Source organism: Quercus robur, chromosome 9 (genome assembly GCF_932294415.1).
Source record: "Quercus robur chromosome 9, dhQueRobu3.1, whole genome shotgun sequence".
Classification (NCBI taxonomy): Eukaryota; Viridiplantae; Streptophyta; class Magnoliopsida; order Fagales; family Fagaceae; genus Quercus; species Quercus robur.
In genome coordinates this window covers 22,226,852-22,369,387 of record NC_065542.1, presented here as the reverse complement: position 1 = coordinate 22,369,387, position 142,536 = coordinate 22,226,852, and the positions used below count along the sequence as shown (strand labels likewise).

At 33.6% G+C, this 142,536-nt stretch overlaps 5 protein-coding genes and 2 long non-coding RNA genes across 30 annotated transcripts; 1 reads left to right on the top strand and 6 right to left on the bottom strand.

Moving 5' to 3' along the window:
* Positions 1-4,424: 4,424 nt before the first annotated feature.
* On the bottom strand, positions 4,425-4,928 carry LOC126700850 (F-box protein At4g22390-like). Its single transcript, XM_050399029.1, has one exon. It carries the CDS (start codon positions 4,926-4,928, stop codon positions 4,425-4,427), a length of 504 nt encoding a protein of 167 aa, XP_050254986.1.
* Positions 4,929-21,674: 16,746 nt separating this feature from the next.
* Positions 21,675-26,966, bottom strand: LOC126699597 (12-oxophytodienoate reductase 2-like). The gene is made up of 5 exons (XM_050397522.1): positions 26,774-26,966; positions 24,349-24,489; positions 24,107-24,237; positions 22,603-22,779; positions 21,675-22,422 (listed from the first exon to the last, which is right to left on the bottom strand). The coding sequence occupies exons 1-5, from the start codon at positions 26,842-26,844 to the stop codon at positions 21,830-21,832; spliced, it is 1,113 nt and encodes a 370-aa protein (XP_050253479.1). The 5' UTR covers positions 26,845-26,966; the 3' UTR covers positions 21,675-21,829.
* A 2,284-nt stretch (positions 26,967-29,250) lies between these two features.
* On the top strand, positions 29,251-31,436 carry LOC126699602 (uncharacterized). Its single transcript, XR_007646833.1, has 3 exons — positions 29,251-29,533; positions 30,421-30,486; positions 31,266-31,436. It is a non-coding gene; the product is annotated as an uncharacterized LOC126699602 (long non-coding RNA).
* Positions 31,437-44,643: 13,207 nt separating this feature from the next.
* On the bottom strand, positions 44,644-128,705 carry LOC126699596 (F-box/kelch-repeat protein At3g23880-like). Of its 8 annotated transcripts, none has more exons than XM_050397521.1 (3): positions 128,530-128,705; positions 127,988-128,421; positions 44,644-46,871 (listed from the first exon to the last, which is right to left on the bottom strand). In XM_050397521.1, exons 1-3 carry the CDS (start codon positions 128,655-128,657, stop codon positions 46,417-46,419), a joined length of 1,017 nt encoding a protein of 338 aa, XP_050253478.1. In that variant the 5' UTR covers positions 128,658-128,705; the 3' UTR covers positions 44,644-46,416. The 8 variants fall into 8 exon arrangements, 7 of the variants coding, with proteins under 7 accessions (XP_050253478.1, XP_050253476.1, XP_050253475.1 ...); XR_007646832.1 differs by lacking the exons at positions 44,644-46,871; positions 127,988-128,421; positions 128,530-128,705 and adding exons at positions 93,788-94,365; positions 95,967-96,642; positions 105,529-105,543; XM_050397520.1 differs by lacking the exon at positions 44,644-46,871 and adding an exon at positions 93,788-94,365 and having other exon boundaries at positions 127,462-128,421.
* LOC126699598 (12-oxophytodienoate reductase 2-like) lies at positions 52,497-57,826 on the bottom strand. The gene is made up of 5 exons (XM_050397523.1): positions 57,611-57,826; positions 55,173-55,313; positions 54,931-55,061; positions 53,425-53,601; positions 52,497-53,244 (listed from the first exon to the last, which is right to left on the bottom strand). Exons 1-5 carry the CDS (start codon positions 57,679-57,681, stop codon positions 52,652-52,654), a joined length of 1,113 nt encoding a protein of 370 aa, XP_050253480.1. The 5' UTR covers positions 57,682-57,826; the 3' UTR covers positions 52,497-52,651.
* On the bottom strand, positions 72,790-137,140 carry LOC126699594 (F-box/kelch-repeat protein At3g23880-like). Of its 17 annotated transcripts, none has more exons than XM_050397503.1 (5): positions 136,599-137,137; positions 110,302-111,111; positions 104,856-104,955; positions 103,077-103,435; positions 101,322-101,720 (listed from the first exon to the last, which is right to left on the bottom strand). In XM_050397503.1, the coding sequence occupies exons 1-2, from the start codon at positions 137,063-137,065 to the stop codon at positions 110,343-110,345; spliced, it is 1,236 nt and encodes a 411-aa protein (XP_050253460.1). In that variant the 5' UTR covers positions 137,066-137,137; the 3' UTR covers positions 101,322-101,720; positions 103,077-103,435; positions 104,856-104,955; positions 110,302-110,342. The 17 variants fall into 17 exon arrangements, with proteins under 17 accessions (XP_050253455.1, XP_050253454.1, XP_050253453.1 ...); XM_050397502.1 differs by having other exon boundaries at positions 101,322-101,712; XM_050397506.1 differs by lacking the exon at positions 101,322-101,720 and adding an exon at positions 101,727-101,920.
* On the bottom strand, positions 101,322-109,143 carry LOC126699603 (uncharacterized). Its single transcript, XR_007646834.1, has 2 exons — positions 109,102-109,143; positions 101,322-101,612 (listed from the first exon to the last, which is right to left on the bottom strand). It is a non-coding gene; the product is annotated as an uncharacterized LOC126699603 (long non-coding RNA).
* Positions 137,141-142,536: the final 5,396 nt, after the last annotated feature.

The window sequence follows — 142,536 nt, the reverse complement described above, 5'->3', positions numbered from 1 at the left end:
TTCAAAATCATTCTAGGGGCATGACTTTCAAAACCCATTCAAATAAGTTATGATGAACAAAAATATTATATACCAACTAGTTATCCATTGAAATCTCTGTTACAAATCTTAAAAAAAATATATCTTGAAATAATTTATGGTAAAAATACTACTATCTTAGGTATCAAACTCATAATCCATTTCATATCCATGATAAAGACCTAAAAGTACTAAATATTCCTAACAATTGATCACAATATTTAGTACTAAATATTCCCAATAATTAATCACAATATTAATTTTTTTTTAAACTTAGCATATTATCACAATATTTACACTAACAAACAAAACAAATATTCCCATATGTTGTAATAACATAATAATCACAATATTTGGTACTAAATATTCCCAATAATCACAATATTTGTAGTTATTTTCTAAAAAATCCCCAATGACTCCATTCTTTTTGCCTTCTTCTAATCCCCTAAAAGCCTAAAGGGCTATGGAAATGGACAGCTTTTGCTCTCTTTTTATTTTTAAAGTCTGCTCCTTTTTTCCTAACTTGGAATGTTACAAACGGTAACAACACCAAATATTTGTAACTTTTTCACAAACTATACGTGCTCATGCTGCACCATCCTTACACATTCATTCATTCATGGTCATGGTCATGGTCATGACCATTGTGTCTATCACACAGACAGATTCATGTTACAATTTTACTGTTGCAACTTCCTTAAAAAAAAAATAAAAAATAAAAAATAAAAAATATTGGATTTATAGGATTTTGAGCTCGGAACCTTTAGCCAAAAAAGTCTTATACATTCTCTTAAATAAAAAAAAAAAAAAAAAAAAAAACTAATAAAAGGAAAAAATTGCATATCTAGAGTACTCAAATTTTCACATAATAATCACAATATTTGGTACTAAATATTCCCAATAATCACAATATTAATTTTCTTAAAAAAAATTAGCAAATAATTTAATCACAATATTTACACTAACAAAAAAACTAACAAAAAAAAAATTCCCAATATGTTGTAATTTAATCACAATTATTTACTAAATATTCCCAATAATTAATCATAATATTACTAGTCATTATAGATATTTTTTTCTTAAGTAGATTCATGATCTTATATAAATGTGTCCTAATATTAATTTTTTCTTTAAAAAAAAACTAGCAAATAATCACAATATACTAACAAATAAATTAATCACAATATTTACACTAACAAATAAGAAAAACAAAACTTTTCCTAATATGTTCTAAATTTTTCTTTAAAAAAAAACCTAGCAAATAATCACAATATACTAACAAATAAATTAATCACAATATTTACACTAACAAATAAGAAAAACAAAACTTTTCCTAATATGTTCTAAATTTTTCTTTAAAAAAAACCTAGCAAATAATTACAATATACTAACAAATAAATTAATCACAATATTTACACTAACAAATAAGAAAAACAAAACTTTTCCTAATATGTTCTACATTTTTCTTTAAAAAAAAAAACTAGCAAATAATCACAATATTGTAAAAACATTACCTAAGAGTGTTGTGTGAGATGAGTGTTTTGTGAGTGCAAGTGAGTTTAGGAAAGTTGTTTCATAGAGCTGAGTATAGAGAAGCTGTGAGACCCCACGTAAAGGAGGGACAGGTCCAGCTAGGACCCACAAACACGTGGAGGGTTGGGGACTGATGCTGCAGGGTCCAGCTGGGACCCACGGACACGTGGAGGGTTGGGGACTGATGCTGCTGTGGGGGGACTGATACGCCCACGTGATGTTGCTGCTGTGGGGAACTGATGCTGCTGTGGGATGGGAGTGATGGGACTAGGAACTGATGGAACTGATGCTCGGACTCGTTTTTTATACAAAGAAACCGAGTTCAGAGGACTTGATTTATATGTATAAAAATCGAGTCCAATGGACTCGGTTTCTAGGCTTAGAAGCCGAGTCCAATGAACTCGGTTTCTAGGCTTTGAAACCTAGTCCAATGAACTCGTTTTCCAGGCTTAGAAACTGAGTCCAATGAACTCGATTTCTCGCCTACGTGGACAATCTGGCCACCTCAGCTGCAAATAAAATAATAAATAACAAACCCAGAAATCGAGTCCTCTGAACTCAAATTGCTAGATACCAAATTAGTTTGAAATGTTTCCTAACTAATGATATTGTTTGGGTTTTGTAGTTATTTTCTAAAAAATCCCTCAAATAGCCCCCAATATTTGGTATCAAATTGTTGAATCTATTAGTGGATAGATCCAGATATTCAAGATTTGTTAATGAACCAAGCTCTGGAGGTATATGATCACCTGAAAGTTGATTCTATTCAACATCAGCTTCAACAGAGATGTCGACTTTCCAAATTTCTTTGGAATCTGGTTAGAAGAAAGATCAAGCAATTTGAGTTGAATTGAGTCTCCAATTTCAAGTGGTATGCCACCTGTAATATTGTTTCCAGCAATTCGTAAGGTGGTTAGCTATGGGCACCTACTCCAGTTTTGTGAGATTTCACCATAAAATCTATTGTAACTTAGGTCCATATACTGCAAATTGTTGTAGACACCAAAATCTTTAGATATATTTCCAAAGAAATGGTTTCTTTCAAGGCGAACTCTGAATAAGCTTGTGCAATTTCTCAAGGTTTTGGGTATTGGACCTATAAACTGGTTGTTGAAAGCAGTCAAGTTTTGAAGAGATCTACTTTGACATAAGTTTTGAGGCAAAGAGCCAGTGAAGTGGTTTGTATCCACTTGTAGCACTACTAACTTTAGCAAATTTCCTATCTCTTGGGGAACTGGACCAGAAAATTGGTTATTGCAGAGAAATAACACTTCTAAGTTGCTCAAATTACCCAATGATATTGGAACAGTGCCATTTAATTGATTAGTGTCCTTATTTAGTGCAATTCAAAACGGTGCCAGAAAGGCCCCCTTAAGGATCACCTGGGGATCAAGCCAAAAGCGAATATGAGAAACACAACCCACCTCAAACTTGGCAAGTTTAGAAAACCTCTAACATTCATTCTAATTATGTTTCCACAAAGACAGACCACAAGGTTTAGCTTTGACTCTCTCTCTCTCTCTCTCTCTCTCTCTCTCTCTCTCTCTCTCTATATATATATATATATATATATATCTATAAAGTAAATACTTTTTTTTTTGTGAATAATAAGTTTTATTGATATCAAAAAAGGGACACCCTAGTACACATGGAGTGTACAGGGAGTCAACAAAAATTACAAGAATCAAGAAAATCAAGAAAGAAAGAGAATGATTGGTTTCGCAAAGTAGTCAACCAATCTAAAAAAGTACTAAAGAAAAAAAGCTTGAGGTAAAGTTCTAATAAAGTTCTAAAGTAAATACTTGATTAAGAGTAGCATAAATGTAACTACCCAAGTACACGGGATGACAGGAAGTGTACATAGGGCATAGGTACAAACTAAAAAACGAAGATTTTAGAAAAATAGGAAATAAAAACTACTACAAATGATTAATGTAGACCTAGAGAATTTAACAATAAATATTTCAACTTCGCCACTCTTAACTCCTACCCATCAAAACAACAACCACTCCTTTCTCTCGATAAACACCACATGAGACACCAGGGGATCGCGTTCCAAGCCCCTTGCTACTTCTCCCACCAAACCTCCCCCTCCAAAAAGACTACATTTCATGTACCATTTTTTTTTCCTTTTTATTGATTCACAATGTGTGCAACAATCAATCACAAACAATATCAAATACTTCTGGTCACACCCAAAAAAAAAAAAAAAATCAACAACAACAACAATATAAAATACTAACATATAACAGTCACAACCACAAAAGGATCACATAAATCTGGAGCAAAAATTACGGTTTTAACAATACTAACATGCCTACTGCAACCAGTAAAAGCATGACAAGGGTTTCAATTCATCCATACCTGTGATGACATCACTTATTATACACAGCACCATCCTCTCAGTAAGATACCACATTTGCTCCATCAAGTAAAGCAAGGCTCTCCATGAAAGCAGCCAAATCTAAACGAAAATCAACTTGATTACTAATCTCCTTCTCATGTAGAGTTTCAGGGTCAATCAAAACAGACTTATAATTCCTCCCTAATTCACTGTTGGTAGAGACCAGCCGAGACCATTTTTGAACTAGAAGTAAACCATAGTTGGTGAATGTACCAATGAAATCGAAAGGATTTTCTATTGGAAGAACACAGAGTTTATTCCAGTAATCAAGCACATCATACTCTGTCATCACCCAAATGGAGCATAGCGTGCTATATGGTTGTACACCACTTCCATATTTAATCAAAGCCAGTTTCCCCTTGAATGATGCAAGACCTTTCTTAGTACATTTTCCATCACCAGGCAGTGGTGATTCTTTGAATTTCTCACTATTGACATCAAGTGACAAAATCATATCAGTAAAACGCCTCTATTGCCCACCTCCTCCTTCTATCTTTGTTATCATCCAATGCAAATGTCCACTCACAAATGGGAATGTCAAAGTAAAATTAAATTTGGGCCGACATGAGATTCCAAGTTCAACTCTTTTCCATGAATCCAAACTTAATGAGTACACCTCAACCTCAGGGGGAGGCATAGGTTTGGCACGAGTCCATGAAATCCTGACAACCTTGTAATCATTATTTTGGGAATCATACCCAAATCCTAGTCTCACAGTACGTAACTGGGTCAAGCAAGTATCAGGCAACCTCTTAAATTTTCTAATACTAGGGTTCCACGAGTACACATCCATAATCGCAAATTTCCTATGATCAGTGACACGCAATATGCCATTACATGAATCCACTAATTTGGGATATCCAGATTGAAAATTGAAAGGAATTCGAAACTCTGATATAGTTTCAAACGTATGGTTGGAAGCGACCGTACAGATTTGACTGTGAAAACGACGTAAAGAAGTAGAACGAGGCATGTGTATGACATAACCATCATCATGATTGTAGCACAGCAAGTGGGTGGAGATGAAATTAATGAACAATACTACCCAAGTGTTTAACAAAAAAAAATCACACCAAAAAAAAAAAAAAATCTTATAATACAAAATCAATGATTTAATAGTATATAAATTTGTTTCTAATATTTTATCAAAAAAAAATTGTTTCTAATAAAGACAAAAGAAAACGTTAAAAACTTAAAATTGGTACCTTATTTCCAACCTAAAGAGAGAAAAAAGGCCGAGAGTCACATTGGGTAAAATAAAATAAGGTGATGATATGTTTGTTTAAATGGTAGGGTTTTATGGAGAATTTAGCCCTTATCAACACTGGGCGGATAAGGCGAAGTAGGTCTAAAAATTCTAAACTCATCTTTGTCCTACTCCATGGTACCGAGCTAAAATTTCGCCCCATCCTACCCTTACCAACTTTGCAGGGCGGGCAAAACCTGTGTAAGGCAAAGTGAGGAGGGGCGGGTCAAACGAGGTGGGGCAAAATTGTTATCCCTACACCGAAGCTTGAAGAATAGTGCTCCCTCTTTAAATTCTTGGTGGGGTTCAAATGTGGGAGAGCAGCTAGGCCTCCATGGATTCTTCGAGGGAATCAACCTCCAATAGCATTTCAAGAATAGCTATTCAATTGTATTATTCATCAATGGAAATCATATTACAATCTGAAGTGAACTTTCCATCCTACTGACTAACTAACAAGGTACAACACATCGCCTTAACTAACTAACTAACTAACTAAGTACAACTCTTAATGCATCAACAATTAACCAACTACTTGTAACTAACTCTATAAAAGCATCCCCTGCCTCTTTGTATGTACAAGCCTTCTACTACCTTGCCCTACTGCCCTGCCCACACAGCAACACACTTCCCTGCACCACACAAGCACCCTTCACCACACCACCTAGCCATAGCTGCACCATATAGCAATGCACCCCAATCAGAGTCCTAACACAATTAATTAATATCATAATGATAATTTCTAAATTTATAATTAGTGATTGTTGTTGGATGGGTTGGAATCATTATTTTTTAACTTACTACCTTAATACTTTAGTCTATTATATCTATTTTATTGGGCGGTCCACTATTATTTTTTTTAGTCAAGTTTGTGATTTTTTTTTTTTTTTTTCTTTTTGTGTTTTGAGCACTTTGGCATTGTTAGGCTTACTCAATATAATTCTCACATGTTTATTTATTTTTATTATTATTTTAGTTTTGGCATTTTTTCCATCGGATTTCCTGTACTGGATCGAGTAATTGTGGTTTTTGTAGACCACATTTGCCTTTTCAATTTGAAAATTTTTACGGACACACTTAAATCAATATTTATTTCGCAAGCTTGAGAGTGTCATCTTATGGTACATAAATATTTTTTTTTCCATAACTAGTTGACCCATATGTAAGTGATGAAATCAATTGACAAATTGAGAACCAAACATGTTATTTTTACCCTTGTTAATGGCAACTGATTTTTTATTTATTAAGTTCATAAACACTCTTTGAATCTTGCTCAAGAAAGGCAATTCATTAATTAAGCATTATGACTTATGAGAACGACAAAAAAAATATTTAAAAAAACCTTATTATTATGTATGTACAGTAGAATCAATGATGTGGATGGAGGACCGATTTTCCTTGATATAAGCACCAAGAAATATATGATTATGAATTTAGACGTATGGTCGTCGAAATTAATTCAGATTAGACAGGAGATAATATAGAAAAGAGCTTCTTGTTCTTGACCAAGAAAAATCCAATGGGCGAAGAATAAAAATTTTAAAACAAAGACCAGCACAAATTAACAGCGTTTTTCTCATTATTAAAGTTTGCATGGAATTTTGATTTTTGTTCTTATAATATACAAAAAAAAATAATAATAATAAAATCATAAAATTAAGGAAACACAAAAATCTACATAATTCTAGGATTTACAACAATCATATTTTCTATTGATATATATTTTTTCGTGTGTTCAATATGTCCGAAATGTAAGGAAAAAGAAACAAAGAGTGGAAGATAATGATGATAACTTGACAAAGCCTACAAAATTTTCCAAAAAGAAACAATTCTCAGAAATCATGGTTTGAGAAGTCAAGTTGATATCTTTTTCGGCCACCTTGACCTCTAGAATGGTGAGAACTTCCTTGATAGGCTCCCAAAACTTGGCCCTCTCTTCATCACATATCACCAGCTTCAATTGCTCAAGATTTGTAGCTGATGGTGGCAACCCATTACGCAAGTTCAAGCACTCTTTCATGTGGATCTCCTCTAATCTATATATTACTAAAATTTGAAGTGTAGCATTTAATGTTGCTACGTTCCCGTTGAACCACATCAACAGACAAAATGACCTTATGCCCTTTTCATCCAAATTATATAGCCTTATGTCCCCCTTCCCAAACTAATTAAGAAAATGCCCCTCTTTTGTAACTCGATTTTCTCAAAAATCGAGTTAAAAAAAAAAATTCTGGAACCCTATAGTGACGTTTTTAAGGACCTATAGTGACTATAGGTCCTTGAAAACGTCACTATAGGGCTTAACTCGATTTTGAAAAAGTCGAATTTCAAAAATGGGGTATTTCTCTAATTAGTTTGGGAAGAAGGGCAAAAGGCTATATAATTTGGGTGAAAATGGCATAAGGCAATTTTGTCCCCACATCAACCATCATGTCATTTCTAATTTTCTTTCCCTAAATTTTTCCTATAATTTTAAAATACTTTTACTAATTTTTTTCCTAATTTTAAAATTCTATAAAAAAGAAAATGATTTCCAGCCATATCACCACCATAAAGCCCAATCTTTGCAGTTTCAACTATGTTCACCGTAAAGCCCAAAAAAAAAGAATATTACGTTGTTGTCCACCATTAAGCCCAAATCCCAACCCTTCTTCTTTTTCTTTTTCTTCAGACCTTCAACGTGACTAACGCCAACCTCTCTCTCTTCCAAAGACAGATTCAATACTTCAGACCTTCGGCTTTCTAACTCCAACCTCTCTCTTCCCTTCTTCGTCTCTTCCTCTCCTTATTTAAGCGAATAACTCCTTCACACCTCATCACTATCTCCCCTCCTTTTGCTCTTCCTATCTTTCACGGTTTCAAAACCCCTCATTTAATTGAATCAGAAAACAGCATATTTGAAGAAGAGCTCAAAAATTTTGACAAAATATGGATGATTCACTTTAGGTATTTCACCTTTGTTCATGTTTCGTTTGGGAGTGTTTCTTCTAAATGATTTGCTTAAATTGATGGGTTTGGAGCCCTATAGTGGGTTTTGCTAATTTCAATTATTGGACGCATTGCTCTCTCTTTTGTATTTCAGTAATTCAATCAACACTCGGTTTCCTATCCGCATCCTTTTGCAAGAGGCAAATTAGTCCGACCACAGGCCTAGGTTCAAGGCCACCGTCAACTATAATGGCAAAGAGTTGTTAACTGCCTCCTCTATACAAGCCGTCGAGGTATACTTAAATTTTATTTTCTATGTATATTTAAAATTTTTAGGGTTAATTCTTCTATGTTTTCTTGTTTGGGTATTGAGTTTATTATGGTCTGCAATTTTTTGTATTTTTAGTTGTTGTTGTTGGCTGTAGAGAAAAGCTCAGAAATTAGGGTAAGGAAAATTACCCCAATCTGTGATTATTTTTATTAGGCTTATATCAAGTTGAGGTTATACAACTTCAGGGAGATCAAAGGAAGAATGTTTCCACCTTCCTTGTGCAGGCTGGCATTGTGAAGAAGGAACATATCAAGATTCATTGTTTTTGAATAGCTGCAGCCTGCAGGTCAATCTCCATATGTGAACCTTAGATTGTAGCCATAATACATGTGACTTTGTTATATGCACGTCTATCTTCTATGTCAATTTGGTAGTTTTGCTACTTGCTAAGTTGTGTGGGAGTGTCATTATGGATTGTACTGAAGCCTTTATCCATACCTTAATCAATAATACTAATTTCCTGTTTTATATAGATGATTGTGCATTGATCGGATGTATTTAAATTTCTAATTGATTTAATTGTCACATAATTAGGTATTGCCATATTCAACTATGATAAATTGATAATAGAGTTGATAAACTAACAGAAAAGGCCAAGAGTTATTCAAAGAAGAGATGAACACCTTAATAACGTCTTCTTTTGTTGCAAATGCTTGCATTTTTTTTTTTTTTTTTTCATGTTTGTAGCTGTACATCATTAAGTAAGGGTTACATATGATTTTTTATTCCTTTTTTTTTTTTGGTAGTAAGCTTAATTTAATTACTGCATTTGAAGTTTTTTTCCTCCTTCGTTCTTTCTTATTTTATTTTAATTTTTTTTTTTTTGCTTCAAAAGAATGTACTACTATATATGTAGTATGTTAGTTGGAGAAGTTAAATATTATGTTATGCTTGGTTAAATGAGATTTCTACTTCTATTTTTTTTTTTTTTTTTTTTTGGGTTTCAATTTTTATAATTTTTAGCTGTAAGTTCCACAAGGCTCGAGTTTCTTAGGGATTTTGTGCATGATAAATCTCTCTCTCTTCTTGTTAAATTTGCTTATTTTATAGAGTTTAACCAAAAAGTTTTTTTTTTTTTTTTTAAATGAAAGAATTTTGATTTTGTTAATTTTTAAATTTTGAGCAAGTTATTGGGGTTTTAGTTCATAAATTCTGCAGTTAGAATATTGTTTCAAATTTGGTGAATTTTGGGGAATGTAATAGTGTGAAAATTTTATAAACTTTTACTGCCTAGGAAGCCAACTTGAGTTTAACAAGAAAGCCATGAACAACTTAAGTCCAACATGGAGGCCATGAACATCCGGGTAGTCTGTATTGAAATAACACAATTTTCTTATTCTAGATGAAATTGTTAATGGCTTTTTATTTTATGTATAGTTTTCAATGCAACTAATATCAATTCAATACACAAACATGAAGGTGGAAATGAGAGTTCTTGATGCTCTTTTTTAAAGCGCTCTCTGATTTATTAATTTCCGTTGCTTACTATTTCAATGTTAAGGATTCAGTGACAAACTTATTTTGTTATTGTACTATTGTTTTACTTGTGGGGAAAATTTGATGAGTTTTCTATGCTTGTGTTTTGTAGTTCGTATTGATTTGCTGGATGTGAATGGTGATGTGGGGGGACTTAGACGAAGATAATGAGCTACTTGTCTTCTATCTCAAGGTTTTTGTTTTTCCTTTATATTAAGCTGTAGATGCGTAATACTTTATTTGAAATCTTATATAGATTCTATTTATAGTCATAGGTTCAACATAATATATTCAAAGAAACTCCTATTAATTATTTTTTTACTGAGTTATTGAATCAAACATGCATCCAAATCCAAAATCTTTTTTAAATGGAAATAATTCAACTGATGATTATTTATCTTTTTTTTTCTAGGCTAGAGACGAATGTTTACATTGATGTGTACCTAATGGTGCACTCCCACACATAGATAAAGTGGAAGAAAACCATAAATTGGAGTTTTATGGAGTTCTTGAAAACTTGCCTCAAGTTATGATTAGGAGTTCTATGATAATTGCATGTAACTTATTATAGTACATGGTGGAAAAATTGAATCTAAAGGAAAGAGGAACCATTTTGGATTAGCACATGTTGACAAGTTTGGGGTTTGATGGTGCCATAGAAGTTTTAGTGGAAATCTTCTCTCAGTTGCTAAGCTGTCATGTATGTAAATTAGGTTACTTATTGCAGAAAAAAAAAATTGTAAATTAGGCTAGATATTGAAAGTTCTCGCTGAATGCTATAGTTACTAAAAGCTATGTTTAGCTACTAAATTATTTGAGATGTTCCTTAAAATTTTGGGATATAAGTTAATAAGAAATGTCTTTTAAATTATGCTTTCAGATACGATTTTTATTCAACTTTGATGTTGGTTTTTATTCCCTTTTAGATTTTATAGAGAAGTAGGAACACATAATTTGTATTTTAATTTTGTGTGTTTTTGTGTATGCATATCCACATTCCTGCACACAATATATACGCTGTCAACTTATATAGTTGCATGGCTAGATAGTTTAGCAAATACCTGTTAGTCTTTAATGGGGTTTTGCATTTTAATAAAATTTAGGCGAAAAGCACATTTTAGTCCCTACATTTTCAGGCGATTCCCATTTTAGTCCCTACATTTTATTTTTACCGCTTTTAGTCCCTATTCTGAAAAACGCTTCCATTTTAGTCCCTGCCGTTACATCAGAAACGGATATTGCAGACGTGGCTGTAAGCGACTAAATTTCTCGGTTGGAAATGAGTCAAACAAGTAAAATAGTTTCACAAATGCGAATTTGTATTGATGATTGTGTGGTACAATTCTCTGTGATTACAAAAGATTGATCCTCTGATTCAATCTCCTTGAAAGATTTGTTGATTGGGATTGTGATAATGTGATTTTGTTTTGAACACAAGATATCCTTCAATTTGGTTGAGGAATGGATCGAAGATCTTTGAAACAAAATTACAATGAATCTCTGGCTATGAGCTTGTTAGAAATTCTTTGTTCTTCGTGTTCTTCGTGCGTTCGTCGTCTTCGAAGGTTTGTGGTGGAAGTTCTTCGAGGCTTTAAAGGATCGAATCCGTGGAGCTTCACTGATTTGTGGTTGTTTAAGGTTTCAGGAGGCTTTTGAGCTTGATTCCAGTGAACTTTGAGATCTAAGAAGATGATTTGGATGATTCCTCTTTGAATGTTCTTTGTATTTGAAGGTTTGTGGCAGAAGTTCTTCGGGGCTTTGGAGGCTTGAATCCGTAGAGCTTCACTGATTTGTGATTTGTTGATATTTTCGGACCTTTGAGCTTGATTCCCGCAAACTTTTGGATCTAGGCAGATGGTTTGGATGATTCTGCTTCGAATGTTCTCCGATATTGGGATTGAAGTTCTTGAAGTTCCTGGAGGCTTCAGGGATTGATTCCAGCAGAGCTTTTTCACTTCTGAATCTTGGTCCTCTGAATCTTCGTCCTTCTAAATGTCTTAGGAAGGCTTCTATTTATAGGAGTTTGGGGGTGGGTGAGCGACACGTGGCGGAGTCTGATTGGTGACACATGTCACAGCCTGATTGGTCCGCTTATGTCATCGCTTACACGTGCTGGACTGCTTGTGTCATCGCTTACACGTACGTTGATGCATGATTGATTTTTGCATGACACTTGGCAAATTTCCGTTGGCTTCTGAATAGTGATAGCAAAACCTAGCAACAATACATGGTGCTTTGTAATTGGTTGTATTTTGTGGACTTGGTAATGTGACGTGTCAGCTTGTGATAGGTCGGGAATTTTCCCTCTCTACAAATGCCCCCTCGAGACTCGTTCACGCACACAGTCTCGGAGTGTGGTGTGGGAATGAGTTTCGAAAAATGGATTTTTGGTACTTGACTCTTTAGGTGATGTAGTTAAAGGTGGTGGAGCTTTCAGAAGGATGAGATAATTTCCGAAGAGTAGACCCACCCATATGAAAGGCTTTGATGAGACCGAAAAAGGGGTCTGCCAGTGTTTGAATGTACTTGCATGACCAAGCCTTCTCAGCATAGTTTAAGCTGAAGTAATTTCAAAAACATTCTATGGTATTTGAAGTGGGTTGGTGAGGCTGAAAGTTATTTGCAAGAAGTTGGATGTACTTGCAAGATTGAATTGTTTCAGCAAAGGTTAAGTTGAAGTAATTTCAAAAGAGTATTTTGGATCGTTGGCGGTGATCACAAGATGTTGAAGATGGAGAAGATGAGAGAATGGTGGCTGGATACAGCATGCAGAGTCATGAGGCTAGCCTTGTCTTCTTAAGAACTTCTAGTGAAGTTATTTCAGAAGATCATGCTTTGGATTACGGCGAGGACATGTGGGAAAGTGGTTGAATGCGCGTGTGTATTTGTATCACTCAAGTTAAGTTGAGGTAATTTCAGAAGCTTATGGATTCTGGGTATGCTGGTGGTGGTAATGAAGAAGACGGAGATGAAGCAAAGCAAATGGGCAAAGCATACACCACCATGGTGCTGGCCCTGTATGTTGGGGAACTTCTGGTGTAGATGTTTATGGGAAGTACACCTTTGGATATGGGACTGACTGCATGCTGAATGAGGTCCGGCGGCAAGTTATTGAATGTGCCTGTGTGATGGGACCATGCCGACGGACGTTAAGTTGAAGTAATTTCAGAAGAGTACCTTCTGAAATTCTTCAAGCTGATTTTAAGTTGGAGTAATTTCAGAAAGTGAGTTTTGAGGTACCAGCAACGATGACCTTTGGGTCCCATAGTAGTGGGGACATGGAATAAGGCTTTGATGACCATTTACTGGCACCAAAGGCTGAATTCTGATGAGCTGGTGCCTTGAAGGTTGCTTTAAGTGTTGGATGGAAGATAATTTGTAGGATACCCCAACACTTTTTACCATCTTCACTTACTGCCACTTGTTGGAAAAGCACAGAAAAATGAAAGATGGAACTAACTTGTGATTCTGGTCTTAGAAACCAGCCAAGTTGTTGTTTGTTCCGAACCACTGCTGCTGCTGGAAGACCAAGCAATTGGAAAGAGACTACGGGAGCCTTGAGGTTAGGAACAGGTGTGTCCGTTGGACTTGGATTTCCTGGCCAACCAAGTCCGAGGAAACATGGAACCAAAATGCAGACCTTGTTACGAGTAATTTTATGGGTGAACGCGGTCATTAAGGGGGGAAACAAAATTTGCTTGGATCTCAAAACTGCAATGATGTTGTTAATAGGGTTTCGACCGAACCATGGGAGGGTTGATCTCAAACCGATTATGAAGCAAAATCGGTTGCTAGGTGTTGAGAATGATGAGGTCATAGTGAGAAATGGTTGTGAAAAGGAGGATTTGAAAATCTGAAAGAATCAACTCTTCATTTCATGATTCAGTGTATTTTTTTTTTTTTTTTTTTTTTTTCGGATGAGTTTTTGATGAACCCGGCCCTCCTATTTATAGTAGAGAGATGAAGAATGGCAGATAGGTAGTTAAGAATGGTAGTTGAGAATTTTTGGTGAGAACGGTAGGTGGGAATGGTAGGCACCGAATGAGAATGGTAAGTTGGAGACTGGTAGGCACCGAACGGGAATAGCAGATTGAACTAATGACCTAGTGTAATTTCAAGACACACTTGTGAGAGTTCATTTGTACTTTGAAAGGCAAGTCTTGATGAAATTTGGAGAATAACCCTGAAGGGATCCCAATTAAATGGATGAATCTCAAATTTTGATCTTGAGGGCCTAAGTTTTGAACACTTGGAATCGAGTCATTTTTGCAATTTCTGTGTCTCAAATGATGGAACGGACTCCAAAATCAGAATGTACTCGAAAAATTGAGCAAGATAGGTCCATTTTAAAAATTTTGACATTTGGTCAACATTTGCACAAAAGTTAACTTTTTTGGAAATTGGACGCTTGCACAATTTCTGAGCTTCAAATGAAGAAACGGGTCCCAAAATCGGAATGTACTCGAAAAATTGAGTGGGACAAGCCCGTTTTGAAAATTTTGACTTTTTGGTCAAGGTCAAAGGTCCAATTGGTCCAAGCATTTTCTCTCTCTTTTTTTTTTTTTTTTTTTAGCCGGTTCGGACCGAGTCAGATTTACGGGTCGGTCCGGGTCGGATCTGGACAAATCGGGTCAATAGGTAGTGGAGGATGACGTCATCAGTGACATCATAGCACTGGAGGGTGCACGTACCCGTATGGCGCGTGTGGCGCGTTCACGCGCGTGAGGGATACTCCCGGCGCGTGAGTTCTGATGGAGGCGTGAGTACGTTGAGGCGACCATTCTGGCGGCGCGTGGAGGTGTGTGAGTGGCTTTCTGGACCTGAAAATTTCAGGTTTTGTAGTTCTAAGGCCGTAAAAGACCACTGTAGTGTCAGTTTTGTGATATCATAAATAGATATGCACAGTTTTGAGGGACTAAGCCGCTGGTCATCGCAAGTCTGTGGTGGCGTGTGGAGTCCCTATTGTTGATGACCTTTCTGGTTTTTGCACTTCGAGGGCCGCTAGATCAAGTGGTAATGCCATTTCCTTGAAATGAAGTCTGGATTTGTACGAATATGAAGGAGTAGGCCGCGGGTCATTGAGTAGCTCCTTTGAGGATGATCTTTCTGGGTTGTTTAGATCGAAGTCTATATAAGATCTCTGTCGGTTCAGTTTTGTAAAATGATGTCATGATTTTTCACAAATCTGAAAGAGAATGTCGCAGGCATTGTTGGACTTAACCTTCTGGTCTATTTTGGCGGTGGCCGTTCTAACAGTACGGTGCCTGGATTTAGACTTGTGGGTCTTGAGGTAGTTGGTGAGCTACTGTATGTTGTATGTCATCTTGCATTTCAACATTCGGTGCAGTTTTCTTTGATTTGGAGTGCATTCGAGTTGCAAAGTCTGACTTTAAACATTTTGGTGGTGGCATTTTTTTTTTTTTTTTTTGTCTTTTATCTCAGAAATTTTCTATATAAAGCCACCCGGGTAAGCATTAAACTGTACAAGCAATCTCTAGTGGGTAACATAACACTAGAGATAAACCATGCCTTTCCCCCATTTTTTTTTTTTTTCACATACTTAGTTTGTACTAACATTTTTTTTTTCTCAGGCTAGAGATTAAAATTGAAGCTCTCTCTTTGTTTTTTTGTTTTTTTTTTTTTTTTTTGTTTAGACGTGCCATGAGATTTTCTTTTGACAAATTCTTTATTGTTGTTTGTTTTTGTTATGCAGCACGCTTTCCTTGGCAATTAAGCTGTACCAACACTTGTCTTTTCAACACAGCCATCTCAAGAATCTTTGCAACGCAGCCACGTCAAGAGTCTTTGCAACAAAGCCGCATCAAGAGTTTTTTGCAACGAAGTCGTGTCAGCATTTGTCCTTGTACTGAAACCATGCCAACATTCATCTTTGCCATGAAGCAATATTTGCACCGAAGCCATGCCAACGTTCATCTTTGTCATGAAGCAATATTTGCACCGAAGCCATGCCAACGTTCATCTTTGTCATGAAACTATGTCAACACTTCATTTGTGCCAAAGCCACGAAGCCATGTCAACACTCCATTTTTGCTGAAGCCGTGCCAACGTTCATCTTTGCCATGAAGCTATGTCAACACTTCATTTGTGCCGAAGCCATGAAGCCACGTCAACACTTCATTTGTGCAAAAGCCATGAAGCCACGTCAACACTCCATTTTTGCCGAAGCTATGCCAACCTTCATCTTTGCCATGAAGCTATGTCAACACTTCATTTGTGCCGAAGCCATGAAGCCACGTCAACACTTCATTTTCGCCGAAGCCGTGCCAACGTTCATCTTTGCCATGAAGTTATGTCAACACTCCACATTAGCACTTGCACTCGCATTGAAGTTGCACTGATATGGACCTTTATAATAAAGCTACAATGGCACCAGATTTCAGAGGCAATATAGCTCAGACATCAAGGGTACATAGCACTATAGCCAGATATCAAGAATTCAAAGATGCCAACAAGACTTTGAAGATGCAAGGACTTCTCATTAAGATTTCGGAGATGCCAATGAAACCTTGAAGTTTCAAGAAGAATGCCGCCAAGACTTTGACATTGCAAGAAGCTCTCATTAAGACTTTGAAGATGCAAGGAGATGCCAACAAAACCTTGAAGTTTCAAGAAGAATGCCGCCAAGATTTTGACATTGCATGGACATGCCCTTGGAGGAGAGATGATGCAATACTAACTTCAGATGCTGGAGGAAGATGACATTGTCCAACTTTTGGAGACATGATGTGAAACTGCACCACTCAGAAGGGAGATGATGTGGTTCAAATTTCAAAGTTGTGAAGTGGCACAACCTAGAAGAGAGACGATGTAGCTTAGACTTGTAAGGTACAAGAAGATGCAAAGCATATTTCAAAGACGTGGGAGGATGTCCACAGAAGATGAGCAATGCCATGTAGACTTCATTCCTTGCAAAAGAGGTTGAAGATTTTATTTTACTCCACAACCAAGAACTAACTTATGTTTATCATTAGTTCAAGGAAAGCTGAGTAACACCAATTCTTTGTAGCTGTCATTTTCTACCATAATGATCTTTGAGCATCATGTAGTGAGCAATTGACTGATCTTAAGCGACGCCTTGCCAATCAAAGGGTTCTTGAAAGCACATTGATGGCCTATGGAGAAAATCTTCAAGCTAGACAGGTAATCCTTCTTCTTTTCATGTGACTGAACTTAGTGACAAGTACTAAGCTGCCTACATATCTCGGAGAGGGATCAAGTCATCACGTAGTTCAACAGATTTTTTTGATGATTTTTTTTTGGTTATTTTTGTTTAATAATTTTTTTTTTAGTGCGTGACTGAACTCAGCAAAAGATACTAAGTTGCCTATGTACCCTTGAGAAGGATCAAGTCATCACGTAGTTCAAAAGATTTTTTTTTTTTTTTTGATAAATTTTTTTTTGTGTGTTTTTGCAAAAAGGGGGGCGCAGTGTGTAATAGTGAGTATCACCACTAATCGAACCCGAGACCTTGGCCTCAAGGGAGACACAGGCGTCCAACCACTACGCCACACTCGCAATTGGTGACATGAAGTGGGATTAATTTCTCCTTATTGGTACGCTTTCAAGGGTAATGGAAAGACATCATGTACTCTTGCAGCGCTACAGTAGGTAGTTTAAGCTCTTACCGAGGAGCAATCCTTGATGTTCAAGCATAGAAGTGTTTAAGGAACTTCCCATTGATGGGGTCGATCCTTGCATCATCATTGTTGATCAACTTGTGAGCTTGGTTAGTGTTTGCCCCCTGCTTGAGAGTTGGAAATACATCATAAGCAACGGTCACATGGTTTGACCCGACAACTTCATTGAAGTCTAGATCAATCTTGTTTTCTTTGGCAAGCTTCATGATTTGTTCTTTGAAGATGAAGCATTTTTGTATTGGGTGGCCAATGATGCGATGATATTTGCAGTAGTTAGGGTCATCAACTTTCCTCATGTCTTCTGGTCGCCTGCATTCTGGCAATTCAATTAGCTTCAATTGCAATAGTTGTTCTAAGATGTTTGGCACATCTTCATCGGGGAACGGATATACTTTTTGCTCACGTTTCTTAAAGGTCAGGCGACGCACTTCATTCTTTTGCCACCCTTCAAGTTGTTCTTCATTTGCCTTTGCTCCTCTTCTTGGAACCTTAACTATGGCAGTGTTAACAACCATTGGGTCTTTAAGGCTGACTTTTGCATTCCTGTCATTCCTCCTTACTTCATTTATGCTTTCCTCAAGTATGGGAGGGTTTGTACTTCCGCGGCTAGCAATGCTCAACTCCATGTCATGGGCACAAGTTGCTAACTCTTCAAATGTTTGGGGTTTTATCCCTTGAAGGATGTAAAGAAGTCCCCAATGCATGCCTTGGATGCACATCTCTACAACAGATATTTCAAAAAGTCTATCCTTGCAATCTAGACTCAAAGAACGCCACCGATTGATATAATCAACGACGAGCTCATCCTGCCACTGTTTAGTATTGGTAAGTTTCATCATGCCTACCGTACGCCGTGTGCTGTAGAATCAGTTGAGAAACTCTCTTTCTAGTTGTTCCCAACTGTCGATTGACTCAGGTTCTAAGTCTGTATACCAATCAAAGGCATTTCCTTTGAGTGAACGGACAAATTGCTTTACAAGGAGGCTTCCTTGAGTCCCTGCATTCTCACAAGTTTCTACAAAGTGAGCAATGTGTTGCTTAGGATTTCCTTTGCCATCAAACTGCAAGAACTTGGGGGGTTGATACCCATTTGGCATTCTCATGTTGTCGATGCGCTTTGTGTAGGGTTTTGAATATGTGAGAGAACTTGTAGAAGAACCTCCATATTGTGCTCGGATGGTATTTGTTATCATGTCTTGTAATTGTTGGACTGAAAACGAAGTAACCGAAGTAGATTGTTCTCGTCGGGGAGTGTTTTCAATTTCTCTCCCTTCGTCATCCTTCGTAGATGTGAATTTATGACCATGGCTTGATTCACCAAGATCTTGTACTTCGAGTTTGTTCATCAAAGTTGCAATTTATCACGTGGCATATTTTAACTACACTTTGATTAGGAGTAAATCTCTTCTCATAGGGGAGATATTTGTTTAATTCCTACTAGGAGTCTAACTAAGACCACTTTGACTAGAAAACAAATTTATCTAGTCAAAGACCAATGTGGCTAGGAAAAGAAGTCAAAATGAAGGGCAATTCTAGTGTCTGATGGAAGGCATGAAGGATCATCATTGCAAAGGATAGAATTTCAATCCTTATATGATTACTACTTTGACTAGGAAACAAATTTCCTTCTTAAAGTTATCTTCGCAAGACAAGTTAGGAGCAAAGCTCTTCTCATGATGGTAGACTCCCGCACATGTTCAAGCTATTGGAGAAATGCCTGCTTGCAAATTCCTAAATAAATGAAAGGTGCTGAAACTAATTGCATCTAAGCATGAAGTTGTCGAGACTTGATCACTTTCCACATTCAAGATTGTGTACATGACCAAATCTCGAGGGGACATTTGTAAGAGGCAAAATTTTAAGCCAATTATAAAATGCCACATCAAAGTTTAGTGGCAAATTCTAAATTAATATCATTAAATTAGATGATGACATGTGTCATCCAAATTGGCATCACATTGGCATATCAAAATTTGCCACGTGTCATTTGGCCCACAAGATAAAGATAAATTTCCTATTCAAAATTTATAGGTAATTATCTTTATTAAAATAAGTAAATAAATAAAATAAAGATAAATTTTCTATTCAAAATTGGTAGATAATTATCTTTATTAAATAAATTAACTAGAGATAATTATTTATCTTTGTTGATTATTATTTTTATCAAAATAGATAAATAAAGATAATTATCTCTAAGAAGAATTTGGACCAATCAAAAGTCTACTACATTCTTTCAAGCATATCATTTCATAGTGGAGCTTATCCTCTGAAATCACTATAAATAGAGGACATCCCCTCTCATTTTCGACACCAAGTTTTCAAGAAGTCAAAGCTCTGGAGAAACTGTCTCAAGAACACATGAAGAACATTCAAATAAGTTCTTTGAAGTTCTATTGGAATTAAGTTGAAAACGCCTCCATAAACTTCAACAAACCTCAAATCCTTGAAGCTCAACGGATCAAGCCTCTAAAGCCCCAAAGAACTTCAACCTAAAAGTCTTCATATTCAAAGACTTGAAGAACAATAAATCTCTAATAAGCTTGAAGCTAGTGATTTGTTGTGGAGACCGTTCAATCCATCTTTCAACTAAAGTCAAGAAGATTCCTTGTTCGAGTCAAGTTCAATGAAGATAGAATCAAAGGGTATTCTTTTGTAAAAGAATTGAAATAGAGATTGTACTTGTTATTCATTAATACAAATTATTATTTGCAAACCATATTTCTTTTCAATTATTTAATTTTCTACAATTGGAAAAAATTTGTGTTTACAGTTATCTTTGAGATGAGACTTCCCAGAGGCCTCATAAGACTTAAGAATTTTCAATTCTTCCTCTATCTCCTGTCTGATCCTTTCTTACTTACTCTTAATTTCTGCACTACTGTGCAAACTTGTCATCTGCATATCTGTCCTTCCTCCCATACTCATCCTTGAGATGCTACAGCTTTGTCCAAAAATTCTAACCCTAACTCTATGCAGCTCTCAATATTTAGATTGGGTGCAATTGAAAAATATCATAGGTTTTCTTTAGATTTATCATTTATCTAGACCTGCTCCCGGCATCCTGAAGGACCTGAACCCATTAGAATTTAGAGCAATTGCTTTGCTAATTCACATTAGTGAACTTTTGTAGTTTAGTCTACTTTAACTTGATTAGTGCTATTGAGTTTGTCCCTCTGCTTGAAGATGAACAACATAGTTATAGGGCACTAATGGGAAACATATTACTATTGCCCAGGATCCAGGAACTGAACCAGCAAAGTGTGTATGGTCTTCAATTAATGTTGGTACAGAGATATATGTTAGCAGCACAGGGATGACTGCAGAATGGTCTGTCAGTGATTTTGATATATTGGTTCCTGAAGATGTTGCTAGCTCTGGAGTTAGCTTTGATTGATCTTTGAAGGGTATATTCACCCTTTCATTTAGTAAAGAATAAGTAAATAGAGTAAGTAGAACCCATTACAGTTCTACTTAAACCACGCTATCATGTCAACAATAGATTCAACACACATACCCATAAGTGTTATGTACATGTTCTCTTAAATCCAGAGATAATCCTCCTGACTTTCTTCGCTTTTCAAGTATAAACATTGGAGCTAACCTTATGATGCCAATTGTAAATAATAAATAACTTTTCTTAGACTCCTCTTGGTTGCCAAGGAATTGAGGAAATGCTATTTGCTAATCATGTGTGCATGTATAATTCCATTTGTAAACTCCACTTGTGTTTGTGCTTAATGTCACATATTTTGTACACAACCGGTCTCTAGCTTAGAAAGATAAGGTTGACAGCTAGCTTGAAATTTAGTCACTTTATTATGAATGGAAGTGAGAAAACAAGTCTGAATGCCCTAAATATGGATAATATCACAAGTAATTGAGTAGCCACTTATAATGGTTCAATGCAGACCTTATGTATGCCAAAAATTAAAGGAGACTGAGTCCATTGCAGCTAAAGCTGAAAGCAAAATCCTATATGCACATTTGTCAATTTAAGTAAAGAATCATTGCTTGTATTAGCCAAATTATTCTTCAAAATCATGATTAGTCTGGCACAGAAGCAAATCAGCACCAACAATATTATCACTAGAAGAGAATAACCACTTCAAAATTATTTAGATCTATCAAATCTTTTTGTTGCACTTGTATAGTACAATGAAAACACTAAAAGCAAGAAAGGAATTACATAGGGCAATGTTTTTGGACAATTTATTTTCACTCCTCTCCTTAAAAACCTAAGCAATGTCTACAAGGAGTGGATAATCACTGTATCCAAGGACAGGGTCAGAGGTGTAGAATGTGTCTCTGTTGTACTTGTTGAGAGGAGCATTGAGCTTAAATCTCTTAGGCAAATCGGGATTGGCTAAAAACAGACGACCAAAAACAACAAGATCTGCATGGTTTTCAACAATAGCTTTGTTCCCATCTTCCCTATCATAACCCCCAGCAACTAAAAAGCTACCCTTAAAAGCCTTTCTCATTGGCACAAGACTATGGGGACATTCACTCTTTTCTCCAACTGTCTTCATTCTTGGCTCAACCATGTGGCAATAAAGAATCTCATATTTGTTTAAGGATTCAGCCATGTAAAGGCCCAAAGCTTCTGGATTTGAGTCTCCGGATTCCATGTAGTTTGCAAAAGGAGATAGCCTTATTCCAACCCTGTCTGCTCCTATCTCATTAGAAACAGCTTCAACTATTTCTAGAGCAAACCGACAACGATTTTCAAGGGATCCACCATATTGATCCATTCGATCATTCACTTGATCCTTCATAAACTGGTCAATTAGGTAACCATGAGCCCCATGGATCTCTACTCCATCAAAGCCTGTGTATAAGACAAATAATGACATTTTAATGAAGGTACTATGTAATAACAAAGGTAACCATGAGCCCCGTTGTTCTTTCAGTTTTCTTTAATCAAGTACAAAGTACATTTCTTCACTCCCTTGTACGTTTGACCAATCAAATATCATTTATCTTATATAAACACATGAAAAGAACTTACCAGCTTCAATAGCATTCCTTGCAGCAAGTCTAAAATCATTGACAATTTGAGGAATTTCCTCTATCCTCAGCCGCCTTGGAGGAGTGAGGTCTGAAACGTTAAATCCACTAGCTTGATTTTGAGGGGTCAAAGGCCTGTCAGAGGAAGAAAATGGGGCTTGACGATTTGGCTGAAAACCTGTAGACAAAAATATAAAGAAAAATAAATATCCAATTAATTCAAATGAGTTTGATAAGAAATCATCAATCACCACTTAAAGAATTAGAAAAATGAGTGTTATGATCCGTTAAATTACTTTGAAAAAGATGTTTCTTCACAAAGATTTAATTTTTATTTAAAAAAAAAATTATCTAAAGAGGTAATTGATAAGACCTTCATTGATTTGAAAACCACAAAAAAAGAGAGAGACAAAACTAATACTTCTTTTGGACCATGAAGGCATAATAGCTCCATTATGTGTTTCACATGATTGTACAGTAAGGATGGGGCTCCATAAATATTCCACTCCAAAAAAGGAAATTTCAAGATCTTATTACATTTTAAAAAAAGGAAAGCTCATGATCTTAGGGTTGTCTAACACGCCAAAAAGTGGTGGTTGGTTGTCTGTGACAACCATAGATATAGGACTCAATAATGATTTTGACAACTGATTTAGAACAAGTGGTGTTTGCAAATCTAAAACAAAACTACGAAGATTTTGAAAGACCAATCAACTGAAAGAACCATGCTTTTGAAAAAGTGGCATGCAACCACCACTTTGGCCTTTTCTACTAAAATGACTAAATAATATTCTATTCAATGGTGATATAAAACATCCTTTTTAGCTGAAATGGCAACAACATTAGCTTTTTGTCCAACCAACCACAGTGATTTGATTTTGTTAAAGCAGTGGGTGTCACCTTATTCGTATCCTAAAAACAAAATTACATTAACATATCAGACTTATAATAGAAGATGCCCCTTCCATTGAGGCAATGATCATCATAAAAGCTCCCCTGTAATAAAAAAACCATTTATAGTAGAGAAGATAATGCAACAAAATAATTATATTGTTGCATAAATTTCCTTTACTCCCTTAATCCAACAATGATCATCACTTTTGTTAATTTTACTTTCTCAAAAATGAGAGTCAATCCAATTAATGCTCTTCCCCAAAAAGTATGTTTCTATTTCAAATGTGACACTTACTATGCAGGGAATAGCATTCTACAGCACTAATGGATGGTTATTTCAGCAGTCAATAAAAACTTCAATCCAATTTGATTCTCTACCAAATAGGTTCACATGAAATACTTCCTTCAGGATCAACAGCAATCAATAGTTAAATAGCACAATGTGGTATAGAAAACCCAAATCTACTCAATTCATGAATCATTTACCACATAGTCTTTGTAATTTAGCATATTACAAAACATTCAACTCTCTCCATCCATTACAAAAGTTTAATTGTCAACAAGCAATATTAGAAGAGAAGATATAAAGGTGGTCTCAGTCAAAGACAAACCTTGATTTGAAACCCTCCCCGTATGCCAAATTTGACAAAAGAAAACTCCACCTTTGGCATGAACAACATCTACAATGGGTTTCCAGGCTTCAACTTGCTCTTTTGTCCATATTCCAGGTGTGTCTGGATACCTTTACAATAGCAAAGAAACCTAAGAAGTCATAACAATTTTGAAGGCAAGAAAGGGAACCCTCAAAATGGAGATTGTCTTTCAGTGTGAAACATGGTAAGAAATTGATTACCCTTGAGCAGTGTCAGAAACTCCAGTGGCTTCAGTTATTAGTAGACCACCTTTGGAGGTTCTTTGAGAATAATATAAGATAGCATGTGGCTGAGGAACATTGCCATAAGATCTCTGTCTGGTCAATGGTGCCAAAACAACCCTGAAAATACAAATTAAATGATAACTTGAGTAAATCAAGTAAGAAATCTTTCTAATTGAAGAAAATAGTACCCTATAAGAATCAAATATATATTTCCTGTAGCAAAGTCGGGAAGAATAATATGATTAAGCCCCTTTCTATATGTTATACTAGATACTAAAAAATAAAATAAAATAAGGCAAGTAATAAATGAAACCAAATCAAACAATTCATTTTTGAATGGTTATGGTGGAGATAAGGACAGCTTCACAACTTCACCTGTGGATTGCTAAAATATAAACTTTTAAATAAGGTTTGAGAAGCTGAAGAAAAACACAAAATCAGAAAAACTCTGCCTATAATATAATGCTTTTCCTTTTGAGTAGACAAATAAAAACCTAAATGAGAGACTGATAGAGACAGAGACAGAGACAGAATGTTTGACTTGATCTATAATTTCTTTTTTTCCTTTAGAGTTTGTTCATCGTTAAAGTACAACCATATTGTCAAGTATTAAAGGATAGATTTCACAAAATGCTGTACTGGAGTGGGGTAGGAGAACCTCAAAGATCCTATAGGCCCTTCAATTATGACAATTTCTATATCATTCATAGCAAATTTGCCATGCACTTGAAATTTGAAAATACTTAGTTTCAAGTTCAGGGCCTACGTTGTTCTTTTCAACCTATGTTTATATCATAAGCTTACCTTTTTCTAACACCTATAAAGCTGCAGCAAAGAGCACTAAGTTTTTTTTTTTTTTTTTAAAAAGAGTGGCACTTAGTTTAGGACTGTTTTCAAACATAAAACTTAACAATTCTAATGAGAGCATTTTGGAAAGAAGGCAAGTATATATTTGTGTAGTATGGACTTCAAAAGTGACTGCTTATGACATTTCAACTCTTTTAGTATCCAAACCTAGCCTAGACTTAGTGTACAATAAGTTAAATTGGTCAAGTCGCTTCCACTCCTGGTCCAACCCCTGTACAAGCAGACCAGACCGAATGCAGCAGTTGACCTCTGATATTTCTTATTTCAACAGAATCACAGTCGCTGCTTTTCTAAGGTAGAAAATCATATTTTGGCAGATCCAAAAGGAAGTTTGTACTTCCCAGTTGTCTAGTTTAAACACCCTTGAGTACAATCCCATGAGTACTGTAAATTTTCTGGTGAGGGGCCAGTGGCTTGTGCAATACATGCATGGCCACGTGTTACTTTGAGAAAATACTAGAAAAGATAAGTAAGAAACAAAATGAAGCATGTAAAAACTTGGAACAATTAATTTGATGAATTTTTATGCACAGAATAGGGTGAATTAGTTCTGTTCATCACATGTAGGTTCAAGATCATCAAATGATAACATACAGCATTTGAAGAATGACTTGGGTACTATGGCAGGATATAGATGAGGGAGCCAAACTGGATTGCTCTTCATCATACAGAATGTGTAGTCATAGGTATCAACACAAAACTGATAAATAGAAGGATTTCATCCCCCCTCACCAGCCCCAAAAAAGTCAGACCAAAATTGTTGAGAACTGGTTTTATAACTATAGATTGATATCTTATATAATCAAAGCAACTGTAAATAAATGTAAGCACTCTCAATCTCTCATGATGAAGCTACAAATACATTACTTAGAGGTTCTGAAAACACAAAGAATCCTGACAGCCAAGGTGATCAGATAACTTAATCTGCAAATCTAAAACCAATTTACACAACAGAGATGCTGTACAAGATTCAGGTAAACCAAATGACAGCTTGATTGTCCTTTGAGATCAAGTAAACAAAATCACCACTAACAACTCATGAACTGAGTAAAGCTCAGCAAGACAGCTAATACAGTTCCAACAAAATCCATCAATTTTAACATTAGCCAAATTAGATAAGTCTCAGACTTTTAGCAGATTAATATTGAGAATTCTTGAAAAAAAATGTGTAATTTCTTGGTTAAAACACAAAACAAACACAAATGTGAACTGACAAGAAAATGCTCAAAAGGGCAAGAGTGTTACATAACGAAAACGACATATATAAATAATCAACTACGATTTCTTGAAAGTTGAAATCTTTGTAAACAAAACAATTCATTATCCCAACTGGGATATGTCACAAACAACATTTTTTTTTTTACAAAATCAAAGTCAAACAAAAAAAAAAAACCATAACTTGATTCTTAAAAAAAAAAAAAAACCCAAAAAAAAATAAAATAAAATAAAAACCCATCACACATATTAACAATTCAGATCATACTAAACAACAAAGACAAAAAAAGAAAGAATTTTGCAAGGTGTATTGGTATACCTATGGGAAAGGTTGAACTTGCCCAGTTTGTAAGGAGTAAGAAGAGGAATGGTGGGAGCTTCAGCAGCCATTTATAATGACTCTATTCTATTCTTTCCTGTTGAATGCTAGTACTTTACTTCTGTTCCTGATTTCAGACAAAAGTGGGAATGAAATGCTTGTTACACAAATGGGTATTTATAGAAATGAAAAAGGCATTAAAGATTTGTGTCCCAAAAAAAAACAAAGTCTCCTATAAGCTAGCAGGATGGTTCCATTTGGACAATGATGTTTCCTTTTAAAATGGTATTCATAACTTTTTTCACAGCGCCTGATGTCTGTGGTGACGTTTGGAAAAAGTGGCGGGAATGGGTCTACACTATACATTGAACCCTCAAGAAAATTTGGCCACCAACGTGGACCATTGGCCTATTTAACTATAAAATACCTTTATATTGGATGCGTGATATTTTTTTTGAGAAACTGGATGCGTGATATACCATCTCTTATTTAACCGTATATTCTGCTTCTTTGAACAGCACCACTTTAAGTCTACAATCAATTTCATAATTTTTTAAAATAATTTTTTTGAGAATATAGATTGTGTTTAGATTTTAGTATATTATTTTGAGTAAAACTTGGTACAATATTTAGGTGTTATTATTTAGGTTTCCTTTTTAAAATTATGTCATGTGAATTTTTTCTTATAGGATGAAAGTGTATTTTTTAATTAAAAAGCTAAATGATTGAATCTTAAAAAGAGAATCTAGGAAACAGCATCTAAGGTATTATACCTAACGCTCTGTTTGTTTCGTTGGAAAACCTTCTGTAAAGATAGTTTTCCACATTTTCCAGTGTTTGGTAGCACAAAAAAAACCTGGTTAATGGAAAACTATCTTTGGTCAACGGAAAACTCTAATAAAAATAAGGCTTATTTTCTATAAGCTGTTTTCCAAAATTTTTTTTTGGAAAACAATCTCTCTCTCATGCGTTGCATCTCCTATAAATATTATTTTCGTGTATAGCCGTGGGAAACATAATTTTTTGGTGCCTTCTCTCTCTCATGGTAAGTTTTCTCACTTTTTCTCTCTTCCCTTTACTTTTTCTCTCCTCACACCCTCACCGTCACTAAACTCTGGTCTCTCCTCTTCCCATAGATCTCTCTCTTTAACTGTCTCTCTTCTCTCTTTTCTTCATGTTTCTCTTCCCCTCTGTAACACAATCTCTGATTAGATTTTTCTTTACTTCATTGATCGATCAATAGCTCCGACTTGCAAAGGAGAACAAATTTACAGTGGTAATTATTTCATTCATCTTTACCAAAATACCAATTCTTTGCTTTGAATTTCAAGCTCGATTTTCTTTTTTCTCTAAGAAATTTTCGGTTTGATGGATTCCAGGCAGAAGTTACTTTTTTTTTCGTATATAAAGTGCAAAAAAAAAAATAATAATAATAAAATAAAAAATAATAATAAAAGAAGAAGAAGAAAGAATGAAAGTAAAAGATGAAAATTTTAAATATAGTACCTATATTGCTCTAAATTGCTTGTACATGGGACAATCTTTACTGTTGACTAATAATATTGTTATATAATTAATGATAATTGTTTAGGAGAATTGCATTTGTTGGCAAATACATTTTTTTTGGCAGATACTATGTAGTGATGATATATTATGCAATACATTATGTAAATACATAATTTAGAGTAATATTGAAGACTTGTGGTTGACTATAGTAGACAAATGGTTGATATGTGTGTGTGTGTGTGTACGTACGTTACTGCCTATATATATGAGCAAGATGAGTGGTAGAGATCATGAAAATTTGCCAACTAATTAATTTTGATTGTATCTATTGTCAAAATTTTAGATTAATTAGTATGAAAACCAAATTCATTCTTAGTTTTTATTAATAATGATTACATTAGTTAGTTTACATAATATACATGTTTTAAATTATACAATAAATATTTTTTAAAAATTGCATACCAAACACCAGAAAACATTCTCAAGCGCATTTTCAAGGTTGTTACCAAACACTAGAAAATAAGACAGTTTTCTAGAAAATGCTCTTTGAAAAATGAACTATTTTCAAGAAAACGTTAATGCTGAAACAAACAGAGCGTAAGTTATGTCCAATTATTTTTATATAAGATCACCACTATTTTATTTTTTATTCAAAGAAAAAACATTTTTATAATATATTACTCATAATTTATGTCCTCAAAAATTATGAAAATATTGTTAGATTTGTCATGTCATCAATTGTTCTACTTAAAAAAAGAGCAATCTTTGAGACATAAAAGAGTTCAATTTTTTTTTTTTTTTAAATTTATATCTTCTTAAGGCGGTAAATTAATATTTATAGCCAAAAAAATTATAAATATTTTTCTTAATATGAACCACATATATATATATATATATATTTAATTTTGAAAGAAAACTGGAATTTGCCAACTCTTTTGAGGATATATATATTTGAAAGGTAGGGATAGTGTAACACCCCATAATTTGATACCAATTAAATTATTATACGTTAAATTTTAATGGAGGCCTATAATTAAAATGGATTAAATAAATTTGGGCCTAAGGTATTAAAAAGAAGATAAATTCTATGGAATATGAAGCCCAAGTGAGGTGACAAAAGTACATATATGGGCCTTGAAAACCCTAGCCTTTTCCTCTTAGGTCACACGTGTTTTTCTGATGGGATTTCTTTTTGCTTCAGCCGACAATTGAATTTCTGCCTTTCTCCACTGTGGCGTTGGTGGGAGTCTTCAGGTATGATTTTCTCATGCTCAAGATTTAAAAGTTTGTATGGTCAATAGCTTGCAATTGATTGGAACTAGACTATCATTATACTAATAGAAAAGGGTTTCCTATAATTGTATTATATTAGATAAATACTTGGTCAATATGTCAGGCAGAGATACAGACTTGAAATTGAGCCAAATAGAGTAATAGGTGTGGACTTGGTCACCATGTTAAAGTGAAAAGAATGCTTATGTTATTGCATTTACATTAAGCCACAATTGTTGACTGGTTATTTTGCTTTCACACTAGTTCAACGTGTAATAGATTTTGGGTCCTTGGAGTGATTATTTCAATATTATAATAGCAATTGTTTACATAGCTGCACTGACCTAGTAGTTCTAAGTCCAACATTGAGGCTGAAAAACTAAGAATAATAAATAAATTTTGACAGTTTGTCATGCTACACTTGCTACCTCAAGTATTGCCATGCTATTCCCTACTAAGCATGGTCCAAGCTTGATTGTTTACGTAGCTTTCACTTGGTTTATTATATATATATATATATATATATATATGTAATATTAAGGTCAGTATATGCCTAGCGGCATCAAGAGAGCATTCTAGCACTAGATTGATGGATTAAAGCAATCTCGCGTGGCCTTCAATGTTAAGTTGAATATATATAGTTATATATATAATGGTTAGAGTCAATGGACATCCAATGGCATCAAGAGGGAATGCTAAGCAACAAATTAAGATAATACGTGGCTTCCAATGGTAAATTTGATAGTTAAGTGAATGAATGGAGGATTTTGGATATATTAATATTGTTTAGGATAAAACCGTTTAAGTGTGAAAATAAATTTTGAAGTGGGAAATTGTGTATTGATGAACCTATTTTTGGTATTGCTAAGGTTCTAATTCTACTGAATTGTTGTGATTCAAGGGAGGTTGATTTCCTTTATTTTTGCAACTAAGAGGTAAATGGTGTTTACTAATTTTGGGGGTTTTCCCAACACAGCGTTAATTATTAAACTATTTTATATGAAAGAATATGTTGATATTCTATATATAAATGAATATTTTACAAATGTTTAATGTGCACATTGGCTATTCGTTTTATGAAAAACTTGTGGGACAACCTAATTTTATTTAAACTTGTATGTGTGAATATGTCTCTATATTTTGAGAAGTATGAATGGATTATTTTGTGAGCATATTGAATTTGTTTTGAAAACCTATGGCAAGTCGTGATTAGAAGCTCAGTATGATATTTAGTCCTTAGCAAGGGACAATCATGCTGCAGCTAGTCCTTAGCAAGGGACGGTCCCAAAAGGGGACAGTGCACATTTGATAGCTCCTTAGCAAGGGAGCATACTATTTAGGATCCAAAAGGAAGTTCCTTAGCAAGGGAGTGTACTTTTAGGTTCCAAAGGAGCCATCCTTGAGAAATGGGATGAAAGGAGGTTCCAGTCCCAAAAAGGGGACAGCACAACCCTGTCAACGGGGCGTAAACGTTGACCACGAGAAAAGTCTAGGGAATTGTTTATGTGATGGTATCAATATATATATTATGATGGCTCACAATATAAAGATATTATTTTCTTTTACATGAAATAGTTTATGACAAAATATTGGTGAATTATAAGTTGTGAATCTGTTGAAAGAATTATTTATTTGAAAGGTTTGTTCCCACACCCCAATGTTAGTGAATTCCACTTATTGAGTTATCTCACCCCCCCTTTATTTCCCATTACAGATACATTAGGTGGATTATTGGAGTAGAGATTCTTGGGAGATAGAAGTTACAAATTAATTTTTGTGGAACTGAGGATTTTATTATTATTTTATGGCATTAAACTTTGTATTGGAGAATTATTTTGAGGATGTTTTGTATTTGGTGAATTAGAGCTCTGACTTTTGTAATCAGTTTCAATGTTTCTAGTTTCTTTTATTTAATATTTTTATGGATTATTCAGATTAAATAGACTTTTATTGCCTATGATTTTGGGACGTTACAGATAGAGCCACCCAAGGGGGCCATGGCCCCTCTAGATTTTTATTTTTAAAGTTAAGAGTATATATTTATGACTTATGAGCCACCCAAGGGGGCCCATTCGTCTAGATTTTTATTTTTAAAGTTAAGAGTTGTCAAGAAAGGCAACTCATTATGACTTATGAGAACGACCAAAAAAAAAAAAACTCATAATTATGTATATACAGACTACAGTAGACTCCGGTGATGTGGATGGATCATCTGTTTTCATATGATATGAATTTAGACGAATGGCTGTCGAAATTCAGATTAGAAAGGAAGTAGTATAGAAAAGAGCTTCTTCTTCTTCTTCTTCTTCTTCACCAAGAAAAAATCAATGGGCGGTCAAAGAATGAAAAATTTAAAACAAAGACCAGCACAAAGTAACTAAGTTTGTCTCATTATTAAAGTTTGCATGGAATTTGAATTTTTGTTCTTATAAACTATTAGTTTTTGTATGGTCCTTAAATTATTAAAAACAATTTTACTTTCTGTTGATTTTCTATCATGTTTGTCTGATTTCAAACAAACTTTAGATATGAAACTAGGGGTGTCAATTTGGGTTAGCGTGTCAGGTTCATGTCGTGTCGAGATAGGAGTATTCGACTAAATGGCTCAACCCTAATCCGACCCATTTAATAATTGTGTCATGATCCTTCAACCCTAACCCGACCTGTTAATAAGGCGGGTTGACCTGACCCAACCCATTTAACACGCTTAATAAACAAGTCATGTTGGGTTGACACGAAAATAATACAACCCATTTTAACTTGCATAATATTATATATAACATCCATCTAAAAATAATTTTTTTTACATACCAAAAAGTAGTGCATACACTTCAAGTCTTCAACCCACATTCAAAATAATATAGTTCAACAAAAATATAACATTCATCTAGAAATAAGTTCTTTACAATCCAAAAAAAGTGCATACACTTTAACCCAAATTCAAAAGAACAAAGTTTAACAAAAATAAAATAACATAGTTCAACAAAAATATAATATCCTTGGAATTCGCCAAATACCAAGTATCAATATTGAAAGAATTTGAGCAAATAGTAGACTAATCCTAACTATGACCATGATTATCATCCATAGATTCTTTGTTGATGTCCAAATTCATAACATCTTCCATAAGCGCATCCAATTTCATTTGTGCAAGTTCTATGCCCAAAAAAAAGAAAAAAGAAAAAGGTATTAGTAGTTCTAGTGTCTGTAAAGTTTCAATTTCCAATTATATCTCTTGTAAATTTTTGTAATTACTCATTTTTCTTTTTAAATTTAAAATATATGTTGAATATAAAAGTTTTTTGACAAATCTAAAATAAAATAAATATTTATTTGTTATACGAGTTAAACGCAGGTTGTGTTAAGTGGGTCATTTCGAATTGACACAAATAAATTGGCGTGTCAAACGTGTCTATTGCGGGTTATGCAGGTTGACCCGCTTATGACACGTTTCTTATCGTGTCACTTTCGAGTCGACCCGTTTATGATCCAAACCCATAAAGGCCCAACCCTAACCCGAAAAAACACGTGTCGGGTTCGTGTCGTGTTCGCGGGTTGGGTCGAACATTAACACCCCTACTAAAAACAAGTAAGGACTAAAACCCTTCCTTGTTTTTCCTTTATTATTTAGGATGATTGTTAGGAGTTAATAGAACCGATCGAACTGAAAATTTATCCAATTGAAAGATTGGTTCAATCAGTGGTTCAGTAGTTGAACCAAAAGTTTATTAATAATTAATTACTATATCATATAATTACAAAAGTAACTATACTAAAGAACAATTAGGTTATTCAAGTAAATTAAAAATAGAAAAAAATTGTTCCTAAACAAAAATAGAAAAAAATTATATCATATGACTTAAATTTAGAAAATATCAGAAAAAAATAAAAATAAACATATCATCCGATTCTTTAAAAAAATTCAAATTAATTTTTAAATCCAAAATTGAACCAAAGTAGTAAAAATGTCCCCTTTTTTTTCCCTTGTAGAGAATGTTGTGACAATTAAGTATTAACTAAATTCTCAAAAAAAAAAAAAAAAAAAAGTATTAACTACTGTGCAAGGTACAGGCAGTGTCGGTGAATACATTTAAGATGCTACAGCTGTACAACCTAGTAGGTTTTAGTTATGGATTAAACACCCATAAAAAGTCCAAAAGTAACTTAATTTATATCTGTCAAAATCATAGTAACTTTTGCTTACTTTATGAATTTTTATTCCAGTAATGTCTTTTAATCAGGGTGAAGAGGATTTAATTTTTTTTTAATTGATTCATCAAAAACAGAAGAGGATATTTAATTGGCTTTTCACAAAAAATTCATGAGTTAAAATGTATAACTGTTTTTTTAAGAGAATTTCAACTTATGACGTCGCTCTTAATGATAGTTATTTATCATCAAATCAAGACATCAATCAATTTTAAATCAAATTTAGGTCTAGTGTTTAGTAGTACTAAATCTATTGAAATGATGACATATTTTTACTTTTGAACACCTGTACCTATCGACTGAGTCAGTGCACTGGATAAACCGACCTAAACCAAGCCCACCCATTTTTAACTACTGTGCAGGGTAGTGGCAGTGTCGGTGAATACATTTAAAATGCTACAGCTGTACAACCTAGTAGGTTTGAGTTATGGATTAAATACCCATAAGAAAAAGGTCCAAAAGTAACTTAATTTATACCTGTCAAAATCATGGTAACTTGTGCTTACTTTATGATTTTTTATTCAAGTAACGTCTTTTAATCAGGGTGAAGACGATTTTTAATTGGCTTTTCACAAAAATTTCATGAGTTAAAAAGTATAACTGTTTTTTTTTTTTTTTAATAAGAGAATTTTAACATATGACGTCTATTTTTAATAATAATTTTATATTATCAAATTAAGATATCAATCAATTTTTAATATAGATAAAGATTAAATTCCAAATCTCATATTCAAATATTAAAAACTTTACTAGTATAACTGCTTAATTGTATAACCCTTCATAACATTTAAGCAAATATCACTGCTTATTGTATAACCCTTCATAACATTTAGGCAAATATCACGAAACAAAGAAATTACAGTTTAAACAGTGATACGGTCCAGTATGAATAAGAGGATAACTGTATTTATAATAATTTTATGAATTTTCAATTAATTTAAATAAGTTTTTTTTTTGAGAATCATTAATTTAAGTAACTAGTATATATAACTTTCACTATTGAAATTATGACTATATATATATATATTATATATATAATTGGGTTAAAGTTACACCTGATGTAACTTTAAACAATATTATACCATTCAAGTACTTATTATAGAATTCATATTTTGAAAATCTTATCATTAAATTACATTTTCTATATATTCTTAATATTCATGTCAATTTTTATGTCATGAATAGATTTTAAATTGTTTTTACATATTAAAGGATATATGTTAAAAAATTTATACATAAGACTTTAAACTTTTGGAGGGTCATTGCCTGCCGGCCCTACGGGGCTCTGCCAATGTAGATATAGATACTGGATAAAACTTAATTCATGAAATTCAAAAATGCTTAACAAACAAAGTCGGCAATATGCAAACAAAGTCGACAAAACAACTTTTGGTGCAAACAAGGCATGGGTCAAGTTTTACAGCGAATGGTTTTTGATAGTCTTGATAAAAACAAATGCGTGCTCAGTTCCATTTTTGTAAAAAAAAAAAAGAAAAAAAAAATGCTCTTCTCGTGCAGACAACTAGTTAGTGGGATTTCCATGTACCAGTACCGACAATGCTACAATATATATTGTCATCATGAACTTTTTGGAGAAGCTTTGATGAGTACTTTTATAGAATATCGACTATGAGATAATATAATCAATATCTAATCTTCACTAGGTTGTGACATCTGATTAGACCTTTAACTTAGCAAAATAATTTTTCGTTTCAAGATTTACAATTGACATAAGATCGTTTACCAAGATGCACAAAAATTCAAAAGCTGCAATTTAGAAGAACTTGATACAAGGTCACATAATCATGATATATGGGCAATTGTCAAATCCCATAATGAAAAGTGCTTGGGAATAAAATTTCATGCTCTCGGCTCATGCTCACTAGCGTCTTCAATGGGGTTGTGCACAGTTATGACTTATCCGAATCTCTTGCTTCCATAGTCCAAGGCTCAGCAAGTAAGGTGCCACTATGGAAAGCCAAGGACTAGGGGTGGGTATTGGATGGTATGGAAATTTGATTGGTCACACTAAAAAGTTGGATGGTGTGAAAATTTGATTGGTCACACTAAAATGCATCCGCCACATTTGGAACTTTTATAAGAATTTAATGATGGCTCTAGTAACATAGCAAAAACCAAATAATAATAATAATAATAATAATAATAATAATAAAAAATATTGGCAAAGGGCAACATTTTTTTTTGGGATAATTACAGTAAACCCACCTGTGATTAGGTCCGTTTTCACTGTGCCTACCCGTGGTTCAAAACTTATCACTTTGTCCACCTGAGATGCCTTCCGTTAGGGATCTGTTATCCACCTCTTCGTTTGCCTTTAGAAAAACACATTTTTAGAGAAAAACAAACATAACAAAGATCAAAAAGTAGGGTTTTTATTTCTTAAGAACTTCTATAAGAACAAAACACAGGAATAGCACAGATCAAATGCTCAATGAAATCACTTTTAATCAGGAGGATAACGCAGAGGTGGGAGTATAGGACAATTCCTTCAATAAAGACTTCATCAAATAGTTCCTAACAATCCAGTTACATGCTCCACACTTGGAAAACCCATTGAAACGTGGATTAGGAAGCAATTACAGAACCCAAAAAAGAATTCACAAAAGGGTTTATAAATTCTGAAACATTTCAAGTATATGTATGGATTAGGAAGCAATTTCAACGATTGCGATCCGATATCGTGATCTCGCCGGCGCGATCTCGCGACGGCGCGATCTCGTGAACGGATCGCGATATCGCTGGCGCGATCTCATGAAGGCGAGATCGCGATCAATGTCGCGATCTTGCGACGGCGCGATCACGCGTTCGCGAGATCGCGCCGTCGGTTCGCGAGATCGCGCCGTCGATCGGATCTCGATCCGACGCGATCTCGCGAAGCGTCGATCGCGGTCGTCGGACTAGAGCTCGCGAGATCGGCGACCCCATTACTAGCACATACCGGACTCGCAGGAATCCACAATCTCCAACAACTATATTTATATGTATGAATTTTTTTGTGATTGGTTGCAGAGAATGGAGGACAATGATCAACAGCAAAATATATTTCTGGTAATTTGTTTTCTGGGATTTGGAATTTTTTTTTTTTGGGTTTGGTTTGGTTTGAATAAAAGTTGGAGAGATCTATAAAAAAAAACAAAAATAAAAAAACAAATGCTCAATGAAATCACTTTTAATCAGGAATAGCATTTGATCTGTGCTATTCCTGTGTTTTGTTCTCAAAGAAGTTCTTAAGCAATAAAAAGTTCTAACTTTTTGATCTTTGTTATGTTTGTTTTTCTTTAAAAATGTGTTTTTCTAACGGCAAACGGAGAGGTGGGTAACAGATCCCTAACGGAAGGCACCTCAGGTGGGCAAAGTGATAAGTTTTGAATCACGGGTAGACACAGTGAAAACGGGCCTAACCACAGGTGGGTTTACTGTAATTATCCTTTTTTTTTTTTTCTCAATGGGCAATCATTATTGTATGGGCACAATTTTGTTCCTAAGCCCAAAAGGTAAAAGAATTTAGGTCCAAAGAGCCCAATACAATGAATTTGTAAAGAGTGGACTCGAAAACTAGGTTCTAATGAGTTGGACAACAATTATAATGGATCCAGATGACAAGGAAGCAAAGATAAACTAGTTTTACCCAAAGAAAATCATCCTCAGCATAATTCGAGGAGATTAGTTCTTATATATATTTATTTTGGATTTGAGTATAAGTCCAATTTCTATGGTTACAGTGTTTTTCTCCTTTAATTCTCCAACCCCCCTTCTTCAGGGTATTCTTTCTCTTTTATACTATCTTCCTTCTTTCATCTCCACCCTTCACATGTAAACCAGGTTTCTAGCGTTGATCCCTGTCCTATCAACACCTTTCTGAAGTCTCTAGGGGCAGTTGTAAGGCTAAAAATTATTGTTCAAGTATCACTGTTATATTAATGTGGTCAAAGCGTTAGTTACAGAACATTCAATGCGGTAGTAGCAGCTTTCTCTTAAATATTTCATAACTTCCTTTTGTTCTGTGCTTTCATGATGTGTATCCTTATCAATAGAATCTCTCAGAATGTTGCTTTGGATGGTAAACCACACCATCTGACCTTTACTTTGCTCAGCCGATGAGGCATTCCTCCTCAAACCACCCTCCTGGACCCTTATGACCAGACCCCATTTCTTCATTCACTAAAGTGGATTTCCATGACAATGTTTACCCATCCTCGAACTACTAGATGTCCTCAGATCAGGGCCCCGGCCTAATACATACATATATATATATATATATATATACACACACTATTGGGCCTATCATTCCTACAATTATAGAAAGGGAAAAAAAATGTTACGTCTACAACATTTTTACAACAAATCATAAATAGAAAGTTATTATTGGTTCTAATTTTAATCTACAACTTAAATTACTTTTTTGTCCACCCATAACAGCTAATAACAACCTGCCACTTAGAATTTGTTATAAAAATATTATAGATATAACATTCCAAATTAAAAATAAATAAATAAATAAAAAGAGAAAAGAAAAAAAAGGTGGGGTGAATCGCATATCATTTTGAGCTCCATATATAAATGTGGTGTTTGCATTTTGCATTTTTTGTTTTTTGTTTTTTTTTTTTCACGCGTTTTGCTTTAGGGGACAATTATCACTGTTTATGCACTGTAGCAGCATGGTTTATGCACTGTTCATGGGACTCACAACCCCTTTATTCAGAAAAAAAAAATATTAAAAATGGTTCTCATTATTCACATATTTAAAAATTATTTTACTACAATATTTTCAGTTTTCAGCAAAATAAGTTATATTCAAATGGCCTATGAAACCAATATTTTCTTCCCAAAAGATATGAAGGGAACTCTAAACTCGGATATGGTTTCAAAGGTGCGGTTGCAAGCGAGAGTACAGACTTGATCGCTAGAATGTGAAGAACCAGGCAAAAAAGGTATGGGAATATTCCTAGGAATGTGTATGACATAACTGTGATTAAGGAGGTGGGTAGAGATGAAACTGGGGTTGGCAATGGAAGAGTACCAGGGTTTGCAAACGCACCTGAATCTAAGGAGAGATTTCACGGGTAGCTTTGCTAAAATGTCCAACACGATTTCGTCTGGGAGATCATCATCGTGCTTCGTCCTACGTCGCAGGATCGCTCCTCGTTCGTCTTTCCTTTGGGACATCTTCCAGCGGAAGAAGACACACAGTGTGTTTTTTAATCAATGAGCAACACTAATTTTGGGTTTAATATCTACTGTTCAAGCTGCCTTGTGTGTGTGTATTTTTTTTTTTTTTTTTAAATCGAATGAATCAATTAAATACAATGATTACTGTATTTATCTCAAAAATATATATATATATATATATATATATATATGTGGTAAATGATTCCATACAAAATTTTAAAATATAAATGTTTTATACGGTACCCTCTTTGTATTTTTATGCCGAATTTTATAAATATATTTTTATTAAAAGATATCGAATTGTATCCATCCATATGTTTTCCGTATTATATGTGTTTAATATTTTACTAAATGTTTACCGTATCATACATTACACGTTAGTTTTTGATGAACAAAAAGGGGGGGCGGGGGCAACCATTTGTGACTAACCCCCCAGGGCGTGACCTAATAGGGGCACCCCCCCGCTAGGGAATGTTGGATTGAGCCATAGCTACTGTGACCGGGACGCCACAGACCTCACCCTAACACCCCAACCATTACACGTTAGTTTTTATGTATTGAAGGAAGTCATTTTCCGGGTATGCTCAATTCGTCCAGTGTGCGCCATATTTTACTAAATATGGTGCCATTTAAGAATTTAAATAAATGTCATGCATGACACATTAGTTTTTATGAATTGAAGGAAATCATTTTTCAGATATACTCAATTCCTCCTTAATGAGTACAATCAAACACCCATTAAAAAATTGTGTTTCCCTAAATAATGCTTTGAGTACTTAACTAGTGGAAGGGAAAAAAATGCGAAGAAAAAAAAAAGGAAGTTAGAAAGGAAAGGAAAGAAATATATATAATTGGTTGAATTTTTTGGAGCTTTGATCTCATCTTGAATTGTTTTCCTATTATTTGGTTGTTAAGAAAATAGAGGAAAATAAAGGAGATTAGATTTTTAAAATGTTTGATTTTAGGTTTTTGTTGAATAAATCTTCAAGTAATTTTTTAAGTAAAATAAAGGAGATTTTTTTTTTTTTTTGGTTGATCTCCTATTTAAGCCTACGTTTACTTTCATCTAAAGGAGTTGACTACTGAGATGGTCTATGACCTAGCGGTTGAAGGAGAAAGGAGGGATTCGGGTAGTAATAGTAGGCGATTCTAACCAAATTCAAAAAAATAAATTACTTTAAAGTATACCTTTTTACCTCACAATTTTTAAGTATAATTGTTCTTTTATCTAGCTTATTTTTAGATAAAGTAAATCAATAAAAATAATCTATACCAAATAAACCCTTACAATTACTTAGATGTTATAATTACTTAGATGAAGAACCTTTTTATTTAACCATTTTTCTAAGTACAACTGTACTTTTATCTAATTTAGTTTTAAATAAAATAAATTAATAAAAAAATCTATATTAAATAGCCTACAATTACTAGATAAAAATAGAAGAAGAAAAACAAGGAAATTGGCTCTTTTATAATTAGAACAAAATTATTTCATATCATCACTCCACTGATATATCAAAATAAATCCTCATTAATCTATACCTTATAAAATTTTCAGTTTGACACAAATGACTTTTGAATATCCTATGCTAGTCACCCCCACCTTATCCTATGTTCAGCATAAAACTTTTCCCCCTTTAAAATAAGTGAGAAATGGGAGATGCGACTTCAAAATTTTCTCTATAAGAAAATTAGAAGGTGTCTCTAAGTCACAAGTTAACTCCAAATTTTCTTGTTTAAAATTTTTTGCGCTAGGTATTAATATTGTTTTGGCCTCTTATCTATTAGAAACGAATTGGTGATGGCATAAAAAGTTGTGCAATTTTCACCAAGTTCCTATCACGTTTTTTTAATTCATTAAGAGTTTGGGTATTTATAGGTAGTACAATATTTACTATGTTTTTGAGATGAAAAACAAAATTTTGTTGAAGTTTAGGTACCAAAATAACCCTTAAAACAATGGAATGGTGCCCTAACTAATGTTTTCAATTCCATTGGATTTTTATAATTAATAAATAAAAAAATTCCATTGAGTTCTTTCTCCAAAAAAAAAATTATAATAAAAATTTTGTTCACCAAAACGACTAGAAAATTGAATTCCTTGTAAGTTAATATGTAATGAGGTCTTAGGTATAGATATATGGTTCAAGTTATACCTGACAACTTTTAGTAATGTTATACTAATTAATGTTTTAGATTGAATGCAAATTTTGAAAAATCTATAGTTGGATCACATTTTTTTTTCTTATAAGCTCCATAATAGTGAAATTAAGATGATCAAAGATTGATAACTATTCTATCTACTAAATGTTAAAATTAAAAAAAAAATTAAAATAATGCATAAAAAATGAGTTTACTAATCGAATAACAAATAACATCCAATTGGCGAGAAATTTGATATGCGTGATAAAAACAAAGTGAACATATAATCAAATAGGATTTTCCATATATTAATCTAATAAAAACCTATTAGGGATGTAATATTAATTTGAGTTACATCAAGTGTAATTTGATTATGTTCTAATATATAACTTTTAGCACTAACCCCGAAACAGTTCACTTGAATAGACTCATGCTTAAATATTTTGTTTCAATGGATAAACAAAGAATGACCATCAAAATGGAATTGACAACTTTATCCTCAAAATAATGCGTTGGAAATTGTGGAATAAACCAATTACGAAATATTTTGTTTCAATGGATAAGTCGGAATGACAATCAAAATGGAATTGACAACTTTAGTCTCAACTTTTGGCTAGATTATTCAACTCCTTAACCATGAGATACTTTAAAAACCACATGGACCGATAGTATGATTGATTGTATCTAGGAATTCAGGATTTACTTCATATTCCTAACCAATGAGCCCACCACCCAATTACCCTCGTAAACGTCTTAAATATGCTTTTAGTACTTAACATAGGTTTTTTTTTTTTTTTTTGGTTATATAAAAAATAAAAAAAGAAGAATAGAAAAGAGTGAAGAAAAAAGAGAGGGAGGTTGAAAAAGAAAGGAAAGAAAATTTATAATTGATTTATTTTTTTGATATTTGATCTCATCTTGAATTTCTTTCATACTCTTTGGTTATCACGACTCAAGGGAATGGAGATTTTTTTTTTTTTTTTTTTTTTTTTTTTTTTTTTTGTAAATCTTTTTTAGTTGATGTGGTTTTTATTTTCCAAGCACATGAAATTGTTTATCGTAATTAAGCTAACAAATAAATATTTTATTAGCTACATCAACATTTTTTATTAGTAGATAATGGTAATGGTATAATTGAAACATGTTGGTAGGTACCAAATTGACATAATTTAAAAAAAAAAAAATTAAATGAGGTGAAAAAGCATATGTTTTTCTCCATTTAAGGGTGAATGTAAACCTTTCTGCCTCACACTTTTATCTAGCTTACTTTTAAATAGAAAAATAAAAAAAATATTGAAACAAACCCCATTAATCCACACTTGTATTGTTCATCGAATTGTTCCACGACAAATCATGTCCACCATGTCCACTAATCGTACAAAAATTGTTGTGACATCATATACTAATCAAGAAATCATCAATCTAATAACCAAATTAATCTTTGATAATACCATTAGCTCCCAAAGAATCATGCATTTCTTTGGAGCTGCAATCTATTTTCTACTTATGACTTCCAATAGCCAATAGGTAAGGGAACCTGAAATCTAGCTTGGTTGTTTAGAGAGTGAAACTTTTGTGTTATAAGCATAATAGTAAAATTCTTTTCGAGAACGAGTTCAGAGATTGAGTTTTCTAATTGTTGGAAAATCAATTATTGTGAACTACCCAAATGTTCCAAAGAGCCAAAATAAATGATAAGAGTTAAGGAAGAGCATATATGATGCATAATCATGTTAAAATGACATCAGACAAAAATGTGCCTTTATTTCATACCTAATGAACTAGTCACTACTCATCTTTTTTTTCCTATTTACAATGTAAAGAGCAAAATAGTAATTTTTTTTCCTATTTACAATGTAAAGAGCAAAATAGTAATTTTTTTTCCTAATTACAATGTAAAGAGCAAAATAGTAAAGAGGATGACTCGACAATGTCCTCTTCTATCATTAATATATTTCACATATTATTTTTAACTCCTATTTTTTTCCTTCCATAAAACAAGTGAGACAGGGAGATCACACCCAGATTTTTTGTTATGAGAGAATTATATAGCATCATTGAACCACAAGATTCTTGCACCTGATATTCTTGTTAAAAATTGTCTGCCCTAGTGTATATTTGGAAATGTATTTCAACTTACCTAGTCTCTTCATTTTTTTGTTCTTAACTGAAAAGGCTACCCAAAAAAAAAAAAAAAAACAAAAAAACAAACAAACAAACTACCACAAACAACAGTCAAGTAGGCCAACAGTCAAATTCATATGATATAAAGGTTTCCAAATTTAATTGTGCTTCAACAGTTTCTAAGACAATCAAATGTTTGAAGAGCACCTGTCAAACTTATGTATGTTTGGGATGGACGGATAAGCAGGGATCTCCCTCCATCCAAACATAGGATTAACTGTGACGCACCAGTTGAGGAAAAACAAACCTGCATAACTGCAGTGTTAAAGAATGCAGATGAGCAGCTGAATGAAGCATGTAATAAGATTCTTTCCTATTTCCAAACCAGAAGAACAGCCAAGACCCTCTATTTGACCCCAGGTACTTCTATACACTTGGGATTGTTCAAAGCTAAAAAGCTTCTTTCAAATTAACCATTGGTTAATTTTAAAACAAGCCCCCCAACTAAACTTCACCTGCCATGTAACAACAAACTGAGGCATCTGATCCATGTAACAACAAACTGTAAATAGATTGAGGCATTGAGGCATGTAACAACAAACACCTACAAATATGCATTGAGGCATCTGATCCATGTAACAACAAACTGTAAATGCAACATTCACAATGTTGCAAGCTCTTGGAATCACCACAATTTATGAAATGAGCCGTCTGATACACCAATACATAGGCAATCAGCAATTTCAATACATTGAAATGCTGACACAAGACTAAGTCCGAGGATTATCTCATACATGCTGGGAACAAAGGAAGCACTTATGGTAGTTTCGTGCTCAACAACTAACAGAGAGATTCTCTCCAAATTTCTATTAAAAAAATCCTTTCCATATGTGCAAAACAGAAGAACAAATGAAGTTTCCTTGCATTTGAGTCTGACATGCAACTAGGCTATCATGTAAACTCAAGTCAGTCCTGATCTCAATATTTCACTTGAAAGGTAAATGGGTGTTTTCTACCTGTGATAATGTTAACCAGTTGCAGAAGGAGGCAGCTATTTCCCTCTGATTTAAGGTATGCATGGCACATCAGAATTTGGAAACATAAAACAACATGAAATGGTAAAGTTGGCTAGATTTATAAGACTGTTTCCAAATCAGTTGAAATTCAATTCCAGCAAAAGACATTAACTTGTGTGGTTCCCTTTGCAAACAGTTTTCCCAGGCAATAATGATGTTTTAAATCTGCAACAATTGACAGTGATGTGTGATATATCCATCTAACACATCAAGATAGAATTTTGCAGCCCTTTGCAATGACTAGCATATCCATTTAGAATAGAGAACGGGAAGCAGCACAACAAAATACAGATAGAAATCACCACTCTTAAAAAATCTAAGATAAGAAGAGCAATGAACACAAAATGAAAATGAAGGCAAAAAAAAATCTCCATCACATACAAGATACTGTCCCACATGAGAAATTGCATTAGAAAAACAAAAGTGATAGAAGGAAAAACTAAAAAATTAATACAAGCCTCTTCACTTCTTTAGCCTATTCTGCTTTCAGGAAGCATAAACAATAAAGCAAACACATTTAGGTGCAAATTAATACCATATATACCTTCCTGCTAGTAGGAAACAATTTAAGCCAAACAGGTCTATTTCTCTACTTATGGTTGCTAGTGACCATCTTCTTGAGTAGGCTTCCAAACATTCTGAGCAAAGGCTTCTCCTTCTAATGTTTCTGCTACCTTCATGGTGAGTGTTACGAACCAGCTTGTTGAAGTGGATTTGGACAGCAGCACAGTTTAGATTATGCAGCACAGTTCAGATTATGCAGCACAGTTGTTACTATCTCTTAGCTGCTCTGGATGAGTGTCATCTGCTGCACAAGATTGGTTCTAGCTTGTTGAAGTAATCTGATTGTTTAGGATTTGTTTAGGAGTTATTAATGGTTATCTTATTTATGTTTATAGGGTTGCTTTTCAAATAATGACTCTACTTGGGTGTGTCCAACAGAGATAGGAGTTGGAAATAGGATAGGACTTGATGTTATTTTATCTTTATCATTAGGAATGCATTGTATGCTCAGTTGGAGGCTATTTATAGCCTACGTTCATTAATAAGAAGCATCCGAATATTCCAGTAAAACAATCAAGCTTTTGCTTGTTAAGGAGGTCCTAGTTATCCCTCGAAGCATAACCAGAAATTTATCCTTATTCTTTTCTGTTAATTTCCAGAATTTCCTTGATCTAACCATAGCCCCACGTGGGAAAAGAGGTGCTACACGCAGCCGAGGCGGGGATCGTATCAGTGAGCTTCCACCATTGTCAATGTCTTCTGTAGAAAATACCCTATTCATCTAATTAAAGCTCTCACCACCTTCCATCTTTGAGTCCACTTCCTCTTCAAAGCATTCCATCTCTGCTTCTGTCTCTAGCAAAAATTCTTTCTTTTCAATTGTGCTGCTCTCCTACATTTTAAATTTAATTTCTACCCCAGTCCAGATTATAACATACATGTTGGGAACAAAGGAAGCACTTATGCTAGTTTCATGCTCAACAACTAACAGAGAGATTCTCTTCAAATTTCTATTAAAAAAAATCCTTTCCATATGTGCAAAACAGAAGAACAAATGAAGTTTCCTTGCATTTGAGTCTGACGTGCAACTAGGCAATCATCTAAACTCAAGTCAGTCCTGATCTTAATATTGCACTTGCAAGGTAAGTGGGTGTTTCGTGCAATGCGATACAACAATGGGAATGCCTCCTTGTTTCCTAAACTATTTCTTTTTTTCTTTTTCTTTTTATTATTGAATTTTGCTCTATCTCTTTTGTCATTTCTTTTTCTTTTTTCTTTTTTGGCGGGGAAAAAAATGCTGCAGAGCTCTACTGAGTTCTTTTTATCACTACAGCAGAGACACACAAGCAAAAAAAAAAGGTTATGTTCACCAATTACGGTTTTTTTTTTGTTGACTGAGTGCAACAATCATCAACAAACAATATCTTCTAATATATAACAGCCCCAACCACAAAAGGATAATATAGTCCAGGGAAAAAAATATGGTTTCAACAATGTTACCATGCCTTCTGCAATAAGTAAAAGCAAGAGGGGTTTCAATTCATCCATACCTGTATGACATCACTTCTTATACCATGTAGCAGCATCTTCTTAGTAAGATACCACATTTGCGCCATCAAGTTAAGCAAGGCTCTCCATGTAAGTAGCTACATCTAAATTATATTTAACTTGAATACTAATCTCATTCTCATGTAGAGTTTCGGGGTCAATTAAAACAGACTTATATTTCCTCTCTAATTCACTGTTGGTGGAGACCAGCCGGGGCATGTTTTGAAATAGAAATGTGCCATAGTTGGTGAAACCAGCGAAACCAATAAAACCATCTACCGGTACAACATAGAGTTTATTCCAGGAATCAAGCACACCATACTCCTTCATCACCCAAATGGAGCATAGCATGCTATGTGGTTGTAAACCACTTCCAAATTTAATCAAAGCCAGTTTCCCCTTGAATGATGAAACACATTTCGTCACAATAAAACTTCCTTCATCATCAGGCAGTGGTAGCTCTTTGAATTTCTCACTATTGACATCAAATGACAAAATCATAGAAGTAAAACGCGTCTCTTGCCCACCTCCCTTTTCTATCATATCTGTCGTCCAATGCAAATGTCCACTCACAAATGGGAATTTCAAAGTACAATTAAATTTGCGGTACACAACATTGGGTCTCCACAAGATTCCAAGTCGAACTCTTGTCCATGAATCCGAACTTAACGAGTACACCTCAACGTCAGGGAGAGGCATAGGTTTGGGCCGTTTGGCAGTAGACAGTGAAATCCTGACAACCTTATAGTCATTATTCTGGGAATCATACCCAAAACCGAGTGCCACCTTACTTAACTGGGTCAAGCAAGTATTGGGCAACCTCTTAAATTTTCTAATACTGGGGTTCCACAAGTATACATCTTTAGGATTTGATGTGATAAAATCAGTGAAACATAATATGCCAACGAAACCTTGAAGTTTCAAGAAGAATGCCGCCAAAACTTTGACATTGCAAGAAGCTCTCATTAAGACTTTGAAGATGCAAGGAAATGCCAACAAAACCTTGAAGTTTCAAGAAGAATGCCGCCAAGATTTTGACATTGCATGGACATGCCCTTGGAGGAGAGATGATGCAATACTAACTTCAGATGCTGGAGGAAGATGACATTGTCCAACTTTTGGAGACATGATGTGAAACTGCACCACTCAGAAGGGAGATGATGTGGTTCAAATTTCAAAGTTGTGAAGTGGCACAACCTAGAAGAGAGACGATGTAGCTTAGACTTGTAAGGTACAAGAAGATGCCCTTAGGAGATAAGTGATGCAAAGCATATTTCAAAGATGTGGGAGGATGTCCACAGAAGATGAGCAATGCCATGTAGACTTCATTCCTTGCAAAAGAGGTTGAAGATTTTATTTTACTCCACAACCAAGAACTAACTTATGTTTATCATTAGTTCAAGGAAAGCTGAGTAACACCAATTCTTTGCAGCTGTCATTTTCTACCATAATGATCTTTGAGCATCATGTAGTGAGCAATTGACTGATCTTAAGCGACGCCTTGCCAATCAAAGGGTTCTTGAAAGCACGTTGATGGCCTATGGAGAAACTCTTCAAGCTAGACAGGCAATCCTTCTTCTTTTCATGTGACTGAACTTAGTGACAAGTACTAAGCTGCCTACATATCTCGGAGAGGGATCAAGTCATCACGTAATTCAACAGATTTTTTTGATGATTTTTTTTTTGGTTATTTTTGTTTAATAATTTTTTTTTAGTGCGTGACTGAACTCAGCAAAAGATACTAAGTTGCCTACATACCCTTGAGAAGGATCAAGTCATCACGTAGTTCAAAAGATTTTTTTTTTTTTTTTGATAAAATTTTTTTTTTTGTGTGTTTTTGCAAAAAGGGGGGCGCAGTGTGTAATAGTGAGTATCACCACTAATCGAACCCGAGACCTTGGCCTCAAGGGAGACACAGGCGTCCAACCACTACGCCACACTCGCAATTGGTGACATGAAGTGGAATTAATTTCTCCTTATTGGTACGCTTTCAAGGGTAATGGAAAGACATCATGTACTCTTGCAGCGCTACAGTGGGTAGTTTAAGCTCTTACCGAGGAGCAATCCTTGATGTTCAAGCATAGAAGTGTTTAAGGAACTTCCCATTGATGTGGTCGATCCTTGCATCATCATTGTTGATCAACTTGTGAGCTTGGTTAGTGTTTGCCCCCTGCTTGAGAGTTGGAAGTACATCATAAGCAACAGTCACATGGTTTGACCCGACAACTTCATTGAAGTCTAGATCAATCTTGTTTTCTTTGGCAAGCTTCATGATTTGTTCTTTGAAGACGAAGCATTTTTGTATTGAGTGGCCAATGATGCGATGATATTTGCAATAGTTAGGGTCATCAACTTTCCCCATGTCTTCTGGTCGCCTGCATTCTGGCAATTCAATTAGCTTCAATTGCAATAGTTGTTCTAAGATGTTTGGCACATCTTCATCGGGGAACGGATATACTTTTTGCTCACGTTTCTTAAAGGTTAGGCGACGCACTTCATTCTTTTGCCACCCTTCAAGCTGTTCTTCATTTGCCTTTGCTCCTCTTCTTGGAACCTTAACTACGGCAGTGTTAACAACCATTGGGTCTTTAAGGCTGACTTTTGCATTCCTGTCATTCCTCCTTACTTCCTTTATGCTTTCCTCAAGTATGGGAGGGTTTGTACTTCCGCGGCTAGCAATGCTCAACTCCATGTCATGGGCACGAGTTGCTAACTCTTCAAATGTTCAGGGTTTTATCCCTTGAAGGATGTAAAGAAGTCCCCAATGCATGCCTTAGATGCACATCTCTACAGTAGATATTTCAAAAAGTCTATCCTTGCAATCTAGACTCAAAAAACGCCACCGATTGATATAATCAACGACGGGCTCATCCTGCCACTGTTTAGTATTGGTAAGTTCCATCATGCCTACCGTATGCCGTGTGCTGTAGAATCGGTTGAGAAACTCTCTTTCTAGTTGTTCCCAACTGTCGATTGACTCAGGTTCTAAGTCTGTATACCAATCAAAGGCATTTCCTTTGAGTGAACGAACAAATTGCTTTACAAGGAGGCTTCCTTGAGTCCCTGCATTCTCACAAGTTTCTACAAAGTGAGCAATGTGTTGCTTAGGATTTCCTTTGCCATCAAACTGCAAGAACTTGGGGGGTTGATACCCATTTGGCATTCTCATGTTGTCAATGCGCTTTGTGTAGGGTTTTGAATATGTGAGAGAACTTGTAGAAGAACCTCCATATTGTGCTCGGATGGTATTTGTATTTGTTATCATGTCTTGTAATTGTTGGACTGAAAACGAAGTAACCGAAGTAGATTGTTCTCGTCAGGGAGTGTTTTCAATTTCTCTCCCTTCGTCATCCTTCGTAGATGTGAATTTATGACCATGGCTTGATTCACCAAGATCTTGTACTTCGAGTTTGTTCATCAAAGTTGCAATTTATCACGTGGCATATTTTAACTACACTTTGATTAGGAGTAAATCTCTTCTCATAGGGGGGATATTTGTTTAATTCCTACTAGGAGTCTAACTAAGACCACTTTGACTAGAAAACAAATTTATCTAGTCAAAGACCAATGTGGCTAGGAAAAGAAGTCAAAATGAAGGGCAATTCTAGTGTCTGATGGAAGGCATGAAGGATCATCATTGCAAAGGACAGAATTTCAGTCCTTATATGATTACTACTTTGACTAGGAAACAAATTTCCTTCTTAAAGTTATCTTCGCAAGACAAGTTAGGAGCAAAGCTCTTCTCATGATGGTAGACTCCCGCACATGTTCAAGCTATTGGAGAAATGCCTGCTTGCAAATTCCTAAATAAATGAAAGGTGCTGAAACTAATTGCATCTAAGCATGAAGTTGTCGAGACTTGATCACTTTCCACATTCAAGATTGTGTACATGACCAAATCTCGAGGGGGCATTTGTAAGAGGCAAAATTTTAAGCCAATTATAAAATGCCACATCAAAGTTTAGTGGCAAATTCTAAATTAATATCATTAAATTAGATGATGACATGTGTCATCCAAATTGGCATCACATTGGCATATCAAAATTTGCCACATGTCATTTGGCCCACAAGATAAAGATAAATTTCCTATTCAAAATTTATAGGTAATTATCTTTATTAAAATAAGTAAATAAATAAAATAAAGATAAATTTTCTATTCAAAATTGGTAGATAATTATCTTTATTAAATAAATTAAATAGAGATAATTATTTATCTTTGTTGATTATTATTTTTATCAAAATAGATAAATAGAAATAATTATCTCTAAGAAGAATTTGGACCAATCAAAAGTCTGCTACATTCTTTCAAGCATATCATTTCATAGTGGAGCTTATCCTCTGAAATCACTATAAATAGAGGACATCCCCTCTCATTTTCGACACCAAGTTTTCAAGACGTCAAAGCTCTGGAGAAACTGTCTCAAGAACACATGAAGAACATTCAAATAAGTTCTTTGAAGTTCTATTGGAATTAAGTTGAAAACGCCTCCATAAACTTCAACAAACCTCAAATCCTTGAAGCTCAACGGATCAAGCCTCTAAAGCCCCAAAGAACTTCAACCTAAAAGTCTTCATATTCAAAGACTTGAAGAACAATAAATCTCTAATAAGCTTGAAGCTAGTGATTTGTTGTGGAGACCTTTCAATCCATCTTTCAACTAAAGTCAAGAAGATTCCTTGTTCGAGTCAAGTTCAATGAAGATAGAATCAAAGGGTATTCTTTTGTAAAAGAATTGAAATAGAGATTGTACTTGTTATTCATCAATACAAATTATTATTTGCAAACCATATTTCTTTTCAATTGTTTAATTTTCTACAATTGGAAAAAATTTGTGTTTACAGTTATCTTTGAGATGAGACTTCCCAGAGGCCTCATAAGACTTAAGAATTTTCAATTCTTCCTCTATCTCTTGTCTAATCCTTTCTTACTTACTCTTAATTTCTGCACTACTGTGCAAACTTGTCATCTGCATATTTGTCCTTTCTCCCATACTCATCCTTGAGATGCTACAGCTTTGTCCAAAAATTCTAACCCTAACTCTATGCAGCTCTCAATATTTAGATTGGGTGCAATTGAAAAATATCATAGGTTTTCTTTGGATTTATCATTTACCTAGACCTGCTCCCGGCATCCTGAAGGACCTGAACCCATTAGAATTTAGAGCAATTGCTTTGCTAATTCACATTAGTGAACTTTTGTAGTTTAGTCTACTTTAACTTGATTAGTGCTATTGAGTTTGTCCCTCTGCTTGAAGATGAACAACATAGTTATAGGGCACTAATGGGAAACATATTACTATTGCCCAGGATCCAGGAACTGAACCAGCAAAGTGTGTATGGTCTTCAATTAATGTTGGTACAGAGATATATGTTAGCAGCACAGGGATGACTGCAGAATGGTCTGTCAGTGATTTTGATATATTGGTTCCTGAAGATGTTGCTAGCTCTGGAGTTAGCTTTGATTGATCTTTGAAGGGTATATTCACCCTTTCATTTAGTAAAGAATAAGTAAATAGAGTAAGTAGAACCCATTACAGTTCTACTTAAACCACGCTATCATGTCAACAATAGATTCAACACACATACCCATAAGTGTTATGTACATGTTCTCTTAAATCCAGAGATAATCCTCCTGACTTTCTTCGCTTTTCAAGTATAAACATTGGAGCTAACCTTATGATGCCAATTGTAAATAATAAATAACTTTTCTTAGACTCCTCTTGGTTGCCAAGGAATTGAGGAAATGCTATTTGCTAATCATGTGTGCACGTATAATTCCATTTGTAAACTCCACTTGTGTTTGTGCTTAATGTCACATATTTTGTACACAACCGGTCTCTAGCTTAGAAAGATAAGGTTGACAGCTAGCTTGAAATTTAGTCACTTTATTATGAATGGAAGTGAGAAAACAAGTCTGAATGCCCTAAATATGGATAATATCACAAGTAATTGAGTAGCCACTTATAATGGTTCAATGCAGACCTTATGTATGCCAAAAATTAAAGGAGACTGAGTCCATTGCAGCTAAAGCTGAAAGCAAAATCCTATATGCACATTTGTCAATTTAAGTAAAGAATCATTGCATGTATTAGCCAAATTATTCTTCAAAATCATGATTAGTCTGGCACAGAAGCAAATCAGCACCAACAATATTATCACTAGAAGAGAATAACCACTTCAAAATTATTTAGATCTATCAAATCTTTTTGTTGCACTTGTATAGTACAATGAAAACACAAAAAGCAAGAAAGGAATTACATAGGGCAATGTTTTTGGACAATTTATTTTCACTCCTCTCCTTAAAAACCTAAGCAATGTCTACAAGGAGTGGATAATCACTGTATCCAAGGACAGGGTCAGAGGTGTAGAATGTGTCTCTGTTGTACTTGTTGAGAGGAGCATTGAGCTTAAATCTCTTAGGCAAATCGGGATTGGCTAAAAACAGACGACCAAAAACAACAAGATCTGCATGGTTTTCAACAATAGCTTTGTTCCCATCTTCCCTATCATAACCCCCAGCAACTAAAAAGCTACCCTTAAAAGCCTTTCTCATTGGCACAAGACTATGGGGACTTTCACTCTTTTCTCCAACTGTCTTCATTCTTGGCTCAACCATGTGGCAATAAAGAATCTCATATTTGTTTAAGGATTCAGCCATGTAAAGGCCCAAAGCTTCTGGATTTGAGTCTCCGGATTCCATGTAGTTTGCAAAAGGAGATAGCCTTATTCCAACCCTGTCTGCTCCTATCTCATTAGAAACAGCTTCAACTATTTCTAGAGCAAACCGACAACGATTTTCAAGGGATCCACCATATTGATCCCTTCGATCATTCACTTGATCCTTCATAAACTGGTCAATTAGGTAACCATGAGCCCCATGGATCTCTACTCCATCAAACCCTGTGTATAAGACAAATAATGACATTTTAATGAAGGTACTATGTAATAACAAAGGTAACCATGAGCCCCGTTGTTCTTTGAGTTTTCTTTAATCAAGTACAAAGTACATTTCTTCACTCCCTTGTACGTTTGACCAATCAAATATCATTTATCTTATATAAACACATGAAAAGAACTTACCAGCTTCAATAGCATTCCTTGCAGCAAGTCTAAAATCATTGACAATTTGAGGAATTTCCTCTATCCTCAGCCGCCTTGGAGGAGTGAAGTCTGAAACGTTAAATCCACTAGCTCGATTTTGAGGGGTCAAAGGCCTGTCAGAGGAAGAAAATGGGGCTTGACGATTTGGCTGAAAACCTGTAGACAAAAATATAAAGAAAAATAAATATCCAATTAATTCAAATGAGTTTGATAAGAAATCATCAATCACCACTTAAAGAATTAGAAAAATGAGTGTTATGATCCGTTAAATTACTTTGAAAAAGATGTTTCTTCACAAAGATTTAATTTTTATTTAAAAAAAAAAAATTATGTAAAGAGGTAATTGATAAGACCTTCATTGATTTGAAAACCACAAAAAAAGAGAGAGACAAAACTAATACTTCTTTTGGATCATGAAGGCATAATAGCTCCATTATGTGTTTCACATGATTGTACAGTAAGGATGGGGCTCCATAAATATTCCACTCCAAAAAAGGAAATTTCAAGATCTTATTACATTTAAAAAAAAGGAAAGCTCATGATCTTAGGGTTGTCTAACACGCCAAAAAGTGGTGGTTGGTTGTCTGTGACAACCATAGATATAGGACTCAATAATGATTTTGACAACTGATTTAGAACAAGTGGTGTTTGCAAATCTAAAACAAAACTACGAAGATTTTGAAAGACCAATCAACTGAAAGAACCATGCTTTTGAAAAAGTGGCATGCAACCACCACTTTGGCCTTTTCTACTAAAATGACTAAATAATATTCTATTCAATGGTGATATAAAACATCCTTTTTAGCTGAAATGGCAACAACATTAGCTTTTTGTCCAACCAACCACAGTGATTTGATTTTGTTAAAGCAGTGGGTGTCACCTTATTCGTATCCTAAAAACAAAATTACATTAACATATCAGACTTATAATAGAAGATGCCCCTTCCATTGAGGCAATGATCATCATAAAAGGCCCCCTGTAATAAAAAAACCATTTATAGTAGAGAAGATAATGCAACAAAATAATTATATTGTTGCATAAATTTCCTTTACTCCCTTAATCCAACAATGATCATCACTTTTGTTAATTTTACTTTCTCAAAAATGAGAGTCAATCCAATTAATGCTCTTCCCCAAAAAGTATGTTTCTATTTCAAATGTGACACTTACTATGCAGGGAATAGCATTCTACAGCACTAATGGATGGTTATTTCAGCAGTCAATAAAAACTTCAATCCAATTTGATTCTCTACCAAATAGGTTCACATGAAATACTTCCTTCAGGATCAACAGCAATCAATAGTTAAATAGCACAATGTGGTATAGAAAACCCAAATCTACTCAATTCATGAATCATTTACCACATAGTGTTTGTAATTTAGCATATTACAAAACATTCAACTCTCTCCATCCATTACAAAAGTTTAATTGTCAACAAGCAATATTAGAAGAGAAGATATAAAGGTGGTCTCAGTCAAAGACAAACCTTGATTTGAAACCCTCCCCGTATGCCAAATTTGACAAAAGAAAACTCCACCTTTGGCATGAACAGCATCTACAATGGGTTTCCAGGCTTCAACTTGCTCTTTTGTCCATATTCCAGGTGTGTCTGGATACCTTTACAATAGCAAAGAAACCTAAGAAGTCATAAAAATTTTGAAGGCAAGAAAGGGAACCCTCAAAATTGAGATTGTCTTTCAGTGTGAAACATGGTAAGAAATTGATTACCCTTGAGCAGTGTCAGAAACTCCAGTGGCTTCAGCTATCAGTAGACCACCTTTGGAGGTTCTCTGAGAATAATATAAGATAGCATGTGGCTGAGGAACATTGCCATAAGATCTCTGTCTGGTCAATGGTGCCAAAACAACTCTGAAAATACAAATTAAATGATAACTTGAGTAAATCAAGTAAGAAATCTTTCTAATTGAAGAAAATAGTACCCTATAAGAATCAAATATATATTTCCTGTAGCAAAGTCGGGAAGAATAATATGATTAAGCCCCTTTCTATATGTTATACTAGATACTAAAAAATAAAATAAAATAAGGCAAGTAATAAATGAAACCAAATCAAACAATTCATTTTTGAATGGTTATGGTGGAGATAAGGACAGCTTCACAACTTCACCTGTGGATTGCTAAAATATAAACTTTTAAATAAGGTTTGAGAAGCTGAAGAAAAACACAAAATCAGAAAAACTCTGCCTATAATATAATGCTTTTCCTTTTGAGTAGACAAATAAAAACCTAAATGAGAGACTGATAGAGACAGAGACAGAGACAGAATGTTTGACTTGATCTATAATTTCTTTTTTTCCTTTAGAGTTTGTTCATCGTTAAAGTACAACCATATTGTCAAGTATTAAAGATAGATTTCACAAAATGCTGTACTGGAGTGGGGTAGGAGAACCTCAAAGATCCTATAGGCCCTTCAATTATGACAATTTCTATATCATTCATAGCAAATTTGCCATGCACTTGAAATTTGAAAATACTTAGTTTCAAGTTCAGGGCCTACGTTGTTCTTAATTCGTGTACCTTTCTTTTCAACCTATGTTTATATCATAAGCTTACCTTTTTCTAACACCTATAAAGCTGCAGCAAAGAGCACTAAGTTTTTTTTTTTTTTTTAAAAAAGAGTGGCACTTAGTTTAGGACTGTTTTCAAACATAAAACTTAACAATTCTAATGAGAGCATTTTGGAAAGAAGGCAAGTATATATTTGTGTAGTATGGACTTCAAAAGTGACTGCTTATGACATTTCAACTCTTATAGTATCCAAACCTAGCCTAGACTTAGTGTACAATAAGTTAAATTGGTCAAGTCGCTTCCACTCCTGGTCCAACCCCTGTACAAGCAGACCAGACCGAATGCAGCAGTTGACCTCTGATATTTCTTATTTCAACAGAATCACAGTCGCTGCTTTTCTAAGGTAGAAAATCATATTTTGGCAGATCCAAAAGGAAGATTGTACTTCCCAGTTGTCTAGTTTAAACACCCTTGAGTACAATCCCATGAGTACTGTAAATTTGCTGGTGAGGGGCCAGTGGCTTGTGCAATACATGCATGGCCACGTGTTACTTTGAGAAAATACTAGAAAAGATAAGTAAGAAACAAAATGAAGCATGTAAAAACTTGGAACAATTAATTTGATGAATTTTTATGCACATAATAGGGTGAATTAGTTCTGTTCATCACATGTAGGTTCAAGATCATCAAATGATAACATACAGCATTTGAAGAATGACTTGGGTACTATGGCAGGATATAGATGAGGGAGCCAAACTGGATTGCTCTTCATCATACAGAATGTGTAGTCATAGGTATCAACACAAAACTGATAAATAGAAGGATTTCATCCCCCCTCCCCAGCCCCGAAAAAGTCAGACCAAAATTGTTGAGAACTGGTTTTATAACTATAGATTGATATCTTATATAATCAAAGCAACTGTAAATAAATGTAAGCACTCTCAATCTCTCATGATGAAGCTACAAATACATTACTTAGAGGTTCTGAAAACACAAAGAATCCTGACAGCCAAGGTGATCAGATAACTTAATCTGCAAATCTAAAACCAATTTACACAACAGAGATGCTGTACAAGATTCAGGTAAACCAAATGACAGCTTGATTGTCCTTTGAGATCAAGTAAACAAAATCACCACTAACAACTCATGAACTGAGTAAAGCTCAGCAAGACAGCTAATACAGTTCCAACAAAATCCATCAATTTTAACATTAGCCAAATTAGATAAGTCTCAGACTTTTAGCAGATTAATATTGAGAATTCTTGAAAAAAAAAAGTGTAATTTCTTGGTTAAAACACAAAACAAACACAAATGTGAACTGACAAGAAAATGCTCAAAAGGGCAAGAGTGTTACATAACGAAAACGACATATATAAATAATCAACTACGATTTCTTGAAAGTTGAAATCTTTGTAAACAAAACAGTTCATTATCCCAACTGGGATATGTCACAAACAACATTTTTTTTTTTACAAAATCAAAGTCAAACAAAAAAAAAAAAACCATAACGTGATTCTTAAAAATAAAACCCAAAAAAAATAAAATAAAATAAAAACCCATCACACATATTAACAATTCAGATCATACTAAACAACAAAGACAAAAAAAGAAAGAATTTTGCAAGGTGTATTGGTATACCTATGGGAAAGGTTGAACTTGCCCAGTTTGTAAGGAGTAAGAAGAGGAATGGTGGGAGCTTCAGCAGCCATTTATAATGATTCTATTCTATTCTTTCCTGTTGAATGCTAGTACTTTACTTCTGTTCCTGATTTCAGACAAAAGTGGGAATGAAATGCTTGTTACACAAATGGGTATTTATAGAAATGAAAAAGGCATTAAAGATCTGTGTCCCAAAAAGAAAAAGTCTCCTATAAGCTAGCAGGATGGTTCCATTTGGACAATGATGTTTCCTTTTAAAATGGTATTCATAACTTTTTTCACAGCGCCTGATGTCTGTGGTGACGTTTGGAAAAAGTGGCGGGAATGGGTCTACACTATACATTGAACCCTCAAGAAAATTTGGCCACCAACGTGGACCATTGGCCTATTTAACTATAAAATACCTTGTATATTGGATGCGTGATATACCACCTCTTATTTAACCATATGTTCTGCTTCTACGAACAGCACCACTTTAAGTCTACAATCAATTTTATAATTTTTTAAAATAATTTTTTTGAGAATATAGATTGTGTTTAGATTTTAGTATATTATTTTGAGTAAAACTTTGGTACAATATTTAGGTGATGTTGTTTAGGTTCCCTTTTTAAAATTATGTCATGTGAATTTTTTTTTATGGGATGAAAGTGTATTTTTTAATTAAAAAGCTACATTGTTGAATCTTAAAAAGAGAATCTAGAAAACAGCATCTAAGGTATTATACCTAAATTTTGTCCAATTATTTTTATATGAGATCACCACTATTTTATTTTTTATTTAAAGAAAAAACATTTTTATAATATATTACTCATAATTTATGTCCTCAAAAATTATGAAAATATTGTTAGATTTGTCATGTCATCAATTGTTCTACTTAAAAAAAGAGCAATCTTTGAGACATAAAAGAGTTCAATTTTAAAAAAAAAAAAAAAAAATTTATAGCTTCTTAAGGTGGTAGATTAATATTTATAGCCAAAAAAATTATAAATATTTTTCTTAATATGAACCATATATATATATATATATTTATATATATTAATTTTGAAAGAAAACTGGAATTTGCCAACTCTTTTGAGGATATATATATTTGGAAGGTAGGGATAGAACCACCCAAGGGGGCCATGGCCCCTCTAGATTTTTATTTTTAAAGTTAAGAGTATATACGTATGACTCATGAGCCACCCAAGGGGGCCCATTCGTCTAGATTTTTATTTTTAAAGTTAAGAGTTGTCAAGAAAGGCAACTCATTATGACTAATGATAACGACAAAAAAAAAAAAAAAAAAAAAAAACTCATAATTATGTATATACAGACTACAGTGGACTCCGGTGATGTGGATGGATCATCTGTTTTCATATGATATGAATTTAGACGAATGGCTGTCGAAATTCAGATTAGAAAGGAAGTAGTATAGAAAAGAGCTTCTTCTTCTTCTTCTTCACCAAGAAAAAACCAATGGGCGGTCAAAGAATGAAAAATTTAAAACAAAGACCAGCACAAAGTAACAAAGTTTGTCTCATTATTAAAGTTTGCATGGAATTTGAATTTTTGTTCTTATAAACTATTAGTTTTTGTATGGTCCTTAAATTATTAAAAACAATTTTACTTTCTGTTGATTTTCTATCATGTTTGTCTGATTTCAAACAAACTTTAGATATGAAACCAATATTTTCTTCCCAAAAGATATGAAGGGAACTCTAAACTCGGATATGGTTTCAAAGGTGCGGTCGCAAGCGAGAGTACAGACTTGATCGCTAGAATGTGAAGAACCAGGAAAAAAAGGTATGGGAATATTCCTAGGAATGTGTATCAGTATGACATAACTGTGATTAAGGTGGTGGGTAGAGATGAAACTGGGGTTGGCAATGGAAGAGTACCAGGGTTTGCAAACGCACCTGAATCTAAGGAGAGATTTCACGGGTAGCTTTGCTAAAATGTCCAACACGATTTCGTCTGGGAGATCATCATCGTGCTTCGTCCTACGTCGCAGGATCGCTCCTCCTTCTTCTTTCCTTTGGGACATTTTCCAGCGGAAGAAGAGACACACTGTGTGTTTTTTAATCAGTGAGCAACACTAATTTTGGGTTTAATATCTACTGTTCAAGCTGCCTTGTGTGTGTGTATTTTTTTTTTTTTTTTTTAAATCGAATGAATCAATTAAATACAATGATTATTGTATTTATCTCAAAAAATATATATATGTGGTAAATGATTCCATACAAAATTTTAAAATATAAATGTTTTATACGGTACCCTCTTTGTATTTTTATGCTGAATTTTATAAATATATTTTTATTAAAAGATATCGAATTGTATCCATCCATATGTTTTCCGTATTATATGTGTTTAATATTTTACTAAATGTTTAACGTATCATACATTACACGTTAGTTTTTATGTATTGGAGGAAGTCATTTTCCGGGTATGCTCAATTCGTCCAGTGTGCGCCATATCTATATATATATATATATATATATATATAAAACCGAATCTTTTAAATCTCCCACAATTTTCCACGTCAACACAATATTTAAATTAAATTTAAATTAAATTAAATTTTCCACCTCATCACTGTTTTCTTTTTCCAATGCAAATTAGACTTCTAGCTAAATAAGGACACTCTCCCACCGCCTCTACTCTCTCCTATTTAAGAATTGCTTGCGTAGAAAACCTAAGCCCCAAAAACTATTTACAGAGAAGATGATGTTTAAGGACCCTCACCACAAAGTGAATATTGAAACTGACATCTTTTTATAAAGGTTGGTCAATATCTTATATTTATATGTATGGCCGTTGGTCACCACTATTTTTTTATTATTTTTATTTTAAATTCTTTTTATTTTAGATTTTATGATTAGATCTGCTATTATCTTCTTTTGCCGCAACACAATTTTCTCCTTAAAACTTATTTTTCTTCAAGATTTTTTTTAGGGCGGCTCATGCTTCACATATTCCACTTATGTATTGGACTCCTCTCCTTCTTCGGTCAATGCATTAAAGTTAGGATTATTTGATTTGTTCAATAAAAATTATAGATTTGTTGCTTTTTCTTATAAGTTTGTTAATTGTTGTTTTGTTTATTTAATTGCTGGGCTTGAATCTTTTAATTAAATCTTCAAATTTTTTTAACCTTTTAAAAGTTTTAATATTTTGAATTTTAACATTTAAAAGGTAACTCATATTTCTCTAATATTTCTATGTTGTGTAGACATATTTTTTTTGTTTATTATATTTCTCCATTGTGTAATCACATAATTTTTGTTTTGTTTTAATAAATTCTTGGTTGAATTTTTTGTTTAGTTGAATTTTTTGGAGCTTTGATCTCATCTTGAATTGTTTTCCTATTATTTGGTTGTTAAGAAAATAGAGGAAAATAAAGGAGATTAGATTTTTAAAATGTTTGATTTTAGGTTTTTGTTGAATAAATCTTCAAGTAATTTTTTAAGTAAAATAAAGGAGTTTTTTTTTTTTTTTTTTTTTTTTTTGATTGATCTCATATTTAAGCCTACGTTTACTTCCATCTAAAGGAGTTGACTACTGAGATGGTCTATTACCTAGCGGTTGAAGGAGAAAGGGGGGATTCGGGTAGTAATAGTAAGCGATTCTAACCAAATTCAAAAAATTAAATTACTTTAAAGTATACCTTTTTACCTCACAATTTTTAAGTGTAATTGTTCTTTTATCTAGCTTATTTTTAGATAAAGTAAATCAATAAAAATAATCTATACCAAATAAACCCTTACAATTACTTAGATGTTATAATTACTTAGATGAAGAACCTTTTTATTTAACCATTTTTCTAAGTACAACTGTACTTTTATCTAATTTAGTTTTAAATAAAATAAATTAATAAAAAATCTATATTAAATAGCCTACAATTACTAGATAAAAATAGAAGAAGAAAAACAAGGAAATTGGCTCTTTTATAATTAGAACAAAATTATTTCATATCATCACTCCACTGATATATCAAAATAAATCCTCATTAATCTAAACCTTATAAAAATTTTCAGTTTGACACAAATGACTTTTGAATATCCTATGCTAGTCACCCCCACCTTATCCTATGTTCAGCATAAAACTTTTCCCCCTTTAAAATAAGTGAGAAATGGGAGATGCAACTTCAAAATTTTCTCTATAAGAAAATTAGAAGGTGTCTCTAAGTCACAAGTTAACTCCAAATTTTCTTCTTTAAAATTTTTTGCGCTAGGTATTAATATTGTTTTGGCCTCTTATCTATTAGAAACGAATTGGTGATGGCATAAAAAGTTGTGCAATTTTCACCAAGTTCCTATCACGTTTTTTTAATTCATTAAGAGTTTGGGTATTTATAGGCAGTACAATATTTACTATGTTTTTGAGATGAAAAACAAAATTTTGTTGAAGTTTAGGTACCAAAATAACCCTTAAAACAATGGAATGGTGCCCTAACTAATGTTTTCAATTCCATTGGATTTTTATAATTAATAAATAAAAAATTCCATTGAGTTCTTTCTCCAAAAAAAAATTATAATAAAAATTTTGTTCACCAGAACGATTAGAAAATTGAATTCCTTGTAAGTTAATATGTAATGAGGTCTTAGGAATACATATATAGTTCAAGTTATACCTGACAACTTTTAGTAATGTTATACTACTCAATGTTTTAGATTGAATGCAAATTTTGAAAAATCTATAGTTGGATTACATTTTTTTTTCTTATAAGCTCCATAATAGTGAAATTAAGATGATCAAAGATTGATAACTATTCTATCTACTAAATGTTAAAATTAAAAAATAAAAATAAAAATAATGCATAAAAAATGAGTTTACTAATCGAATAACAAATAACATCCAATTGGCGAGAAATTTGATATGCGTGATAAAAACAAAGTGAACATATAATCAAATAGGATTTTCCATATATTAATCTAATAAAAACCTATTAGAGATGTAATATTAATTTGAGTTACATCAGGTGTAATTTGATTATGTTCTAATATATAACTTTTAGCACTAACCCCGAAACAGTTCACTTGAATAGACTCATGCTTAAATATTTTGTTTCAATGGATAAACAAAGAATGACCATCAAAATGGAATTGACGACTTTATCCTCAAAATAATGCGTTGGAAATTGTGGAATAAACCAATTACGAAATATTTTGTTTCAATGGATAAGTCGGAATGACAATCAAAATGGAATTGACAACTTTAGTCTCAACTTTTGGCTAGACTATTCAACTCCTTAACCATGAGATACTTTAAAAACCACATGGACCGATAGTATAATTGATTGTATCTAGGAATTCAGGATTTACTTCATATTCCTAACCAATGAGCCCACCACCCAGTTACCCATGCTTTTAGTACTTAACATAGGTTTTTTTTTTTTTTTTTGGTTATATAAAAATAAATAAAGAAGAATAGAAAAGAGTGAAGAAAAAAGAGAGGGAGGTTGAAAAAGAAAGGAAAGAAAATTTATAATTGATTTATTTTTTTGATATTTGATCTCATCTTGAATTTCTTTCATACTGTTTGGTTATCACGACTCAAGGGAATGGAGAGTTTTTTTTTTTTTTTTTTTTTTGTAAATCTTTTTTAGTTGATGTGGTTTTTATTTTCCAAGCACATGAAATTGTTTATTGTAATTAAGCTAACAAATAAATATTTTATTAGCTACATCAGCATTTTTTATTAGTAGATAATGGTAATGGTATAATTGAAGCATGTTGGTAGGTACCAAATTGACATAATTTAAAAAAAAATAAAAATTAAATGAGGTGAAAAAGCATATGTTTTTCTCCATTTAAGGGAGAATGTAAACCTTTCTGCCTCACACTTTTATCTAGCTTACTTTTAAATAGAAAAATAAAAAAATATTGAAACAAACCCCATTAATCCACACTTGTATTGTTCATGGAATTGTTCCATGACAAATCATGTCCACCATGTCCACTAATCCTACAAAAATTGTTGTGACATCATATACTAATCAAGAAATCAACAATCTAATAACCAAATTAGAGAGTGAAACTTTTGTGTTATAAGCATAATAGTAAAATTCTTTTCGAGAACGAGTTCAGAGATTGAGTTTTCTAATTGTTGGAAAATCAGTTATTGTGAACTACCCAAATGTTCCAAAGAGCCAAAATAAATGATAAGAGTTAAGGAAGAGCATATATGATTCATAATCATGTTAAAATGACATCAGACAAAAATGTGCCTTAATGAACTAGTCACTACTCATCTTTTTTTTCCTATTTACAATGTAAAGAGCAAAATAGTAATTTTTTTTCCTAATTACAATGTAAAGAGCAAAATAGTAAAAGGATGACTCGACAATGTCCTCTTCTATCATTAATATATTTCACATATTATTTTTAACTCCTATTTTTTTCCTTCCATAAAACAAGTGAGACAGGGAGATCACACCCAGAATTTTTGTTATGAGAGAATTAGATAGCATCATTGACCACAAGATTCTTGCACCTGATATTCTTGTTAAAAATTGTCTGCCCTAGTGTATATTTGGAAATGTATTTCAACTTACCTAGTCTATTCTTTTTTTTTTCTTAACTGAAAAGGCTACCCAAAAAAAAAAAAACAAACAAACAAACAAACTACCACAAACAACAGTCAAGTAGGCCTACAGTCATATTCATATGATATAAAGGCTTCCAAATTTAATTGTGCTTCAACAGTTTCTAAGACAATCAAATGTTTGAAGAGCACCTGTCAAACTTATGTATGTTTGGGATGGACGGATAAGCAGGGATCTCCCTCCATCCAAACATAGGATTAACTGTGACGCACCAGTTGAGGAAAAACAAACCTGCATAACTGCGGTGTTAAAGAATGCAGATGAGCAGCTGAATGAAGCATGTAATAAGATTCTTTCCTATTTCCAAACCAGAAGAACAGCCAAGACCCTCTATTTGACCCCAGGTACTTCTATACACTTGGGATTGTTCAAAGCTAAAAAGCTTCTTTCAAATTAACCATTGGTTAATTTTAAAACATGCCCCCCAACTAAACTTCACCTGCCATGTAACAACAAACTGAGGCATCTGATCCATGTAACAACAAACTGTAAATGCATTGAGGCATGTAACAACAAACGCCTACAAATATGCATTGAGGCATCTGATCCATGTAACAACAAACTGTAAATGCAACATTCACAATGTTGCAAGCTCTTGGAATCACCACAATTTATGAAATAAGCCGTCTGATACACCAATACATAGGCAATCAGCAATTTCAATACATTGAAATGCTGACACAAGACTAAGTCCAAGGATTATCTCATACATGCTGGGAACAAAGGAAGCACTTATGGTAGTTTCGTGCTCAGCAACTAACAGAGAGATTCTCTCCAAATTTCTATTAAAAAAATCCTTTCCATATGTGCAAAACAGAAGAACAAATGAAGTTTCCTTGCATTTGAGTCTGACATGCAACTAGGCTATCATCTAAACTCAAGTCAGTCCTGATCTCAATATTTCACTTGCAAGGTAAATGGGTGTTTTCTACCTGTGATAATGTTAACCAGTTGCAGAAGGAGGCAGCTATTTCCCTCTGATTTAAGGTATGCATGGCACATCAGAATTTGGAAACATAAAATAACATGAAATGGTAAAGTTGGCTAGATTTATAAGACTGTTTCCAAATCAGTTGAAATTCAATTCCAGCAAAAGACATCAACTTGTGTGGTTCCCTTTGCAAACATTTTTCCCAGGCAATAATCATGTTTTAAAATCTGCAACAATTGACAGTGATGTGTGATATATCCATCTACCACATCAAGATAGAATTTTGCAGCCCTTTGCAATGACTAGCATATCCATTTAGAATAGAGAACGGGAAGCAGCACAACAAAATACAGATAGAAATCACCACTCTTAAAAAATCTAAGATAAGAAGAGCAATGAACACAAAATGAAAATGAAGGCAAAAAAAAATCTCCATCACATACAAGATACTGTCCCACATGAGAAATTGCATTAAAAAAACAAAAGTGATAGAAGGAAAAACTAAAAAATTAATACAAGCCTCTTCACTTCTTTAGCCTATTCTGCTTTCAGGAAGCATAAACAATAAAGCAAACACATTTAGGTGCAAATTAATACCATATATACCTTCCTGCTAGTAGGAAACAAGTTAAGCCAAACAGGTCTATTTCTCTACTTATGGTTGCTAGTGACCATCTTCTTGAGTAGGCTTCCAAACATTCTGAGCAAAGGTTTCTCCTTCTAATGTTTCTGCTACTTTCATGGTGAGTGTTATGAACCAGCTTGTTGAAGTGGATTTGGACAGCAGCACAGTTTAGATTATGCAGCATAGTTCAGATTATGCAGCACAGTTGTTACTATCTCTTGGCTGCTCTGGATGAGGGTTATCTGCTGCACAAGATTGGTTCTAGCTTGTTGAAGTTATCTGATTGTTTAGGATTTGTTTAGGAGTTATTAATGGTTATCTTATTTATGTTTATAGGGTTGCTCTTCAAATAATGACTTTACTTGGGTGTGTCCAACAGAGATAGGAGTTGGAAATAGGATAGGACTTGATGTTATTTTATCTTTATCATTAGGAATGCATTGTATGCTCAGTTGGAGGCTATTTATAGCCTACGTTTATTAATAAGAAGCATCTGAATATTCCAGTAAAACAATCAAGCTTTTGCTTGTTAAGGAGGTCCCGGTTATCCCTCGAAGCATAACCAGAAATTTATCCTTATTCTTTTCTGTTAATTTCCAGAATTTCCTTGATCTAACCATAGCCCCACGTGGGAAAAAAGGTGCTACATGCGGCCGAGGCGGGGGTTGTATCAGTGAGCTTCCGCCATTGTCAATGTCTTCTGTAGAAAATACCCTATTCATCTAATTAAAGCTCTCACCACCTTCCATCTTTGAGTCCACTTCCTCTTCAAAGCATTCCTGCTCTGCTTCTGTCCCTAGCAAAAATTCTTTCTTTCCAATTGTGCTGCTCTCCTACATTTTAAATTTAATTTCTACCCCCAGTCTGGATTATAACATACATGTTGGGAACAAAGGAAGCACTTATGCTAGTTTCATGCTCAACAACTAACGGAGAGATTCTCTTCAAATTTCTATTAAAAAAAATCCTTTCCATATGTGCAAAACAGAAGAACAAATGAAGTTTCCTTGCATTTGAGTCTGACGTGCAACTAGGCAATCATCTAAACTCAAGTCAGTCCTGATCTTAATATTGCACTTGCAGGGTAAGTGGGTGTTTCATGCAATGCGATACAACAATGGGAATGCCTCCTTGTTTCCTAAACAATTTCATTTTTTTTATTATTATTGAATTTTGCTCTATCTCTTTTGTCATTTCTTTTTCTTTTTTCTTTTTTGGCGGGGAAAAAAATGCTGCAGAGCTCTACTGAGTTCTTTTTATCACTACAGCAGAGACACACAAGCAAAAAAAAAAAGGTTATGTTCACCAATTACCTTTTTTTTGTTGACTGAGTGCAACAATCATCGACAAACAATATCAAATTCTAATATATAACAGCCCCAACCACAAAAGGATAATATAGTCCAGGGAAAAAAATATGGTTTCAACAATGTTACCATGCCTTCTGCAATAAGTAAAAGCAAGAGGGGTTTCAATTCATCCATACCTGTATGACATCACTTCTTATACCATATAGCAGCATCTTCTTAGTAAGATACCACATTTGCGCCATCAAGTAAAGCAAGGCTCTCCATGTAAGTAGCTACATCTAAATTATATTTAACTTGAATACTAATCTCATTCTCATGTAGAGTTTCGGGGTCAATTAAAACAGACTTATATTTCCTCTCTAATTCACTGTTGGTGGAGACCAGCCGGGGCATGTTTTGAAATAGAAATAGAAATGTGCCATAGTTGGTGAAACCAGCGAAACCAATAAAACCATCAACCGGTACAACATAGAGTTTATTCCAGGAATCAAGCACACCATACGCCTCTCTTGCCCACCTCCTTCTTCTATCATTTCTATCGTCCAATGCAAATGTCCAATCACAAATGGGAATTTCAAAGTACAATTAAATTTGCGGAACACAACATTGGGTCTCCACGAGATTCCAAATCCAACTCTTTTCCATGAATCCGAACTTAACGAGTACACCTCAACGTCAGGGAGAGGCATAGGTTTGGGCCGTTTGACAGTAGACAGTGAAATCCTGACAACCTTATAGTCATTATTCTGGGAATCATACCCAAATCCGAGTGCCACATTACTTAACTGGGTCAAGCAAGTATTGGGCAACCTCTTAAATTTTCTAATACTGGGGTTCCACAAGTATACATCTTTAGGATTTGATGTGATAAAATCAGTGAAACATAATATGCCATTACAAGAACCCACCAAACCGGGATACCCAGATGGAAAATTGAAGGGAATTCTAAACTCGGATATGGTTTCAAAGGTGCGGTCGAAAGCGAGCGTACAGACTTGAAGGTTAGAACGAGAAGAAGGATGATAGGGAAAAGGCTTGGGCTTGTGTATGACATAATCATCATGATGATGATTGTGATTAAGGTGGGTGGAGATGAAATTTGAATTGGTGATGTAGGAGTACCAGGATTTGCAAACGCACCTGAGTCTTAGGACTGGTTTCACTGGTAGCCTTGCTAGGATTTCCAACACGATTTCGTCTGGGAGATGATTGTTCGTCCTACGTCGGAGAATCATCGGTTGTCGTGCTTCTTTACTTTGGGACTTTTCTAACGGAAGAGAAAGAGACTGTGTGTGTTCGTTTTTTTTTTTTTTTTTTTTTTTTTTTATTTTTAGCGAACTCTTTCGCTGCTTTGTTTACACTTACTTTCATTTATTAAAATGTGTACAATTTTAAAATATAAATATTTTTTTAACAAAATAATAGAAGTAAATAAGTATAAGAGGATATTTTACTTTTCTTTTTCCATGCTTAGGGCAAAAAAAAAAAAAATGTGAAGGAAAAGAAACAAAAGTTGAAAAATGAAAAGACAGAAAAATTTATAATTGGTTGATATTTTTGATATTTGATCTCATCTTAAATTGCTTTCATACTTTTTGGTTATCAAGACTCATGAAAATGGAGATTTTAGTTTTTGTTGAGTAAATCTTTTTTTAGTTAATGTGGTTTTTTTTTTTAATTTTTCAAGCTGTTTACTTGAAATTGTTTTTTATAATTGAGCTAATAAATAAATGTTTTATTAGCTACACTAACATTTTTTATTAGTAGATGGCAGTAATCAATGGCGGTTCCAGGAATTTTTCTCAAGGTGTTCTTTAAAAAGTACAAATTATACAACCCACTATGCATTATTCACGGCTCAACCCACTACCTAACATAATTTAATTTGTTTGTCTTTTATAATGTATTAGTTAATTAAATTATTAACAATTGTTGTTTAGTTGCATCGTTATTTTTCTTTATTGACTACTAGCAGTCTAGCACACATCCTATTGTGCATTAACATACACCCCATGTGCATTATCCACGGCTCAATCCACTACCTAATGCCTAACATAATTTAATTTTTTGTCTTTTCTATTGCCTCTGCATGCCTTTAGCCTCCTCTACCTGTCCCCAATTCAAATATCCCACCCCACGATCCCAGGGTCCCCATCCACTGCCCACTCAACAGACAAGAGTCATAAGAGCCCATCAACATTCCACAAAATATTAAACATATAAAACATTCACAACACACAAAATTCACAAAATGACAAACTCACAAACCAATAAAGTCAAAATGTCAAATAAAGTTATAAAGTAAAAGCAATTAGACATTTAGACATAGAGAAACAGAGAGATAAAGAGAATCTCATTTTAGTTCAAAGAGAAAGAAAGAAAGAGAGAGTTCTGCTCTCACTCAGTCACTCTCATATCAGAGCACAGTAATTAGCAAAGTCAAAGATGTAAGATTTAGATGAGATAGATTGATAGAGAAAAAGAGAGAGAAGTAAAGAACTAAAATACCTTAAGCCCTGAAGGGTGGTGTTGCGACAACACGTCGAGGTAAGGACTCGAGGGACGAGGGTCGAGGCAACAAGGCAAGCCAAGCAATCTCTGATCCGATCTCCGATCTCGCCGTTGCTATTACTCGAGTTTGAGGCCTGATGTGCTCTGCTACTCGAGTTTGAGGCAGTCTAGTTGGAGGTGCCGTCGCGCCGATGTGCTTAGAGCTTGGTCGTTGATGAGGTTTTTTTCGTTTAGGTTAGAAGTTCAATTCTGATTTCAGTTTTGCTAATTTGCTTTACCATTTGATGATTTTGATCAATCGGCGGACACGTATTGGTAATTTGGGTTTTTTTTTTTTTTGGAGAATTCATTTGGGTTAGGCCGTATTTAGTTAATAAAAATTTAACTAAAATTTTTTTGAGAATCTGTTTGGGTTAGTTTTGTTTAGGATTGATGTTAGGCTTTTTTCTCCGAGGGTGGGCTTGCTATGTTTTTTTTTTTTTTTTTTTAGATTTTAGTTTTAAAAAAAAAAAATTGGGCTTTTTCTTTTTGCTTGAAAGTAGAGCAAATAATGGAGCAAAATTTAATTTTATTGGCATAAAAAATAAATTGAGAGTGTTCCCAAAATTTTTTTAAGGGGTATTCAAATTTTTTTTTTTTTCTTTTTTCAAGTCAAGGTGGGCCTGGGACCAACTTGCCCTTAACGTGGCGCCACCACTAGCAGTAATAATGTCATTGAAACATATTTGAAAACAATAGCTACCGAATTGACAACCAATATATATATATAGGCAAAATAGCATATGTTTTATCGCATTTAAGAGAGAATGTACACCTTTCTATTCATACATTTTATTTAGCTTACTTTTAAATAGTAATAAAAAAGTCAATAAAAACAATCTATACCAAATAAACCGTTACAATTACTAGATGAAGAGTTTATTTTATTGTTGGTTTGATATCCTATGTTAATCAAGAAAATGACAATCTAATAACCTCATTAATCTTTAATAATACCGTTCGCTCCCAAAGAATCATCGTTTTCTTTGGAGCTGCCATATATATTCAACTTATGATTGCAAATAGCTAATAGGGGGAAGGAACCATGAATCCAACTTAGTTGTTTAGTAAGTGAAACTTTTGTGTTACAAGCATAATAGTAAAATTCATAGGTAAAATGGATAGTTTTGAGAACGAGTTGAGAGATAGAGTTGCTTCATTGTTGGAAAATCAATTTATTGTGAACCAGAATGTTCCAAAGAGCCAAAATAAATGATAAGGGAAGAGCATATAAGATGCATGATCATGTTAGAATGTTGTCTGCACAAAATGAATCAGGAGAAGTCTAGAGGAAATGGATTTCTTAACTCCAAATCTTCTTGTTAAAATTTTTTTGCAACAGTGTACATTTGGAAATGGATTTCAACTTACTTGGCTTTTTATTTTTTTATTGTTTCTGAACCAGAAAACTTCACTAACAAACGAAAAATACATGTCATATAGGCAAACAGTTAGTGTTAAGATTCTTAACCCCACCAACCAGAATCTAGCTTGGTTTATTGTGAGAAACAATATGTTTAACTTTGGTACACCCTTGGGTTTGAAATGTAATTTAGAGAATGTCAATGGACCACAAGATTCTTTAACTGCAAATCTTCTTGATTTTAATTTTTTGAACTAGGAAACGTTTTTCAACTACTTGGCTTTTCTTTTCTTTTTTCTTCTTCTTCTTCTTCTTTTGTTTTATTCTTTTATTTATTTTATTTATTTTTTTCTGAACCGGAAAACTTCACTAAGAAAGAAAAAAAAAAAAAACACGTCAAGTAGGCATACAGTCATATGATATCCAAATTGGGGCTTATGGAAAATCCTATATGATGGCTAAATGTTTGAAGAACACCTGTCAAACTTAATTGTGACGCAACAATTGCAGAAAACAAAACATGCATAGTTTTTAGTATGTGATCTAGACAGAAGAAGCAGAACCTGCCTTTGTGTTAAATCCTCATTCCATCTCCCTTCTGTGTGTGTGTGTTTCGTTCTAAAATAAAAATGTTGTTCAATTGGCCATGCTCAGCACCAATAAAACATGTCTCCCGCCTAAGCTTCACCGGCCTATGGCTACAAGTATGCATTGGGATGAATTTTTTTTTTTTTTTTTTTTTTTTTAGAGAAGAGCATTGGGGTCACTTAGATACATTTATATGCTATCACATAACACTTACTTTCAGTATACTTTTTATGCAGCTGACCACAATAACAACAACAAACAGTACATGTAGAAGTCCATCCAGAAAAAAAAGTCCATGTAACATTTGCAATGTTGCAGAACTCTTTGATTCAACTTATGAAATAAGACATCCGATACTCCAATACTTAGGCAATCAGCATTTCCAATACATGGAAAGGCTGACACAAGACAAATTTGTGTATTATCTCATATATGTTGGGAACAAAGGAAGTACTGATGCTTGTTTCACGCTCAACAACTAATAGAAAAATTCTCTTCAGATTTCTAAAAAAAATACTTCCATATGTGCAAAACAGAAAGTTCTGTCTTACCCAACTAAACAAACAGTTAAATAACTTTCCTAGCAAGTACTTTCATGCAAACATTTAATTTTTGAGTGACATGCAACTAGGCTACCAAGTAATTTCATGTCAGTCCTGATCTTAAGATACTGCACTTGCAAGGTAAGTGGGTGTTCCCTACCATGTGATAATGTCAATCAGTTGGAGCTAGAGGAGGCTATTTCCCTATTATTAAACCTATGCATGGCACATCAGAACTTGGCAACATGGAAATTCACTTCCTAAATCAGTCGGTATACTTCAATTAACTAACTTGAAATGGTAAAGTTTGCTAGATTGATAAGACTTTCCAAATCAGATGAAATTCAATTGCAGCAAAAGACACTAATTGTGTGGTTCCCTTTCTAAACAGTAATTCTTCACGCTTCAATGATGTTTAAACTTGGCAACAAGCCAACAACCAACAGTGATAACTAATGTGTGATTTATCCATTTAATAGACTACTGTACACCAAGATAAAATTTTGCAGCTCTTTGCTACAACATATCCAGTTAGAATAGACAATGGACAACAGCACATCAAAATCAAGACAAGAACAATTAACACAATGAAAATGAAGGTAAAAAAAAAAAAAAAAAAAACTCCAACATGAGGAATCACATTAAAAGCAAAAGAAACCGAAGAAAAAACTAAAAACATGATACAAGCATCTTCATTTCTTTAACTTATTCGGCTTTCTGGGAGCATAGACAGTGAAGCAAAAACATATAGGTGCAATAATACCAAATATACCTGCCTGCTAGTAGGGCAGAAATTAAGCCAAACTGGTCTATTTCTCTAATTATGTCTGCTAGTGCCCTTCTTCTTGAGAAGGCTTCCAAAGTTTCCAAGCATAGGCTTCTTCTTCTAATGTTGCTACTGCTTTGATGGTGGGCTTCCACCATCATCAATGTTTTCTGTAGAAGATATCCCATTTATCTGATCAAAGTTCTTCACCTCCTTCCACTTTGAGTCCACTTCATCTTTGTTGCATTCCTGTTCTGCTTCTCTCTCCAGAAAAAAATTCTTTCTTTCAATCTTGCAGCTCTCCCACATCTGAAATTCAACTTCTACCCAGTTTTCTTCCTTTTCTTTGCTCTCATCCTCCTTCAGCAAAATATACAACAAAAACCACTTTATTATTTATTTTATTATTATTGTTTTTTGATAGGCCTATATTATATCATTATTTTATTAGTATACAACCAAGAGTTTCTAGAAAGTTAAAAGAAGTTTTATTATTTATTCTATATTAATAACCTACCATAATTTATAAATTAAAACAATAATTCTAAATTTATATAATAATACAAATTTGAATTAATATAACAAAATTTAATATATTTTACACTATTTTGAATTACTTTCAACAGGTTTCTGTTTCTTCCTTTCCTTGATTTAAGACTGATTGTGTACGACTGAGCATTGAAACATACGCAATTGTATATAACAATTATTTAAATTAATTAAACATTTATAAAATTATAACGAATATATAGCTATCCTAGCAATTATTTCAGAGAGAGAGAGAAAGAGAAAACAAAAAAAGGATTTTATTTTTGGTTCCCTACTCATAAAAAATCCCCTGGTGCTTATTTTATTTTTTTTCTTTTTCAAGTTTGAAAAAATAGTGGATAACTCAGTTATTCCAACACATATAGTCTGCCACTTAAATCTCCTTATTTCAGATCATTTGAAATGGTGCCAAAATGGCCTCCTTAAGGATCACCTTCCAACACCATGGATCAAGCCAAAAGAAAATACAAGAACCACAACCATCCTCAAACTTGATGAATTTAAAAAACCTTTAAACCCATTTTAAATATGTTTCCCTAAAAACACACCATAGGTTTCAACTTTGAGTTTCTTTCAGTCTCTTTTTTCCTTTTTCTTTTTTGGGATAAGTAAGTACTTCATTAAAAATAACATAAGTGAAACCACCCTAGTACATGGGATGATGGGAAGTGTAAATGGGGCATAGCTACAAACAAAAAATAAAAAAGGACCAATTATAGAAAAATAAGAAATAAAAACTACTACAAAGGATTAATGTAGACCTAGAGAATACAGAAACTCTAGAAGCCTTGTGAGAGAGGAGATGGAGACATTACATCCACTCGTATAAGGATTTCAACTTTTCCACACTTAACCCCTGCCCATCAAAGCAATGAGCATTCCTTTCTCTCCATAAACACCACATAGTCAGTCCTAGCCCTACCAATTTTATGGGAATAGAGGAAGCCAAGAAAATAATGTAAAATCTCCATCTCTCAATCATGGACTGATCTGGTAAAGAAAACGTCCCAATGAATAACTCCATTAGTCCAATGCATATAGTGTGCCAAATAAGTGTCCTTATTTAGGGCAATTTGAAACAGTGCCAAAAAGGCCCCCTTAAGGATGACATCCCCACACCATGGATCCAGCCAAAAGCAAATACAACAAACACAACCCACCTCAAACTTGATAAGTTTAGAAAACCTCTTACATTCATTTTTATTATGTTTCCACAAAGACACACAAAGGGCATAGCTACAAAATGAAAAACGAAAGATTTTAGCAAAATAGGAAATAAAAACTACTACAAATGATTAATGTAGACTTAGAGAATTTAACAATAACTATTTCAACTTCACCACTCTTAAATCCTACCATCAAAATAACGACGAAGACGATTCCTCTTTCTCCATAAACACCACATGAGACAGACACCAGGGGATCGCGTTCCAAGTCCCCCGCTGATTCTCCCACCAAACCTCCCCCTCAAAGAAGAAAACATTTCATGTACCATTTCTTTTTCTATTCCTGTTTGTTTGTTTGTTTGTTTTTTTTTTTTTTTTCCTCTATCTCTTTTGTCATATCTTTTTTTATTATTAAGAAAATATATAGTTAGATAGCTCTAATGAGTTCTTTTTATCACTACAGCAGAGACACACACAAGTAAACAAGGTTATTTTGGCTCATCATTTTTTTTGGTTCACTATCTGTGTAATAATCATTCACAAACACTGTCAACCATAAAAGGAAATAAATACTAATATATAACAGTTTATTTAATAAAATTTTCTTTACCTATCAAAAAAAATACTGATATATAACAGCTGCCACCATAAAAGGATCATATTAATCCAGGGCATAAATTATGGTTTCAACAATACTAACATGCCTACTGCAACCAGTAAATGCATGACAGAAGTTTCAATTCATACATACCTGTGATGACATCACTTGTTATACACATAGCACCATCTTCTCAGTAAGATACCAGATTTTCTCCATCAAGTAAAGTAAGGTTCTCCATGTAAGCAGCTATGTCAAAACGATTATCAATGTGATTACCAATGTAACTAATCTCCTTCTCGTGTAGAGTTTCAGGGTCAATTAAAAAAGACTTATCTTTGCTCTCTAATTCACTGTTAGTAGAGACCAGCTGAGACCATTTTCGAACTAGAAGTAAACCATACTTGGTGAAGCCAATGAAATTAGGATAGCTTTCAACTGGTACAACACAGAGTTTATTCCAGGAATCAAACACACCGTACTCCCTCATCAACCAAATGGAGCATAAAAGCATGCTATGTGGTGGCACACAACTTTCAAATTTGATCAAAGCCAGTTTTTCCTTGAATGACGTAAGACATTTGGAAATACAATTTCCTTCATCATCAGGCAATGGTAGCTCTTTGAATTTCTCACTATTGACATTAAATGACAAAATCATAGAAGTAAAACGACCCTCTTGCGCACCTCCTTCATCTATCATTTCTATCATCCAATGCAAATGTCCAATCACAAATGGGAATGTCAAAGTATAATTAAAGTAGTGGGCCAAAACATTGGGTCTCCAGGAGATTCCAAGTTCAATTATTTTCCATGAATCCGAACTTAATGAGTACACCTCAACCTCAGGGGGAGGCTTAGGCTTGGCAATAGTCCATGAAAACCTGACAACCTTGTAGTCATTATTCTGGGAATCATACCCAAATCCGAGTGCCACATTACTTAACTGGGTCAAGCAAGTATTAGGCAACCTCTTAAATTTTCTAATACTGGGGTTCCACAAGTATACATCTTTAGACTTTGATGTGACACAATCAGTGAAACATAATATGCCATTACAAGAACCCACTAAATTGGGATACCCAGATTCAAAAGTGAAGGGAATTCTAAACTCGGATATGGTTTCAAAGGTGCGGTCGAAAGCGAGCGTACAGATTTGACTGTGAGGAAGATGAAAATAAGCCATGGAATAAGTAGCCTTGGGCATGTGTATGACATAACCACCATCATGGTTGTTGTTGTAGCACAGCAAGTGGGTGGAGATGAAATTGGGGTTGGTGATGTAAGAGTACCAGGTTTTCCAAACGCACCTGAATCTTAGGAGGGATTTCACTGGCAGTCTTGCTAATATTTCCAACACGATTTCTTCTGGGAGATCATCACGCTTCGTCCTACGTCGGAGGATCTTCGGTGCTCCTGCTTGTTTGCTTTGGGACATTTTCTAACGGAAGAGGAAGAGACTGTGTCAGTGACTCAGAGTGACTCTGTGTCTCTCCCACTCTTTTTTATTTTTTATTTTTTTTACATTTACTTTCATTTATTAAAATGGGTAAATTTTGAAAATATAAATATATATATATATATATATATTTTTTAACATCAATTGTGGTTATTTTCCTTTACTTTTTCCCTAAGGCTCCGCTTGGGAATTCATAAAGGAATGAAATGGAATGAAATGAAATAATCATTAAAGAAATGAAATGGAATTGAATGGAATGGAAAGTAAAAATGAATGAAATGGAATGGAATGGAATGAAATTTAAAAATCGTGTTTGGATGTTATAAAATAAAGGAATGGAATGGAATGAAAAGTAAGTAACCTTGTTTGGAAGTAACATTAAAAGGAATGGAATGAAATCATTTTATAATAACATTACTATTATACCCCTCATTTTAAAAAACATAAAAAATAATTAATGAGAACTTATAATTACTTTGAAATGTTTAGAATTTAGTGGATGATGTGAAACTAGTTAGCCACAATTAGGTCTGTGTTAAATTATTGAATTACAATATAGTTTTTCAAGGTGAATAGATTGCATCATGCTAAGACCAAAGGTGATAGAACTATTAACAAATCAATTTCCTGATATAAAACTAAAATAATTCTAGTTTAAGGAAAAAAGAAAATATTATTGTAGCTAAAAAACAAGTTATGTATATTTCTATGTTGTAAAGCAATTCACGAATCACATATTTATTCTTAACAAAATAAATATTCTCTAACAATGCAAACAAATATCTTAAAAAAAAAAAAAAAAAAACTCCAGTAATGAGTCTTGCTAAAATAAAACAAAATAACATAATCCATTCCAAAACTCAGGTTGGCCAAAAAATCCCACACTTTTTTTAATTTTTAGACCTAGACATCAGTGTCAATAAGACACATTTGCGCTCATGATCTGGGCAACCAAAGAACATCTCCTTATATGTTGGATTTTCCATCAAAAATATGTAGGCCTCAGTCTTTGATATTGGATCTAAGTCTAATATGCCCAAAGCTGTGTGAACTTCTGCTCCATATGACTTTGAAAAGCATTTTGCCATAACCTCAGTCGCCCTATCAATTGCCTTTGATACATTATCAAATGATTGGGAAATTACATTCCCGATTTCATCATCTTCTGCCAGTCCTCTTTTCTTGCTTTTAGAAGACATTGCATCTTGTGATGACACTCGAGAACGTGCAACATTAATTTCTGGTGACCTCTGATCATTTTCCACTTCAAAGTTCTCCAAAGAAACTTCATTTTGAGATATCAAATTATCAATCTCATCAATAGTGGTAGATGCAGCATACCTAGCACGTTTCTCCTTTGCAATTTCAGCATGATCACCTTTTGCTCTATCTTTAGCCCAAAGTTGTGCCATCTTAGAGTAATTAGGTATAGATGTTGTCATCCACTTCCTGGCTGCAGGTTTAGACTGTTACAAACCAATACAAATGATTAAACAACAGATATAATTATGTAATATAAAATTAAACTCACAAAAAATGGTAATTTACCGCTATGAGTGGCTCCCAAACTTCTGGTTCAGTTGTCCACATATTTAAAGAATCATTCCATCCAAAGCCACTCAATCCATCTTTAAATATGTAATAACATTCATGAAAATTCTTTTTCAGTGTCTTCTGTCGATTTTTCACCTTATCCTTGTTAATCTCCATGTCAAATTTTTCAACTAACTCTTTCACTATGTCATCATATGCCTTAGAGGTAAAAGTTCCATTAACTCTACCACCTATGATCACCTGATGTAAAAAAACATCCACTAAAGCATCATCCATAACACTATTCCATTGTACTTCTTTGCTTGGATCTCCACCATTCTTCTTTGATATCTTACCCATGCTATAATTAATAGGACAAAAAACACATATAAAATATTGTGTAAATATTAATATTAATTATCAAAAGATAGAGAGCAATATCAAAATGAAAAGAGAAATTTGTATAACATTTAGATCAAAGTAATTGAAACATAGCATAGTCTTAAATGACATGACAACAATAAACCCAAAAGCTATCACATTTGGACATAGTTTTGCCACATGGCTAATGCTATAGAATCTCTTATAATATCTCCTTGCCTAGCATCCTCATCATCTTCTCTTGAAGTAGGGGTCACACGTTCACGATGAGAATGCAAAACCTCTTCATCAACTTCAGCAATAAGACTTTCATCAGGATCGACACCCATTAAATAATTATGAAGTATAATGATTTCATTTTGTGTGTCAACACAATAATTAGGCTCTGTAGTACTTGCTATGATAGGAAATCTCTTTTTAAGTACACCAAATGCTCTTTCAATAGCAGTACGCAATGATGCATGTCGCAAATTAAACAATTCTTTAGCATTTTCAGGGGGACGAACAGAGTACTCTTTTAAATGATAACGCACTCCCCTATAAGGTGCAATCAGACGACTTCTATTCATGTATCCCGCATCAACAAGATAATATTTACCTAATAAACAATAACAACCATTAATTATATACTACAAATTTTTTAATTATAAAGAATACACCCTAATACGTATTTGAATTAAATTTACCTTGTGGGATTTTCAAGTTATCGTTTCTAGTTAAAGCATTCTTTATTATTCTTGAATCAGAAGTAGTTCCTTCCCAACCTAGTAATACATATGTGAATTTTAAATCAAATGAGCATGCTGCCAACACATTTTGTGTTGTGTAACCCTTCCTACCCCGATATCTTGGTGCATCCTCATTAGACACTTTGACACGAACATGTGTTCCATCAAGTGCCCCAATACAATCCTGAGATTAACATTATATCTTAAAAATATTTACCTTAAAATATATTTGTACTAAACTACTATTAAATATAAATTATATGCATGATATATTTACCTTAAAATATGGGTTGAACCTACTACTTTGTAGTATTTCAAGTGGCACTAGGGTTCCATCAGGTTGTCGAAGGAATTGATCCTCTAACATAATTATTGATCTTAACACGTTATGAAAATGGCGACTAATGGTCTCACGGGAACGACAAAAAAAGAAGGACATTGTACGATGCGTCTGATTATGTGCTAGTATGTGAAGAAACTTGCCAACTTGCTCTTCAACTGTGGCACGCTGTGTGTCTTGAAGATCACCATCATAGCATTTTTCACTATTCCTAAGTCGAGACATTATTTCATCACGAACTTTTTGTTTTTCTATGGTTGATTGTGTAGGAATGTGGATAACACGTCTTCTTTTTAGTCGTTGCCTTTGATGGATAATGTAACACAAATAACAGCATGCAGCATGAACCAAGGCTAGTTTTCGCATAAAGTCCGAAAAAATTATGGTCTTAAGTACCTCATCATTCAAATCCATCTATGTAAAAACATAGTTATGTTATCAGTCCAACTTAAAAAATTATGGGCACATTTTCTAAAAAAATATTTACGTTATTAGTCTAACTAATTATGAATGTGTTACAACTAATTTAAAAATACAATTGTTTAACTATAAACATTAGCATTAATTAACACAAAAGACAATGACAGGAATTAAAGCACACATAATAGAGCAAAAAAATAGAGAACACCCTATTGTATTTTGACAAATTCCAAGACAAATTGCAAAAAAAAAAGTTATATATATAATATATTTATCTATATATTTTAATTTAAAAAAATTTAAGCATTTTTATTTGTCAATAAAATGCATTAAAAAAGTCACATTGTATCCTAAAATACAGTACACTGCATAATGACAGTGCACCAAGAACACCTCAAAACGTCCACCAGCACTTGAGAGTGCGCCAAAGCCCAAAAGGGCTATAGTCTTTAAGTCTTCACCACTTATATTGCATGTTTATTTTTATACGTGTGGCACTTTATTATGCTCAACACTAGAATGTGTTCGGGTTGGCTACTCTAAATCCTTTGGTTCAAGACATGTCTTTCTTTCTCAAGAGACCAAAATAAAAAAGACAAAAAGGGGATAACAAGACAAAAAGGGGATGACAAGACAAAAAGTAAATTTTCTTCTTCCATCTACAGTGATAGCAACGGCAACATAGAACTAGATGAAGCAAATTGATTTTCATTGCATGTACAAACTTATAGCTTTAAATGTTAAACCTATAGCTTTAAATGCTGGTTGCATCTACATGCTTTTATGCCTAAACTAGGGAGATTCAAACAATGGGAGCATATATATATATATATATATAGGCTTAGTTTCACATTGTACTCAGAAATACTTTGTAAAACTAGAATGGCTCTCTTCTTCTCTCCCTTAGCTTACACTTGTACCAGAACTACATTTGTAACCTATTTATGCTTCCGCCCCCAGTGCCCTCTAAACGGCACTCTCTGTTTGTAGCTTACCCCCATTTGGTATCAGAGCCATTTAAGCTCGATCGTAAGTGTTTGTAAGTTACTGTAATTATTTGATTTTCAATCAAGTTGGCCGGTGATACCGCCATAGTTATCCATTATTTTGTGGTTATAAATTACTTTGAAGTATGATATCTCTAACAAACATTATTTTGTTTTACATCTATTTTCTGATAGCACTTCCACTCCCATATGTTGCATTTTTCATCTACTACTTCATATCAGTTTGTTCATACTGTTTTTTCTTTTGGTGGTAGGCTGAGCCTCCCGTTCATTCAAACTGTTTATTATTTTGTGATTATTTGTTTAAGCTAATCCTTTGCTTCCCAGTTATCCTCTTCTTCTTGTCTTTGTTTCTTTCCCCACAATTTGTTACAGATGTGTACTAAACCAGGCCCTGTGAGAGAGATGTTATCCCATAAGTCTAGGTACAAGTCCAGTTCTGTGTGATTTTGCTATTCGGTAAGCCTGAGGTTGCCGTGAACAGAAACCGAGAAACAAGCCCGTTAGCCGTGAGCCAGGAGAGCGTTAGGCGTTTGAGGGAACGTGTAAGGGAATGTTCACATAAACAGTCAGCGGCAAGTAGTAGCAAGAGTCACAGACGGCATCCGGAAACAGCCATAAGTGGTAACAGCTCATAGGAAGGTAGTCATACACTCCCTGTTTCAGATCTAAGGATAGATCCAGAAATTGGAAGATAAAGGTAGTCTAGGTTGTAATTGATTTCTTAGGCTTTTAATCCAGAATGATAAATAGGATGTTTAGAAGGAGTGACTCTTCCACTTCCATTAGATCTAGCAGTACAAATCCTCCTGATATTCCACAAGAAGATGGAACAATCAACTCAGAGTCGTACCAGCTTTCAGATCTAGATCAGAAGTTAGGAGATTGGAATATACCCAAAGTTCCCACAACCCAGGTCTATAAGTCATCATCATGGTCCTTTAAAAAGTCTTTCAGAACGGACTACCATGTTAGGACTATAGAACAAGTCTACAGCATTAACAAGGAATATGAAACTTGTTATTTGTTGTCCCCTGCAGCCGTGAAAGCTCACAGGGAAAAAGATCATAAATTCCTCCATATAGGACTTGTCCAAGTTGGAGTAAAACCATTGATCAGAGAAGGTTTGAACAACTTGATCCTTATGGCACTTAGAGACACCCGTCTTATCAGATTTAATGACAGTCTCCTAGGCACCATAGAATCCAGTTTGAGTAATGGTCCAGTTCATTTCGACTGTTACCCAAATCTCACAGTTGCACTTGACGACCCTCACATTTTGAAGGTCCTCACTCTCAACAATAAAACCCATGGAAACCTTGTGTTACATGGCACCAGACAGATTGCTCTTATATACAGAGTGTATTATAAGTGCATGAGAACCAATATGTCCATTCAAGCATTCGATAAGAGAAAGCCAGGAGAAACTACTCTTATCCAAACCTCGGATGTTAGATCCACTGTTCAGGTACCCAAAACCCTGAAATGGTCTGAAATAACATTCCCAGCACAATGGACTTTAGATAATGAGAATTATCCCCTACAGGTTCAGAACCCTGTTAGGAACCCAGATCTAGATATCATCCAGCAGCTAGCCGATGGAACGGTTAGACTTAGCTTTGACCAGTCTAGGTTTAGGTCTCCCTTAGACTATGAGGAACCCAGATCTCCCATAGATCTACATCATAGGTCTAGATCCATTGATCTACGCCAACCCTTTAGGCAGCCGACTATCCTTTTGAAAGATAGACCTGCATCCCAGTATAGTAGTTCGTCTAGAACACGAGCTCATACCTCTAGAAGAGACTTAGGTCCGCAGTTTCAAGGTGTCAAAGACCACTCCCAGGTTAGTACCCCTTGTTACACAGCCAAACAAGACTCAGTTGCTGATCAAGAAGAAGACAGCGACAGTCAGGACAGTCTTAAACCCCCTTCACCATCAGGATCTGATTTTAAGAATCCTATTCAGCAGGAAACTGAATACGATCATCAGCTCCTAGTGTTGACCAAAGAATTCATCCCTGATATGGACATGCTTGAAAAGGAATTTAATTCTGAACTAAACAAAGTTAAAAGAGAAGCCTACCGAGCCAGCCATACCATGGAACAAAAAGTTGAAGTTTTGGAGAAATGGAAGTTGTTCATGAAAGAGGTAAAAGCAGATTATCCTTTCTTTGAATACTTTGAGAAACATTTCCAATGGCATAAAAAGAACTGTGCTATTACCAAAACCAACTGGAAAATACCACCTAAGAAGGATGCACCAAGTTCTAGCAAACCAGAATTTGTTAGGTCCAGCCATCCTCCTCAGGAGACTATACTCTTTAAGACTGGCAAGTCAGAAGTTGTTGCCTCTCCCTTCAAGTGTGCCGTAGCCCCTGAAGAAACGGTTGTCAGGAAGGTAATAGAGCAAAACAACTACACTAACCAGTGTTTAGGAGTCATAGGGAAACAGCTTGATAGGATAGAAGATTGTATTGACAACAAAGCTCTCCTTCAACCAGAAAGCTTTGGTAAACCAATCCAGATTCTAGAGAAACCTTTTGTCAAGCTCCCCACAACCAGACAAGCGAGCCTCAAACCTAAGGACCAAACAGCCTTACAAGTAGTGGCCCAAAAGCTTGAAGATCTTGTGAAGAAGGAACCTTCACCAGAACCCACTTCAACCAGTAGGGATCCTAGACTTGAATCTCGGTTAGTAACCCTACATATCCACACACCTTCTAACAGTTCTAGCAGAACCTCCTCAGATACTGAAAAGGAGATAGAACAAATAGAAGACCAATTTCGAGGATTACAGGTAAATAGGCTTTACCAAGCCAAGGTAACGCCAACCAGCCTCACCAAAAATTGGTATCCCAGACCAACACCCCCTGACCTCCAGTATGAGGAAAGGACCACCCAGTTCACAGTATCCAGTGCCAAGCTCTATGAATGGAACATAGATGGCCTCTCAGAACAAGAAATCCAAAACAAAATCCAGCACATAACCATGGTAGCGAATAATTATCTAAATGATGGTATTCCAAATACTGAGGTTGTAGAGCTCATTGTTTTAGGGTTTACTGGAAAACTGTTACTTTGGTGGAACAACTGCATGACTGCAGCTTCCAAGGAAGATATTAAGCATGCTATTCAGAAAGATGCAGATGAGAACCCCATCTTCGATGAACGCATCGGAAGAGGTGTTCCAGATGGAGTCAATACCCTGATTTATACAATCATGAAACACTTCATAGGAAAACCCAGCAATATCACATCTAGGATTTACGACCAGTTAAGTAACCTTAGATGTAAAAACCTTGGAGAATACCGGTGGTACGAAGATGTATTCACCACCCGTGTCATGTATAGAAGCGATTGTAACTCTCCATATTGGAAGGAGAAGTTCATCAATGGCTTACCCACACTGTTTGGACAGAAGGTCAAAGAAACCCTTGCAGGAACCTCAGGAGTCATAGATTATGATAACCTGACTTATGGAGACATCTCTAGCACAATCCGAAATGAAGGGATGAAAATGTGTAGAGATCTCAAAATCCAGAGTCAAGCCAACAAGAGCAAAGCCAAGTACGAAATAGGAAATTTCTGTACCCAATATGGCTTACCTTCTCTCATTCCCAAAAGGAAGTCCAAACACAGAGGCAAAGAACCCTTTGAGAAATCCCATAGGAAGAAACCTACCTCTAAATATAGGTTCAGTACCAATGATTACTATAAGAAAGGCAGATCCCAATCTAGATCCAAATCTAGGTCCCAGTCCACAGGCAAATTCACACCTAAGACATCAGGAACATGTCATCAGTGTGGAAAAAGAGGTCATTGGAAAAGAGATTGTCAAGCTAAGGCAAAAACCCTTATCAATACACTCATTAGTGACCAAGCCAACAAGGATGAGATCTTCAAACTCTTAGAACTCGACCACTTAAGTAGTGGGTCTAGTGACCAAGAGAAACACCAGTTGTTTAGGACGTCTTCTGAAACCTCTAGAGTATCTTCTAGTTCCTCTAGTGACACAGACGAAATCCTAGCCTGTCAGGATAGTTGTTGTAGAAACAAAACTGTCCATGTTCTTTCCAAGCAAGAAGAACTACTCCTCGATCTCATTGAACAGATCAAGGACCCAGAAGAAAAGGTCCAAAGACTTAGTGAGTTCCATAAAACCCTAGTCAAAGAAGCCAGTACATCAAAACCTAGGATTTAGGAACCCTTAGTCGATTTGAAAAAAATCTACAATAGGTTTACCAAATCCAAGATAGAAGTGACCACCCAAGATCTCCAGAAAGAGATTAAGGATCACAAAGCAGAAATGAGAAACCTTAGGCAAGAATTAACCATCCTTAGGGTTGATCATGGTCTCATGGATTTGAGAGTCAAAAACCTAGAATTCACTTCCCATCAAGGCAATGAGGACAGAATCTCAGTACAAAACCCTTCTGATGGTGAAATTGATGAAACAGTTAATCCTACTGCAGATATGGAACCCGAACCATCCAAGGGATCGTTCTTGCAAACCATTAGTAGCATTAACTTTCAAAAATGGCATTCCAAAGTCAGGATTGTCATAGGAAGAGATTTTGAATTAGAGGTTGTCGCCCTAATGGATTCAGGCGCTGATCTTAACTGCATTCAAGAAGGGATCATTCCCCCTAAATACTTCCAGAAAACCCAAGAACGGTTAACTTCTGCAAGTGGTGGAAAGATGCAAATTGAATTCAAAATCCCAGAAGCACAGGTCTGCCAAGACAATGCGTGTTTCAAAACCACCTTTGTTCTTGTCAAAAATATAACGGATAGGGTCATCTTAGGAAACCCGTTCATATGTCTGTTGTATCCTTTTATCACAGATAGTGAAGGAATCACTACCCATCCTTTTGGCCAACCAGTCAAGTTTAAGTTTCTTAGAAACCCTGAACCAAGCGAGATTGAGAGTCTCCAAAAAATTTCTGTTTCTAAAAATCTTAACCTCATCAATGCCAAAACTCCTTCTTATGATCCAAATCAAGCCCAAAACCTTGATCAATTTGTACCATCTCATAAAAGTATTTGTTCCATGACATTGCATGATTTTAACAAACATGTTTTTAGAAATAACCATTTTGTTAATACATGGCAGGAAGAAAAGCAAATTACTTTTCATACTAGTAAAAGGAAAATGGCATCTTTAAGCAGGAACAAGGGCAAAGCCCCTTTGCATGAAGGCGCTTCTCCTGGCCCAGAACCCAGAGAAGTAACATCCCTTCTAGATCATGTTCCGCTTCAAGTAACCTTTTCAAGTGGTAATAGAACTATCACTTTGCATGAAGTTTTATCCAGGAATTTTCAATTTATAAATGGAGTGTATACAGGACTTCCACCCTCCATCAAAATTATCCTCGAAGAGCCTATACCCAAAGCAACAATCACCTTTTCCAGAGAACCCTCAAAGCACTAGAATTGCACCTAGTTAACCTTGAGACGGAAATTGAGATTGGAAGAATTTCTATTAGTCAACTCTCTGGCAAAGAGGATGTCCATTCAATGGATAAAACGACTATCATGGGCACCAATTATGCTCGGTTAAGTCTTAAGACTCAAACCCAGCTAAGAAGTGCTGTTGCCAACTTGCCTTCTGATATACAGCAACGTATATTCCGAAGCAAGGCCATGTCTGAATCATGTGACCTATGGTTCAAACATCTACAGGTATTGGTCATTACTCATTTTCCAGTATACGATGAATCAGAAGATGCTGCCTTCATCCTATCAACCTGGGAAAAGTACTTTGGAAGCAGCCAAAGGATCTATGAAAAGAAACATCCCTTCCCCGGTCTAATAATCAACTATGAAGATTGGTCCGTTGAAGAAGATCCAAGCTGGCTTTCAAAAATTTTCGAATATGGGTTCGTCAGACTCATCAGGCTCACAAGCCATGATCAGATCAACCAATTCCCACAAATCATCCAACAGGTTGTCTCTAAAATCAAAAGTCCATTTGTCTCTATCAGATGCTGGAGTACTCTCCCCCACTGGGACAGAAACAATTGGATGGATATCCAACCTGCTCACCATCTTGTACTCATCAACGGGTACACCCATAATGGTCCTTGGTATGAAGGAGACTCTTATCTCCATGATGAAGACCCTAAAGCTCTTGCAAGTTGCTGGAATGGTTATTTCAACAATGAGATTATAGATGTCACCCATGAGTTATGGCAGAATTACCACTTTGTTGGAAATACTGGAAGAATTACAGTATTCACCACCAGGCCGTATTCTGAATCTCTCCATACAGAAAGGATTGATTACATTGAGCCCGGACAGATAGTAATGCGACAAGCAAATTATGAACCTATCCTGTTCTGCGGCATCTGTGACAAGTTTGCCAGATACCATGAGCATAACTATGATTACGATCCTCCATGGGATCCTTATGATGGTTACCCTTCTGGACATGATACAGATTAAGTTCCATACAAGCTTCTTGACGCTCCAGAACAGCCTCCAGAAGTTCAGAACTCCACTTCTGCAAAGAACCGGTTACTATTCAGAACAGTACCCGCACGCAGACAAATCACTATTCACTGCACAGTCCAGAACACTATGCAGAGTCACTATTCCAGAAAAGCAAGGGGACAAAACACTGTTCATAAACAGTGACCAGTTACTGTTCACTCTACAGTACCCCAGACAGAATCATGGAAATCACTATTTGCTTTCGGTGGAAAAGAATCTACCCCCAGTAAAGCAAATTACTCTCCGTGATTCCTGCAGTCTCTTGACCTTATCCAAAGCTCTCCTCAACTATAAAAGGGACCTTTGGACTCAGTCTTCAGCAGGCTAAATTCCAAGGCTTAATTCTTAGGAATACCTCAGAGGCTTAGTTTCACATTGTACTCAGAAATACTTTGTAAAACTAGAATGGCTCTCTTCTTCTCTCCCTTAGCTTACACTTGTACCAGAACTACATTTGTAACCTATTTATGCTTCCGCCCCCAGTGCCCTCTAAACGGCACTCTCTGTTTGTAGCTTACCCCCATTTGGTATATATATATATATATATATATATTTTCTGTGCTGTGTTTGTTGATATATACAGGTGTTCGGCAATAAGCAAATAAGCAATTTAAACTTGTTCAAACAGGTGTTCGACAAGCCACCACTACAATCTAGTCATATCACATGGTTGTTTCACGTAATTTACAAAATATGTACCCTGTTCCAGCATACTGAATACAGGGGAATGAAAGGAAAAAAAAAAAAAAAAAAAAAAGCAAAACAAAACAATTGAAACAATGAAAGCAAAACAATTGAAAAACTTTTTAATAGTAAATAAATCAATGAAATCAAAACAATTGAAAAACTCACAGTTGGGATTAGCAGTAGCATGAGAAAGGAGCAGCAAAGAGATAGCAAAAATATTGGTACGACTGGTTGTGATTAGCAGCAACGTGAGAAAGGAGCAACAAAGAGAGAGCAAAAATATTGGTACGGCTGGTTTGGTTGAGAATACATAGGGCTAAGATTCAAGGGGTAATTTAAGAATTTCAATAAAATTTTCATTAAACCTAAATCCATTCCCTCCTATTCCTCTCAATTTGGGGGGAACAAAAATTTGAGATTTTGAGGCCTTAGGAGGGAATGAGTATTCCCTCTTAACCATTCCATTCCCCTCCACCTAAACTTGTAAACAAGGGAATGGAAAGCCCATTCCCTCCATTAAAACTCCCAAGCAAGAGGGAGGGAAGAATATTCTAAAAATATTCTTTTCATTCCATTCCATTATATATTAAATATTCTTTCAGTATTAACTTTGTTGTAAAGAAAAAAAAAAAGTGAAGAAAAAGAAACAAAAGTCAAAAAATGAAAAGAAAGCAAATTTTATAATTGGTTGATATTTTTGATATTTGATCTCATCTTAAATTGCTTTCATACTTTTTGGTTACTAAAACCCAAGAGAATGGAGATTATAGTTTTTTTTTTTGAGTAAATCTTTTTTAGTTGATGTGGCTTTTATTTTCCAAGCTGCTTACATGAAATTGTTTATTATAAATTTATAATTAAGCTAACAAATAAATGTTTCACTAGCTAAACCAACATTTTTTATTTTTTTATTTGTATTTTTTTCATTAGTAGATAACAGTAATGATATCATTGAAACAAACAGTAAATACCAAATTCAGTAAAAAAAAATTTTGAGGTGAAAATGCATATGATTTTCCCCATCTAAGGGTGAGCGTACACCTTTCAACCTCATACTTTTATCTAACTTAATTTAAAATAGTAAAAAAAAAAAAAAAAATCAATAAAAACAATCTATACCAAATAGACCATTACAATTACTAGATGAAGAGTTTTATTTTTATTTTTTATAATAAGACCAAATTATTTGATATCATCAATCAATTAAGATATTGAAATAAAAGCCATTAATCCACACTTGTATTGTTTCATAGTTAATCACCACCACCAATCCCATAAAAATTGTTTTGACATCCTATGTTAATCAAGAAATCAACCATCTAATAACCAAATTAATCTTTGATAATACCATTAGCTTGCAAGAATCATGAGTTTCTTTGGAGCTACAATCTATATTCAACTTACTAAGAGCATTCTTATCAGGTGTTCTATAAATATGTCATTTTGACACACTAAAAAATTTACTTTATTATTTTAGCACATCATTTTATAATATACCCTACATCACATATTCTATTCTTTAATTTTATAAATTAAAATAATATATACAACACATTAAAATAATATTAAAAAAAAAAACCTTCAAACAGTAATATATACTACACAACTCACCACCACCACTGCCCATAGCCCACCCCTACAACCACCACAATCCACCACCACCACCACCGACAACCATAACCAAAACCCAAAATCAACCAACCAATCCACTACCACTGACCACCATAGCTAAAATCCAAAATCAACCAAACCACCAAAATCAGCCCACACCCACCGCCATAACCCACCAACCTCAACCAATTACAACCCATGAAACTCAACCCACATCCACCACCAAAAAAAAAACCAAGGCAATGACCAAAAAACCACCACAAATACCACAATAAAAAGTGGCCGATTGAGAAATCTGAAGGTGGGAAGTCAACAACGTGGAATGGTGGAAAACATGGGAGGTGGACGACGCTGCGTGATGAACGGCAATGTGTGAGGTCAATGAAAAGGCAGTCTCGAGGGCGTGGGTTTGTGGGCAATGTAGTGAGATCGGTGGGGATAGCTAAGAGAGAGAGAGAGAGAGAGAGAGAGTTTAGAGAGGGGAAGAGGAGAAGAAAAGCAAATGGGAGAGAAAGAGAGAAATACGTGCTGAGGGAAGAGAGAGAAAAGTTATATAAAATAATAATAAATTTTTACCATTTCTTGTCCATACCATTCCAAAGATGGAATGACACTATGTCAAATGTCAAAATCATTTGGCATTTGGAACACCAGGTATTGGAAGGTTTTTATTGTTTGGTGTGCTAAATGCTAAATTTTTAGCATTTAGCACACCTGATGTGAATGCTCTCCAATAGCCAATAGGGGGAGGGAACCATGAAATCCAACTTGGTTGTTTAGTGAGTGAAACTTTTGTGTTATAACCATGAAATCCAACTTGGCTGATTAGTTAGTGAAACTTTTGTATTATAAGCATAATAGTAAAATTCTTTTTGAGAAACGAGTTGAGAAAGAAATGTCTAACCGATAGAAAAACAATTTATTGTGAACTACCCATATGTTCCAAAGAGCCAAAATAAATGATAAAAGTCAAGGAAGAGCATATAAGTTACATAATCATGTTAGAATAATATCAGACAAAAATGTTGTCTGCACAAAAGAATTGAGAGAAGTCTGGAGGGAATTATTTCATACCGAATGAACTGGTCACTATTCAACTTCTTTTTCCTATTTACCATATAAAGAGCGAAATAGTAAAGAGAATGACTCAACAATGTTTTCTTCTATCATATATATATATATTTCAAATTCTATTTTTAACTCATTTTTTTTCCCTTCCATATAACAAGTGAGACAAAGACATGTGAACCCAGATTTTTTGTTCTAGTGTATATTTGGAAATTTATTTCAGCTTACATGGCCTTGACATTTTTATTTTTTTCTAAACTGAAAAATCTACCAAAAAATAAAAAGCAACAACATTCAATTAGGTATTTTTGAAGAGCACCTAGGTATTTTTTTTTATAATCGAAGAGCACCTAAGTATGTTTGTGATGGAGGGAGAGGACCTATCCTTGCATCTCCATCCATCCAAACATAGGATTAATTGTAACGCAACAGTTGGGGGAAAAAATCCGCTTAACTGTGGTGGTAAAGAATGCAGATAAGCAGTTGATTGAAGAATGTACTATGGTTCTTTTTTACCCTAGGTACTTTTATAAACTTGGGATTGTTCAAAGCAAAAAAACTTCTTTAAAATTAACCATTAGTTAATTTTAAAACAAGGCCCCCATCTAAGCTTCACCTGCCTACAACTACAAGTATGCATTGAGGCATCTGATAAGCCATGTAACAACAAACTGTAAATGCAACATTCACAATGTTTCAAACTCTTGGATTCACCACAACTTATGAAAGAAGCCATCTGATACACCAATATATAAGCAATCAGCAATTCCAATACATTGAAATGCTGACACAAGATTAAGTTCGTGGATTATCTCATACATGTTGGGAACAAAGGAAGCATTCATGCCAGTTTCATCAACAACTAACAGAGAGATCCTCTTCAAATTTCTATTAAAAATAAAAATCTTTTCCATATGTGCAAAACAGAAGAACAAATGAAGTTTCCTTGCATTTGAGTCTAGCGTGCAACTAGGCTATCATCTAAACTCAAGTCAGTCCTAATATTAATATTGCACTTGCAAGGCAAGTGGGTGTTCCCTACCATGTGATAATGTTAACCAGTTGCAGATAGGCAACTATTTCCCTACAATTTAAGGTTTGCATGGCATATCAAAGCTTGGAAACATAAAATTCACTTCCTAAATCAGTGAACATACTTCAATAAAATAACATGAAATGGTAAATTTGGCTAGATTTATAAGAATGTTTCCAAATCAAATGAAATTCAATTCCAGCAAAAGACATCAACTTGTGTGGTTCCCTTTGCAAACAGTAATTTCCCAAGCAATAATTGTTAGGGTAATTTTGATGTAATTGGCTAATCTTTTGACAAAATACATTTTACTTATAATTGGGTAGATCTAGGATGGGTTTAGTACTTCAAGGAACAAGAGTTCAAGTCTAGTATTAAAACCATGCAAATCTATCCAAGAAATAAATGAAGAAGTGTTCATTAAATCTCAACAGATTTCTCAATAGATTCATTTTTATCGAGGTTTAATGACTGATGCTCGACAGAAGTTGTATCTGTCGAGAATTACGAAATTCAGATTTTCAGATATATTTTCACGCATATCTATGTATATTTGTGTAGAATTTCTTTTCTTATAACTTTAGACATATATAAGGATTATTTTAAAGGTCGTTAAAGGTGATGTAAAGTGATGCAACTCAATGCAAATTGATTGTGCATGCAAATTGTGACCAAAGACAGAATTTGTCTTAGTTTATCATATTCCTTGTAGAAGCTGTTGCGTCTTCGTGTCAAGGGTTTTGTAACCAAGGAGTTTCTTAATCTTCATTGTTGGATGAACTGAAGAACTTTGTAGCTAACATCTTCCTCGAGTTGGTGTGTTGGTCACGTACTGAGATCCGTGCATTAATTGGTTAGTCACGTACTTGAAGCCGTGCATTGGAAGGAGAGATTGTTATTACATTACAAGTCCAATTGGGTATTGGAGTAAAGGTTTAACCATGATTGTTAAAATCTCAATCTGGATTCTACGATCGTACGATTTTATAATCCCTCCTGCCCAAAACAATCCGGATCTTTCAAGAATCTTTGCGATTGTTCATGATTAGTAGGATTGTATGATTCTGACGATCCTAAATGACTTTTTATTTCTTGTAATCTTCTTAAATTTTACAGAAGGCTTGATTGGATCTAAATGAAAAATAAGATCCCAATAGACCCTTTTTTCCACTTTAATGTAAAAAGAGTGTCAGTTGGACCCAAATAAAAAATATTCCAATAGAGTGTTACGTTTTGAGGTTTTTAGCCTTTTTAAATTATGCTTATAAATGGATATAGTGATGTATGGTAATTATATCAATAAATGTATAATTTATGTAATTATTTAACATACCAAGGTGTATTTTTTGTTTTTTTCTCAAATAATGTAGGATTTTATGATCTACGATCCAATTCTACGATCCACGATCTCACCTTCCTCCTACGATCCTATGTAGAATCCCAATTTTAACAGCCTTAAGTTCAACTGTAAATTTGTATTAGGTACTATGATTCATTTTACTTATAACCACTTGTTTCGATAATAGTAGATTTTCGAGAGTGGTGACCTTAAAATCACTCGTTGGGGTTTTGTCTCGATGATTTTTCCTATTCGTAAACAAATTACTTGTGTCAAAATTTAATTTCCGCTGCATTTAGTTATTTGGTGATTTGTTCGTGCTACCACACCATTACATATAATTGAATTAATTAATTTACTTGGTTAATTAATTAATTGATTGAATTGCCATGAAGGGTCAATACATTCTTAACCTATCAATAATGATGTTTAAACTTTGCAACAATTGACAGTGATATGTGATATATCCATTTAATAGACTAACGAACATCAAGATAGAATTTTGCAGCTCTTTGCAATAACTAACATATCCATTTAGGATAGAGAACAAGAAACAGTAAATCAAAATACAGACAGGAATTACCACTTTTTTTTTCTTTTTCTTTTCTTTTTTCATAAAATCTAATATAAGAAGAGCGACAAACACAAAATGAAAATGAAGGGAAAAAAAAAAAAAAACTCAATCACATTTAGGTGCAAATTAATACCAAATATACCTTCCTGCTAGTAGGAACAAGTTAAGCCAAACAGGTCTATATATCTACTTATGGCTGCTAGTGACCTTGAGTAAGTTTCCAAACTTTCCGAGCAAAGGCTTCTCCTGCTTCTTATGTTGCTGCTACTTTCATGGTGGGCTTCTGCCATAGTCAATGTCTTCAGTAGAAAATACCCCATTCATCTTATCAAAGCTCTCAGCACCTTCCATCTCTGAGTCCACTTCCTGTTCAAAGCATTCCTGCTCTGCTTCTGTCACTAGCAAAAATTCTTTCTTTCAATCTTGCAGCTCTCCCACATCTTAAATTCAATTTCTACCCAGTCATCTTTTTCTTTGAACTCATCTTCCTTCAGAGAAATATACAATAAAAATCATTTTATTATTTATTTTATATTATTTTAATAGGCTTATTCTAACTATTATTTTATTATTACACAACCCTGATTTTCTAGAAATTTAAAATAAGTTTTATTGTTTATTCTATATTATAAATATTATTTGACTAACCTACCATAATTTCTGAATTATAATAATAATGTAAAGTTTAAATTATTATTCTTATATTAAATTTTATTTAATATAATAAAATTTCTTATTTTATATTATTGAAAATTTCTTATGAAATAAGCCACCTGATACTGCAATACATGTAAAGGCTGACACAAGACAAAGTGTGTAGAATATCTCATATATGTTGGGAACAAAGGAAGCACTCATGCATGTTTCACGCTCAACAACTGACGCCGATATTCTCTTCAAATTTCTATAAAAAAAAATACCTTCCATATGTGCAAAACAGAAAATTCCTGACTTACCAAAACAAAAACAAAAACAAAAATCTTTCCTTGCATTTTGAGTCTGACATGCAACTAGGCTACCATCTAAAGTCAATTCAGTCCTGATCTTAAATTATTACACTTGCAAGGTAAGTGGGTGTTCCCTACCATCTGATAATGTGAACCAATTGGAGATGGGGGTAATTTCCCTATGATTTAACCAATGCATGGCACATCAGAACTTGCAGCATAAAAATTCACTTCCTAAATTAGTTGGCAATTTGGCATATTTCAATCAACTACAAAATGGCAAAGTGGCTAGATTCATAAGACTGTTTCCATATCAGATGAAGTTTAATTCCAGCAAAAGAAATCAAATTGTGTGATTCCCTTTGCAAACAGCAATTCTCTATGCAGTAATGATGTTTAAAGTTTGCAATAATTAACAGTGATAATTGATATGTGATTTATCCATTTAATAGACTCTGCACATCAAGATGAAATTTTGCAGCTCTCTCCAAGAACCAACATATCAATTTAAAATAGACAATGGGTGGCAGCACATCAAGATACAAATTCAGATTACCGCTCCTAAAATCCAGATAAGAAGGGCAATGAACACATTGAAAAAAAAAAAAAAAAACTCCACCACAGACAAGATACTGTCCCACATGAGGAATCACAGAGATAGATGGGAAAACTAAAAAGACAATACAAGCCTCTTCATTTCTTTAACCTATTCTTCTTTCTAGAAGTATAAAGAATGAAGCAAACAAATTTAGGTGCAATCATACCATATATACCTACCAGCTAGTAGAGCACAGGCATGAAAAATCCCCTGTTGCTTATTATTTTTGTCATTTTCAACATATCCAGTCATCCCATAACCCAACCAATTTTATTCTCCCCCTATCTCTCCTGCCATTACTTAGCTCTTTTTACCACTACAACAGAGACACACAAGCAAAAAAGGTCATGTTGGCCAATTATGGTTTTATTTGTCCACTGTGTGCAACAACCATCCACAAACAAATATCAAAAATAAATATAATATATAACAGCCACAACCATAAAAGGATCATATAAATCCGGGGCACAAGTATGGTTTTAACAATCCTAACATGCCTATTGCTTCAAGTAAAAGCATGACAAGGATTTCAATTCATCCATACCTGTAATGACATCACTTCTTATACACATAGCACCATCTTTTTAGTAAGATATCACATTTGTTCCATCTAGTAAAGCAAGGCTCTCCATGTAAGTAGTTTCATCAAAACCATACTTAGCATGAGTGCTAATCTCCTTCTCATGTAGAGTTTCGAGGTCAATTAAAACAGACTTATCTTTGCTCTCTAATTCACTGTTGGTGGATACCGGCCTGGAGCTTTTTCGAATAAGTAAACCATCCTTGGTGAAACCAATTAAATCAGTTAGATTTTCAATTGATAGAACACAAAGTTTATTCCAGGAATCAATCACACCATACTCCCTCATCACCCAAATGGAGCATTGCGTAATATGCGGTTGGGTACCATTTCCAAATTTAATCAAAGCTAGTTTCCCCTTGAATGATGTAACGCATTTCGTAATACAACTTCCTTCATCGTCAGGAAGTGGTAGCTCTTTGAATTTCTCACTATTGACATCAAATGACAAAATCGTAGAAGTATCATGCTTCTCTTGCCCACCTCCTTCTTCTATCATTTCTATCATCCAATGCAAATGTCCACACACAAATGGGAATCTCAAAACACAATTAAATTTGTGGGACACAACATTGGGTCTCCAGGAGATTCCAAGTTCAACTCTTTTCCATGAATCCGAACTTAATGAGTACACCTCAACCTCAGGGGGAGGCTTAGGCTTGGCAAAAGTCCGTGGAATCCCGACAACCTTGAAATCATTATTCTGGGAATCAAACCCAATTCCGAGTGTCATAATAAATAACCGGCTATTAGGCAACCTCTTAAATCTTCTAATACTGGGGTTCCACAAGTAAACAACATTAGACCATGATCTAGAACTAGTGAAACACAATATTCCATTACATGAACCCACAACGTGGGGAAACCCAGATGGAAAGGCGAAGGGAACTCTAAACTCGGATATGGTTTCAAAGGTGCGGTCGCAAGCGAGAGTACAGACTTGATCGCTAGAATGTGAAGAACCAGGCAAAGAAGAAGGTAGGAGTAGGGGAATATGCCTAGGAATGCGTATGACATAACCGTGATGGTGATGGTGATGATGATTGATGATGAAACTGGGGTTGGCTATGGAAGAGTACCAGGGTTTGCAAACGCACCTGAATCTTATGAGTGATTTCACTGGTAGCCTTGTTAGAATGTCCAACAAGATTTCGTCCGGGAGATCATCATCGTGCTTCGTCCAACGTCGCAGGATCGCTCCTCGTTCTTCTTTCATTTGGGACATTTTCCAAAGGAAGAAGAGACACAGAAGAGTGTGTTTTAAACAGTAAGCAACACTAAGGATTATTCAGTTTTCAATTCAAGCTGCGTTTTGTGGTTTTTTTTTTTTTTTAATTATTATTATTATTAAATAAATCGAATGAATCAAATAAGGATTATTGTATTTATCTCAAAAAATATATGTGGTAACTGTTTCTATACAAAATTTTGAAATATAAACGTTTGAGCAAGATTTAGGTATAGTACTTAGGTGTTGTTCCTTATGTTCCCTTTTTAAGATTTTATTTTTAATAGAATAGAAGATAATTTTTTAGTTAAATAGTCACATAATTTAATCTTAAATGAGAAACTTAAAGAACAGCACATAAAGTATTGTACCTAAATTTTATCTTTTATACTGGTACCCTTTTGTATTTTTATTCTAAATTTTATAAACATACTTTTATTAAGAAAAATATTGAATTGTACCATTCATATGTTTTTCCGAATTATATGTGTGTCATATTTTACTAAATGTTTACTATATCATGCGTGACACATTAGTTTTTATGAATTCAAGGAGGTCATTTCTCAGATATACTCAATTCCTCTTTAATGAGTACAATCAAACACCCATTAAAAAATTTTATTTCCTCTTCTTATCAAAAAAAAAAAAATTTATTTCCTTAAATAATGCTTTGAGTACTTAACTAGTGTAACTGTAAGGGAAAAAAATGCAAAGAAAAATAAAAGGAAGTTGAAAAGGAAAAGAAAGAAATATATATAATTGGTTGAATTTTTTGAAGCTTTGATCTCATCTTAAATTGTTTTCCTATTATTTGGTTGTCAAGAAAATAGAGAAAAATAATGGAGATTAGATTTTTTAAATGTTCGATTTTAGGTTTTTTTTTAAATAAATCTTCAAGTAATTTTTTTTAGTAAAATAAAGGTTTTTTTTTTTTTTTTTTTTTTTTTTTGGGTTTTGGTTGATCTCATATTTAAGCCTACGTTTGCTTTCATCTAAAGGAGTTGACCACTGAGATGGTCTATTACCTAGTGGTTGAAGGAGAAAGGAAGGATTCGGATAGTAGTAGTAGGCAATTCTAACCAAATTCAAAAAAAATAAATTCCTTTAAAAAAATCATCTACAAGGAAAGGTATGCCTTTTTACCTCACAATTTTTAAGTATAATTGTTCTCTTATCTAGCTTATTTTTAGATAAAATAAATCAATAAAAATAATCTATACCAAATAAACCCTTACAATTACTTTGATGTTGTAACTACTTAGATGAAGAGCATTTTTACCTAACCATTTTTCTAAGTACAACTGTACTTTTATCTAATTTAGTTTTAAATAAAATAAATTAATAAAAATATCTATATTAAATAGCCTACAATTACTAGATAAAAAATAGAAGAAGAAAAACAAGGAAAAAAGCTCTTTTATAATTAGAACAAAATTATTTTATATCATCACTCCACTGATATATCAAAATAAATCCTCATTAATCTACACCTTATAAAATTTTTGGTTTGACAAAAATGACTTTTGAATATCCTATGCTAGTCACCCCCACCTTTTCCTATGTTGAGCATAAAACTTTTCCCCCCTTAAAATAAGTGAGAAATGGGAGATGCAACTTCAAAATTTTCTCTATAAGAAGATTAGACGTTGTCTCTAAGTCACAAGTTAGCTCCAAATTTTCTTGTATAAAATTTTTTGCGCTAGGTATTAATATTGTTTTGGCCTCATATCTATTAGAAACGAATTGGTGATGGCATAAAAAGTTGTGCAATTTTCACCAAGTTCCTATCACATTTTTTTAATTCATTAGGAGTTTGGGTATTTATAGGCAGTACAATATTTACTATGTTTTTGAGATGAAAAATAAAATTTTGTTGAAGTTTAGGTACCAAAATAACCCTTAAAATAATGGAATGGTGCCCTATCTACTAAATGTTAAAATTAAAATAAAATAAAAATTATGCATAAAAGATGAGTTTACTAAGCGAATAACAAATAACATCCAATTGGTGAGAAATTTGATATGAGTGATAAATACAAAGTGAACATATAATCAAACAGGATTTTCCATATATTAATCTAATAAAAACCTATTAGGGGTGTAATATTATTTTGAGTTACATCATGTGTAATTTGATAATGTTTTAATATATAACTTTTAGCGTTAACCCCAAAACAATGCACTTGAATAGACCCATGCTTAAATATTTTGTTTCATTTGATAAATTGAGAATGACCATCAAAATGGAATTGACAACTTTACCCTCAAAATAATGCGTTGGAAATTGTGGAATAAACCAATAACGAAATATTTTGTTTCAATGGATAAGTCGGAATGACAATCAAAATGGAATTGACAATTTTAGTCTCAACTTTTGGCTAGACTATTCAACTCCTTACCCATGAGACTCTTTAAAAACCACATGGACTGATGGTATGGTTGATTGTACCTAGGAATTCAGGATTTACTTCATGTTCCTAACTAATGAGCCCATCACCCAGATACCCACGTAAACATCTTAAATATGCATTTAGTACTTAACATAGGTTTTTTTTTTTTTTTTTTGTTATATAAAAAATAAATAAATATAAATAAAGAAGAATAGAAAAGAGTGAAGAAAAAAGAGAGGGAGGTTGGAAAGGAAAGGAAAGAAAATTTATAATTGATTTATTTTTTTGATATTTGATCTCATCATGAATTTCTTTCATACTGTTTGGTTATCAAGACTCAAGGGAATGGAGATTTTTGTTTTTTTTTTTTAGTAAATTTTTTTTAGTTGATGTGGTTTTTATTTTCCAAGCACATGAAATTGTTTATTGTAATTAAGCTACAAATAAATATTTTATTAGCCACACCAGCATTTTTTATTAGTAGATAATGGTAATGGTATAATTGAAACATGTTGGTAGGTACCAAATTAACATAATTTAAAAAAAAATTAATTTGAGGTGAAAAAGCATATTTTTTTTCTCCATTTAAGGGAGAATGTAAACCTTTCCACCTCACACTTTTATCTAGCTTACTTTTAAATAGAAAAATAAAAAAATATCGAAACAAACCCCATTAATCCACACTTGTATTGTTCATGGAATTGTTCCCAAGGTTTTCAAACTCTGACCGTTCATTGAATCGTAAAAGAAAGAGGTTCAAGGTTTTTGAGGTCGAACCGGGATCGAACCGTGATGACTTCATAATTAATTTAATAATTAATTAAAGCCTAAATATAGATATTAAATTTATAAAATTAGCAAAATTGACAATATATCTATATATGTGAGGGATATTTAATGATTTTCAAGCATATATTTAATAATTAAGTAATAAAGTTAATAAAATAAAATAATAACCACAAAAACATTAAAATTTATGATTAATTTTTGAAATAAAGTTGAATATCTTTGAAGGATTTTAATTATAATTTTTTTTATTCCTTGTAAGAGATGGATAATTTAATTAAGTAGAATAAAATTGTGTTAAGTTGTTGTTTTTTAAAAAAAAAAAAAAAAAAAAAATTGCTGAGGGGTTGGACCGCATGGTTCTCACTGGTTTGTGCGGTCCAACCCCGGTTTTAACGGTTCACGGAATTAACAAAAAATCCGATTCATTAGGCTTAAAATACCGATTTTCATCCTGGTTTCTAGTTTTCACGGTCTGACCTCCCGGTCCGGTCCGGTTTTGAAAATCATGATTGTTCCATGGCAAATCACGTCCACCATGTCCACTAATCCCACAAAAATTGTTTTGACATCATATATTAATCAAGAAATCAACAATCTAATAACCTAATTAATATTTGATAATACCATTAGCTCCCAAAGAATCATGAATTTCTTTGGAGCTGCAATCTATTTTCAACTTACAACTTCCAATAGCCAATAGGTAGGGAACCATGAAATCTAGCTTGGTTGTTTAGCGAGTGAAACTTTTGTGTTATAAGCATAATAGTAAAATTCTTTTTGAGAATGAGTTCAAAGATCGAGTTGTCTAATTGTTGGAAAATCAATTATTGTGAACTACCCAAATGTTCCAAAGAGCCAAAATAAATGATAAGAGTCAAGGAAGAGAATATATGATGCATAATCATGTTAGAATGACATCAGATAAAAATGTGCATTTATTTCATTCCAAATGAACTAGTCAGTACTCATCTTTTTTTTTCCTATTTACAATGTAAAGAGCAAAATAGTAAAGAGGATGACTCGACAATGTCCTCTTCTGTCATTAATATACTTCACATATTATTTTTAATATGCGAAATATATTAAAAACACCACCACAAACAACAGTCAAGTAGGCCTACAGCCATATTCATATGATACAAAGGCTTCCAAATTTAATTGTGCTTCAACAGTCTCTAAGACAATCATATGTTTGAAGAGCACCTGTCAGACTTATGTATCTTTGGGATGGACGGATAAGCAGGGATCTCCCTCCATTCAAACATAGGATTAATTGTGATGCACCAGTTGAGGAAAAACAAACCTGCATAACTGTGGTGTTAAAGAAATCAGATGAGCAGCTGAATGAAGCATGTAATAGGATTCTTTCCTATTTCCAAACCAGAAGAACAGCCAAGACCCTCATTTTGACCCCAGGTACTTCTATACATTTGGGATTGTTCAAAGCTAAAAAGCTTCTTTTATATTAACCATTAGTGAATTTTAAAACAAGCCCCCCAAATAAACTTCACCTGCCATGTAACAACAAACTGTAAATGCATTGAGGCATGTAACAACAAACGGCTACAAATATGCATTGAGGCATCTGATCCATGTAACAACAAACTGTAAATGCAACATTCACAATGTTGCAAGCTCTTGGAATCACCACAATTTATGAAATAAGCCGTCTGATACACCAATACATAGGCAATCAGCAATTTCAATACATTCAAATGCTGACATTTCCCTCTCCCTTTTGTGTGTGTGTGTTTGTTTCTCAAAAAAAAAAAAAAAATGCTGACACAAGACTAAGTCCGAGGATTATCTCATACAAGTTGGGAACAAAGGAAGCATTTATGGTAGTTTCGTGCTCAACAACTAACAGAGAGATTCTCTTCAAATTTCTATTAAAAGAAATCCTTTCCATATGTGCAAAACAGAAGAACAAATGAAGTTTCCTTGCATTTGGGTCTGACATGCAACTAGGCTATCATCTAAACTCGAGTCAGTCCTGATCTTAATATTTCACTTGCAAGGTAAGTGGGTGTTCCCTACCATGTGATAATGTTAACCAGTTGCAGATGGAGGCAGCTATTTCCCTACAATTTAAGGTATGCATGGCACATCAGAACTTGGAAACATAAAATAACATGAAATGGTAAAGTTGGCTAGATTTATAAGACTGTTTCCAAATCAGATTAAATTCAATTCCAGCAAAAGACATCAACTTGTGTGGTTCCCTTTGCAAACAGTTTTCCCAGGCAATAATGATGTTTAAACTCTACAACAATTGACAGTGATGTGTGATATACCCATTTAATAGACTACTGCACATCAAGATAGAATTTTGCAGCCCTTTGCAACAATTAACATATCCATTTAGAATAGAGAACGGGAAGCAGCACAACAAAATACAGATAGAAATTACCACTCTTTTTCATAAAATTTAAGATAAGCAGAGCAACGAACACAAAATGGAAATGAAGACAAAAAAAAAAAAAAAAAAATTTCCATCAAGTACAAGATACTGTCCCACATGAGAAATCACATTAAAAAAAACAGAAGTGATAGAAGGAAAAACTAAAAAAATAATGCAAGCCTCTTCACTTCTTTAGCCTATTCTGCTTTCAGGAAGCATAAACAATAAAGCAAACACATTTAGGTGCAAATTAATACCATATATACCTTCCTGCTAGTAGGAAACAAGTTAAGCCAAACAGGTCTATTTCTCTACTTATGGTTGCTAGTGACCATCTTCTTGAGTAAGCTTCCAAACTTTCTGAGCAAAGGCTTCTCCTTCTGATGTTTCTGCTGCTTTCATGGTGGGCTTCCACCATCGTCAATGTCTTCTGTAGAAAATACCCCATTCATCTTATTAAAGCTCTCACCACCTTCCATCTTTGAGTCCACTTCCTCTTCAATGCATTCCTGCTCTGCTTCTGTCTCTAGCAAAGATTCTTTCTTTTCAATTGTGCTGCTCTCCTACATTTTAAATTTAATTTCTACCCCCAGTCTTCATCTTTTTCTTTGAACTCATCTACCTTCTGAAAAAAAAAAAAAAAAAAAAAAAAAAAACGGCAACAAACATTTTATTATTTATTTTATATTATTTTAATAGGCTTATTTTACATATTATATTATTAGTACACAACCAAATTAATTATTTATCAATTATGGTTGTAACACGGGTGATGCAAAAAAGTTCCAATTCATATAATAAATTTTAGCAACGCACATTTAATTTTTCTTTTCAAGTTTGAAAAAATAATGGAGATTCTTATTTTAAGCTCTATGAAGGTTTTCCTTAGTGAGAGCCTTACAGTAGGACTTAACTTCAAAAATACTGCTCCTAGTAGAAATCCAACAAATCTGGTCATTCCTAGCCCTGACAATTTTATGGGATTAGCGAAAAGTCCAAGAAAATATTGTAAAATCTCCATCTCCCAATCATGGACTGATCTGGTAAAGAGAATGTCCCAACAAATAACTCCATTAGTCCAACGCATATAGTGTGCCACATAAGTGTCCTTATAGGGCAATTCAGAAAGGCCCCCCTGAACGATCACCTCCCCACAGGCCCACACCATTGATAAAGCCAAAAGCAAATACAACAAACACACCCCACCTCAAACTTTATGAGTTTACCTCTTACATTCATTCCGATTATGTTTCCTCAAAGACACAGCATAGGTATCAGCTTTGAGTTTCTCTTATTCTCTCCCTCTCTCTCTCTCTCTCTCTCTCTCGTCTCATATATATATATATATAAATTATAAGTAAATACTAGATTAAAAGTAGCATAAGTGTAAGTGTAACTGCCTGAGTACATGGGATGACAGGAAGCGTACATGCGGCATAACTACAAACTGAAAAACGAAAGATTTTAGAAAATTAGGAAATAAAAACTACTACAAAACAAATGATTAATGTAGACCTAGAGAATTTAACAATAAATATTTCAACTTTGCACTCTTTACTCCTACTTGTCAAAACAACGACCGTTCCTTTCAATCAATAAACACCACATAAGACTCCAGGGGATTGCGTTCCAAGTCCCCTGCTACTTCTTCAACCAAACCTCCCCCTCCAAGAAGACAACATTTCTAGTACCATTTTTTATTCCTTTTTATTCCTCCTCTATCTCTTTCGCCATTCTTTTTTTATTATTAACAAAAAAAAGAGTAGGATAACTCTAATGAGTTCTTTTTACCATTACAACACACAGACACAAGCAAACAAGGTTATGTTGGCTAATTATTTTTATTGGTTCACAATGTGTACAACAATCAATCACAAACAATATCAAATACTTCAGGTCACCAAAAACAATATCAAATACTAATATATAACAGCCACAACCATAAAAGGATCATATAAATATGGAGCAAAAATTACGGTTTTATCAATAACAACACACCTACTGCAACCAGAAAAAGCATGACAAGGGTTTCAATTCATCCATACCTGTGATGACATCACTTGTTATACACAGCACCATCCTCTTAGTAAGATACCACGTTTGCTCCATCAAGTAAAGCAAGGTTCTCCATGTAAGCAGCTACATCTAAACAATAATCAACTTTATTACTAATCTCCTTTTCATGAAGAGCTTCAGGGTCAATTAAAACAAACTTATGTTTCCTCTCTAATTCAATGTTGGTAGAGACCAGGCGAGACCTTTTTTGAATTAGAATTAAACCATACTTGGTGAAACCAATGAAATCAGCAAGATTTTCAATTGGTAAAACACAAAGTTTATCCCAGGAATCAAGCACACCATACTCCGTCATCACCCAAATAGAGCATAGCATGCTCTGTGGTTGCACACCACTTCCAAATTTAAGCAAAGCCAGTTTCCCCTTGAATGATGTAACACATTTCGTGATGTAAGTTCCTTCATCAGCCAGTGGTAGCTCTTTGAATCTCTCACTATTGACATCAAATCACAAAATCATAGAAGTAAAACACCTCTCTTTCCCACCTCCTTCTTCCATCATTTCTATCATCCAATGCAAATGTCCACTCACAAATGGGTGTGTCAAAGTACTATTAAATTTGTGGCCACAACACTGGGTCTCCACGAGATTCCAAGTTCAACTCTTTTCCACGAATCCAAACTTAATGAGTACACCTCAACCTCAAGGGTAGGCATCGATTGGGGACAACCCCATGAAATCCTGACAAACTTGTAGTCATTATTCTGGGAATCATACCCAAATCCTAGTCTCACAGGACGTAACTAGGTCAAGCAAGTATCGGGCAACCTCTTAAATTTTCTAATACTGGGGTTCCACAAGTACACATCCTTAAACTTAAATGACCTATAATTAGTGAGACACATTATGCCATTACATGAACTCACAAAATCGGGATATCCAGATTGAAAAGTGAAGGGAATTCTAAACTCTGATATAGTTTCAAACGTGCGGTCTGAAGCGGCCGTACAGATTTGACTGTGAGGAGGACGTAAAGAAGGAGAAATAACAGTAGTCTTGGGTATGTGTACGGCATAACCACCATCGTGATTGTGGCACAGCAAGTGGATGGAGATGAAATTGGGGTTGGTGATGTAAGAGTACCAGGAGTTACAAACACACCTGAATCTAAGTAGGGATTTGACTGGTAACCTTGCTAGGATTTCAAACACGATTTCTTCAAGGAGATTCCTTTGGGACACGTCTCTCAACGGAAGAGAAACAATGGGTACTTGTGTGAAAAAAAGAGAGTAACGCTTGTTTTAAGTTAGAGAAATGATATGTCTACAACATTTTTACAACAAATCTTAAGTGGCAAGTTGTTTCTAGTTGATATCGTTGGGGCAAAAAAATAATCTTAGCATTAGTTTGAAATTTGAACCAATAACAACTAACCACATGTGATTTGTTGTAAAAATGTTGTAGACGTAGCATCTCTCTTTAAGTTAATAAACACCTCTTTGGTTTTGTGCATTTTTTTTGTTTTAGTATATATATTATTATAAAATAATATTTTTGTCTCTATACATTTCCAAAAACTTGTTTTTCATCGGTTCATCTTTTGTTCCAAAAATATTTTTATTTTTCTGTCTTTGAATTTATTTTTGTTTCTAAACTATTAAAAAAAATTATTTACAAAATTTAAGGACAAAAAAGATTTTTTTTATAAAATTTGTGAGATAAAAAACACAATTTTAATAAAGTTTAGAGACCAAAATAATCCTTTAAAATAACGAAATTGTGCCCTAACTAATGTTTTCAATTCCATTGAGTTTTTATAATTAATAAAAAAAATAATTCCATTGAGTTCTTTCTCCAAAAAATAATAATTATTATAATAATAATTATTATTATGTTCGCCAAAACGACTAGAAAATTCAATTCCTAGTAAGTTAATATGCAATGAAGTCTTAGGTGTGTGTCTATATATATATATATATATATATAGTTCAAGTTATACTTGACAACTTTTAACAATACTATACTAAATGTTTTAAATTGAATGCAAATTTTGAAAAATTTATAGTTGGATTACATTTTCTTCTTATAAGCTCCATAATAGTATAATAATTATTTTATCTATTAAATGTTAAAATAAAAAATAAAAAATTATGCATAAAATATGAATTTACAAATCGAATACCAGATAACATCTGCTTAGCAAGAAATTTGGCATGCATGATAAGAACATAGTAAACATATAATCCAACAAAATTTTCCATATATTTATCCAATAAAAACCTATTAGGGGTGTAATATTGCTTTGAATTACATCAGGTGTAAATTGATTATGTTCAAATAATACATAATTTTAGTGTTAACCCCAAAACAATGTGCTTAAATAGAATGGTGCTAAAATATTTTATTTCAATGGATAAACCGAAATGGCCATCAAAATGGAATTGAAAACTTTACCCTCAAAATAATGCACTTGAATAGTCTAGTACTGAAATATTGTGTTTCAATGGATAAACCAAAATGACAATCAAAATGGAACTGACAACTTTAGTCTCAGCTTTTGGCTAGAATATTCTACTAGACACCCTAAAAACCCATTGACTGATAGTATGGTGAATTGTATCAAAGAATTCTGGATTTACATCATGTCCCTAACCAATGAGCCCACCACCCGGATACCTTCATGAGCGTCCAAAATATGCTTTTACTACTTCAAGTTTTTTTTTTTTTTTTTGTTATATAAAAAAAGTAAATAAAAAAGAAGAAAAAGGAGAAAAGAGTGAAGAAAAAGATAGGAGGTTGAAAAGGAAAGGAAAGGAAAGAAATTTTATAATTGGTTGATTTTTTTTTTTTGAATATATATTTGATCTTATCTTAAGTTGCTTTCATGCCGTTTGGTTATCAAGACTCATGAGAACAGAGATTTTAGTTTTTGTTGAGTATATCTTTTTCAGTTGATGTGGTTTTTATTTTCCAAGTTGATGACATCAAATTGTTTATTGTAATTAAGCTAACAAATAAATATTTTATTAGCAACACCAACATTTTTTTTTAATGGAAATGACGGTAATGATATCATTGAAACATGTTTGAAAACAGTATGTACCAAAATTGACCCGAAAAAATTTTGGGGGAAAAAGCATATGTTTTTTTCTCTAAGGGAGAATGTTACACCTTTCTACCTCACACTTTTATCTAGCTTACTTTTAAATAGAAAAATAAATAGGTAAATAAACCATTACAATTACTAGATGAAGAGATTTTTCTAATTTTTTTTAATAGTAAGACCAAATTATTCCATATCATCAATCTATTAAGATATTGAAATAAACCCCATTAATCCATACTTGTATTGTTCATGGTATAGTTCCACAGTTAATCACCTCCACCATGTTCACCAATCCCACAAAATTTATTGAGATAATATGTAAATCAAGAAATCAACAATCTGATAACCTAATTAATCTTATAATACCATTAGCTCCCAAAGAATCATGAATTTCTTTGGAGCTGCAATCTATATTCAACTTATGATTTCCAATAGCCAATAAGGGGAGGAAACCATGAAATCCAGCTTGGTTGTTTAGTGAGTGAAACTTTTGTGTTATAAGCATAATAGTAAAATTATTTTCGATCCGAGATTGAGTTGTCTAATTGTTTTAAAATCAATTTATTGTGAACTACCCACATGTTCCAAAGAGTCAAAATAAATTATAAGAGCCAAGGAAGAGCATATATGATGCATAATCATGTTAGAATGACATCAGACAAAAATGTCGTCTGCACAAAAGAATTGAGAGTAGCTTGGAGGTAATTATTTCAAATCAAATGAGTTAGTCATTATTCATCTTTTTTTTCCCGTATTTACCATGTAAAGAGGATGACTTGATAATGTCTTCTTCTATCATTTATATATTTCACATTATTTTTAACTCCTATTTTTTTCCTTCCATATAACAAGTGAGACAGGGAGATCGCACCTAGATTTTTTGTTATGCAAGAATCAATAGGATCATTGAACCACAAGATTCTTGCACCTAATATTCTTGTTGAAAATTGTCTGCCCTAGTGTACATTTGGAAATGTATTTCAACTTACCTGGGCTCTTCATTTCTGTTTTTTTTTTTTTTTCCTTAACTGAAAAGGCTACCAAAAAAAAAGCACACCACCATCAACAACAGTTTGGTAGGCCTACAGTCATATTCATATGATATAAAGGCTTCCAAATTTAACTGTGCTTCAACAGTTTCTATGACAATCAAATGTTTGAAGAGCACCTGTCAAACTTATGTATGTTTGGGATGGACAGAGATGCAGAGATCTCCCTGATCCGTGCATACCCCTCCATCCAAACATAGGATTAATTGTGACGCAGCAGTTGGGGAAAAACAAACCTGCATAACTGTGGTGGTAAAGAATGCAGATGAGCAGCTGAATGAAAAATGTAATAGGATTCTTTCCTATTTCCAAACCAGAAGAACAGCCAAGACCCTCTTTTTGACCCCAGGTACTTCTATACACTTGGATTGTTCAAAGTTAAAAAGATTCTTTCAAATTAACCATTAGTTAATTTTAAAACAAGCCCCCCAACAAAGCTTCACCTGCCAATGGCTACAAGTATGCATTGAGGCATCTGATCCATGTAACAACAAACTGTAAATGCAACATTCACAAATCACAATGTTGCAAACTCTTGGAATCAGAACAACTTATGAAATAAGCCATTGACTTATCAAAAAAAAGAAATACGTAGGCAATCAGCAATTTCAATACATTGAAATGCTGACACAAGACAAAGTCCGGATTATAACACACATGTTGGGAACAAAGGAAGCATTTATGCGAGTTTCATGCTCAACAACTAACAGAGAGATTCTCTTCAAATTTCTATTAAAAAAAAAATCCTTTCCATATGTGTAAAACAGAAGAACAAATGAAGTTTCCTTGTATTTAAGTCTGACGTGCAACTAGGCAATCATCTAAACTCAAGTCAGTCCTGATCTTAATACTGCACTTGCAAGGTAAGTGGGTGTTTCGTGCAATACGATACAACAATGGGAATGCCTCCTTGTTTCCTAAACCATTTCTTTTCTTCTTCTTTTTTTTTCCCATTTTTTTATCATTTAATTTCGCTCTATCTCTTTTGTAATTTCTTTTTCTTTTTTCTTTTTTGGCAGAAAAAAAAAAAAAAAAAAAAAAAAAAAAAAAAAAAAAAAAAAGGCTGCAGAGCTCTACTGAGTTCTTTTTATCACTACCACAGAGACACACAAGCAAAAAAAGGTTATGTTGACTGATTGCGGTTTTATTTGTTGACTGAGTGCAACAATCATGGACAAACAATATCAAATTCTAATATATAATATAACAGCCCCAACCACAAAAGGATAATATAGTCCAGGGAAAAAAATATGGTTTCAACAATGTTACCATGCCTACTGCAATAAGTAAAAGCAAGAGGGGTTTCAATTCATCCATACCTGTAATGACATCACTTCTTATACCACATAGCACCATCTTCTTAGTGAAATACCACATTTGCGCCATCAAGTAAAGCAAGGCTCTCCATGTAAGTAGCTACATCTAAATGATAATTAACTTGAATACTAATCTCATTCTCATTTAGAGTTTCGGGGTCAATTAAAACAGACTTATATTTCCTCTCTAATTCACAGTTGGTGGAGACCAGCCGGGGCATGTTTCGAATTAGAAGTATACCATAGTTGGTGAAACCAGTGAAATCAATAAAAGCATCAACTGGTAGAACACAAAGTTTATTCCAGGAATCAAGCACACCATACTCCTTCATCACCCAAATGGAGCATAGCATGCTATGTGGTTGTACACCATATCCAAATTTAATCAAAGCCAGTTTCCCCTTGAATGATGTAACACATTTCGTCACAATAAAACTTCCTTCATCGTCAGGCAGTGGTAGCTCTTTGAATTTCTCACTATTGACATCAAATGACAAAATCATAGAAGTAAAACGCCTCTCTTGCCCACCTCCTTCTTCTGTCATTTCTATCATCCAATGCAAATGTCCACTAACAAATGGGAATGCCAAAATACCATTAAAACTGAAGGAAAAAGCATTGGGTGTCCACGAGACTCCAAGTCCAACTCTTTTCCATGAATCCGAACTTAATGAGTAGACCTCAACCTCACGGGCAAGCACATCTTTGACACGAGTCTGTGAAATCCTGACAACCTTGTAGTCATTACTCTGGGAATCATACCCAAATCCGATCACCAATGTACGCAACTGGGTCAAGCAAGTATCTGGCAACCTCTTAAATTTTCTAATACTGGGGTTCCACAAGTACACATCTTTAGACTTTGATGTGACACAATCAGTGAAACATAATATGCCATTGCAAGAACCCACTAAACGGGGATACCCAGATTGAAAAGTGAAAGGAATTCTCTTACTCTTGGGCCTGTGTATGACATAATCATGATGATGATGATGATGATGATTGTGATTAAGGTGGGTGGAGATGAAATTTGGGTGGGTGATGTAAGAGTACCAGGATTTGCAAACGCACCTGAATCTTAGGACTGATTTCACTGGTAGCCTTGCTAGAATTTCCAACACGATTTCGTCTGGGAGATGACTGTTCGTCCTACGTCGGAGGATCATCGGTGGTCGTGCTTCTTTACTTTGGGACATCATCTTCTAAGTTCTAACGGAAGAGAAGGAGACTCTGTGTGAGTTCTCTTTTTTTTTTTAGCAAACCCTTTTCCTCTTGTTTACTAAAATGGGTACATTTTTAAAATATAAATATTTTAAAAATAATAATAATAATAGAAGTAAATGAGTACAAGAGGATATTTTACTTTTCTTTTCCCATGCTTAGTATTAAGTTAGGGTAAAAAAAATGTAAAGAAAAAGAAAAAAAAAAGTTGAAAAATGTAAAGAAAGAAAAATTTATAATTGGTTGATATTTTTTATATTTGACCTCATCTTAAATTGCTTTCATACTGTTTGGTTATCAAGACTCAAGAAAATGGAATTTTATTTTTTGTTGAGTAAATCTTTTTTAGTTGATGTGGTTTTTATTTTCCAAGTTGCTTACATAAAATTGTTTATTATAATTAAGCTAATAAATAAATGTTTTATTAGCTACACCAACCTTTTTTATTAGTAAATGACAGTAATAATATCATTGAAACATGTTTAAAAATAGTAGTTACCAAATTGACAACCAAAAAAAAAAAAAAAAAAGAAGAAGGTGAAATAGCATATGTTTTATCCCATTAAAGGGAGAATGTACACCTTTCTACTCATACATTTTATCTAACTTACTTTTAAATATAAAAAAAAGTCAATAAAAAAAAAAATCTATACCAAATATACCATTACACTTACTAGATGAAGAGTTTATTTTATTTTAATAAGACCAAATTATTTCATATCACCAATCTATCAAGATATTGAAATAAACCACACTAATCCACACTTGTATTGTTCATGGTCTTGTTCCACAGTTAATCACCTCCACCATGTCCACCAATCCCACAAAAATTGTTGGTTTGATATCCTATGTTAATCAAGAAATTGACAATCTAATAAGCTAATTAATCTCTAATAATACCATTAGCTCCCAAAAAATCATGGTTTTCTTTAGAGCTGCCATCTATATTCAACTTATGACTTCAAATAGCTGATGGGGGGAAGGAACCATGAAATCCAACTTTGTTTTTTTTTAGAAAGTGAAACTTTTGTGTTATAAGCATAATAGTAAAATTTATAGGTATAATGGATAGTTTCGAGAACGAGTTGAGAGATTGAGTTGCTTAATTGTTGGAAAATCAATTTATTGTGAACAACCAAAATGTTCCAAAGAGCCAAAATAGATGATAAAAGAAAGAGCATATAAGATGCACAATCATGTTAGAATGTTGTCCGCACAAAATGAATCAAAAGAAGTCTAGAGGAAATGGATTTCTTAACTCCAAATCTTCTTTGTTTAAAATTTTTTGCAACAGTGTACATTTGGAAATGGATTTCAACTTACCTTCGCTTTTTATTTTTAAATTTTTTTATTATTTATTTATTTTTTGTTTCTGAACCAAAAAACTTTGCTAACAAATGAAAAATACATGTCAAAATAGGCAAACAGTTAATGCTAAGATTCTTAACCCCACCAACCAGAATCTTGCTTGGTTTATTGTCAAGTATTGAGAAACAATATGTTTAACTTGTTACACCCTTGGGTTTGAAATGTAATTAGAGAATGTCAATGAACCACAAGGTTCTTAACTCCAAATCTTTTTGTTTTAAATTTTAAATTTTTTGTACTAGGAAACGTTTTTCAACTACCTGGCTTCTCCTTTATTTTTTTTAGAACCAGAAAACTTCACTAAGAAATGAAAAAACACATGTCAAGTAGGCATTCAGTCATATGATATTCAAATTAGGGCTTTCAGAAAATCCTATATGATGGCTAAGGGCATTGAGGGAAAGTAGAGGGGAGTAGAGTAGGATTGGCTGAAAATATGTTAATTTTTGGCCAAATTTACTCTACTCTACTCAACTCTCCCTCCCTTCCTCTCAATCCAAACAGACCATAAATGTTTGAAAAACACCTGTCAAACTTAATGGTGATGCAACAATTGCGGAAAAACAAATGTGCATAGTTTTTTTAGTATGGGAGCTGATTGAAGAATGTATACTAGCCAGAGGAAGCAGAACTTGCCTTTGTGTTAAAACCTCATTTCATCTCCCTTGTGTGTGTGTGTGTGTTTCCTTCTAAAATAAAAATTCTGTTCAATTGGCCATGCTCAGCACCTATAAAACATGTCTCCTACCAAAGCTTCACCTGCCTATGGCTACAAGTGTGCAGTGGGGTCACCTCTTCTTTTTTTTTCTTTTTTTTTTTTTCTTTTTTTGAGAAGAGCATTAGGGTCATTTAGATACATATATATGCTATCACATAACACTTATTTTCAGTATACTTTTTATACAGCTGACCACAATAACAACAACAAACAGTATATGTAAAACTCCATCCAAAAAAAACCCGTCCATGTAACATTTGCAATGTTGCAGAACTCTTTGATTCAACTTATGAAATAAGCCATCTGATGCTCCAATACCTGGGCAATCAGAATTTCCAATACATGGAAAGGCTGACACAAGACAAAGTTTGTGTATTATCTCATATATGTTGGGAACAAAGGAAGTACTCATGCTTGTTTCATGCTTAACAACTAACAGAAAAATTCTATACAGATTTCTAGAAAAATACTTCCATATGTGCAAAACAAAAAATTTCTGTCTTACCCAAATAAACAAACAGTTAAATAAATAACATTCCTAGCTTTTTGAGTGACATGCAACTAGGCTACCAAGTAATTTCAAGTCAGTCCTGATCTTAAGATACTGCACTTGCAAGGTAAGTGGGTGTTCCCTACCATGTGATAATGTCAATCAGTTGGAGGTGGAGGAGGCTATTTCCCTATTATTAAATCAATGCATGGCACATCAAAACTTGGCAACATGGAAATTCATTTCCTAAACCAGTCGGTATACTTCAATTAACTAACTTGAAATGGTAAAGTTTACTAGATTAATAAGACTTTCCAAATCAGATGAAATTCAATTGCAGCAAAAGACACTAATAAATTGCGTGGTTCCCTTTCTAAACGGTAATTCTTCATGCTTTAATGATGTTTAAACTCGGCAACAACCAACAGTGATAACTGATATGTGATTTATCCATTTAAAAGACTACTACACACCAAAATAAAATTTTGCAGCTCTTTGCTACAACATATCCAGTTGAATAGACAATGGACAACAGCACATCAAGATGAAAATTCAAAATTACCACTTCTTTTCACAAAATCTACACAAGAACAATTATCACGATGAAAATGAAGGTAAAAAAAAAAAAAAAAACTCCATTGCATACAAGATACTGTTCCACATGAGGAATCACATTAAAAGCAAAAGAAATAGAAGAAAAAACTAAAAACATTATACAAGCATCTTCATTTCTTTAACCTATTTGGCTTTCTGGGAGCATAAACAATGAAGCAAAAACATTTAGGTGCAATAATACCAAATATACCTGCCTGCTACTGGTCTGTTTCTCTACTTATGGCTGCTAGTGCCCTTCTTCTTGAATAGGCTTCCAAACTTTCCGAGCATAGACTTCTTCTTCATATGTTGCTGCTGCTTTGATGGTGGGCTTCCACCATCATCAATGTTTTCTGTAGAAGATATCCCATTTATCTGATCAAAGTTCTCACTTCCTTCCATCTTTGAGTCCACTTCCTCTTTGTTGCATTCCTGTTCTGCTTCTCTCTCCAGAAAAAGAATTCTTTCTTTTCAATCTTGCAGCTCTCCCACATCTTAAATTCAACTTCTACCCAGTCTTCTTCCTTTTCTTTGCCCTCATCCTCCTTCAGCAAAATATACAACAAAAACCACTTTATTATTTATTTTATATTATTTTAATAGGCCTATTTTATATCATTATTTTATTAGTAACAACCAAAGTTTCTAGAAAGTTAAGAAGTTTTATTATTTATTCTATATTAATAACCTACCATAATTTATAAATTAAAATAATAATTCTAAATTTATATAATAATACAATTTTGAATTAATATAACAAAATTTAATATATTTATACTATTTTGAATTACTTTTAACTGGTTTCTATTTCTTCTTTTCCTTGATTTAAGATCGATTGTGTAAGACAAAGCACTGAAACAAACGCAATTGTATATAACAATTATTTAAATTAATTAGACATTTATAAAATTATAACGAATATATAGCTATCCTAGCAATTATTTCAGAGAGAGAGAGAGAGAAAACAAAAAACGGATTTTATTTTTGGTTCCCTACTCATGAAAAATCCCCCGGTGCTTATTTTATGTTTTTTCTTTTTCAAGTTTGAAAAAATAGTGGACAACTCAGTTATTCCAACACATATAGTCTGCCACTTAAGTCTCCTTATTTCAGATCATTTGAAATGGTACCGGAATGGCCCTCCTTAAGGATCACCTTCCAACACCATGGATCAAGCCAAAAGAAAATACGAGAACCCCAACCAACCTCAAACTTGATGAATCTAAAAACACCTTTAAACCAATTCTGAATATGTTTCCCTAAAGACACACCATAGGTTTCAACTTTGAGTTTCTTTCAGTCTCTTTTTTTCTTTTTCTTTTTGGGATAAGTAAGTACTTCATTAAAAATAACATAAGTGAAACCACCCTAGTACATGGGATGACGGGAAGTGTACATGGGGCATAGCTACAAACAGAAAATAAAAAAGGACCAATTATAGGAAAAATAAGAAATAAAAACTACTACAAAGGATTAATGTAGAGTGTAGACCTAGAGAATCCAGAAACTCTAGAAGCCTTGTGAGAGAGGACAACGGAGACATTGAATCCACTCGTATAAAGATTTCAACAATAAATATTTCAACTTTGCCACACTTAACCCCTGCCCATCAAAGCAATGAGCATTCCTTTCTCTCCATGAACACCACATAGGCATTCCTCCTACCAATTTTATGGGAATAGAGAAAGCCAAGAAAATAATGTAAATTCTCCAACTCTCAATCATGGACTGATCTGGTAAACGTCCCAATGAATAACTCCATTAGTCCAATGCATATAGTGTGCCAAATAAGCGTCCTTATTTAGGGCAATTTGAAACAGTGCCAAAAAGGCCCCCTTAAGGATGACCTCCCCACACCATGGATCTAGCCAAAAGCGAATACAACAAACACAACCCACCTCAAACTTGATAGGTTTAGAAAACCTCTTACATTCATTTTGATTATGTTTCCACAAAGACACACAAAGGGCATAGCTACAAAATGAAAAACGAAAGATTTTGGCAAAATAGGAAATAAAAACTACTACAAATGATTAATGTAGACTTAGAGAATTTAACAATAACTATTTCAACTTCACCACTCTTAAATCCTACCCATCAAAATAACGACAAAGAGGATTCCTCTTTCTCCATATACACCACATGAGACAGACACCAGGGGATCGCGTTCCAAGTCCCCCGCTGCTTCTCCCACCAAACCTCCCCCTCAAAGAAGACAACATTTCATGTACCATTTCTTTTTTTCTATTCCTTTTTTATTTTATTTTATTTATTTCTCTTTATTCTTCCTCTATCTCTTTTGCCATATCTTGTTTTATTATTAAGAAAATATATCGTTAGATAGCTCTAATGAGTTCTTTTTATCACTACAGCAGAGAGACACACACAAGTAAACAAGGTTATTTTGGCCCATCATTTTTATTGGTTCACTATCTGTGTAATAATCATTCACAAACACTATCAACCATAAAAGGAAATAAATACTAATATATAACAGTTTATTTAATAAAATTTTCTTTACCTATCAAAAAAAATACTGATATATAACAGCCGCCACCATAAAAGGATCATATTAATCCAGGGCATAAATAATGGTTTTAACAATACTAACATGCCTACTGCAACCAGTAAATGCATGACAGAAGTTTCAATTCATACATACCTGTGATGACATCACTTGTTATACACATAGCACCATCTTCTCAGTAAGATACCAGATTTTCTCCATCAAGTAAAGCAAGGTTCTCCATGTAAGCAGCTATGTCTAAATGATTATCAACTTGATTACTAATGTAACTAATCTCCTTCTCGTGCAGAGTTTCAGGGTCAATTAAAAAAGACTTATCTTTGCTCTCTAATTCACTGTTAGTAGAGACCAGCTGAGACCTTTTTCGAACTAGAAGTAAACCATACTTGGTGAAACCAATGAAATTAAGATAGCTTCCAACTGGTACAACACCGAGTTTATTCCAGGAATCAAACACACCGTACTCCCTCATCACCCAAATGGAGCACGAAAGCACACGACTTCCAAACTTAATCAAAGCCAGTTTTTCCTTGAATGACGTAAGACATTTTGTAAAACAACCTCCTTCATCAGGCAGTGGTAGCTCTTTGAATTTCTCACTACTGACATCAAATGACAAAATCATAGAAGTAAAACGCTCCTCTTGCTCACTTCCTTTTTCTATGATTTCTATCATCCAATGCAAATGTCCACTCACAAATGGGGATGCCAAAGTACAATTAAAGTTGTGGGCCAAAACATTGGGTCTCCACGAGATTCCAAGTTCAATTCTTTTCCATGAATCCGAACTTAATGAGTACACCTCAACCTCAGGGGGTTTGGCAATAGTCGACGAAAACCTGACAATCTTGTAGTCATTATTCTGGGAATCATACCCAAATCCGAGTGCCACATTACATAACAGGGTCAAGCAAGTATTGGGCAACCTCTTAAATTTTCTAATACTGGGGTTCCACAAGTATACATCTTTAGACTTTGCTGTGATAAAATCACTGAAACATAATATGCCATTACAAGAACCCACTAAATTGGGATACCCAGATTCAATAGTGAAGGGAATTCTAAACTCGGACATAGTTTCAAACGTGCGGTCCGAAGCGACCGTACAGATTTGACAGTGAGGACGATAAAAAAGAACCATGAAAAAATTAGTCTTGGGCATGTGTATGACATAGCCATCATCATCATGATTGTAGCACAACAAGTGGGTGGAGATGAAACTGGGGTTGGTGATAAAAGAGTACCAGGTTTTGCAAACGCACCTGAATCTTAGGAGGGATTTCACTGGAAGTCTTGCTAAAATTTCCAACATGATTTCGTCTGGGAGTGGGAGATCATGCTTCGTCCTACGTTGGAGAATCATCGATGGTCGGGCTTCTTTCTTATGGGACATTTTCTATCGGAAGAGAAAGAGACAGTGTCAGTGACTCAGTTTGTATCTCTTTAACCTTTTTAGTACACTAGCGTGGGTTGCACGTGCAAGGCATGTGCTGACCATTTCGTGAAAAAATTAATACAATTTTTTTTGTTTTGAAGAAGTATGAAATTATTTATTTAACTTAAAAATAGTTATTTGAATATTTATGTACTATAAAAATTAACTTAAAAATAGCTTTTTAAATATCTATTTATCGTGACAATTTTTTAGAACTTATTTACTAATGTAATATCTACTCACTAAAAAATGTTACAAGAATAATAATGAATGTCATAATCTTTCCACAATATTTAAATTTTCGCAATGAATGATGATATATTCTACAATTTTTTTGAAAATCTTCATCAAATTAAATACTTGCAACCATCTACAATAAAGATTTTGTTATTCATACTTCATTCTTTATCATCTTATTTTATGAGTCTAACTACGATATTTAACTTACTTATTTTTAATGAACACTCTTTTAAGTGAGAAAAGAAATTAAAAAAAAAAAAAAAAAAAAAAACAACAACAACAACAACAAAATAACAAAAGACATCTATCATCAAAGTTTCTATTAGATAAAATTATAATTTTAGAAGATTTAATCCTAATAAATTAGTGTTCTCTAGATAACAAATAGAACACCATATATCATCATTCTAATTTTTCAAGCATGATTATCAATCTACTACATAATATTCAAAATAAGAAATTTTTTGGAACATTAAAATTTAGTAGAAGTAATTTAGACATTGCATAATGAAATATTTAGAAATTATAAAATTTCGTTAGGGTTTAACTAAGAGAGAAACAATAAGAGTATATACTCATTTACAAAATATAAAGGAGGGAATTATTCAACTTTAGTTTAGGGGGGAATGAAACTATCCCAAACATAAAGGAGGAAAGTGCTACTTCTTCAATTTGTGTGTGTATGTGTGTAAAACAATGTGTTTTTTTTTTTTTTTTTTAAATTGAAACAATGTGTTAAAAAAAAAAAAATCAACCTAAAAAAACTATGCATAAAACAATGAATTTTGGTTCAACAAATTGACTAAACCAAAAAAGAAGTCTAGGAACACAACAAAATATCACAATATTTTTACAATATCTTTATTTCTAGCTATGGTAGGTTTTGGTCTGATATTTTATTATTTTATTTTAAACTAATGTTACGTCCACAATATTTTCATAATAAATCCTAAATGGTAAATTGTTACTGGTTTTAAATTGGACTAACCACTTTTAACCATACATTTGAAAAAAAATAAAAATAAAAAGCCGATTGAAGAAAATTGTGCTTAAAACAATGAATTTTGGCTCACTAAATTTGACTAAACAAAAAAAGAAGCCTAGGAACACAACAAAATGTCACACAAAAAAGAATCCTAGTAACACAACAAAATGTCACAACATTTTCACAATATTTTTTTATTTCCAGCTGTGGTAGGGCTCAGTTTGATATTTTATTATTTTATTTTTTACGTTCACAGCATTTTCACAAAAAATATTAGATGAAATTATTACTGGTTTTAAAATTATGCATTAAAAAAAAACAAATAAAAAGACAACAAAAGAAAATTGTGAGTGAAACCGTGAATTTTGGCTCACCTAATTTAACTATACTAAAAAAGAAGTTTAAGAATACAACAAAATATTACAACGTTTTAACAATACCTTCTTTTTTAGGATTTGAATAGATATTTTTTATTTTATTTGAGAGAAATTCTACATCCATAACATTTTTAATATAATTTCTAAATGACAAGTTTTTATTGGTTTTAAACTAAGCCCATTACTGATATCATTTTTTTATTCATAAAAAATTCCTTGCCACATAAAATTTGTTGTAAAATTATTGTGAACATAGCATTACTCTTTAAACTTTAAAATCAAACAATTTTTTCCTTAATATTTTGGAAAATAACAAATATGTCATATTATTATTCTCTCAGTTAAACCGTAATGAAAGCTTATTGTATGGACACAGTTCGCAACCCAAGCCCAAGATGTATGTGATCTTGGCCCAATGAGCTTAATACAATAAATTCGTAGAGAGTGGATTAAAGAACTAAGCTCTAACAAATTGGACAACGGCTAACACTAAATTAAATGTCAATCAAACACAAATAAGAGGTTCTGATATTATCGGACTTTTAGTCCGAGGAGGTCAAACTTTTATTAATTGATCACAATTAGATACAAGGACAATTTAGATTACTACAATGTTATCTTTCTTCTCTTTCGATCCCCTTGCTCATGGAGGGTCTCTCACATTATATAGCTCCCTTTGGACTATCTTGATTCTACACTTGTTGATCATTTGAACTCTTGTTTGAGCACTTGTCCCATTGAACACCCTCTTTGGTTTTCTGTGAGTTGTGGTAGACAAGACAACACTGTTCAGAGGTCTTCTCTACATAAATGCGGCCAGAAAAGTAGTTACAGTGCATTTAATGCGGTGGTAATAGTTTTCCATTAGATATTTTTGGGTTTCCTTCCTTCTCGTATGTTCATGAGACACGTCTATATCATTGGAGTTTCTTAGAAGGTCACTTTAATTGTTGGAGTACATACTTGAGCTGCTTTCATCATATCCGAGGAGGAGTTCCTCCTCGGACTACCTTCCATTTGTTCCTTACTCATGAGACTTTAAATTGAAACTCCTAATAACTATTTGCTCCTCCTCGAACCATTCAACGTTCTCGGACAAAGCCCAAGACCCAATATATGATTCTAGGCCCTTATCCCTACACTTATGATTCTTAAAATATTTATTGCGTAATTTCTAAAATACTCCCACTAAATTTTAACATTCCAAAAATCTTCTTCATGTATTTTGAGTTTTTGATGGTAGTAACTCTCAGTCTCTTATTTTATTTTGATTTTAAAAAAATTGACACTTTAGTAATTGTGAAAATATTGTAAGAATGTATTGTGTCAATGTAACTATGTATGCACATATAAATTTTTAAAAGAAAAGACAAAAAGAGCACAAGCAAAACTAGGCGTACTGTGAAAGAAGAAGAAGCCAATGAACAGTATAGATTGTCAAATAATTGTGAAAATATTGTAAGAATTTGTTAAATCGGTGTAATTGTATATGAACATTTAAATAATAAAATATTTAAAAGAAATGAAAGAAAAGACAAAAAAGCAAAAACAAAACGGACGAAGAAAAAAAAAAGAAAGTCCGATGAACAGTGTGGGTTGAACAAACCAAACGCACTGTAGCAAATCACTGTTTGTGCATTCACACTTTTTATATATACTAGCATTGGCTACACGTGCAAGGCACGTGCTGTCTCCAGTAGCGAGAAAATTAATATAGATTTTGTGTGTGAAATTGTGAATTTTGGCTTACCCATTGATTATATTAAAAAAGAAGTCTAAGAATATAACAAAATATCACAATATTTTTACAATATCTTTATTTTTAGGATCCAAATAGATATTTTTTTTTATTTTATTTGAGAGAAATGCTACATTCATAACATTTTTAGAACAAATTGTAAATGACAAGTTATTATTGGTTTTAAACTAATAACATTGTTGTTGTTATTCTCAAAACATTTATTTTCAATTGTGGTTGGTAACAGTCTCATATTTTATTATTTTATTTCGACTTGTAAGAAATTGACACTTCAATATTTATAAAAATATTGTGAAATTTGCTTTGTCGGTATAACAATATATATGCCAGCTTACATAAATATTTAAAAGAAAAAAAAAACACAAACCAATTACTGGGAAAAAAAAAAAAAAACTTTAGGCACGGTAGAAATTAATGTTAAAATATTGTAGACTTAGCATTTTTTTATTTGATCTATAAGAAACTGAGATCTCAACAATTGTGAAAATATTGTGATAATAATAAGTGTTGTAACTTCTCAAAACATTTATTTTCAGTTATGATTAGTCACAGTTTCATATTTTATTATTTTATTTCGACTTGTAAGAAATTGGCACGTCAATAATTGTGAAAATATTGTGAAATTTGTTGTGTCAGTATAACAATATATATGCCAACTTACATAAATATTTCAAAGAAAAAAAAAACTCAAATCGATTACTGAAAAAAAAAAAAAAAAAAAAAAAAAAAAAAAAAAAAAAAAAAACACTTTAGTGCTATCCATCAATAATAGCTTACCTATGATTTGTTGTGAAATTAAAGTTAAAATGTTGTGGATTTAGCATTTTTTTTATTTGATATATAAGAAACTGAGATTTCAATAATTGTGAAAATATTGTGATAGCAATAAGTGTTGTAACATTTTTTTAAAAACATTTATTTTCAGTTGTGGTTGGCTACAGTCTCATATTTTATTATTTTATTTCGACTTGTAAGAAATTGACATGTCAATAATTGTGAAAATATTGTGAAATTTGTTGTGTCAGTATAACAATATAAATGTCAGCTTATATCAATATTTAAAAGAAAAAAAAAAAACTTTAGACACTGTAACTATAGTGCCAGTTGAATAAACAAAAAGGTTGAAAAAAAAAAAAAAGGACTCACGAAACCAAAGCACTGTTGTAGCTACAGTGCTGCACAGTGCCAACACTCTGGATGCACAATACTGAAGCATTGTGGCGGCACAGTTGCTTTTATTATAAAACATTTATTTTCAGTTGTGGTTGGCTACAAACTCATATTTTATTATTTTATTTCGACTTGTAAGAAATTGACACGTCAATAATTGTGAAAATACTGTGAAATTTGTTGTGTCAGTATAACAATATAAATGTCAGCTTACATCAATATTTAAAAAAAAAAAAAAAAAAAACACAAACCAATTGCTGAAGAAAAAAAAATTAGGCACTGTAAGTACAATGCCAGTTGAATAAACAAAAGGGTTGAATAAACGAAAAATAAAAAAAAGATTCACAAAACCAAAGCACTGTTGCAACTACAGTTCACTCACAGGGCAAAAACACTGGATGTACAGTGATATATATAAAAGGGAAAAAAAGTACAAACAGAAGACTATTAAAAAAAAAAAAAAAAGTATCTACTATAGCTACAGTGCTGCTTGGTACTGTAGCTATTGTTAAAAAAAAAAAAAAAAAAAAGACAAAGTGGCTAACCAAAATGCAACTGTAGATGAACAGTGAAAAACGCTGTATAAACAGTGCAAAAATACTGTAGAAAAAAGAGCACAAATCGATGATTGGAAAAAAAAAAAATATGGTGAACAAAACATATTGAACAAACCAAAAATACTATAGTTTTTACATATTCATCCAACAAGTGTCACAACATTTTCATAAAATATTTATTTTCAGTTGTAGTTAGTCACAATTTCGTATTTTATTATTTTATTTTGACTTATAAGAAATTAACACCTCAATAATTGTAAAAATATTGTGAAATTTTTTGTGTCAGTATAACAATATATATGGGGGTTCTTATAAATATATTTTTTTTAAAAGTACAAACGGAACACTTAATAAAAAAAAAAAAAAAAAACAAAACTTTGTAGCTACTGTAGCTACAGTGCCACTTGAACAAACCAAAAGTACGATAGCTTTTACACATTCACGTAACAAATGTCACAATATTTTCACAAAACATTTATTTTCAGTTGTGGTTGGTTACAGTTTCATATTTTATTATTTTATTTTGACTTATAAGAAATTGACACCTCAATAATTGTAAAAGTATTATGAAATTTGTTGTGTAGTAAAACAATATATATAAAAGGAAAAAAAATACAAACGGAAGACACCAAAAAAAAAAAAAAAAAAAGGCAACTACTGTAGCTACAGTTTCACTGTAGCTACTGTTCGAAACTGAAAAAAAAAACATTAAAAAAAAAAAAGCGAAGTGCCTCACCAAAGCACTGTTATTGCTACAGTATTTATACAGTGCAAACACACTGAATGCACAGTATCAAAATACTGTAGCGGGCATTGGTGCTTTTTATATATAAGATATATTCACTTTCATTTATTAAAATCGGTGAATTTTGAAAATATAATTTCTTTTATTACATCAATTGTGGTTATTTTCCTTTTCTTTTTCCCTTAAATATTCTTTTAGTATTTTCTACATTTTCAGTTAATAAAAAAAAAAAAAAACTTTTAGTATTAACTTTGTTGTAAGGAAAAATAAAATAAAAGTCTAAAAATGAAAAGATCTAATAATTGGTTGATATTTTTGATATTTGATCTCATCTCTAAATTGCTTTCATACTTTTTGGTTACTAAGACCCAAGAGAATAGATTTTAGTTTTTTTTTTTAGTAAATCTTTTTTAGTTGATGTGGCTTTTATTTTCCAAGCTGCTTACATGAAATTGTTTATTATAATTAAGCTAACAAATAAATGTTTCACTAGCTACACAAACATTTTTTATTACTTTATTGAAAAAAAAATACATTTTTTATTAGTAGATGACCATAATGATATCATTGAAACATGTTTGAAAACAATAAGTACCAAATTGACAAAAAAAAAAAAAATTTTGAGGTGAAAAAGCATATGATTTTCCCCGTCTAAGGGTGAATGTACACCTTTCAACCTCATACTTTTATCTAATACTTTTATCTAGCTTACTTTTAAATAGTAAAAAAAAAAAAATTTAATAAATACAATCTATACCAAATAAACCATTACAATTACTAGATGAAGAGTTTTTTTTTATTTATTTTTTATTTTTTATTTTTTATTTTTTATAATAAGACCAAATTATTTCATATCATCAATCAATTAAGATATTGAAAAAAAAGCCATTAATCCACACTTGTATTGTTTCACAGTTAATCACCACCACCAATTCCATAAAAATTGTTTTGACATCCTATGTTAATCAAGAAATCAACAATCTAATAACCAAATTAATCTTTAATATACCATTAGCTCGCAAAGAATCACAGATTTCTTTGGAGCATCTATATTCAACTTATGATTTCCAATAGCCAACAAGGGGAGGGAACCATGAAATCCAACTTGGTTGTTTAGTGAGTGAAACTTTTGTGTTATAAGCATAATAGTAAAATTATTTTCAATCCGAGATTGAGTTGTCTAATTGTTTTAAAATCAATTTATTGTGAACTACCCACATGTTCCAAAGAGCCAAAATAAATGATAAGAGCCAAGGAAGGGCATATATGATGCATAATCATGTTAGAATGACATCAGACAAAAATGTTGTCTGCACAAAAGAATTGAGATAAGCTTGGAGGCAATTATTTCAAATCAAATGAGCCAGTCATTATTCATTTTTTTTTCCCTGTATTTACCATGTAAAGAGGATGACTCGATAATGTCTTCTTCTATCATTTATATATTTCACATATTATTTTTAACTCCTATTTTTTTCCTTCCATATAACAAGTGAGACAGGGAGACCGCACCCAGATTTTTTGTTATGCGAGAATCAATAGGATCGTTGAACCACAAGATTCTTGCACCTAATATTCTTGTTAAAAATTGTCTGCCCTAGTGTACATTTGGAAATGTATTTCAACTTACCTGGGCTCTTCATTTTTGTTTTTTTGTTTTTGCTTTTCCTTAACCGAAAAGGCTACCAAAAAAAAAAAAGCACACCACCACCAACAACAGTTAAGTAGGCCTACAGTCATATTCATATGATATAAAGGCTTCCAAATATAACTGTGCTTCAACAGTTTCTATGACAATCAAATGTTTGAAGAGCACCTGTCAAACTTATGTATGTTTGGGATGGACAGAGATGCAGGGATCTCCCTGATCTGTGCATACCCCTCCATCCAAACATAGGATTAATTGTGATGCAGCAGTTGGGGAAAAACAAACCTGCATAACTGTGGTGGTAAAGAATGCAGATGAGCAGCTGAATGATGCATGTAATAGGATTCTTTCCTAAATCCAAACCAGAAGAACAGCCAAGACCCTCTTTTTGACCCCAGGTACTTCTATACACTTGGATTGTTCAAAGCTAAAAAGATTCATTCAAATTAACCATTAGTTAATTTTAAAACAAGCCCCCCAACTAAGCTTCACCTGCCAACGGCTACAAGTATGCATTGAGGCATCTGATCCATGTAACAACAAACTGTAAATGCAACATTCATAAATCACAATGTTGCAAACTCTTGGAATCATCACAACTTATGAAATAAGCCATTTGATACACCAATACATAGGCAATCAGCAATTTCAATACAATGAAATGCTGACACAAGACGAAGTCCGGATTATAACATACATGCTGGGAACAAAGGAAGCATTTGTGCTAGTTTCATGCTCAACAACTAACAGAGAGATTCTCTTCAAATTTCTATTAAAAAAAAATCCTTTCCATATGTGCAAAACAGAAGAACAAATGAAGTTTCCTTGGATTTAAGTCTGACGTGCAACTAGGCAATCATCTAAACTCAAGTCAGTCCTGATCTTAATATTTCACTTGCAAGGTAAGTGGGTGTTTCGTGCAATGCGATACAACAATGGGAATGCCTCCTTGTTTCCTAAACCATTTCTTTTCTTCTTCTTTTTTTTCCTTTTTTTTATTATTTAATTTCGCTCTATCTCTTTTGTCATTTCTTTTTCTTTTTTCTTTTTTGGCAGGAAAAAAAAAAAAAAAAAAGAAGCTGCAGAGCTCTACTGAATTCTTTTTATCACTACAACAGAGACACACAAGCAAAAAAAGGTTATGTTGACCAATTACGGTTTTATTTGTTGACTGAGTGCAACAATCATCGACAAACAATATCAAATTCTAATATATAACAGCCCCAACCACAAAAGGATAATATAGTCCAGGGAAAAAATATGGTTTCAACAATGTTACCATGTCTACTGCAATAAGTAAAAGCAAGAGGGGTTTCAATTCATCCATACCTGTAATGACATCACTTCTTATACCAGATAGCACCATCTTCTTAGTGAAATACCACATTTGCGCCATCAAGTAAAGCAATGCTCTCCATGTAAGTAGCTACATCTAAATGATAATTAACTTGAATACTAATCTCATTCTCATGTAGAGTTTCGGGGTCAATTAAAACAGACTTATATTTCCTCTCTAATTCACAGTTGGTGGAGACCAGCCGGGGCATGTTTCGAATTAGAAGTATACCATAGTTGGTGAAACCAGTGAAATCAATAAAAGCATCAACTGGTAGAACACAAAGTTTATTCCAGGAATCAAGCACACCATACTCCTTCATCACCCAAATGGAGCATAGCATGCTATGTGGTTGTACACCATATCCAAATTTAATCAAAGCCAGTTTCCCCTTGAATGATGTAACACATTTTGTCACAATAAAACTTCCTTCATCATCAGGCAGTGGTAGCTCTTTGAATTTCTCACTATTGACATCAAATGACAAAATCATAGAAGTAAAACGCCTCTCTTGCCCACCTCCTTCTTCTGTCATTTCTATCATCCAATGCAAATGTCCACTAACAAATGGGAATGCCAAAATACCATTAAAACTGAAGGAAAAAGCATTGGGTGTCCACGACATTCCAAGTCCAACTCTTTTCCATGAATCCGAACTTAATGAGTAGACCTCAACCTCACGGGCAAGCACATCTTTGACACGAGTCTGTGAAATCCTGACAACCTTGTAGTCATTACTCTGGGAATCATACCCAAATCCGATCACCAATGTACGCAACTGGGTCAAGCAAGTATCTGGCAACCTCTTAAATTTTCTAATACTGGGGTTCCACAAGTACACATCTTTAGACTTTGATGTGACACAATCAGTGAAACATAATATGCCATTGCAAGAACCCACTAAACGGGGATACCCAGATTGAAAAGTGAAAGGAATTCTCTTACTCTTGGGCCTGTGTATGACATAATCATGATGATGATGATGATGATGATTGTGATTAAGGTGGGTGGAGATGAAATTTGGGTGGGTGATGTAAGAGTACCAGGATTTGCAAACGCACCTGAATCTTAGGACTGATTTCACTGGTAGCCTTGCTAGAATTTCCAACACGATTTCGTCTGGGAGATGACTGTTCGTCCTACGTCGGAGGATCATCGGTGGTCGTGCTTCTTTACTTTGGGACATCATCTTCTAACAGAAGAGAAGGAGACTCTGTGTGTGTTTTTTGTTTTTTTTTTTTTTTGAGAAATGCTATGTCTACAACATTTCTACAACATTTTTACAACAAATCCTAAGTGGCAAGTTGTTGCTGGTTGTTTTTGTTGGGGTAAAAAAGTAATCTTAGTGTTAGTTTTAAATTTGAACCAATAACAACTAACCACCCATGATTTGTTGTAAAAATGTTGTAGACGTAGCATCTCTTTTTTTTTTTTAGCAAACCCTTTCACTCACTTTCATTTATTAAAATGGGTACATTTTAAAAATATAAATATTTAAAAAAAAAAATAACAATAGAAGTAAATGAGTATAAGAGGATATTTTACTATTAGGGTAAAGAAGAAAAAATGTGAAGGAAAAGAAACAGAAGTTGAATAATGAAAAGAAAGAAAAATTTATAATTGGTTAATATTTTTTATATTTGATCTCATTTTAAATTGCTTTTATACTGTTTGGTTATCAAGACTCATGAAAATGGAGATTTTAGTTTTTGTTGAGTAAATCTTTTTTAGTTGATGTGGTTTTTTATTTTATTTTCCAAGTTGTTTTATATAAAATTGTTTATTATAATTAAGCTAATAAATAAATGTTTTATTAGCTACACATATATTTTTTATTAGTAGATGACAATAATAATATCATTGAAACATGTTTGAAAACAGTAGTTACCAAATTGATTACCAACAACAACAACAACAAAAAATTTAGACAAAATAGCATATGTTTTATTCCATGTAAGGGAGAATGTACACTTTTCTACTCATACATTTTATCTAGCTTACTTTTAAATAATAAAAAAATCAATAAAAACAATTGTAAGGACCAGATTTGAATTCCTAGCCTAACAGATAGACAGACTCAGGCTAAAAAAGCCCAAAACAATGAATTTGTAAAGAATAAGTTGAAAAATTGGACTCTAATGAATTAGACAAACACAAAAGTAGATTTTGATGACAAGAAGGTGTAAATAAACAGGTTTATATTGAAGAAAATTGTCCTCAGCAAAGTCCGAGGAGATCTGTTCTTATATTTTTTTTTAGATTTGATTACAAGGTCAGTTCTTGATACTACAGTAATTTCCTCTTTGTTTTCCGATCCCTTTTTCCTGTTACCTCCTCTTCCTTTTATACTTCCTTCTCACCTCATCCTTGTCCACCACATGCATGCCAGATGACTGGTGTTGATACTTGTCCCATCGACACCTTTCATAATTCTTGTGTAGTAGCTGTAAGTCTGATAACCACTGTTCAGGTATCACCTCCACATTAATGCGGCTAGAAAATTAGCTGCAATGCATTTAATGTGGAGACAGTAGCTTTCCCATAAGATATTTTGAGACTCCTTCCTGTTTGATGTCTCTGTAATGTTTATCCGTACTAACAGAACTTTTTGGAACATTACTTTGGACGATAGACCACCTCTTCTGACCTCAGTTTTGGCTAGTTGAGGGGGTATTTATCCTCGGCTCATCTTTACAAGCCGTCATAACCTAAACTAACTTTTTTGTTTACCAACACGGTCTCTTCTATTAAAGACTTATCTTCCTTGGACAGTCTCTCATCCTCGGCTTGGGCCATAGGCCTAATATATAAATTGATAGTTAACTCTCGGGCCCAACACCCCTACAACAATCTATACCAAATAAACCATTACAATTACTAGATGAAGAGTTTATTTTATTTTAATAAGACCAAATTATTTCACATCATCAATCTATTAAGATTGAAATAATCCACATTAATCCACACTTGTATTGTTCCTGGTCTTGTTCCATAGTTAATCACCTCCACCATGTCCGCCAATCCCACAAAAAATTGTTGGTTTGATATCCTATGTTAATCAAGAAATCGACAATCAAATAACCTAATTAATCTCTAATAATACCATTAGCTCCCAAAGAATCATGGTTTTCTTTGGAGCTGCCATGTATATTCAACTTATGAGTTATGACTTCAAATAGCCTATAGGGGAACCATGAAATCCAACTTAGTTGTCTAGTAAGTGAAACTTTTGTATTATAAGCATAATAGTAAAATTCAATGGTATAATGGACAGTTTCGAGAACGAATTGAGAGATTGAGTTGCTTAATTGTTGGAAAATCAATTTATTGTGAACAACCAAAATGTTCCAAAAAGCCAAAATAAATGATAAAGGTCAAGGAAGAGCATATAAAATGCATAATTAGGTTAGAATGTTGTCCGCACAAAATGAATCAGGAGAAGTCTAGAGGAAATGGATTTCTTAACTCCAAATCTTCTTGTTTAAAATATTTTGCAACAGTGTACATTTGGAAATGGATTTCAACTTACCTAGCTTTTTTTATTTATTTATTATTTTTTGTTTCTGAACCAGAAAACTTCACTAACAAACGAAAAATGAATGTGAATGTGAAATAGGTAAACAGTTAGTGTTAAGATTCTTAACCCCCACCAACTAGAATCTTGCTTGGTTTATTGGCAAGTATTGGGAAACAATATGTTTAACTTGTTACACCCTTGGGTTTGAAACGTAATTTAGAGAATGTCAATTAACCACAAAATTCTTAATTCCAAATCTTCTTGTTTTAAATTTTTTGCACGAGGAAATGTTTTTCAACTGATTGGCTTTTCTTTTAGAACAAAGTTTAGCTACAAAATTGGTTGTATACTCAATATCTTTTTATAGAAGTAGAATTTTGACAAATCCATTATCGGTTGACATCTTCTTCTTTTATTTTCCATACTTGAAAATTTCTAGAAAATTAAAGATCAATAGTTATATTATTAATAAATTTTTTATATTACAAGTTATTGTAGTTTAAAATTATGCATAGAAAATAATATCCAATTAACACAAAATTTAACATATGTATTAAGAGCGTAAAAAACATGAAATTTAACGTTTAAATTTTTAAAAATATGTAGTAATTTTTATTTTATTGAGTAAAATTGTAACCCTAGACTGCAACCAATTTTGTAGTTAAATTTTGTCATTCCTTTTATTCTTTTCTACACCGGAAAACTTCACTAAAAAATGAAAAAAAAAAAAAGAAAAAGTGTCAAGTAGGCATACAGTCATATGATATTCAAATAAAGGCTTTTAGAAAGCTTTTTGGGAGGAAAAACATTCAGAAAATCCTATATGATGGCTATGTAAATGTTTGAAGAACATCTATCAAACTTAATTGTGATGCAACAATTGCAGAAAAACTAACGTGCATAGTTTTTTTTAGTATGGGAGCTGATTGAAGAATGTGTACTAGCCAGAAGAAGCAGAATCGGCTTGTGTTAGATCCTCATTCCATCTCCTTTTTGTGTGTGTGTGTGTGTTTTGTTCTAAAATAACAATGTTGTTCAATTGGCCATGCTCAGCACCTATAAAACATGTCTCCCACCTAAGCTTCACCTGCCTACGGCTACAAGCATGCATTGGGGTCACTTCTTCTTTTTAGAAGAGCATTAGTGTCACTTAGACACATATATATGCTATCACATAACACTTACAGTTTACTTTTTATACAGCTGACCACAATAACAACAACAAACTATACATGTAACACTCCATCCAAAAAAAAAAAAAACCGGCCATGTAACATTTGCAATGTTGCAGAACTCTTTGATTCAACTTATTAAATAAGCCATCTGATACTCCAATACTTAGGCAATCAGCATTTCCAATACATGGAAAGGCTGACACAAGGCAAAGTTTGTGGATTATCTCATATAGGTTGGGAACAAAGGAAGCACTCATGCTTGTTTCACGCTTAACAACTAACAGAGAAATTCTCTTTGGATTTCCAAAAAAATCACTCCCATATGTGCAAAACAGAAAAATTTTGACTTACCCAAATAAACAAACAGTTAAATAAAAAACTTTCCTAGCTTTTTGAGTGACATGCAACTAGGCTTCCCAGTAATTTCGAGTCAGTCCTGATCTTAGGATACTGCACTTGCAAGGTAAGTGGGTGTTCCCTACCAGGTGATAATGTCAATCAGTTGGAGGTGGAGGAGACTATTTCCCTATGATCAAACCTATGCATGGCATATCAGAACTTGGCAACATGGAAATTCACTTCCTAAATCAGTTGGTATACTTCAATTAACTAACATGAAATGGTAAAGTTCACTAGATTCATAAGACTTTCCAAATCAGATGAAATTCAATTGCAGCAAAAGACACTAAATTGCGTGGTTCCCTTTCTAAACAGTAATTCTTCATGCTTTAATGACGATTAAACTCTGCAACAGCTAACAGTGATAACTGATATGTGATTTATCCATTTAATAGACTATTGCACACCAAGATAAAATTTTGCAGCTCTTTGCTACAACATATCCAGTGAGAATAGACAATGGACAACAGCACATCAAGGTGAAAATTCAAAATTACCACTTCTTTTCACAAAATCCAGACAAGAACAATTAACATGATGAAAATGAAGGTAAAAAAAAAAAAAAAAAAGTCTCCATCACATACAAGATACCATCCCACATGAGGAATCACATTAAAAGCAAAAGAAATAGAAGAAAAAACTAAAAACATAATAAAAGCATCTTCAATTCTTCATTTCTTTAACCTATTCAGCTTTCTGGGAGCATAAACAATGAAGCAAAAACATTTAGGTGCAATAATACCAAATATACCTGCCGGCTAGTAGGGCAGAAGTTAAGCCAAACTGGTCTATTTCTCTACTTATGGCTGCTAGTGCCCTTCTTCTTGAGAAGGCTTCCAAAGTTTCCGAGCATAGGCTTCATCTTCTTATGTTGCTGCTGCTTTGATGGTGGGCTTCCATCATCATCAATGTTTTCTGTAGAAGATATCCCATTTATCTGATCAAAGTTCTCACCTCCTTCCATCTTTGAGTCCACTTCATCTTTGTTGCATTCCTGTTCTGCTTCTCTCTCCAGAAAAAAAATTCTTTCTTTCAATCTTGCAACTCTCCCACATCTTAAATTCAACTTCTACCCAGTCTTCTTCCTTTTCTTTGCTCTCATCCTCCTTCAGCAAAATATACAACAAAAACCACTTTATTATTTATTTTATTATTATTGTTTTTTTGATAGGCATATTTTATATCATTATTTTATTAGTATACAACCAAGAGTTTCTAGAAAGTTAAAAGAAGTTTTATTATTTATTCTATATTAATAATCTACCATAATTTATAAATTAAAACAATAATTCTAAATTTATATAATAATACAAATTTGAATTAATATAACAATATTTAATATATTTTATACTATTTTGAATTACTTTTAACAGGTTTCTGTTTCTTCTTTTCCTTGATTTAAGACTGATTGTGTACGGCTAAGCATTGAAACATACGCTATTGTATATAACAATTATTTAAATTAATTAAACATTTATAAAATTATAATGAATATATAGCTATCCTAGCAATTATTTCAAAGAGAGAGAAAGAGAAAACAAAAAAAGGATTTTATTTTTGGTTCCCTACTCATAAAAAATCCCCTGGTGCTTATTTTATTTTTTTTCTTTTTCAAGTTTGAAAAAATAGTGGATAACTCAGTTATTCCAACACATATAGTTTGCCACTTAAGTCTCCTTATTTCAAGTCATTTGAAATGGTGCCAGAATGGCCTCCTTAAGGATCACCTTCCAACACCATGGATCAAGCCAAAAGAAAATACAAGAACCACAACCAACCTTAAACTTGATGAATTTAAAAAACCTTTAAACCCGTTCTGAATATGTTTCCCTAAAAACACACCATAGATTTCAACTTTGAGTTTCTTTCAGTTTCTTTCAGTCTCTTTTTTCCTTTTTCTTTTTTGGGAAAAGTAAGTACTTCATTAAAAATAACATAAGTGAAACCACCCTAGTACATGGGATGACGGGAAGTGTAAATGGGGCATTGCTACAGACAAAAAATAAAAAAGGACCAATTATAGAAAAATAAGAAATAAAAACTACTACAAAGGATTAATGTAGACCTAGAGAATCCAGAAACTCTAGAACCCATGTGAGAGGACAATGGAGACATTAAATCCACTCGTATAAGGATTTCAACAATAAATATTTCAACTTTGCCACACTTAACCCCTGCCCATCAAAGCAATGAGCATTCCTTTCTCTCCATAAACACCACATAGTCAGTCCTAGCCCTACCAATGTTATGGGAATAGAGAAAGCCAAGAAAATAATGTAAAATCTCCATCTCTCAATCATGGACTGATCTGGTAAAGAGAACATCCCAATGAATAACTCCATTAGTCCAATGCATATAGTGTGCCAAATAAGCGTCCTTATTTAGGGCAATTTGAAACAGTGCCAAAAAGGCCCCCTTAAGGATGACCTCCCCACACCATGGATCTAGCCAAAAGCGAATACAACAAACACAACCCACCTCAAACTTGATAGGTTTAGAAAACCTCTTACATTCATTTTGATTATGTTTCCACAAAGACACACAAAGGGCATAGCTACAAAATGAAAAACGAAAGATTTTGGCAAAATAGGAAATAAAAACTACTACAAATGATTAATGTAGACTTAGAGAATTTAACAATAACTATTTCAACTTCACCACTCTTAAATCCTACCCATCAAAATAACGACAAAGAGGATTCCTCTTTCTCCATATACACCACATGAGACAGACACCAGGGGATCGCGTTCCAAGTCCCCTGCTGCTTCTCCCACCAAACCTCCCCCTCAAAGAAGACAACATTTCATGTACCATTTCTTTTTTTCTATTCCTTTTTTATTTTATTTCTCTTTATTCTTCCTCTATCTCTTTTGCCATATCTTGTTTTATTATTAAGAAAATATATCGTTAGATAGCTCTAATGAGTTCTTTTTATCACTACAGCAGAGAGACACACACAAGTAAACAAGGTTATTTTGGCCCATCATTTTTATTGGTTCACTATCTGTGTAATAATCATTCACAAACACTATCAACCATAAAAGGAAATAAATACTAATATATAACAGTTTATTTAATAAAATTTTCTTTACCTATCAAAAAAAATACTGATATATAACAGCCGCCACCATAAAAGGATCATATTAATCCAGGGCATAAATAATGGTTTTAACAATACTAACATGCCTACTGCAACCAGTAAATGCATGACAGAAGTTTCAATTCATACATACCTGTGATGACATCACTTGTTATACACATAGCACCATCTTCTCAGTAAGATACCAGATTTTCTCCATCAAGTAAAGTAAGGTTCTCCATGTAAGCAGCTATGTCAAAACGATTACCAATGTAACTAATCTCCTTCTCGTGTAGAGTTTCAGGGTCAATTAAAAAAGACTTACCTTTGCTCTCTAATTCACTGTTAGTAGAGACCAGCTGAGACCATTTTCGAACTAGAAGTAAACCATACTTGGTCAAGCCAATGAAATTAGGAAAGGTTTCAACTGGTACAACACACAGTTTATTCCAGGAATCAAACACACTGTACTCCCTCATCAACCAAATGGAGCATAAAAGCATGAAATGTGGTGGCACACGACTTCCAAATTTAATCAAAGCCAGTTTTTCCTTGAATGACGTAAGACATTTCGAAGTACGATCTCCTTCATCATCAGGTAGTTGTAGCTCTTTGAATTTCTCACTATTGACATCAAATGACAAAATCATAGAAGTAAAAAGCCTCTCTTGCCCATCTCCTTCTTCTATCATTTCTCTCATCCAATGCAAATGTCCACTCACAAATGGGAATGTCAAAGTATAATTAAATTTGTGGAACAAAACATTGGATCTCCAGGAGATTCCAAGTTCAATTCTTTTCCATGAATCCGAACTTAATGAGTACACCTCAATCTCAGGGGGAGGTATCCAAGTGATACCAGTCCATGAAAACCTGACAACCTTGTAGTCATTATTCTGGGAATCATACCCAAATCCGAGTGCCACATTACTTAACTGGGTCAAGCAAGTATTAGGCAACCTCTTAAATTTTCTAATACTGGGGTTCCACAAGTACACATCTTTAGACTTTGATATGATAAAATCAGTGAAACATAATATGCCATTACAAGAACCCACTAAACTGGGATACCCAGATTCAAAAGTGAAGGGAATTCTAAACTCGGATATGGTTTCAAAGGTGCGGTCGAAAGCGAGCGTACAGATTTGACTGTGAGGAAGATGAAAATAAGCCATGGAAAAAGTAGCCTTGGGCATGTGTATGACATAACCACCATCATGGTTGTTGTTGTAGCACAGCAAGTGGGTGGAGATGAAATTGGGGTTGGTGATATAAGAGTACCAGGTTTTGCAAACGCACCTGAATTTTAGGAGGGATTTCACTGGCAGTCTTGCTAATATTTCCAACACGATTTCTTCTGGGAGATCATCACGCCTCGTCCTACGTCGGAGGATCTTCGGTGCTCGTGCTTGTTTGCTTTGGGACATTTTCTAACGGAAGAGGAAGAGACTGTGTCAGTGACTCAGTGTGACTGTGTCTCTCTTTCACTCTTTTTATTTTTTATTTTTTTTACATTCACTTTCATTTATTAAAATGGGTAAATTTTGAAAATATAAATATATTTTTTTTAACGTCAATTGTGCTTATTTTCCTTTTATTTTTCCCTTAAATATTCTTTTAGTATTAACTTTGTTGTAAAGAAAAAAAAAGGTGAAGAAAAAGAAAAAAAAAAGTGAAAAAACATATGATTTTCCCCATCTAAGGGTGAATGTACATCTTTCAACCTCATACTTTTATTTAGCTTACTATTAAATAGTAAAAAAAAAAAAAAATCAATAAAAACAATCTATACCAAATAAATCATTACAATTACTAGATGAAGAGTTTTATTTTTATTTTTTATAATAAGACCAAATTATTTCATATCATCAATCAATTAAGATATTGAAATAAAAGCCATTAATCTACACTAGTATTGTTTCACAGTAAATCACCACCACCAATCTCATAAAAATTGTTTTGACATCCTATGTTAATCAAGAAATCAACAATCTAATAACCAGATTAATCTTTGATAATACCATTAGCTCGCAAAGAATCATGGATATTGTTGTGAAATTTTAAAGTACTCGTAAGTGTACGAACCATACCGAAGTATAGTTGGACAAGAACGAGGTCAAACCCACAGGGACTTGAATAAACGTAGGAAAATTAATTAAACCTTAACCAAACTAATCATAATCTAGTTTAATGAAAACTGGTATTTTTGCAATTAAATATACTAAAAAAATAATAAAATTAAGCAAATAGTTAAAATAAGCAAAAGATATAAAGCAATAAAAAGCTGTAAACAATCAAGAGAAAGGAATTAAGGTTTTGGAATCCATCTTGTAAGTCATATCAATATATATTTATGATCATTGATTTTTCCCAACTCACTACATGATAATCTAGAAATCAATCTTGCTATCATGGAAAATATCATCATTAAAACTTATGTTTAAGAATCTAAAGCATGTTCTTCTTCGCTTCTTAAGTATAAAATCAAATCATCAATTGTATCCGTAGCCAAACAAATCACAAGATATATCCAATTCTAAAAATCAAATAATAAATTGTATCCATTGACAGACAAATCACAAACGATATCCAATTTTATAATCAAGAATTAATAAACCAAGCATTCAATTAATTAAGACAAATCCTAAATCATGAGAAAAACATGATTGAACTCATATCTAGAATTCCATCTTAGTCAATTGATATGAAGCAAGAACAATTTAAATCATTAAAGAATAACTATTGTGGGAAAAATCAAATCACATAAATATTACTGAAAATCCTTAACAAGGTTTCATCCTCAACCTTAATTATAAATTTAGCTACACATAGTAATTGAAAGAAAACACAAAAATAAAATACTAAACATTAAACTAGACAAATAAAATAAAACTAACTGTCATAGAAGAAGTAGCCGCAACTCTCTACACATTCAGCCCTCAGCCCTAGCACTAGCCTCCACCTCTCTGAATTTTTCCCTAAAGAGTCCTTAAATAGGTCAAGGAATCCTATTACAAGTTGAATTCTCGTTTGGAGAAAATCCCAGATTTTTAGGCTTCACTTAACCGACTATTTTGGCCCATTTAACGTCAGAATTTGGACTTTTGGTAAACTACAAAGTTGTAGCCCTTTAAGTTATCGTTCCAGCCCAACTTGAATCATCTCGATTGGACATCTGAGCCGAAAGTTATGCTAAAAATACTAACTGATGTGCAATCTGGAATCCTAATCCGAATTAGACTTGGATTAGGTGCAAATTTCCTTTGATTCCTTGCTCCAATTGGACTTAAATTTAATTGGGTTGGTCTTTTCTTGAATTCATGCTTGGCTGAATGTAAGTTGGCTTGATTCAATTGGCCTAGACCCACTTTGCATGTAAAGCCCTTGTTACCTACAACACAAAGATATTATATAATCAGTCACAAAATAACATAAAAGTAAGACTAAATATGTAGATATGTGAGTATTTTATTGTATATATTTCATGCACATCAGATATCTTTGGAGCTACAATCTATATGCAACTTATGATTTCCAATAGTATGCAACTTATGATTTCCAATAGCCAGTAGGGGGAGGAAACCATGAAATCCAACTTGGTTGTTTAGTGAGTGAAACTTTTGTGTTATAACCATGAAATCCAACTTGGCTGTTTAGTTAGTGAAACTTTTGTATTATAAGCATAATAGTAAAATTCTTTTTGAGAAACAAGTTGAGAAAGAATTGTCTAACTATTGGAAAATCAATTTATTATGAACTACCCAAATGTTCCAAAGAGCCAAAATAAATAATAAGAGTCAAAGAAGAGCATATAAAATGCATAATCATATTAGAATGATATCAAACAAAAATGTTGTCTACACAAAAGAATCGAGAGAAGTCTGGAGGTAATTATTTTATACCAAATGAACTAGTCACTATTCATCTTCTTTTTCCTATTTACCATGTAAAGAGTGAAATAGTAAAGAGATTGACTTGACAATGTCTTCTTCTATCATTTATATATTTCAAAATTTATTTTTAACTCGTTTTTTTTCCCTTCCATATAACAAGTGAGACAGAGACATGTGAACCCAGATTTTCTGTTCTAGTGTATATTTGGAAATTTATTTCAACTTACATGGCCTTGACATATTTATTTTTTTCTAAACTGAAAAATCTACCAAAAAATATAAACCAACAACAACATTCAATTAGGTATTTTTGAAGAGCACCTAGGTATTTTTTTTGATAATCAAAGAGCACCTAAGTATGTTTGTGATGGAGGGAGAGGACCTATACCTGCATCTCCATCCATCCAAACATAGGATTGGATTAATTGTGACGCAACAGTTGGGGGAAAAAATCTGCATAACTGTGGTGGTAAAGAATGCAAACAAGTAGTTGAATGAAGAATGTACTACGGTTCTTTTTTACCCCAGGTACTTCTATACGCTTGGGATTGTTCAAAGCAAAAAAACTTCTTTAAAATTAACCATTAGTTTAATTTTAAAACAAGGCCCCCATCTAAGCTTCACCTGCCTACGGCTACAAGTATGCATTGAGGCATCTGATAACCCATGTAACAACAAACTGTAAATGCAACATTCACAATGTTTCAAACTCTTGGATTCACCACAACTTATGAAATAAGCCATCTGATACACCAATACATAAGCAATCAGCAATTTCAATACATTGAAATGCTGACACAAGACTAAGTTCGTGGATTATCTCATACATGTTGGGAACAAAGGAAGCACTCATGCCAGTTTCATCAACAACTAACAGAGAGATCCTCTTCAAATTTCTATTAAAAATAAAAATCCTTTCCATGTGCAAAACAGAAGAACAAATAAAGTTTCCTTGCATTTGAGTCTGACATGCAACTAGGCTATCATCTAAACTCAAGTCAGTCCTGATCTTAGTATTGCACTTGCAAGGTAAGTGGGTGTTCCCTACCATGTCATAATGTTAAACCAGTTGCAGATGGAGGCAGCTATTTACGATTTAAGGTATGCATGGCATGGCACATCAGAGCTTGGAAACATAAAATTCACTTCCTAAATCAGTGGGCATACTTCAATAAAATAACATGAAATGGTAAATTTGGCTAGATTTATAAGACTGTTTCCAAATCAGATGAAATTCAATTCCAGCAAAAGACATCAACTTGTGTGGTTCCCTTTGCAAACGGTAATTTCCCAGGCAATAATGATGTTTAAACTCTGCAACAATTGACAGTGATATGTGATATATCCATTTAATAGACTACTGCACATCAAGATAGAATTTTGCACCTCTTTGCAATAACTAACATATCCATTTAGAATAGAGAACAAGATGCAGCAAATCAAAATACAGACAGGAATTACCGCTTTTTTATCATAAAATCTAAGATAAGAAGAGCGACGAACACAAAATGAAAATGAAGGGAAAAAAAAATCTCAATCACATTTAGGTGCAAATTAATACCAAATATACCTTCCTGCTAGTAGGCACAAGTTAAGCCAAACAGGTCTATTTCTCTACTTATGGTTGCTAGTAACCTTGAGTAGGTATCCAAACTTTCCGACAAAGGCTTCTCCTGCTTCTTATGTTTCTGCTGCTTTCATGGTGGCCCACCATTGGTGGGCTTCCGCCATAGTCAATGTCTTCAGTAGAAAATACCCCATTCATCTTATCAAAGCTCTCACGTACCTTCCATCTCTGAGTCCACTTCCTCTTCAAAGCATTCTTGCTCTGCTTCTGTCTCTAGCAAAAATTCTTTCTTTCAATCTTGCAGCTCTCCCACATCTTAAATTCAATTTCTACCCAGTCATCTATTCTTTGAATTCATCTTCCTTCAGAAAAATATACAATAAAAATCATTTTATTATTTATTTTATATTATTTTAATAGGCTTATTCTAACTATTATTTTATTATTACACAACCCAGATTTTCTAGAAATTTAAAATAAGTTTTATTGTTTATTCTATATTATTATTATTATTTGACTAACCTACCATAATTTTTGAATTATAATAATAATGTAAAGTTTAAATTATTATTCTTATATTAAATTTTATTTAATATAATAAAATTTATTATTTTATATTATTCTAAATTTCTTTTAATGGTTTCTTTTTCTTTATTTTGAATATAAAGTAATCTTGACAATTATTTGAGAGAGAGAGATAAACAAAAAGGGGGTTTTATTTTTGGCTCTCTACTCATGAATAATTCAATCTTGCTTACTATGGGGTGGACAACAACTTTGGACAATGGCTTTTGGAGATGGGCCAATGGTAGAAAGGCACATAATCCACCTCTTCAAAAAATCACACAATGGCAATCAGGCAAGTAAACCTTCTTCTCTGGTTTTTTTTTACTCTTCCCCTTCATCCTATTCTCAAATTCTCCAAATTCTATTAAGTTCTAAGTTCTCTCAATGTCACCAACTACATCAAGCTCTAAAAAAGCAACTTTTTGTCAATTATACGGAAAAAGTTAGTAAAACTAACATTTTTCCGAGAGAACAAAAACTGGAACCAAATTAATTATTTGTCAATTATAGTTGTAATCTTAGTGATAAGTGAATACTTCATTAAAAATAAAGTGAGTGAAACTACTTGAGTAAACAAGATAACGGGAAGTGTACATGGGGCATAGCTACAAACAGGGGAAAAAAAGAAAAAGGAAAAAGAAAAAAGAGACTTTGGAAGAAGAGGAAATAAAAACTACTACAAAGGACTAATGTAAAACTAGAGAATCCAGATACTTCAGAAGACCAGTGAGAGAGGACATGGGAGACAAAGTCTCATTAAAAGTCTCCTTAGTCCCTCCCAAGGGGGGGGGGGGGGGGGGAGTACTTTTTAGTTAATAAATATATAAATTTAAGTAATGCTATACCATAACTAAAGACGTCAATAATTATA

Excerpts from the sequence above, each read along its gene's own strand:
- LOC126699597 (XM_050397522.1), bottom strand. The coding sequence starts at position 26,844 with ATGGCTGCTGAAGCTCCCACCATTCCTCTTCTTACTCCTTACAAACTG. Across the intron at positions 24,490-26,773 it reads AAGTTCAACCTTTCCCATAG|GGTTGTTTTGGCACCATTGA; the intron begins GTATACCAATAC and ends TTGTATTTTCAG. Across the intron at positions 22,780-24,106 it reads GGGGAGGGTTTCAAATCAAG|GTTTTCAGCCAAATCGTCAA; the intron begins GTTTGTCTTTGA and ends TTTTGTCTACAG.
- LOC126699596 (XM_050397515.1), bottom strand. The coding sequence starts at position 97,227 with ATGTCCCAAATGAAAGAAGAACGAGGAGCGATCCTGCGACGTTGGACG.
- LOC126699598 (XM_050397523.1), bottom strand. The coding sequence starts at position 57,681 with ATGGCTGCTGAAGCTCCCACCATTCCTCTTCTTACTCCTTACAAACTG. Across the intron at positions 55,062-55,172 it reads GTTTCTGACACTGCTCAAGG|GTATCCAGACACACCTGGAA; the intron begins GTAATCAATTTC and ends GCTATTGTAAAG. Across the intron at positions 53,602-54,930 it reads GGGGAGGGTTTCAAATCAAG|GTTTTCAGCCAAATCGTCAA; the intron begins GTTTGTCTTTGA and ends TTTTGTCTACAG.
- LOC126700850 (XM_050399029.1), bottom strand. The coding sequence starts at position 4,928 with ATGCCTCGTTCTACTTCTTTACGTCGTTTTCACAGTCAAATCTGTACG.
- LOC126699594 (XM_050397498.1), bottom strand. The coding sequence starts at position 137,065 with ATGTCCCAAAGCAAACAAGCACGAGCACCGAAGATCCTCCGACGTAGG. Across the intron at positions 76,333-136,757 it reads ACGCTCGCTTTCGACCGCAC|CTTTGAAACCATATCCGAGT; the intron begins CTTTGAAACCAT and ends TTTCGACCGCAC.